Source organism: Oenanthe melanoleuca, chromosome 3 (genome assembly GCF_029582105.1).
Source record: "Oenanthe melanoleuca isolate GR-GAL-2019-014 chromosome 3, OMel1.0, whole genome shotgun sequence".
NCBI classification, from domain to species: domain Eukaryota; kingdom Metazoa; phylum Chordata; class Aves; order Passeriformes; family Muscicapidae; genus Oenanthe; species Oenanthe melanoleuca.
In genome coordinates this window covers 50455678-50578637 of record NC_079336.1, presented here as the reverse complement: position 1 = coordinate 50578637, position 122960 = coordinate 50455678, and the positions used below count along the sequence as shown (strand labels likewise).

At 41.3% G+C, this 122960-nt stretch overlaps 1 protein-coding gene across 1 annotated transcript; it reads right to left on the bottom strand.

Annotated features, from left to right (window-relative positions):
* Positions 1-16850: 16850 nt before the first annotated feature.
* RSPO3 (R-spondin 3) lies at positions 16851-74527 on the bottom strand. The gene is made up of 5 exons (XM_056488821.1): positions 73823-74527; positions 42641-42832; positions 40969-41115; positions 38450-38647; positions 16851-17895 (listed from the first exon to the last, which is right to left on the bottom strand). The coding sequence occupies exons 1-5, from the start codon at positions 73917-73919 to the stop codon at positions 17702-17704; spliced, it is 828 nt and encodes a 275-aa protein (XP_056344796.1). The 5' UTR covers positions 73920-74527; the 3' UTR covers positions 16851-17701.
* Positions 74528-122960: the final 48433 nt, after the last annotated feature.

The following is a 122960-nucleotide window of genomic DNA, read 5'->3' as shown; positions in this document are numbered from 1 at the left end:
AGTAACTAATACCTGCACATAAAATGTCTGTCTGTAGCTATAAGGCAGGCTTTATTTTAACTTTATTGAAGCTGAAATTCTTGCACAATCATACATCTTCAGAAATGAAATCTTGAAAACTAGCTGGAGTTACAAGATTCTTGATATATGAAAAACAGTTAATCACAGGGAGGAGGTAGTGCACTCATACTATATTCTATTTTAGTGAAAGGAAAGCAAACTATAAAAAAATATGTTGTTGTCATCTTCAGCTTTCATTTTAAAAAATAGTGAATGAGCAATTGCAATTTCCTTTTCTATCGCTAGATGGTATATGGTAACTGTGAGGAAGCTAATCTCTTAAAAAAAATTGAGACAGTATAGGTACTGCTGTCTCTCCTGGTCCAGATGTTGCACTTACCAGACTCCTTGCTTACAGAGGGAATGCCTGCAAAGCTGTTCCTGATGCCTAAAAGTGCTCCTTGTTATACCAAACCCCTGGTTCTGTTTCAGGCAGTGGCAAAACTTATTGAGTGATTCTGTGCTCATGTTTTCTGGGAAACTGCACATTCCTTAGGCCTCAAACTCAGAAATACATTTTTGAAAGGAGAAGCTCTATTAAAATGCTTGAAAATACCTGTGCTTTATTGGAAAGTTAGCAAAGTCTTCCAACATTGTGGATCAGACCCTCTGAATCTGCTGGTGAGCGCTCAGAAGATGTAAAAGTTTGTATGGAGACAGAACTAATGGAAGTTTAGGTTTGCAGTTTTAGTTACAAAAATATGAACTACTGTATGGTTTCCATGCAAGGACCTACTTTTACACTAGAGGGCATATTTTTATTTTCTCAGGTAATATTTTTGAAAGCTACATTATCATAATCAAAACAGGATTTCCTATAGTAATTATATATATATTAAAATATGCTACTATAAAATGTTTGCTAGAATTTTATAAAATAACCAAAAATATTTTATTCTGTTCCATTTGGATTAATAGTTCAGCAGTTCAAATGGAGCTATTTCCATGTAGTTGCTGTAGTAGTCCATGACACTGTAGTTTGAAAATTATCAGTTCAAAATTTAAACTTTCCTGGATAACTCTGTCCTCTGGGCTTTACTTGTGTGTAAAGGGTGTCAGAAGCAAAATTTATAGACACAATTCCACAATTAAATCTTTTTTCTCCTGTTCCATAGGACCCAAAAATTACTTAGTGCTTTTTAGAAAAAAAGGTGTCCAGTTTTCAGAAAGAAAGGTCTCCAGCTACTTTGCTGTTTGATGGCTTGTGCTTTTTGCATTCCCTTGGTCTCTCATATGCTTAGACTCTGTGGCTTTCTGCTTGGTGAGAGACCCATAATGATGGGCAGTATCATCTGAAGCTTTCATAGCTGTTTCTCATGGTAACCAGATTCCCCAGCAGCAGGAAATGTGGAGAAGGACCCTGGGTGCAGGGCTCTGTTCTTTGCAGCCTGACCCTGCTGGGCCTTTGCTCCTCTTGGTCTTCTCCACAGCATGTGGGATGTTCCTCGGGAGGGAAGGGAGTGAGAAACAGAGCCATACTGTATGGTGTGTAATCCCCCAGGACTGCACCAAAGCAGCAAATGAAGAGAAAGTCTCTGTGGCTTCATCAGACTTTTCTTCATGAAGAACAAAATGAAGATGGAGTCATTATGGCAAAGTCTTGGAAAGAAAGCAATTTCAATCAATGCTTAAATAATGATTCTAATTGCAATTTTGATGACTGTTGCCTCTAGAAGCCATAACAGTGAGGCAGTTATTGCAAAGTTGATGTTGATGTTGCAGGTGGAAGAAACAATCACTTGCTTTTGCATCTGTCTAATAAAGGGTTCTGAGACAGTATGACAGCATTGCACAGAAATTTCTTAGTGGCATGAAACTCTGAGATGACAGGAATTCATTGAGGATTTGATGCATGCATTAATCAGTAATAATGTACTGCCTTTTATATCTAAGAGTTGAATTAACAAATTCAGTAAGGGGAAATAGAATCCATAAGCTGATAAAGGCACGTTCAGCATAGCTTGCAAAATAAATAATACAGTCAAAATTTAATAATTCTGATAACCTACATAGCCCCCAGGCCAGCACTTTCACACCTTAAATTTTGCAAGTAGTTTCATTAGATCCATCAGGATAGACTGCCCAACTGAATATCAGTGTATGTTTAACTGTCTGCTACCTGCAACCTGCTTGGGTTGGCCCAGGGCTCATGTGGAAAGTTTTATGCCTTCTCCTATAGAAGAAATGGTTTGAAAACATGACAGTTCAATTAACCCCTCTGTAGATCTTCTCTGAGGGGCTGAGAGTGACAAATTTACATCCTGGTTTAATTTACTGCCAGACTGGTTTAGACATGGCATGAGCAGGCTGCTCTGATAGCACCATTTATCAGGAAGAGGTGCTCCAAGAGAAGATAAATGACTTGTAATCTCAAAAGAGAAGGGGTGCAATTTCTGCAGCCTAGAGTGCAAAGCCCTTTCCTTCTGTATGCTTAATCCCTTAACTTCTGCCATTTCCTGCTCATTTGGTTAGCTCTAATAGCCTGGTTGTTCTGATTGAGTTCATATCAGTTCTGTGGATTTCGTAGGATGACAAAAATTAGCTGCAGCAATACTGTATTCTCTCTCTGAACCCAAATGAAGAGAGCAGGCAAAGAAAAATGGAAGGCAGGAAAGTTCACAAAAGGATGACAGTACCTTTGGGATCCCAAATTTGCCAGATCAGTGATTGTTTTAACTAGCTATAAAATGAACTATAATACTGGTCTGTTTCACAGGAATCTTAGCAAGATTCATTAAATACAGTCCTTTGAAGACACAAACTACAAAGTGGTAGTATTCCGCTGACCCCAAAATCCTCTCCAGGTTCCTAAGTGTGAGTAGGCGACTCTCTGGGTAAAATAGTTGGTTTCAAACTGCAGTTCTGTACCATTTATTGTGCATACAATAAATTATTGTATCTATTATGTCTGCTTGAGTTTATATCTGCTTGTATTTTCTTTGATGCATTTTTTCTTCTCTTTAGTTTGGTTGAAAGGATCTCAAAATGAAATTAATTTCTTCAGTTCGTGGTGAGGCTACCCTGGGGATGACTCACCTGAGCCTTTGTGTGCACCAGTGCATAATTACTGATCTCACTGGAATTTAAAAGTGCTATTCCAGGGCTTCTTGTTGTGTGAATTAGGTCTCTTGGTGCATCTGTAATGTTGGCTTGGAGTTTGTTTGTGGTTTACATCTGTTTTATAATCCTGAAAAGTTTCTGGTGTATTAATGCATCATTAATTTTCAAGAGTATGTATTCTGTTAAAGGGCTAAGGTAAATAGATCAGGCATTTTGTTATTTCACTTGAAGTCTTTACACGAGCTGTATTTCTAGAAGTGTTCTAATTACACCGAGCACTGAAAGCTGGGGGAAAGCAATGGAGTAAGATGTTCTTCTTGCTTCTTGGCTTCCAGCAGTGCTGATAAAAGTCCATGAGGGGTTCATATCAGAAAGACATGAGGAGTCTCAGTTCACCTCTCTTCCTGCTTTTGGGTAGGATGCCACTTTAGGCTCAATTCTGGCCATTTTTCTTGCTAGGGAGAATTTAAAAATTACTTTCACTGATTTCAGTTAAGTAATTCAGTTTTATGATGATCAATCATTTCACTGTTCTCTTTTCAGAGAAATTGTGTTAGGCTTTTTAAAATTCACGTAAAGGAAATGGCTACACTATTTCCAGTAACTTTGAAATGAGCTCTGAAAAATCTCACTTTTGCATTTCTCCATTTTGTGGCACCACTGAGCACCACTGCCTTTAGCTGTGTGTTACCTAATGTCACAGGGACCCACTCACAGCCAGCAGAGCTCAGTGCCATTCGGTGGAGTTAGCAAACTTTCAGCTACTCACATCAGCAATGAGTAATATGTAGCTTTTAAAGTACACAGGTATGTGATCAGCAAGATGAGTAGGTTGTATCTTCCAATTTTATAGATTCCTGAATTTATAGGAGGGCTGAATTTATGGCATCTATTTACCTGGGGCCTCAAGGCTGCCCCCATTAATCATTTTGACCAGGATGCTGGAACTATGTTATTCCACTGATCCTGCATTTAATTCACTGCTGTTGTAAGAGGATGTAACTAACTCCTTGAGTTCCAGTGAAGTGACACTGGTTTACACCATCCACAGACTCATTTTTATGATTTCATCCAAGGTTCCAGCATAGCTGGATAGTGAAACAAAGTTGAAGCAGAATGTAATGGCTTAAAAGGTGAGTAGTAAGGCTAGAAAAGGTGACCAGATATGTATGAATGAATGAATGAACTTAATTGTGATTCATATTCTGCAAGGCTATAGATTTCAAAGATGATCTATAGCTTTGTGCCTTTTACATTTTACATTTACATTTACACACATGTGCCTGTGTACATTTTACAGGAGGCATAATGCTTGGTTTGAGCAGAGATGCTGAATGAACATGTACTTCCATCTGAGTTTCCATGGTGTGAAAGGTATCTATGTGTTTTTAATGGATGTGTGCAGTTGTATACATCCTCAAATATAGAGTTGATGATATATTATGCTTTGTGCCATGTGGCAAATTTCTGTGATGCTTAGGCCCAGCAAAGTAGATATTCTGTGTGGGTTTAGGTAAATTAGCACTAATGGTTTTGGTTCAGCTTGACATGATAATAACTAATTATGTTGATGGAGCAATTATTTGCACCATCTAGCTTACTACACCTCATTACTCCCACCTCAGTTTCTAGTTTGCTGTAAAATAACAGCAAGAAGGATAAATTACAGAACTCTGCAGGGGAAGCAGAAGGCTTTGCAAGATTTGCAGAGGAATATTCAGGACTCAGGGTATGTGGACAAGTATGGTGGACAGTTAGGGATTGCTGGTATGTGCAGAAGCTGGATATTTCTGCTGAAAGGATTAGCAGTGGTATGATTACTCATTCTGTAATTCTAGTCTCTGATATTATCAGGCTTCATTCTTCAGTGAGGCACATAATATCTATCATTGTTCCTCTTCGGTTAGCTGAAGAGCTGCTGAATCTTCTTCAGGAGCCCAGATTCTATGGCATTGTTCTTTTTTCATTATCTCCAACAATGGGATAGAAAGTTCTTGTAAATGAAATAAGACTGGGAGAAAACCTACATCTTTACACAGAACAAGAACTTATAAAGGAACATCCTTTGACTTATAACCCAGCTAAAATGCAGTAGCAGTCAAGATCTCTCAGGGAAAAATGAAAGCCTGTATTGGAGAGGTGCCTGGGGTGATGGTAGACTGAAAAGGGCAAAGAAGGGAGAACTCATATTTTAAACTAATTTAAAATTGTTAACTTTGTTTAGAGTAGACAAATGGTCCAGTTATGACAGCTTAAGAGCTGATGCTCTTAGTTGAGTGTCCGTAACTGTCTTTGTATAAACTTTTAAACCAAAAGGAACAGGTCAAAACTAGGTCACTCTGGGAGATTCAATATGAGTACTAGATACACTTCAGCCTCTCTAAGTGTCTATAGATGTGCCATGGATTTAAATTTGTGGAAATGTAAGTAGGCTCCAGGTGTCTATGTACATGTGTCTGGGCCTCTTGAGATGCTGTAGAGTTTCTGAGACACCCACTGGGGGCTGGTACCTCTAACACAGTGTCTGCAGTGGTATCTGAGCTCCAGGCATGCTGTCCCAGGGCATCTCCAATGACAATCCATGAGATGTTCAGGAAGCTGCCCTGAGCTCCTGGGCAGTACAGTCAGAAGAGCCACTGGATTGGCTCAGTTTGCCCCAAAGTGACTTAGAAGGCAGGTGACAGCCGTGCATCATTTCAGATGTCACACAAGCTTTACAGGAGATGTGCCCTTTTTGATGTTCTGTTTGGAAGTCAGCACAGACTTGATAAGGAATGCAAAATAGCCCTGGGCACCTACCTTTGGACAACTGCATTACCCTCCAGCCTCCACTACTGTATTCACCAATTTAACACTGACAAAAACAGGATTTTAGACAGCTAATCTGTGCAGACACCACAGAAACAGTGAAAATTTGGCATGGTAATCTCACTTTGAACCTTGTACTTTGCCTCATCCCTGAAACAGAGAGGTCATGCAGAGATGCTGATTTGGCCAGTGAGTTGTGCTCCAGCAGGTCACTGACTCCTGCTCTGGAAGCTGCTCTTTCTTGCTGGGGTTTGCTCTTGCCTGTACCCAGGCTTCCATGTGTTGGTAGAAGCCAAGGGTTTTCAGGGCAGCTGTGAGCAAAAGAGAGTCTGTTGCACTGGTCAATGCTGCAAAGGCTTTTGTGTGCTGATGGCAGATGATGAATTGGATCCCAAGAGCTTGCATTTGTGTTATTTTTAAAATATGATATGTACTTTGAAATTCCCCCTGTGTGATGGCAGCAAAGAGACAATGTATTCAAGGGGTACCACAGTTTTCATCTTTCCACTGTCCATCTGTGAGTAGTAAGGTGGAGTAATGCCATAGTAGAATAATTACCATAGTGTTCTTTAACAATAGGAGTATCATGGATAGTTGATCATATTTAAAATAAGGTATGTGATTTCTCATCATGCAGTGAAAGGCAGTACTGTTGTCTGCCAGTATCCATAACTTTACAGGTAATTACAGATATGTGTGAGTCATTTTCTTATTTGATTAAATTTGTTTACCCGATAATTGAAGGCTTATTGTAGTATAATTGTAATTGTAGGATACTGTGTTATTTCTGAACAATGGAAAAGTAAAGGCTAAAGGGTATCTAGTGGAACAAACTACCTCCTGCATGCATATAAATTGTCCAGTTGCTGTTATAAACACGAAGCATTATGTTCTGCCAGACTTGCAACAAAGAAATCATTATATGTCTGGCCTGTGTGTTGAAGAACAATGATATCTATTTCCAAAATTAAAACCATAATTAACCTATTATTATGAGTCCACAGCACAAGAATGAAGAAAATGATAGTCTTAGTCCCATCTGAGTCTCAGATCCCCAATTAGCAACCCCTGAATCAGTGGTTCAGATTTTTTCCCACATGAAGACTTCTTCTTGCCTGTCTCTCTGTTGGTTATGGAGGCATCACCCCATGGTCTGAGTCACTGAAATGCTTCTCTCTTTACCTACCTGCTGTGCAGGACATTGCCAAGAAGGGCAAAAGCTCGTAGGGATGTACCTCAAACACCTTGGGAAACAACTTAGGGGCTTTTAGTTACTGGAAACCAGAAAATTATATAGGATGCCTGTCACTAGTAAACAGTGGTAACAGATTTTTTTTTTTTTTTTAAGTATTAAAAATAGGCTGAAATCCTCTCTTTTGCCCTTTTAAAGGGCTGCATTTCACTTTCCTTTGGGTATTGCTGGGAGTCTTGATCATTCTGTCCTAATAGAATTGTGGAAAATAGAGTAGAAAAAAGACAAAGGTGGCATTTCAAGATTTCTACCACCAAACAAGCTCTCTAAATTACAGCAGAGAATACATGTGTGTATATGTTAGTATTTATTCACATCCTCATTACTGTCAGATGTTAAGGCCAAATTCGTCATAAGTCTTATGCTTCATATGTGTTGTTAATGCGTCATTGAATTTAAAATGAAGACATTTTTCAGGTCATCTGCATACAGTGACAAATAGTAAAAGTCAGTAAAAAATCTCCAGGTAGATCTTCAACATCGCCTAAGCTTCTGTAGGAAATGAGTGAGAACATTGCAGCTAAAGAATTTACTATGTTATTTAAAGTGGCTGACAGTGCAAAAGTGACTTCAAATTTTGAAATATAAAACTGCAGTGAGTCAGAAAAGAAAGAGAACAATTTTAATGTGGCTCACCCACTCACATCCTATCTCCAGGTTTAAGGCCTTAAACTTAACTTTGAGGAAAAAACATGATCCAGAGCTAGAAATAAAGAAGTTCCAGGTAAAATATGTTTTACTGACTTATGGCAAAATTTCCTACCCTATCAGTTGTTCATATAGCTTCATTCTTTCTCTACACTTCTGTTTTTCTGCCTCCTGTAATGCCTTTGGTGGGACTTCTTTAACCACTGCTTTCCTCAAATGGATCCTTCCTTGTTCTCATGTCAGTTCAGCAGCCACATCACTTTCTGCCCTGCACACCCATGTTTTGCTGGTGAGCAGATATAACTCTGCTCAGCCACTGAGGCTGGTGTCAGAGATCTCAAAACAGGTTTTCTTTTAGCAGATGTTCCTTTGCTTCCTGGCCATGTGAGCCTTGTTGCCTTATTGTGCATGGTCTGAACTGGAGCAGTCACACAGTAAGAACACTGCTCTGCTCCAATGTCTGCTCCAAATCGGGATACTCTGCTGTGAGCCCAGATTTCTGCTAGTCCAGTGAAATATCACTGTCCTGGATCCTGGTATTTGGAGTACAGGACAATCCCTGTCCCTTTGTTTTACTTGCAGGTCACAGCATATGCATGAAATAAATCACTTGCTTGGGTAGACATAGACATTGATGCACACACCTGGAGATTCAGTCCAAGAATTCACTTTTTAATTCTAACTATATATTAGACAGCTCTTTGCTCTGCTTTCTGAGGATACCTGTATGGGATCCTCATTTTCAGGATACACTTGGAGTGGGAGGACTCTTTTGATATCAAGAAGTCTGCACATGCTGGCTGGCAGCTCAGGATCTGTCTGTTGAATGTCTGCTTTGTACACACTTAATTTTTTTTCTCCCCAAATTAAGGTCAAACCTGCCATCAAGGTAGAAATTCACTAGGACAGTTTGCTACCAATTTTCCAGTATGATAGAACAAGTTTTGTGCCTCTAAGAAAGATGATAATATTTATGTTTTGCATTTTTCTTCCAAATTAGGAGGCTCCAGTGTTTCTCTGAATCACTGGGGCAAAAAAAGGAGAGTAAATTTTATTTGGAAAAGAGTAGGAAAGGTGTTATTCTTTTCTAAAATAACGAATGAGGGAGCTAGGAATGAAAACACCACATCCTTAAATAGGGCAAAATTAGATACTGGCTACAGATGGGATGGAAGGGATATGTCAGTTTTGGTGCTGGGAGTCTTGTGTTTTGTTTTCTCTTTTGCTAAATGCCATCAGTGAGTTATATTGTTTAGTATATCCAGAAAGGGAGAAATTTGTACAGATAAAGAATTATTTCTGTTTCCTTCAGCTGATTCCCATTTGTGGGCATATCCCTCTCATCCTTGGCAGTGCTGCTGTATGGCTATTATCTGCTTCATAGGTAGGTAGGTGTGGAACATTTTTCTGAAGCTTAATTTTTGAGGCTTTGATTTCATTCTCAGTGCTTTTGCCTGAACAATTTCTAGTTATACCACTTCTTTCTTCAACTGTGGTACCTTAAGGGGACATTGTATTTCAGTTGAAACTTCTGGCAATACTGAGTAGAACAGAAGAATAGTTCTATATGTATTACAGGCTATAATTCTGCATGTGTGTCCCAGTACGATGTTTGCTTTCTTTGTGATATGACACTGTTTACATTCAGCTGTGAATTACCACTGCTGCCTAAGGGGCCTTTTCTTCTTACTCTCTGAATTTGTATGCTACTGCCTTCATGTGGTGCTCTGCATTCTCCCCTTTGATTTTCATCTTGCTGCTTTACAGAAGCCCATAGGAACCTTCTCAGCCTTTGGTCACAGCCTTCTGGGAGGTTTGTTCTTGTGCTTAGCTGAGGAAAGAGACTGTGGGAGCCTCAGAGCAGCTTCAGCAGAGCTTGTGCATGGGAACATATGTTTGTACAGACAGCTTTATACACAATTTTAAGTCACTGTTGCTGATTGCACAAATCATGTGCAAAGATACCTTGATTGCAGATCAATGTTATTGCATTATAAAATCAAGGTAAAAGCTGTTTAAAACAATGCACAGTGCTGTCAATGCATCCATTAAGAAATCTTCTGAGTGTTTTGCATCACCTGTTGCCTTATAGCGAGCACAGAATGTCCACTTTTCAAATTAATGTTGAAATTCCTTTTTGATACTGCCAACTGTTCTTCAAAACACGGCAGTTATTGCTCTCCCGCAGGGGGAGGTGGCTGAATGATGAGGAGGATGCTTCTGCAGCTCCCCCTTGTAGCAATAAACAATACTATGCATGGTGCTGCTACTGTGATTTTTTATGAAGTAACATTTCAGTAAAACTGGTTACAAAACATGCCTATGTGATTTATAGGCCTGAAATTATGACTATCCAGCATTCCTGAGTGATGGATTATTTATTCTTGTAGTCAGAAGACAAAGCTTTCTATATTGAAAAATAGCTGATACCTCTTTAATTACAGCCTAGGTACAATGTGCACATTGTGCTTCTCAAACACCCACTGACAGACACTAAAGTGCAGTGGACCTGCATTTCCTAATGTATGAAATTGCTCCTAGGATCCTGCAGGACCCATGAGAAAATTGCAAAGAATTTTTACTTATCCCTGAGCAAGTCTGTCTCAGCTGAATAAAACTTCTAAGTCTTTCTAAAACCTTCATTCTTAAGACCTTATATTGAGATGGCCCCCTAATGGTGCACCAGAATTTCAGCTTAAGGTGCCCAGCTGACTTTCAAATACTTACTTTTAATTATCATTCTTTTCTTTCTCCTGGGATTAATTTGGAAAATGTAAGTCTCTGAGTGCATGTGCTTAAGAAACTTTCTTGTGTTGACATTTCTCTCTTGTATAAAAAAGGAAAACAAATCAAAACAAGAATTTGATATCTCAAGCAAGATTTCTACTGCCATGAGAATACTTGGTTTTCTTTTTTTTTCTCTCTAAGCAGCAAGTACAATATGTCTAGACTTCAGTAATGCATTTGGCACAATAAATGTAAGGTTGTAGGAAACAGGCTGTGAAAAGAAACCACAGATGAGGGATGCTAATTACATCATTTGATGCACTACTGGAGCTCAGATAATGCCAGCAAGGTAAAAGGATTCATAAGGAGTAGAATATGTGCTCTTGCTTAAGATTATCTGGGAAGCTATCACCAAAAGGTACTCCAAAGAGGATTTGTCAGGATAGAGAGTAGCAGGTGGCTCAGCCTTCACTATTCATTAACTATAATGTAAACAACTTAATTAACATTCAAGAAGACTGTTCATTTGTTACAAATCCCATTAGGAAGTGAGCTGAACATCCATAGTGAGGAATAATACAGAAATAGCACAATATATTCCAAAGGTGTAGAAGTGGTCCAAAGCTGTAGCCCATGAGGTCAGGCTTCCCCTTGGGAATCATCTCAAAAATGACTACAAGGGACTAATGTGTGGATGATTTCCCACAGGCTTTCAAGATGTTTTAAAGTATAATTTTGGCTCATCTAATATCCTCCCTCTTTTAGAGGTGTTTGATCCAAAATGCAGTCTCCACCAGTCCTTCCCTGACTGCAGTCACACACATGAGCATGTGAGACATCCAAACCATGCAGTCTTGCTCTCAGCAGATCTGGGTTAGTTATCCTGCATAAGGCACATCTACGGAACAGAAGGCAGGGGCTGGTGGGTAGAAAAATGTTTTAGAAAGAACTAGCATCTGGAAAAGATAGAAGCTCATCCCACTCTGTGAATGGTCAAAGTCACTCTTCAATGGAAATGACACACTAGAAAAGCAGTAATATCTCAGGTATTATTAGTGAACAGAGTGAGAGCAGGGCATAAGCCTCTGACATGGGAGACATTATCAGCAAACATGACAGAACTGTGCTTTTCAGCCACTGTTCAAGAAATCTCCTGGTTTAAAAACAGACTGACACCTCCTTGCTCATTATTTCGTTTCTGGTGTGCAAAACCATATGCTTTTTCATCAGCTAGTTTAGGAGTACCAGTGGGGGGAAAGAGCTGATAAAAGGATGACCATGAGTTTATTATTTTGGATATTACTTTTCCAATAACTAGTGGGAATGCACAGTTATCCATCAGTGTCTTGTAGACATAGTTTACTCATTTTTAGTCCCCTCCTGCTGTCTGAAACTGTAAACCCTGTTTCCAGCGAACAGAATTATTAGATTACCTATAGGACAGATTCTGTTGTAATTTGCTCATTAGAGGTTTCTTTTATGAGCAAAGCATCACTGTGAAAAATAACCTCCTTTTGGAATTGTGCTTTTGCTGTGAGATGTTTTTCAGTTCCTACCATTGTTCAACTTTGACAGCAGACTAAACCAATACATCATTTCTTATGAAAAAGGAACACAGCCCTGAACAGATTATGCTGATTTCCATAAGAAATAGCATCCACATTTTCCTTTTTCTTGGCAGCTTCCTTTATGAACTGCTATGTATTTAAACAGTACATGGATGATATAGTAAGGATTGAATAATTTGTAAGACCGGGTTATTTGTGCTATAGCCTAAAGTAGGAAGGGAGCTGCCCTCCTGTTTTTCAGTCACAAAATCACAAAAGCAGAATATCATTCTCTGGGAAAACACCAGTTTTACTAGAGCAAGGTATTAGTTACTGTATGGCTTCCCCTGGACAATGTCTGTATGAACATCTGTAGAACTTTAATAACCTGTTTAGACACAGGTGTACTGGAATAGACTACAAGTGAGTAGAGATTACTTCATGCATAGATTAAATAATAGTCACAGCATGTTTTTCAGCTTCATGCTTATCTGCAGCCCACCAGCATTCTGTTCCCTTCTCTGCATTAATTTGTCTCATCTTTGGTTTCCTTCTATATGCATATCATGAACTAAATGAATTGAATCCCATTGGTTTCATTCTGCATCATTTATCCTGATGCTTTATTCCCTTTATACAAGAAAATGTGGTTGCTGTTGCTAGTTTAATTTTGTTCACATCATCTTTTTAAAGGTGGCAGACCAGCTGACAACTTTTTTCTCTCCTGTCCTTGCTGTAATGTCTCGTATTTTTGTGGTAGCTGCAGAATTTGTTCTGCTTCCACAGTAGTGACTAAAGAAGAAGTTGTGCAGCCAATTTTATCCAAGAGAGGCTGCTTAATCTATCTTTCCCCAGGCTGAGGTTCCATGATTACAGGTGAGGTAACTGCTTGGTTATATTTGTTTTATATGGACATAGTTAGCACTCTGAAACACTGTATAGAACACTATCAACAAGAATTTGCACATGAAAACACAGAAATTTCTGTGTCAAACCAATCAATGGGTAGTCTTGCTTTTTAAATGCAATTATCATTCCAGATCTGAAAGGAAGGCCTAAACCCACCAGGAGTATCACAGCAGAGTTAGGAGAGGAAAATGCAAGGGGCAGATGTGTTCTTAAAACGGTGAACAAACACACTGTCTTAACTTCTCTTTAAATTATGCCAAATTATTGCAAAATACTAGGGAAAATCCAACCCTGCATTAGCAAGAGGCCACATGAGAAAATTATTTGCGGGTGTGCAACTACAGAGTGTGCTTGCCTGTAAGAGTGCAAGGTCCTTAATGAGTAAGCTTTGTGCTAAACAGCAGTGGTGAAGTAGCAGATCTGAGGCTGAAAATGTGACCAAGCCCTTGCTGATGGACTTAGGAAAGACAAACTGCAGCTGATGCTTGCAGAATGTCACTTTGAAGAGTAGTTCCCATGATCAGCTGTTATGTCATCCTATGCAGAGGTTTTTGTTTGAATTTGTGCAACTCCATGTGAGCCATGTGAACTAAACCCAGTGCTGTCTCTGCAAATAACAATGCACAGCAATTAAGTACAAGTGTCATGGTAAATTCAGGCTGCATCAGAAAGTTCAACCTTCAATAAGTTTCAGAGCCTAAAACCACAGAAACAAAAAATAATTGTAGTGACTCATGAGGGCTACAGAGGAATTCTTCCAAATTAATAATATTCATGTGCTGCTTTGCCGTCAGCACATCAACCACAAGTACCCAGAGGCTGTTGGTAGAGACACAAGACCTTCATTTTGGTATGATTTTGATAGTGGTGGTCCCATTCTGCTGAGGGGTTCTTCTGCTGCCACTTTGCTACAGGGTACAGCAAAACCTGTCGTTTATTTACTGCATTGGTCAGCCTGACAACTCTGCTGTGGTGGCTCAGAATAAAGCTGCTGGGACAAATTCAGTGAAGGGTTCAGCAGTTCAGCACTTAAACTCTTTAACACTGGATTCCTTTATTCAGATCTTCAGGTGAGAGAACAAGCTACAGCTTGGTCAGACAGGTCTGAAGCCTGGGACATAACAGTTGTTTGCTTTTTTCTGTCTCTTTGTTAGTGAAGATAATTTTTTGAGCAGCTTAACTGTCAGAAATAGCACTTGATTTGTGCTTATCTACTGGCCTTAACTGATATTTAGTATTTTATTTCAGATATATTCTTTAATAATTAGCACACTATGAATTTGATGTATAATTAATGTTCATTCAATTTAGGTCCCATTTTAAGAAAAGCTGTTCATAATTCTCTGGGACTCTTAAGTTCTGAGGTATTTTTTAACTGGGAAGCAATTGTCAGGGAAGAAGTTTCACAGAGTCACAGCTACTCCCACTACTGAATCAGATCTTCTCCAGTAAGCTCCTATGAGTTCTCACTAGCTCTCATTGGCACGTAAGATCATTGACTCCTGGTTTTACACATTTATTACTGGATGGGCAAAAGGTGTTACTGCAATACACTTGGCCTACAAAGGTCCATATTCTTCAGTTTCTTGGGAGTCCCAATTGAGTAGATCACCTACCAGCAGGGTGGTCTGTGTTCTCTGCCAGGACTTGAGAAAATTTTAGCTGCCCAGATGACTTGGATACTTCTTAGTGCTTCACCCTGGCTATAGGCAGTGCTATCAAACATTTTTCTGTGTGGGAGGAAGCAACATGACAGCAACTTTCTTGTTCATTTCCAGGAAAGAGGTAGCATGTTTTTTCAGGTACTAAAGTTATAAATTACTGCCATGGGCCAAATTCTGTTTACATTTTTATTCCTTGCATTCCAAGTTCTGCTCTTGGTAAGACAGACTTGACACTGCCTCTTGCATATGCAGGAAATTTGCAATAAAAGTTTTTGTGGCTGTGTATAAAAGAGCTCACATTTATATCCTAAATTACATTCTTTTCCTTTCTCCATCTTTCTTTTCCCTCAGTCTGTAATTCTTGACCTACTTGATACTGATTTCCAGTCTCCTGTTTATCTTTGCCAGATAAATGGCATTCCATTGACTCCTCCAAGTGTTGTAGTAGAGAATAACTGAGAACAGGGACATTCTGAGTATAGCGTCTAGTTTTGCTTTTTTCTTTTTAAAAAATTCCTCTCTGAACACTCTTGTACATTTTTATAGATTTTGTTTGTGCTTCTATCAAAAGCTATTCTTCCATACCAAACCTCCTAGCCATTTATCTCCTATTTTTAATCAAGGCAGGGAAAAAACACAATCCTACTGGTTATTTTTAAGAGTTGCCAACAAATCTTCCCTGAGTGCAAGTATTCATGTGGTCCAGCTGCTGACCTAGTTTGCTGAATCCAAGTAGGGATGCTTCATCTGGCCAAAAACCTATCTTTGGAGGAAGTAAATTGAACAGTAAATTCTTTCTGAAGAGCTGAAAATCCCTGTTTGCCCACCAGCACCACAGACAGATGAATGACTTCAGTTGTAGGACATGGTTTGAAGCACTGAGTTCCCCTTTCAGTTGTGATACCAACACCTTTCAGCCTAGAGCTGCTACTTGCACATCCTCTGGTGCCAGCTTCTGAGCCTGGCAGCATGAGGATTTCTCCTTTCCTCTCTCTACACCAGCATCACCCAGAGCCTCAGTGCTGCACACAGGTTCTGCACCCTCCATTACTCTAAGCCCAGCTCCTCCTCAGCTGCTGCTGCCAACAAGGAGGGAGGATGTTGGTGCAGGGATTTGACTGCTGTTGCTTGGATCAGTAGTGGGAGACTGAGACCAGACCACTCTGGAGGAGCATGCAAGCAAGTTATGCAATGGGGCTAGGAGCTCACAAATAGTCACCCCTGCTCCAGTCTCCCACTCTAGGTGCTCCTCACAGGCATTCAGCACACCCTGCTTTGCTCTCTCATCCATTCAGACTCCATTGTTGTGAGGAGTATTACATGCTCATTTCTGTAAAATTCAGCCTTTTGGTCTTCTCAGCAGCAAAAATATAAATGCATAAAATCAGGGAGTGGTTACAGAAAGCTTTAATTAATTCTCATGAATGTAGGAGGCAAACTGTGGAAGCCTTAAACACCATGTGGTTAGACTACTGCATCTACATGTATCATTAGAGACAAAGCTCTTACAAAGCAAGATGTAGGAGACCTTCCTACATTGCTGTCTGGGTGATTAGGATATTCCTTGGAAAGTCCCTGAGGCCTGTCACTCAGGTGTTCTCAGCCTGAGAGACAGGCTTCAGTGTTGGACAGGGTCTTTTTAAAGGTCAAGCTCACTGTGAGAAACAGAAATAGTGAACAGGGAGGGGAACTGACTCCTGCCACCTGTTCTAGTCCACACTCCACAGTGAGTGGGCTGCTACCCCCGTGACAGCTGTCATTGGGAAAACATGGCAACAAAACACATATTGTGAGGTATGCTGGTTCCTCAAGATGTTTCTGTAAAGGGTAGGTCCTCTTCTGAGCAGCAACTCAATGTGTAGCATAACCTGTGTTTCACTGATGGGCCACTAGCCTCTAACATATGGTACCACAGGACTTGGTTTGTCCTCTGAGCAGTGGAGATTTTCACTTCTGCTATGTCAGAGAGAAGAACCAGAATAGAAATTTACATAAAATTAGACAGAAGTTTGTTATTTGTATATATCTTTAAATTTAAGTTTGTGGATACCCTTTTTACTAGATGCAGAGTTTGGGTGTAAGTTGTGTCCTCTTTTGTCTGTGAAGCTATGAATTTATTCCCTTCCCCAACAGAAAAAGTGACACCATCACTATGAAAAACACATACTTACATGATCTATTTTTCTGGTTTTTATTAACTCAACGTTGTCTCCTACAAATACGATTTGTCATTCACCAGAAGATTTGAAATGTAGACTTAAGTTACACATAGGTATAAAAAGCATAAACCAGCACACAGTACCACTGTTTAGACCAGAAAACATTGTGTTGTCCACAGATAAGAGCATTATTCAAGCTCAGCTCAGTTTCCTTCTGCCTCAGGGATTCAGTCTTCAAAGCTGCAGATGCTTCTGCTTCTTATCCCTCAGCAGCTGAAGCCCTGCTGGCTTTCTCCTGATGTTTCTCACCCATGTCTGGAGCATGGACTGGGAAAACACAGGGCAATCCCATCCTGCTCCACCAGAGATTGTAAAACCTTGGGCTCCTACTGGCTCTTCAGAAATGTTTTCCTCCTTCTCTTAATTATGTACAATATATGAAGGGATACGATTTTCGTCTTTGATTTAGACATATCTCTTGCCTCATACTTAAACAATAACTTGAAAAATATTTTACAAAGAAAAAGAACATTGTTCATCTGAATGTCATTCATTATTATATTGCTATATTTTATACCCTATTATTAATATATACAAAATTTCTTAATTGCCTTTTACAGATGCATGGAAGCATATAATATAACAGTTTTAAAGTATCCCATCTTTAGATTTTTTTTCCTTGGCTCATGTCAATCTCTTTAATAAACTATGGTTGCTTGGAGAATATAGGAAGTATTTGGAATGTTGTTTAAAGTTTAATAATAACTGGTAGCATTGTCCATTTGCAGCCTGAATGGTTGGAACACCTGTCAGGGCGATCTGGTAGAGATAGCAGCATCATAAGACTTAAACAATCATGGAGGGCCATTAATGTGCAGTGTCAACAGGTGCCAGGTCCTGTTCTTTGTTTGGGGCTTTCCTTTTCTTCGGCTGCGTTTTGTTGTTGTTTTCCCTCTGTTCTCGGTTTTGTCTTCGGGCTGCTCGCCCTTTGCTTTCCTGTCTTGTCTCCTTGCTTTCATCTTTGTTGGATTTTTTTCTTTTCTCCTCCCTATTTTTTTTCCCTGAAAAAAAAAAAATGATGGCACATTAGAAGATTTGCTCAGACTATTGCAATTTCAGAGTTCCTCACTTTGCCATAATCTGTGAAACCAGCCCTGGATTAGCACCTCCCATTAGGAGCTGGACACTAGTATTAGTATTTGGGAATGTCTGATCACCACACCCACATTCTAGGGGATTCTTGGCATTGCAGCATGAATCCCATGACAAAGTGTCTGCTCCAGCACAGGTATGTGATGGTCTTCAGATTAAAATGTGTCTCAGATCAAACTCTAGACCATTGTCACAAAATTTGATATTCAACTACTTTATTGCTTTAAATAAGGTAAGATGTTGGGGGACTTGTTGCTGCTACAGACCTCTCCAATAAAGCATCCTATCCCCTTAGGAGCATTAAAACTTTGTATATTGGCTCTGGAGATGATATAAAAGAATGCATTTATGCTTGCACGTGAGGAAGAAATTATTTTTGCTTAGTGTGGTGCACTGGAACAGGCTGCCCACAGAAGCTGTGGATATCATCACTGGAATTGTTCAAGGTCAGGCTGGATGAGGTTCTGAGCAACCTGATCTAGTGAAAGATGTCGATACCCATGGCACAGATGATCTTCAAAGATCCCTTTCAACCAAAACATTTCTGTGATTCTGTGATTCTATTTTTTCTATTAACTTTACAAACCAGTACAGGAATGACATTGGCTGAACTCATAAGTACACACAAACCTAAAACGGATTAGATTTTTTGTCTATGTAGAACTACTGAGCAGTGGAGCTGAAATTCACCTGTAGTTAGATGAATCCTAGTGATATCTTCAAAGGCAACCTCTCTGGAGACTTTCCTGATAGAATGCCATACTGAACTGTATGCCTTCTTACATGGAGAAATTTCTGGATAAGAATTGAAAAACATCTGGCTAAACTCTCTTTATGATAACCCAATAATGATATTAGTGAAAGTAATCTATCCTTCTTTGTTACAGAGAGAATACCATTTGTTTTTAAATTTTAACAGAGATAATACAGGCTTTCCTGCACTGTTCTAGGGGGAGTTACACACACCTGGCAGTAGCTCTTCCTGTTGGGGGTGTTAAATTTTTTGTCAATTTTGCCCACTCCTGTCTCAAAACCAAAGATAGCTCACTGAGCTCTGTGGGAGTATGTCACAATGAGAGAGTAGGTGCAGGGGAAGTGACTTTGTTCTGAGAACAGATAACCATCCAAGGACGTGCAGGGTGCAGGTCAGATAAAGGGATAGTGGTTCAGAAGAGGTGAAGAGAATGCAGAAAGCAAGGAGCAAGACCAAGATCTGAGAATATGCTGTATCTTCTTGTGTAGCTCTATGGGAATGTTTTACAGCTTCTCCATTCTTTACCACCACTGCCTGAGAGCAAGGGAAGGTTTAAATACACACATTAAGTCAAGCAGGGACCAATATCTGCCTTTATAATTTGTTGTTTTTGAAACAGTAAAACTTTAAATGTAAAATGACCCCTTAAATTTCAGGGAACCGGTCAGAGATTACCTGAATATACACCCACATACCTGCAGTTTGTAAATGCCATCTAAGATGTGCAGAGGTGAGCAGGGGAGACCTGCAGAACTGGTGTGGGAGGCTCAGGAACAGCTACCACCACTGGGAGAACTGAGAGACCTCCATGCAGAAATAAGGCTGCGTCTTACCCAGCTGTAATGCTGTCTCTTACTAATGGATAAATGACAGTATGGGATTTCATTCCAGTGGTTTGTAAATACTGTTGGCCCAAGATGAAATGTTATTTGAATGGAAACTGTCCAGACATTCAGTGTTTGACATTACTCACTTGGTGATTAGCCAAAATCATTCAGCTGTGACTTCCCAGCCACAGTTCTTTAAGTTTGTTGGAATAACATGTAATGGGTTCCCATTCAGTCATGGACCAGGATATATGTATTTATATGTGTGTGGATATGCTAAGAATAAGATATCTTTGTCTAGCTAGTGACTAATCTACGCACAGCTTTACTGTTTTTGTTTTAATCAGACTGGTATCTTTACAAATGACAAGGAAAACTGATCTCTGAAAAATACTTAAAACTGAGTCCTAATTCTCTTCTACTCAGAGGACAGCTAGTTTGGAGTCCTCTGTGCAGTTTTGTACATGATTTAATGTTGCCACCTCCATTCTGCTGCAATTTGTGCAAAGATCTGCCCTCTAGACCTACACTGTTATGGCAAAGCAATATAGCATAGAAGGATCATCTTTGCTGGTTTAGTTCCTTTCACTATTATTTTTAAAAATGGGAATTTTTATATGACAGTGTAATGTTACTCCTACTCAGTCCACGTTTCAGTTTAGACCCAAGAAAAGATTCTACCAGCAGTTCTCTGCTACCATTGGTATATCTGGGGCCCCATTCTTGTGTCATCACCCTCTTGCTCATATCCCTTCTCTCTTCTTCCCAGAGATTTATTCCTGAACATTTTTCCTTTTCTTCTACTTGCTGAAATGGACTTCATAGCAGCACATTTAACTGGGTGCCGGATGTTGTGGAAATTAATTGGAAATTTGGGAATTTGGCTATCTGTGAAATGAAAAGTGCAAAAATGATATGGGCCATTATGTTTACAAGTTCGTCTCTGAATAAGAGATGGCCTTTCAGTTCTTAAAGAGAGCTTGTAAAAAAAGACAAAGAATGATTCTTTATATGGGCAGATAGTGATAGGACAAGGTGGAGAGGTTTTAAGCTAAAAGAGAAGAGACTAAGATTAGATGTTAGGAGGAAATTCTTTACTGTGAGGTTGGCACGACTGAAATGGGTTGTCCAGAGAAACTTTGGATGGCCCATCCCTGGAGGTGTTTGTGGCCAGTATGGAAGGGGCTTGGAGCAGCCTGGTCTTGTGGAAGGTGTTCCTGCCCACGGCAGGGGTGCTGAGTTCAAGGGTTTAAGGCCCCTTCCAGCCCAAACCATTCTGTATTTCTATGACCTACTTTGCCTCTGAAGAGGATGACAAGTGCATTATTGGCACTGGAACTCAGCGAAGAACTAAACGATGCAATAGCATGACCTGGAGGAATACATTCTCCGGAATTTCAATTTCATTTATGGAGAATGTTCCTGTTAGAAAGTTCTCCCGGGCCGAAGCCTGTAGCGTTTTGTAGCACTGTGGCTGTGTGTCTGTCCGTCTGTCGCTGCCTGTCCCCGGGCCGAGCTGCAGTGCCGGCGCCGCCCGCGCGGGGGCGCCGCGGTTCCGCTGCTCCCGCAGCCGCAGGTTCCCTTCTGCCTTCGCTTCTCCCTTCTCCTTTCCCTTCTCCCTTCCCTTCTCCCTTCGCTTCTCCCTTCCCTCCTCCCTTCGCTTCTGCCTTCTCCTTTTCCTTCTCCCTTCTTTCCCTTCTCCCTTCCCTTCTCCCTTCCCTTCTCCCTTCGCTTCTCCCTTCGCTTCTCCCTTCTCTTCTCCCTTCTTTCCCTTCTCCCTTCGCTTCTCCCTTCGCTTCTGCCTTCGCTTCTGCCTTCGCTTCTGCCTTCTCCTTTTCCTTCTCCCTTCTTTCCCTTCTCCCTTCCCATCTCCCTTCCCTTCTCCCTTCGCTTCTGCCTTATCCTTTTCCTTCTCCCTTCTTTCCCTTCTCCCTTCCCTTCTCCCTTCGCTTCTCCCTTCCCTCCTCCCTTCGCTTCTCCCTTCTTCGCTTCTCCCTTCTTCGCTTCTCCCTTCCCTTCTCCCTTCCCGTCTGCCGTCCATTCTCCCTTCGCTTCTCCCTTCGCTTCTCCCTTCCCTTCTCCCTTCCCTTCTCCTTTCCCTTCTCCGGTCGTGTCCTAAAGTTCCCGCCCGTGCCCTTCCTGCTGCTGTACCGCCTGTCTTTGCTTTATTTTGCCTGCGGTGAACATTCCCGATGGGTCACGGATTTCTTACTACGATACACTAACGTTACTAAAGTTTATTTCTTCTTATAGATTCAATACCACCGTTCCAAATAATAATAAAAAAATAGGATAAGCATATTTAGACAGGACATAAAACATTTTCCAATGGTGTTTTGCTTATGAAGACAATATATATAATATCAGAGAAGTATTCATGAGAATCTGTCTCTGATATTATATATTGCAACTATTGTGTTATGAATGTATAATACTTGCAATATATATGCAATAAAGTAATTAATTGGTTTTAAAATAGCTTTTATGTTGGAACTAAAGCTTTGTACAGACAACTGTACTGGAATAATTGATCTGTGGGCACTGTGAGTTCTCTGGTACACAGGAGATACCTTGCTGCTTCTAATAATAGCAGATTTCTATATTGATGGAAATCTAGAGACTTGCTATAATTTCGAGAAGTGCAGTAGTTCAAATTAAATGCAGACATGAAATTAGTTAGGATAACAATATCATTACATGTCTAATCAGATGCAAGGTGGTGAGTTCTTGTTAAAATATTTTATAGCCCCAGGGTCAAAGAAACTCCTTTGTCTGCATTTATGCAATCCATGTCTGAATACATCTATTTAAACAAGCCAGGGTATTTCAGAGAAGCCTTTGCATTATCTCATCAGATGTGGTATTTCCACTAGATCTATGGCTGTGTTTTATGGATTAAAGGAAGGAAGCATTGGCCATGACTTGGGAGGCCTTGGTACTCAAAAGCACTGTATTACAGACAGTTACTCAGAAAATCGTGGCTGACATGGACTAACTACCATAGGTGACAGATTTCTTGTGCTTTAATCATTGTCACTTAGTCCCATCTATTGTATTCAGCTGTAATTGTCACAGGGGGCTTGGGTGCTGAAATCCCAAAACACCACAGGAAGCCATAAAATCTGATTCTGCAAACTGCTTCACTTTGATGGGGGGTGAAGTATTGCAGGGTAGGCCTCATGGAAATCCCAGAGGGATGAGAATCTGGTATCAGAGGTTTGTGTTGACTGTATTTCTTTCATCACTCCCATGAAGACATTTACCATGGGAGAGCAAAAGGAGCAGGAGGAGTCATGGAGCTGCTCCTGCCGGGATGGCAGGCACTGATGTAACTCTGGAAGGGTCCTGCTGCTCCTGCTGTCACCACGGGCCACAGATCCTCCCCACTACACTGTAATAAGCTGAAGAGCTGCAATAGGAGGCCACAAGCCACTGCTGTACCGTGCCACAGTGTTCTTTCACACCCCCACAGCCTTGTCTGACTCTTGGCGCTTTCCTGGCTGCTGGAGCCTTGTCAGCCCTGTGCCCCCAATCCCTCTGTACCCCGAGGTACAGGGACAAAACCTAAAGGTTAAGTGCCAGCACACTGTGTTCCTCTCCTTCCCACCTGTCCACACCCTTCTCAGACGCATTTTTAGTCCTCTCACACTAAAAGTCTGTCGCACTTTCCTCATGATGTGGCCTGGACAGCAACAGTGTGACGCAAACAAACCATGCTGAGCAAAGAAACCAGGGAGACAAGCATGCCCCAGGCTCTGAACTCCCTTCCTCTAGCTCTGTCAACAATACAGTCATGCCATATTATGCAAATGAGCAGATCATTCTCATTTTCAAGAAAAGTGACACATTTTTTTTCTGGAACATAGCCTGTAGCATGTACTCACACTACTTGCCAAGATAACAATCCTCCAAACCCCCGACTGCCCAGTGATGCAATGGACTTTCTCCTTTCATTCCCAAGCCACAAGTGGCTGATTCATCTGCTATGTCTTTTTGAAGTTTAAACAGCATAACTGCATGACTTTTTTCACAGCGGTCTTTTTTTTTTTTTTTTTTTTTTTTTCCTTCCCTCCCTCCTTCCCCGTAGCTGTTGTGGGCCTGTTTTATAATCACTAGATTTTCAGGTAACCAGAGTGTGAGGGTCAACAACTTCTGGACAATCTAGTTGCTACAGGACTTAGTGACTTAGTGCATTTCCTGGCCTGCCTCACTGCTGACTGAAGATGTTCCAAATGCTGAAGAGAATATAGGTAAAAATTTTAACAGAGCTCAGGTCCAGAGACATTCAAGGAGCAAGGCCAAACCTCTCTTCTCCTGCTGTTGAGAAGCATGGAGATAGTCTGCCTGGTTTCCATACCAGTCCAGATGGATACAGATCTCAAGGCACACATCATATCCATAGTTCTATGTGGTGATTTTAGATAATCCAAGATATCTGGACAAGCTCAAAAAGTGGGCCCATGGGAATCTCCTGAGGTTTAACAAGACCAAGTACAAGGTGCTGTACCTGGGTCGGGACAACTCGCAGTGTCGGTCCAGGCTGGGGGGTGAACAGGTGGAGAGCAGCCCTGTGAGAAGGACTCACTGTGGGGGTGCTGATGGATGGCTGGACATGACCCAGCAATGTGCTCCTGCAGCTCAGAAAGCCAATGGTGTCCTGGATTGCATCCAAAGCAGCATGGCCAGCAGGGCAAGGGAGGGGATTCTGCCCCTCCCCTCTTGTGAGATCCCACCTGGAACACTGCATCCAGCTCTGGGTTCCCAAGTACAGGAAGGACACTGACTTTTTGGAGCAAGTCCAGTGGAGGGACACCAGGATGATTAGAGGGATGGATCCCCTCTCCTATGAGGAAAGACTGAGAGAATTGGGATTGTTCAGCCTGGAAAAGAGAAGGCTTTGGTGTGACCTAATTGTGGCCTTACAGTACCTAAAGGGGCTTTTGACAAAGAAAGGTAGTGACAGGATAAGGAAGAATGTCTTTAAAATGAAAGACAGTAGGTTTAGATTAGATCTTAGGAAGAAATTCTAGAAGCGGTTGCCCAGAGAAACTGTAGCTGCCCCAGTCCTGGAAATGTTCAAGACCAGATTGGATAGAGCTTCAAAAAATGTGGTCTAGTGGAAGGTGTCCCTGCCCATGCAGGGGGTTGGAATTAGATGATCTTTAAGGCCTATTCTAATCCAAACAATCCTGTGATTCTGTGATGATGCTGTACCTCAAAAGCTACTGATACTTATGTTTGAACAACTGTGTTATGGGACTTGGTGAGTAACTTGTATTTAAGCGCCCTATCTCTTCTTAAGAGTGGAAATACTTCTCTAGATGCAGATTTAAATGTCTTTGTATGAGAGTCCTCAAGGTTTATTTTCCCCTGAAAATAGGATCTGGACTACTAGATTGCATTCACTTGAAAAATGCTCTTATTTACATTGTGTGTGTTAGCTTGTCCTTGCAAGAACAGTGCTGAAAGAAACACATTAGCAGGAATGAGAATGTTGTTTCCAAATACAGAAATAGCTCAGGCCTGCACCACAGTCGTTTGCAAAAAGCAGGGAGAGAGGAACGGGAGGAGGCTGAACAGATTAGTTACACCAAGACAGGAGATGTTGGGCTTTTCACTGGTGTAGGAGATAAGGAAAAAGTTGTATCCTGTTAGGTGTATGGAAAGTCAGGAGAAATAATATCTTCAGTGGATGGCTGGGAAATGACACTTCTATACTCATGAGCTCATAAGCAAGGCTTATGGAAAGCCCCTGGCTTGTGATGACCTCTTGCAATAGAAACTGGTTGGATGTGCCTTTCCTGTGCCATAGAAAAGATATTGCCAGTGCCTGAAAATAGAATATCCTCCAGACAAAGAAGCAGCCAGAGAAGGAGGATTCCTATAATGAGTTCTGTTTGCTGTTTGTGGAGACATTTACTGCTGCCTCTTCAAACAAGCACTTGTGGGGATTTATTCCCTTCATGCTTGTCTGTTGGGACTAAGGGAATTTGTTAGCAGCCTTGTTTTAATCAGGACTAATGTGCTAACACCAATTTTGTAATTACATTACAGTTTTCATCTTATAAGAACCCACAGCTTATAAAGTCTGAACACAGCTTCCAAAGACAGGATAGTAATGGCAATTTAGCAGACCAGAAAATCACTCCTCATTCTTTAGGGCTGGAAGGGACATGGACCATGCTGGTATTTAGGAAACTGGTATTTTCTTCCTTTGAGACTTTTAATGGTGACTTCTGATCGGGATTGGGTTTTTATAGGTCTCCTAAAAGAGGCAAAAGGTCCATGAGTGTCCAAACCCACTTGATAGGCCTCTTTTAAGACTAGGAGAGTCAGGAACCAGTACAAAGATAGGGAGTAATGGTGGTTGGTACCAAAAACCCTTACCCTGTTGTTAGAGCATCAGAGTATTGGGAGAAATCTCTAATAGCTTGTTTTCCTTTTAGACACCAATAATCTGAGCCCTCCAATTAGTTTGGATTGAGGTAATAAATATAGTACTTTTTAAAGACTTATTTCAGCTGGTGCAGGCTTTAGAACAAACCAGAAATAAAAATGTGATGCTGTATTATGTCAGAGCTGCATGTTTAGTCTGCTGCTCTAGAAATAATCAAGAAAAGTTATACATGATAAGAGACAGATGCTAGTGCCTCAGCAGACATTTAAACTCTTTCTAGTACAATTCTAAAATGGAGAAAACCCCCAGAGAAACTTGAGTACTCAAATTTGTGCTTGGTGTGCTCTGAAGGGAGGGATGTGAGAAAAGGTGTTTTCCTTGGCTTTACTTAAACTGATTGCCTCAATGGAACCTGGTGATTCAGATGATACTTGTATGACCCCAGTGTCTGGGTGCATCCTGAGAAATGCCTTTTTCCATTACTAGCCATGGCTCAGAGCTGGGCTATACTGGTGATTGAATGCAGATTTTGGAGGCATTTTGCAAGTGCTAACTCCAGCAGCTCCTGCCCTGCTACTGCACACCAGGACCAGGACCTGGACATCTTCCACCATTTCATTTGTTGGTATAGGTGCACCTATACCCTCCCCCTGGAGTTCCCTCCTTACATCTTCTTCAGTTTTCTGATATTCCAGGAAGGTAAAGGAAGATGAGGAGTCAACAGGATGCACCTCTGGCCCCTCTCGGCACGGTTCACTTGTCCCCTCCACTCTGAGCATCATTTGTTTGCATTTCTGCCTGGGGTGACACCTGTGCTGACAGGTACACAGGAGTCCCTGAGCACCCCAGGCCAGCTGGACAGCTGGATCAACCTGTCAGCAGCAGGTAGCTTAGAGGGGGACAGCAGCTCCTGATGGATCCTCTCAGCAAAACCACCAGCACAGAAGCAGGCTGTTATTACCTAAATTCACCAGAGGCCTGATTCTGACCTCTGTGTTGCACTTGCTCAAACACACAGAGGTCACCAAGGTTGGTGTTTGGTGTAATTGAAGGGAGAATTTGCTTTCAAGGATACTTGTCAAATCAAGGTGTTGAAAATTGACTGTCTCTTTCTGTTTTGTGTCTCCAGTGTGTGTGTACTATTTCAGCTGTCCAAAGCATTGATCCTCCCCTTTCTAAGTAGTGCTGATATTTCCAAATGCAATTTCACCTTGATTAAAATTACAGGTCTAAATTTCATATGGGTGACATGAGATTTAACTTAGACCATCTCTATATGTTTCTGAAGGATTTTTCTTACCTATTGAGAGAATACTTGTCAGTTTACCAGCTGGAAAGAAGCTTATGGAAAAGGACATTGGGATCACCAAGACTCTTGGCCTGCCTCTGACAAAGACTCAGAGAATTTTTATGCCAAAAGGATTCAGAATTTAGCCCAAGGAAGCTTGGGAATATTGGACCAAGTTGCCAAAGGGATCTCAGGTTCTCAGGCTGTTGAGTTTTGTCAGCCTGCTGGGTGGGTTGCCAGAGGCCAACCCAATGGACAAGCTGGAAGGATACCAGTCAGAAAACTAACACTAAGGCAAGGTTGTTTCAAAGCCCTGCCTACTTTCAACTGGGACTTCACTGAAATCAGCAAGTTTCTGGGAAATGTGATGACTTTGGTAATCTGGTATTTTCTGTTTCTTTGGAAAATCAACGCCTATAAAATATTAAAAAAAATATTTCCAAGTAGGAGTCATGGTGGATATGCACGGAAGGAACTAGAATGCAAATATTTTAACATTGCCCATAATTCTTCAATTTAACATGAATCACAGATAGAAATTGTCCATGTGAATTTTATCCAGGCTGTCTTGCCTTCTTTTATATTTTTTTCTTCCCCAAGAATGTGATAAGTTTATTCTTTTTAAATTCCTCTGAGGATGAGCTGTGCATTTAGAGCTTTTTGTAGTAACACAGCTTTGCACACACTGAAGTGAGCAGCCAGCTTTATGAGTAGCTGGATGTGGAATGTGAAGAATGATTTTGCCATGTGACAGTGCATCACTGGAGCCCACTTAGGATCCTTCACAAACTGACTGCCATGCTCGTGAGGCAAGGTCCAAAGGCTGGGGGCAGCCCCCACTGAGATGGGAATGCAGCCTCTATGACAGAGCACCCCAAGTGCTAGGGAAGGTCTGCAAGCCCTGATCCACCTCCACCAGGAGACCTGCCCTGTGTCCTGTCTCACACACAGATCCTGCCAGCAGTGCACAGTGGCCATTCAGCACAGTTTGCATGTTTTATTTTTCTACTTGGTTGGTGCCTTAAGAGCATTACACAGTGCTGGTAAATGGTAACACCCCCAGGTGTTCCTGTGGTGTGTGTGCAGCCCATACAGCAGGGCTGCTTACAGGAGATGAACTGTTGGAATGCAAGAAAGGTTCTAAAGAACCTGATGCAAAAGTGATATTTTCAGTACAATGATGTATTGTAACAAGTCAGGCTCCTCTCTAGCCTCTCTTGGAAAAATTGAGACTATGGGGATCAGCAGCATCTCTCTCCAGCTGCCTCCTGCCTCCAGATGAAGAAGCCCACTGTAGAATAGCCACCAATTATGTTCATGCTTCTCTTTCAAACTGAGTAACTAATCATTTTCTTGCCTGCTCCAAGAACTTCTGCTTTAGCCAAAAGCAGAAACTGCTCACTGTTTCTACAGATTTGAGCACCACCTGCTTTTGTTAGAAACTCCTTTGTCACTCTTTTATAAGACCTGAGACCAGCCCTGTAGCCACTGAACCAAATAATATTTTGCAAGGGCCTGGAATGGCATGCTCAGAAACAGTTTACAGACAGTGTAATACAGAAGTGTAGAAATCTCAGGGCAAGAAAACAGCAAATAGCTGGTGCACACATACTGCAAGATACTAAAGTGCATGATGCTTTGTCCAAAGGATTCAGAATAAATAGAGTCTTACTCCAACCTCAATCAGAAGCTCTAAGAAGTTACTTTAAATTGTTCTTGTACTTTTGAAAATGTTACCCAAGATGTCTGTATGTCCAGGAATTTAATTTATGTGCTGTGAAAGAGTTTCTTTCAGATAGAAACCAGAGATTCCATCAGCCTTAAGAATTCACAGGTATTCACAGAGACAAGACTCCTCCATCTCCATGTTACATCTTCCATTGTGTCACATTTAAACTTGAGAGATTTATGCATCATAGCTTTAGTTTAATTTAAGAACACTGTGGAAAAAAAAAATCTAGCAACAAAAAATAAACTGTGCCCAGGAATGCAATCCTTTGTCTCAATGACAAATACTTTTTTTCTTTAAAATATCATCTTTATATAACTTTCTCAGGTTCCACAAGTTTAAAACAGAGATAAGAGTTCCTCAATTTTGGTGCTTTAGACTCTGTGGATAAAACCCACTACTGCAGCAAATCAGAACTGTCGAAGCGTGCAGAGAGTCCTCCTTATTTCAATTAATCTTTTGAAGGACCAAATGTTCTACTTCAACTAGAGAGCTCAGAATCCTTTTCTACAGAATTATTGTTTCCATGCTCATGCTTAAAGGTAGTAGGGGCTGGATCACCCACTGGCATTCCCCACCACCACCCCATATCCGTACAAGAAATAAAGTCAGTTCCTCTGGATTTAAACTAAATCCTCCTGGTTTAGCAATGCACATTTCTGCTTAGGCAATAAACATCTGTCATCTGCCATTCATTAATATTAATTATAAATGGTCACTAGCTCACAGGATCCAAGTCCACCAGCTGAGATTTTTCCAACTTTGACCTTGTTAGGGTTTGTATAAAAAGTGTTCAGAAGGGTTCTTCGAAGCTCGAAGCCAGCAATAAGTGCAATTTGCAGAGTACAGCATTTAGATTATGCACTTAGAAAAAGGGCAGTCACAAGGGGTGATGGGGAGTCGGGGAGGGAGGGGAGGAGGGACTACAGAGCCTGAAATGGAACTCCTTTAAATGCTTAAGAGTTTTAGACCTTTCTGCATGCTAACGACAGGGAGAGGCATTGTCCATAATGAAACCAGCCCATCCATTAAACATTACTGTAAATGAAAGGTTGCATGAATTAATGGTTGTTCATCTCATGTTTCAGGAATGTAGCTGTGTTTCATGTCTGAAGCCTGTTTTCCTTTTAAATGGAGTTCTTCAGATGACAAATGAGAGAGAATTTCAGAAAGCAAATGGGCAGAAGTAAATACACGCTCAAGAACAAAGCAGAGACATAACTGTGGCTGTAAATCTTTGCACTGGGGCTACTGTTTGCTGTAGATATTGGGGTAGATTATGTTAGAATTGAGAAATTTCATTACTGGGTCATTTTGCTTGTAAAACAAAACAACAATAGAAAATCCCCACAGTTAATTGTCAAATTCTGACCTTAATGTCAGCCGTATACATTTCACTCATGGAGTACCAGTTAATTCTTTCGCTACCATTTTGAATTTCAAGGAACTGAAAACAGAAGATTTAGAAACTGCTTTTTCTGAATCTTGCATGGCCACCACATTTTCAAATGAAGAATGTTGGGTTTTTTCGTCCAATAATTTTTTTGTCAAAATAATATTTGTTTGCATCTGTCCTTAAGCAGACCAAGGGCTACATCAGGTGTCAGAGCTGGCAGGGAGAGTGAGCTGGGAAGAGACAATGAGACTGGGGATGCAGAGACCTGGGTGGGGAAGAACAAACAGAGCTGCCTGGGTGGGGAAGAACAGGCAAATATCCAGAGAGATGAGGAGAAACATCGGCCAAAAAAGTGCTCCTTTGTTTTCACTTTGTTACAAAGGAATGCTGAAAATCCCTGCATTATGGTTAGATCCACAGCACTCTGAAGTCAATGGGATTTCAGTGGGTCTTGGATCAGGCCCTTTAAAATGAGGGCAGCTGTAACACAATAATGAATGAGTGCCATGCTGCCCGTGATTGCAGTGTTATAACAGCATTGCTATACATGGAAGTGTTCCATAGCCCAGGATTTAGCTGATTAAACAGTGCTGGACGTGTCGCCATTAGACTTGAAACATCCACAGCCAGATTTACTCTGTAGCTCACATACCCCAAATGTTTTGCATTCTTGGACTAAATTTGATAGATGCGCTATCAAACTTCTCTCTTGCATTTGTTCCTCTTTCCAGGACACTCAGGTCAAAATAGTGAGGGTTTAGGTCTCCAGGTGGTGAGAGCCAGGTGGGCCCTCTTCCTAGCAGCCAGGTCCCTTCACATTTACTTCGTAGCAATATTGCCCAAAAGTGAGAAAACAGTTTGATGTGGGGTCTGCTAAAGCATTAACAGAAAGAAGTTGTAGCAGTATCCCACTGTGGCAGACATCCTGGAAGAGCCTCCTTTCCTCTTCCAGCAGTGACAAACTTGCTCAGAAAGAGCTCCTTACATCGCTAGGAGTCAGGGAAAGGGCTTTAGAAGCATTAGCTGTGAGTTGAGGTAGATGACCAGCATGGGGAGAAGGATGGATATGTGAGGATGTTCTGGCAGGGGAAGGAAGGGATGAGGTGTAGGAGAGAAGACACTGCTCTTTTGCACGTGGGCTCTGCCCGCAGCACTGAGAGGGAGAGTAGTCACAGATCCCTGTGAGCCTCTCCCTGAAACAATGGGAAGTCGCTGAAGGTGAAGGTGCCATGAATAAGCTGTGCCACAGTTGTTCCCATCTGGAGCTGTGCCAGGGAGGAAGATCAGAGACTGGGCAGACTCCTGCATGTCTGCATAACATAACTGGGGGGTTGTTTAAGGACTCTGTTTGCCCTGCCCTCTTCCCCAGTCATATCTGCCATGGAGGGAGCAGCCCCAGCTGGTTTGGTGGCAAGCCAGAAGGTGGACCTGGACTTTGTGGGCAAGGAGCAGAGCTCTGCCTGCTTTTCTTTCACAGAATAGACACAGATGTGGATTTCACTCTCTGAAGCTGGAGCTTTCAATCCCAAATTTGTATTCAAGATGGAAGAGTTCAGGCAGGTGCTGGAAATTTAGTGCTCAATGAATACCTGATGGATACTTTGGAAGGGGGAAGAAGAAGGGTTATTGAGAGGCTTGTATTCCCTTCAGCTTTTCCTACAAAGCTCAGGCATCGAAAATACAGTCAGCTAGCCAATTCTGGAGCACAAGGAGGCACCAAAAGGGAAGATCAGAAGAGAAAAAGAGCTGATTTCTATCCCTTATTTGGTTTAGTGATCTGAGGAGGACAGCTCTCACATTGTTCACATTTTAATGAAAGAATGCAATCAGCTTTTTTCTAATTCACTTCTCTTACAAGAACAATTGACCACATACTTCTGTCTCAGCTTTGACACAATTCCTGTTAATATGAGGTTGATGCTTTTTATCATCAGCATGCCCAGCACTTTTTTTATAGCATGCTCCAGAGGACCTCAGGGCATCTGAGTCATGTCCCCACTGCTCCCTGGCTCCCCAGGACAAGGAAGAGGCAGAAGGTGGCAAGAGAGGAGCTAGCAGTAGGAAAGGAGAACATCTTCCAAGAGAGAGTGTCTGCCCAGCATCCTGTGGGGCTTAAACTAATTTTGATATCTGAGGGCACAACCATCTTCACTTAACTGTTCATCAAGATGCATATTATTCAGAGATCACAGCAGTGCACGTGTGCAGAGGATGTGAATTCATGTGTAGTACCACAAATACAGAATCACACAGCATGGACGTACTATCTGCTTGTGTGGTTCATGTGTGTCTGTCAGAACTGGGAGGTTTGATGAGAAGTTAATGTTCACAGTAGCACAAACAAAATAACTTGTAGAGGAATGAAACATTGCTAGCAATTAGTTCAGATTTTAATGCCTCCATTTGCAGGTAGTAACTTAGTAAAACTTTCAAAACTATCTATGATCAAATCTTGAAGATGATACAAGGTTAAAAATAGCTTTATCCAGCCTTTTCAGCCCTTGATTTCTACTCAGTACAACCTCTACTATGAGCTATTTTCAATTCACAAATAACTTGATTAATTTTTTTCTTATTTTTCCCCCTGAAACTTATTCCCCCAGATCTCTTCTGTAGGTTGTGCCCATGTTTGCCTGCCAGTGGCAGTGGCAGCCAGGTGCTGACAGTGCTCTGCCTCGCTTGGGGTATCCCCAGGATGCCATTTCCCTTGGTGCTGCAACTAGTGGATTCCCAGTCTCAGCAGCCCTACTATTGGAGGCTGGAAATGTGTTAAAGTTAAAGAGTCAAAACCCTTGCAAGGAAAGGAAATGAGAAGCCCTCTTGGCAGCAACAAACGGAAAATAAACAACCAAACTCTTCACAAGACAGATTCCTCAATTATAGTAACTCAGGCTCACAAAGGCCAGAGTTAGGACTCATTGGCATATGCAGTATGTAAACAGAGGGATGCAGTAATTAGCTTTGTGTTCATTTTGAGGTTTCAGAAGCCCTGTGACCTGCCATGGAGTAGGGTCATTAACCATAACCACACTAGTGACCTTCACACAGGACACTCCATCTCTCAGAGTTCCACGAGCAAACTGTGCACTGGGATGTCTCCCCAGCTCACGTGCTCCAGCCCTCTTGTTCTAAATGCCACTGAGCTATATATGAGCGAGAGGATGTGACTTGTGGAATGGTCTGTGATAGGAATATCTTACTTTCCCACATAGTCATGCTTAGGACTTAAATGTGATTAAGTAAAAGTAGTCAATACCAGAAATATCTAAATTGTTGCCCAATTTTTAATTATTGTTTTTGATCTGAAAAATATTTGTTTAAAAATAGTGCTATGAGGAATTGCTGAAGTGGTGTGGGCCTCCATTGCCTTGGGAAGAGGTTTTATCTTTGAAGTATGGAGTGTATAGAGACCCACTATTCATTTGAACAAGATGGTGTACAGCCATTACTACACATTTATCAGCACAACAAAACACTGCTCTAACCTGATTTGCCAAGACTAGATAAAATTAGTATTGGACATGAGTATTTTTCAAGCCCAATTTTTGTTTTACTGTGGCTGACCTGTAGTTCCCCTGAAATACACTCATCCTGCTTGGAGTCCCTCCTCACACCACAGCCAATTGAAGACTTTTTCTGACATGATCTGCTTAAGGTGTTTGGAAGAATTATGTGGACATATAAGAAGTGGAAGAAGTAGTACAAAAAAACAACAGAAATGAGCTGAGTCTCAGTTCTCTAGGCTATTTAATGAAACCTGCAGTTTTATATTCACATGTATGCTGTACAGTATAGAAATTAAATTATTTTAATTTATTTACCCAAAATTTATATGCTTCCTCATTAAAACTCCTTAGCAACAAATCCTGTTCCCTTAGTTCACTTCTGTTCACCAGTCTGCATCTAGAATTCAGCTCCTCACCTCAAAGGCATTTCTCTTTCTCTTATTCCTGCTGTAAACTTAAAAAAACCCCATGGCATAGTATCTCTATTCTCATTAGAGCTTAAAGCCCTCGTTAGAGCTTTAACTGACAAGCTACCTCACCTCCAGGGGGTTGTAGTCTTTTGGATTTTGACTAAAATTATCCTTCTTCCTCTCATAAGATTATCCTGTTTTCACACTGTACAAGGTGACAATTGCTACATTCCACAGTGAAAAAGAAACATGCTATTCTATGTTCACCCTCCCATGTCTTCATGTCAAATGCTTGAAATCCTGCCTGTCAGGAACAGGAACTTTATTTTGTCTGTTTTCGCACAGAATGGGACACAGCTAAATTATTATTCCTTCTGTCCTCTGAACATCTAAACACCACCAGCATGCAAAAATTCAATATAAGAATGAGAAACAATTGAAATGTATTTATTTCCTTACAATAATGCAGCTGTGTAATCAATGTAATCTGTTTACTGGCTTGGATAATACCCAGATTTCTAAAGTGTCTCCCTTGTTCATGACTAATACTAATTTTGGTGAGTGCTTTTATTCTCTTCAAACTGGTCAAAACATATTCTCTGAAAATACTTGAAATTGTCAGATATCTGGGGGAGCTTAGCTGGGACTCAACAGAAAGTCATATGGTGAATATTCTCTTCTTGGCAGAATTAGTCATGAAAACATGCAATTCTTTCCCCACAAATACTTTTGTACGCAGAATATCAGAATTTCAGAATATTTGTCTTTCTTCCAGTAAAAGTCAATCTCATACATTTCCTGACAGCAGTCCAAAGGGACTTGTGTTAGGCCAGAGCACATCTATTAAGGCAGAGAAATAATATTGATGGATAATAAGCAGTGTTTGGGGAGCTCTGAAAGTTTTGCTTTTCCAGTACATTTATTTGCCATTTGCCATTAATGGCCATGGCTACAGGAAACACGTGTCTCAATTTTTATCTGTCAGCAAAGGGTAGGAGCCAAGAACGTGTTAATTGTGGGAAGGTAAGAGTTGCAATACGCTGCACTGGGTGAACAAAACAAAAAGTGTGAGGGAAAAAAAGGAAGAAGAAAAAACTGGAATTAATATCATATAATCATGCAGACTAAAAAGAACACACCATCATGGGATTAAGAGAGGAGAATGGTGAAATAAATTACAGTGAGGTTTGGATGGGACTGAGCTACAAAAGGAGCCTGAATGTGTAACACATGGGAATTACCATGTCAGATCACACTGGGATCAACTAATTTAGTGCTAAAATAAGTTAAAAGAACCTTTTAGGCTAATTGAGCCTAAAATTTTTATCTTCACTATTCCCATTTGTTTGCATCTATTCTGAAAATATTAGCATCCTCTCACAGTAAAGCACCATTGCACAGCCAGTAAGGGAAAAAAAGGTTGCAAGACATCTCATCAGCTTCGATGACACACCAGCAGATGGAAACAAACAGAGAAGAAAAGGCCTCTTCATCTGCTTTATCTCACTTTGTGTAGCTGTTCCAGAGCCGTGTCCTTGCTGCTGTGCGATAGCAGAGCCTTCGCTGAGTAACATCCTGTCGCTGACCTCAACGTCTTCTGCAAAGTCATTGAGGCATCTGTGACGAGCACACCCCGTCATCATGTGGTCTTTGCCCTAAATCCCTCAGCCACAGACATCCATCCAACATGGAAATGGCTGAGAGTGACCGAGCTGACCCTTTCTCCATGGTCGTGGAGAGAAGATTAGCAGCACTGCTGGTCACTGCTGGGTCTGCTGCAGCACTTCAAAAGCCAGTGCCATGGAAGTTCAACTCTAAAGCAGTGCCTGAGCAGCCACAAGGAGTTGTACAACACAAAAGACCCTTTTCAATATTTCTCAACAGTAAATATGAACTTCCTGACTTTCCCTTTCCTTTCAAGTGTTTCTGTTGTCACCTCCATCTGCACTCACTTACAGGGCACAGCTAGCCTTAAGAACAGAGCCTGGCTCTCTTTCTTGGGCAATTATTCTATTGTTCAAAGGGGAATAGAAGTTTCTTTTTGTGTAATAAGGGACAGTTGCAGTAGGGAAGATATGTTGCCTGGAGATCAAGTTGGAAAGCATTGTTTCCCCATTTCAGTAGGAATAGAAGGAAATCTTTTAGCTTAATTCTTACCTTCCTAATTTGTTACCATAATTCATCCCTTGAAACTCTTTTAGCCTGATGTTTCATATGTGATATTCCTCAGTTTTATTAAGAATTATCTTTCTTTAAAAAAAAAAAAAAAAAATAAGTTCATCTCCCTGAAACGATGAATGTGAATGGAAAGACTTCTGTGAATACTAAGAAGGCGAATGTCAGAACAAAAAAAAAAACCCATGGGTCTCAGACACAGGCATATAAATCCCAAGGGCACAGACAGAGCGGGAATATAGGTTCCTCTTTTGAAGGAATTATCTACTGAGCATAAAACAGGCTGGAATACAGACTGGAACTTGCTAAAAAGAAGGAAAAATGCCCACCTTTATGCATATTGCAGAAAAGATGGAAAGAAGGAAAGAGAAAGATTCATGATTGTGAACAAATTCTTGCAGTGCACAGTATTTTTCAAGTATAGTTTGGCTCAAATCCCATAAAATAAGAATGGATAGCAAAATACGTGAGCAGTTTCTTCTAAAGTTCTTATTACACAGGAACAGCAGGCATTTCTCAGACAGAAATGCCTTGTCCAATCTGAAGTGTTTGCCAAATTGCTATAAGCAAACACACAATATCATCGCCTCAAAAAAACCCAGTTTCATAGTCCAAAATTACAATTCAGTCCTATATTTTTATCTCTGTCAAGATTAGGCTTTGGTAGGGAAAGTGTTACAGTGGGCTAATGAGAGGCTGTTTCAAGTTGTGCCACTGTGTAGGAACAGAAGCAAGCACAGACATTTTGAACATAGAAATCTATATTACTAAAGGGAATCTGTAAATAGGTTGTCTTGACTGTGACCTTGACACAGGTACACCTCTCTACCCATTCAGGATACTGCCTGACACAAGAAAGAGCAGGTGATATTGATATCTACTCCCTATAGATCAGTAGATATACCCAGTTTTTGGGTGAGGAGGAGTCACCTGTAGCTATCTGGTCCATAAGATCCTCCTTCTAACCATAGAATCACAGAAAATACACTGAGTTGGAAGGGACCCTCAAGGATTATCAAGTCCAACTCCTGGCCTTGAGCAAGACACCCCAAGAGTCACATCATGTGTCTGAGAGCATTGTCCAAATGCTTCTTGAGCTGTGTCAGGCTTGGTGCTGTCCCACTTCCCTGGGGAGCCTGCTCCAGTGCCCAACAACCCTCTGAGGGAAGAATCTTTTCCTAATATCCAAACTGAACCTCTCCTGATGCAACTTCAGGCCAATCCCTTTTGTCCTGGCACTGGTCACCACAGAGAAAAATCAATGTCTGTCCCTTCCCTTCACAAGGAAGTTGTAGACAGCAAGGGGAATGTCCCCTCAATCTCCCCTTCTCCAGGCTGAACACACCAAGTGACCTCAGCTCCTCATATGACTTTCCCTCAAGGGCCTTCACCATCTTTGTGGTGCTCATTTGGACTCTCTCTAATAACATTATTTCCCTTCTCACGAGGTACATCCCCAGGGAATGAGCCAACCTTCAGAAGGGTTACAAGATCCAAGCCCCTTGAGCATTTCCATAAGTCATCTGCAGCAACCCTGGCCATTTACAATAGTTAACATCTTACTTGTAGGGAAGCATGAAACAGGAATTGGTTTGGAGGAATCCCTCTATTGAAGTATGAAACTTGGCTGCCTGATACCCAATACATAACACCCACCACAACATGTTTTATGATGGATCATTTTGTTCTGAGTACTACAGTGCAACTTTTCATCTTGGCAACTCTTGCAGCAGACAGAATTGGGAGACAAAGTGCCTTCCCTTCCAGCCCACCCTGTCCTTTCTAGATCACACAAAGCACATTATTTGAGCGGTGCTAGGATTTTATTTACTCCAGGCAAAGGCACAATTTTCTCTGGCCCAAAAAGCACCACATTAATGGCAGCTTTGGTGAAGCCTGAAACTGAGGCCTAAGAATTCAGGTGTAAATTTTTAAACAAACACGATATGAATCTCATATTATGATGATGATAACTTGGTACCTTTTCCTTCCTTCTGACATCTCTTTCTTTGTACAATACATTTTCTGCTCTCGGTTGTAGCTGGGCAAGGATTTCCCCTTGCTGATGGATGCTGTACGATCTCTCTGACCCTTACTTCATTTCCTCTTTTGAAACCACAAGTTTTTCCTTTCTTCATGCAAGGGCTCCATGGACTCCACTCACTAGTTTCACAGTGCACTGCAATAAACATAGAACAAACTGAGCCTGACCAATATATTTTTGTATACAGAATACATATGGGACATTATTTTCATTCAACATCAGCCAAAAGGGGTTAAAAACGAATGGAATTAATCAGTAGTGAGTTGCAGCAATGAATTGGACTGTTGAGGATATACAGCACAAAATAAGTCAGTTACTATCTTCTACTCACTGTTTTGTAATTCCATTCCTGAAACAAGGCAGTAACAGCACAACTGATCTCAAAAATGATATCAGTTACTGGGGTTTGTTCTGACTTTGCTTTAGTTTGATGGAGGTGTAAATCCTTTTAGCCTCTGTGGAATGAACTTTAGTCATGCCTGTGTGAAAGGTGAGTGAAGTCATTGGGTCAAGCTACTGTAGCTTGTCTCAAAGATGGAAATTTGGAGATTGATAGTTATAAAGGACCAACTAATACCAAAAGATGTTACATTAGAAGTGTAATTAGAAGTGTCTGGCCATCTAAAGAGCCATCATCTATTGCATACACAAGCTGGAAACAGGCAAAGCAGAGGGAAATTTGGGTCAGTGTGAGGTTTCAAGCTTTTCAGAATGGTGTAGGTTACCCTTTCTAAACCAGAGTAATGTGAATGTGCATCCTATACTATTTGGAAGCCAGAAGGTGTGTCATTTCACACTTGTCCAAAGAGTGTAAATAAAAATTGGAATTAACTTTGGAAAGTTAGCAATATGTTTTTAATAGCTATCCTTCTTTTATTCCATCTCACTATCTTTCTCTTGCAAAAAGAAAGGAAATATATATATTTACTTGAAGTCCAACTGCATGCTTAAGATTACAAGTCACCAATGAAAAAGGAAAGGCTTCTAGTCCCTCTATAAGGAGGAATTAGTGAGTCAACATTTTTCCAGATCCAGATTTTACTTCTGAATTTTCTGAAACCTAGAAATACAACTGACTTCAGGCAATCTCTGAGCCTTCCTCCAGTGGATCGTCATGTGGGTCATTTTTTTCATGTTACACTGGAGCTCTTTTGTTAAAATAATTGGCTTTCACGTGCACGAAAAGGTTCCTTTTTTACTCCATAGCTTTAAATGGCTTTTCCTCTCTGAGGCTGACTCATTGTTAAAGCAGCTGAGTCTACAGCAGTTGGAAACAGCCATCAAGAAACAAAAATGATCCCTTGAATTTCTTTCAAAGATGAAAATTCACCTGAATTAGTATATATTTGAGAAGGAAAATGCCAAACTAGTGCAAATTATTTTTATTCCTGCATTACTTCCCCTCCAAAACACTTGATGCCAGGGAGAGCTATGTGCATGATAGTTTGGGGAAGATTTTGGGGAAGATTTCCATCATGGCCAGACTGTGTCCATGTGCTCCCAGGCTGCTGGTGGCTGAAAGAGTTTTATTTACCATGTTCACTGCATCTCACAGCCCTCAGCCATCACAATTCACAACCAAGGTACTAAAATAAGCTGAACCCTGCCACAGCTTGAGTGTTCCCGTGGTGGGGGATGCTAACTGCAGCTGCTCACAGGCAAACACATCACTTGTTCTCCTTTCATTTGGAGGGATGGCAGAGCATTGGAGCAGACAGTTAGGTGTGGTGGCCTCTGAAAATTGTCCTTGTGTGAATAATTGGAGCTTTTGAGTCAGAGGCTGAAGATACAAAAGCAGGTCTCTTCTCCACAGCCAGTGAGTCACTATGACGTCAATCTCACTCCTTCAGGGTCAGTGACACCCTATTTGGTGTTTTATTTTAATTCTCATTTTCTGAAGTCAGGTGATTATTCACATATACCATTTTGGAGATTGGAGAGTTTTTAGGGGAGATGTTTCCTTAATATATTAGTTTCTAGCCTTCACCTTTGAAAAGGTAAGCTTCAAAATGTTGTTGCATGCATGCTCTGAAGGCTCTGGTAGTACAAGGGAGCTAAAGTAAAGCCATTAGTATTTTAATCTTTTTTAAACTACATGTGGGATCTGACTCAGAGTTTTTGAAACTATGGTATTAGTGGTGCTGCATAACCCTGTAACTGAGCAAGAGATGTATATCTTGCTACCTCAGAGCAGACCTATCAGGCTATCCTTCCTCTGGCAGAATTGCCCTTAACATCAAGGCTGTGTTTGTGGGACACAACCAAGTTTGTGCCTCTTGTGAAGTGGCAGACTCGGGAAATACCTTGACTTTTTTGTGCTGGGGAATATATCTTATTATGAATAACATTTTAATTTTAAGTTGCACTTCCCTGGTGTTGTAACTGATCATGCCTTCCTTAGATCCCACTTAGATTCCCTCTGAGAACACGAGACAGGACATGGGGAGCAGACTCACCAACACTAGTGCACTCCATCGTGTGGTTGTTGGCTTCCAGCCCATCAGGGCACTTTTCAAGGCACTTTCCACTGAATAAGTAAAACCCACTTTTACACTTTGTGCAGAAGTTTCTGGTGAAGCAGGTATCACAGTCAGCTTTACATTCTGAAATGCAAACAGTAAACAACAGTTGTTGCTCTTTGCCATGAACTACCGTGGGTTCTCTCACATGTACCAGAACCACACAATTCTAGCAATGTCAGATAATCCTCAAAGGAAGCAGATTATGGTAGGTCTTCTTCCTGGCCAGTATACATGGTGAGGCCAACCACAAGTGACCCTGGCATGGGTGAGAATTTAGAGGGGATGGCCTGATGCTGAACAGCCTCACACTCCTATTCTTCTTGGAGACCTATGCAAATGGCAGGCAGAGCACAGCACATGAGAATCACACTGTGCTGTTTATGCCCTACACTGGCACCACACAGGTACTAGTTAACCCCATGGGACAAAAGTACTGGGTTGGCTCCACACTACTTGTCTCCAGGAGATAAAAAATATTCATCCAAGAGAAAAACAATATGACAGAATTTAGAATCTGCTTAGGAGTGGTTTTGATCAACATATCTTTCTTATTCTTTAAATGGTTCCCTGATGTTCAATCAGATGTTCTATAGTACTTAGTGTATTCCCTATATGACTACCCAAATTGGCATTGTTGATATATTTCCCAGTTCTCAGAAATTTTAAAGACAAATGCATAAAACCTTATGTATGGCACGGCTCATGTTTGATATGCAAGGCCACACACTGCTAAAAAGTGAGCAAATACTTTGCAGTGTCAAGTTACCCTGTAAGACTTTACTCTGGGGTCCATTCATTAAATAACTTTTATTACCAGGTAAAGACTGGGAGAGTTTCTTGGCCATTGCTCTTATGTTTTTATATCACCTATGGGATTAAAAACAGTGAATTCAACCACAAAAAGAGGAGTGGGGAGGACATTGCGATCTTTTCCAGTTCATTTATGGTTCAAAAATCCATAGTGGGGTCAAAATGTTGCCTGAGCAGTAAAGAATAGATTTGGCTTCTCTGTCGCTCAGCCCAGAGACAACACAAATCAATAAATTCCCCCAAATCAGGCTGAAACCTGGCCAGCTGAAGCCTGTCCAGCTTCTACAGGCATTCAGAGGACTACAATGAGCATGAGACAGGTTATAAAGAGACCAGGGCAAATCCCACCTCCAAGAATGCCACCTGCCATGTTCTCTCCTTATTGCAGGGGTCAGGCAGGTAAGGGCAGTGGGTTAAACAGCTCCAGCCACCTAGATTCAGCATTCCTCAGTCCCCTCTCTCTCTTCAGAGCTGCCAGCATTCTCTTGCCTCTGAAGTGCCATGCCTGGTGCCCACTGGTGCTTCTTCACGTGGAGATGTAGAGGAGGAGGAGGAGGAGGCCATCACCTGGGCTCTAGGCAGGTCATTCATGCAGAGCCAGGGTCCCTGAGCTTTAGGCCATTTTGTGATCTTTAACTTCTTGCTTGGGTTAATATTTACTGCACTAATACAAAGAACTGAACAAATAAGGACACAGCCTGACTGCCTCCTTCTCCTTCAACTTGACTCCTAAGGAGACACAGCATTCAAGAGAGAACAGACAAATCCATGTGGTTCCCCTTTCCCCAGCACTTACTTGCACACTTATTAATGTCAGGATACCGTGTCCCATAGTATCCGCTTGGACATGAGGAAAGACACACTCCAATCTGTTTCATGCCAATCCTCTCCAGAACAAAAAACAGCCTGGGCTTACATGACAGGCATCCATTGTAGTCTGAGCATGTAGCACACCCTCCTTGGCAACCCTGGCTCACGTTAGGATGCACTGAGAAGAAAAGAATTGGGAAAAAAAACAAAAACAAACAAACTGTGAGAGAACAATACATTAAACAAGACCATGAAATAATGGTTCCTCTCCACTTGGAAGGATGGACCATCCATCTCTCTGACAGCTCTTACAGATTACCTCATTTTTTCTTGTGTCTCTTATGACCTCACTTGTCATTTCAGAAATTATTTCGTCTGCATAAAAATGAGAAGCTCAGCTGACATCTTCACATCTTGCAGAAATAGCCAACAGTAAATGATCTTTGAAATTTTAGAGAACATTCATTTTTCTTTTCCCTATTTTCAGGGGCTTTTCTGCCTTGTGTGCACTTGGCTCAGCAGATAAATTCATGTTCACTTATTCTTGCTTTTACAAGTTAGATGATTAAAAATCGATCTAGTGTATGATTTTTTCATTGACTAAATGCCATTTTATTTGGGTTCTGCTGTTCAGGAATATGCCCTTGTAAGATCTGGTAATATTTTACCTTAAAAAAAAGACACAGGAGAGCCATCCTTCTCACCCTCCTTCTTTCCCTGGAATGTTCTCTCTGGCATGTTTTTAATCTCTAACAATTACAACCTGATGTTTAGACTTAACTGTGGCATTCACCCTGCTCCAGTCTCAGCATGTAGCATAGGTAGGATTATATTTGCCTTTCAATTGAATTGTTCTAATTCTTCAGACAAGGAAAGCAAAATTTATTACAGACACTGCCTAACTTTTTTAGGGGCTTGGGGATAGCAGGAAAGAGGATGCTGTTTGCAGACTGTCTTTTCAGTAGCAGACAATCTGCTCCGTGATACACTGAAGTTCATTACTTCTAGGTGGTAGAGAATAAAGTTTTGCATCCTCCTGTGCTTTAGAAGTTGTTACCTATTTTTAATTCCTTCTTGCTTGCTTTCTTAAATAAATTGAAACTAAATTTATAACTTGTATTTCTAAATATTATAGGCTTGCTGTTCTGCCTTCTCCTCAGGCCTGTGATAATTTTATAAATATACACATGCCGTGGTGTCATTGCCTGTTTTAGTGCTTTGACTTTATTTTGCTCTGCAGACACTGCTAAATAGCTTGCACACACAATTAACTTGTTTTTTTCAGCTCCTTTCTGTGGAGCCCTTGGAGGCAGACCAGGAGTCCATGGGAATCCATGTCTCACATGTTGAGAGCCACCACTGCCTGCTGCTTAGGGAAGGGTTGCCTGGCAGGGAAGTTCAGGGACACCTCTGTACTTGGTTCACTTACACTCTCAGCAGAAAAGACATGTCCCATGAGTGGGAAAAGCACTTCTCTGTGCTCTGAGGTTTCAGTGACAAGTCCTGTGGTCTGAAGAAACTCAAAAGGAATTCAAGTTCACTCTTTCATTAATAAAATAAGGAATGAGAGTTATTTCTCTTAGTAGGCCTGGACATACACGAGATGCACAAATTTTGGCATTGCTGTGAACTAACAATTTCAGTAAGAATACAAGAACTCAATTCTCTGTGCATACTGAAGCACTCATTTTGCAGCACAACCTAGAGGAAAGTGTGCTTACAATGAGGACATGACACCACTATGGGAATAAATGGTATCCAGCACAGTGAGAAGTTGCAACCCCAATTCAGTTATCATACTTGCTTTCACGAGACTCTCAAAATACTGAGTATACTCAATAAATATAACACTTTTTTTGTCCGAAAATATTCCAAAGATACAGAGCTTATTTATTTTGAGATTAAGAGCCTGGAAAAAAATTTCTTTTTAAATTTAAGTAAATGAAAATGTCTTTGCCTCTCTCCTCTGTCTGTGGCCCTTGTATGAAACTACTTTAAAAGGCAGACACAGTAATGTGATCTAAGAAGCTGACATTATTTAAAAACTATCTGTGACTTTCCTTCATTAAGGCTGACAGTTGGATGAAAAAGCAGCTGAAGTACAAAATATTTGTCATCAAAGCTGCTATATAAAATATGGATGATCACTTTTGACTGGAAACATATTATGTGTGAGCACCTGTGACACATCATTATGAATAGATTCTCTTGACAGAGAAAACATTATGTGCAACTGCTCTGAGGTCAAGATGTGTGTGTGAGCCGAGACAGGCAATACTTTACTATTGAAATATGATAATTCTCTATAGCTAAGATCCATTACATGGCCAATTTCCATCCCCCCTTCAACTCCAGAAGTACTAAGTATAAAATAAAACATACTCTTAGCAATTTTCAGAATTTCTGCCTCTTTTCATGCATTCCAGATACATTCATACTAATAACACAGCAAAAAAGGAAAGCCTCTAGTTCCAAATGGAGAATGTTATTGCTAGAGTTATGGAACAAGAAATAGGATAAAATATGCAAGTCAAGCTCCATTGATTTCATGTCATGTTATAATTGAATGTGTGAAGCAAAATAAATTCCAGTTCTTGGAAATTCTTAGAAAAAAATATCACTGAAAAGTCAGAATTAATATTTTAAATGAAGCATGGCTTTTTTCTCTTAAAAATTATTAAAGAGATGCTCTTTTTTATTGTATCTTACTGTATCTGGCATTTGTTTGAGTCTTGTATCTGTGTAATAAAATACTTTCTCCTTTGTCTTGCAGTAAGGGTAGACCCTTATTCTGCCCAGGAAAGAATCAAAGCAGGGAGGGACAAACTGCATGCTCCAGAAACTGGCATTCTCTGAAAGCACTGGGCTTTGTCATGGAACCTGGGAGAAAAAAAATTGTGAAGCAAAAATATTTGTGCCTAAAGAATGAGATAACGTGTTTGAAATTAGGCATCTCCAAGCTCCAGCTGAAGATCTCGTTCCTGTTACCTCTCAGCCTCCTCCCTCTCTGGTTCAGATCCAGATGCTTGCCATATCCTTGCAAAGCATGGGCCAGTCCTTCCCCTGCTGCAAAGGCTGGGTGGGATTGAAGGGATTCCAGAATCCATTCAATCTTCTGGGTACAGAATTGGCCCTTACTCTTCCTCTCTCATTTCAGCAAATTGTTAGAACCTGGAGATCTCAGTGCTTCAGCAACTGCAACCATAACCCCAAGGAAGCAACCAGAAGTTTTACCTTTTTCCCTGTATCAGACACTGAGCTCAGAGTTTATGTGATGTGCCACAAGAAGCTGGAAACATAAACCCTATCTGGTGAAATCCAATCATGGTACACCAGGTGTAAGCATTGCTTCAAATTTCTATTCTTAGGTCAAGAGTAGAAATGGGTAAATAATGTATATCCAAGTTAAGAAACACTTCAAAGTGTAAAAGCAGGTGATAAAGCACTAGGAGAGCACAGACCACTCCTGTTAGCCACAAATTATAGATGTGGTAAGAGGGATGAAGAGAGATTCAGTGCCTTGGCAGAGGGCTGGGCATTGTGGCCTTGTGGGTTAGACACTGGCTGCAGAACCAGGAGGTATGGACTGTAGTATTGCAAATATGTCCAAGAAATGCTCTTGCTAAATACACTTGCTTGAAACCACTTAGTCTTTGGTGCAGCCTGCTCCATTACAAAGACAAAAAAAAAATATAAAAAATGAAATATAAAAAATTCTCAACAATGTTCAGAACTGACTCAATGAGGATGAAATATTCTAGGCATGACCCTACTAACCACTGAGTGCTCCACCCTCTTGTATCCTAACACTTTTTGATTACAGTGAAATCACAGACTCTCAGGGATGGAAAATGCAGCACAGCAGGGGGCAAAGCAAATGGTGGGAGCACAGAGACCCACAGACAAGTTCTTTCTCAGCTCTTACACAAACATCAGCCAGAAGTGGTACAAACTACTCGTTTGCAGATTCATGACTGGCTATATGTCCAAAACCTATCCCTTCTTTTTTCTTTTTCTAAAACCTAAATACTAGAGGTTAAAGAAGACCCTAAATGAATGTTGAACTATTCCCCTCTCCTCTCTGGCTTTAAGCCCTTTTTTACTCAGAGGCCTCTTTTTGTGCAAGCCGTTTGTCCAGATATTAGTTTTAAGTCTCATTAGCAAATGAAATCTCAGAATATTTTCCAAAGCCCTACTCTGGAAACAATGAGTTGTGGTCTCTATTAAAAATAGAAAGTTAAGGATAAGGAGCCGAGTTTGAATCTGAACTTTTGTGGATGAGAAGCTTGATTTTGACCGCATGCAGCAAATAAATTCCAAACCTTTGCAAAGACATCCTTCAATCAGTTTTACTCCATGTATAGATTAAAGTTTATGGGATCAGAAAACACGGAAATAAGGAAATACAGGAGAAATCCAGCTGGGCATGTGTTCTGAAGCTGGGGGAAAGCACAGGGTAGAAGAATGTTTTTTTGCCCCTTTGCCACAGCTGAGGTGCATTGTCTCATCACTGCTCTCCAACAACAAGATGTCCATTTAGAGGTTTGCTCTTGAAATGGATGTACTACGCAAATGAAATCCATCCCTGCTGCTGCTCCTGGTTTCTCAGGCTTGCACATTCTCACAGGAAATATTTTCACAGCAGAGCTGCTCTGGAATTTGGCCTTCCCAGCTGGGCTGCCCCTTGCCAGGAGAGCCAGACCCCACCTCAGCTCTTACCACCAGGCAGTGTCCACACGGACATTAGCCCTTGTGGTGGTGGGGATTTGGGATGGGAAATCCCACGGGTTCTCGTGTCATTTGATTGCTCTGAGCGCTCACTCGCGTTCCTTTCTCTTTCCTTGCCTAGTGAGAAGCAGCTGCCTGTGGTGGTGGCCTGAAAACAATGCTTCATGTAAGTCAGAGCTACTCTCAATCATGCAGGCCGTCCTTTAGGCAAGCGCAAAGAGCATTTGGCAGTCAGCTCTTCTAATGAGAAAGTCATTAAGGAATTCAGTTTGCAAACCACAGCGTATTTGCTCAGACTCTTTCTTGGACAGTGCTCCTTTGTCTGGAAACGCGTTAGAGGTGGGACACGCAATTAGTGGGGCAAAAATGCTGAACTGTCCTGTAGGCAACAGGCAGTGTGGAGCAAGGACAAAGCCCAGGAGTGGTAGGACAGCCCTGGGAGAGCCAGTATGCATGGGCTGGATAAATTTGTATTATCAGTGCTAAATAGATTGCTAGCCTGGGCCAAGGGGAAACCTGAGTTGAGTCTTGCAAGCCAAGCTCTTCTTGATCACTGGGCAAGGGACTGGATGTGCTGTGGTGGGGGAGCAGCTAGGGAAGGTAAACCTGTACATTGCAATTACTGCACTGGACTGGCAATAAGTGTTCTGGGATGCAACTGAGTCAGTGGTGATAGCTGAGGAATGTGGATTCTCTGTTCAGCCTCTTCTGGATCTACAGGAATCTGTGGCTCCTGCAAAAGAGGCAAAGAGGAAAATCTGTCTAGAAGTCTTAAGTCTAGAAGTTAAAGGCTTAATGTCTTCTGCTTCTCTTTGTAATTTGGTCTTCACAAATATTTTAGGACTTCTTTCTGAGAGGGTGGTAACTCCTCCGGAGATTTGCTTGACTTTTGTTTTACTTCAGAGTACTGCTGCCTTCTGATACAAAGCATGTAGCAAAGAGGATTCTCAAGTGTCTTCCTATGTTTTGAAGGAAAAAGATCTTATATGAAACAAAAAAAAAAATTCTACAAACATCTGCCTGGCTTGACAATATTTTTCCCTTCAAGAGGCACTTCACATCTGAGGGAAAAGAAACCAACCTATTTTATACACCAAGTATCAGGAATTCTAAAAAGCAACAGAAACGTGAGTATGGGACTGTTCCACAGTCTCAGGGAGTATCCATAACTGTTTTGTAGTGGTGTCTACGAGCAAGGAGGCCCTTGGCCCAAATGGCCAAGACCTCACTGGGGATTGCCTCATCATTATTAAACACATGTCTGGCAAAGTGATCCTGAAAATTAAGTGTACTGGCAGCCAGAACACTTTTCCTCTGAATTCAGTTAGAAAGAGCATCAACAGGCTGAAAAATCTCACCAGGGGTGCAGAGTTTTATGCAGTCTCCTAGCATTTTCAGCACAACAGAAATCAGCCACAACAACCACAAATGGCTCCTTGTCATTCCAGAGAGTTTTGTAAATAAACTGAAAAATTCTTTTCATGGAGAGAGAAGGGAAATTGACTTTTTTTTCCCCACATACTATGGAGCACCACCAACATTCAAGGATCCAGGAAGTTTAACCAGTATAGGAACCAAAGAGGATCCCTGAGAAAATTGCCTTAAACAACCTGATAGTGATGGTGATGGTGAAGACAATACTTTCTCACATGAAGTTCTAAATCCTATAAGCAACTACAGATATTACTTTTAGACTCAGCTGTAGTTGTTTCCAAATACCCAGCCTTCAAGAGTATCATTATGAATCTTTTCTAAAATGTAAACTCAATTATATAATCTCTGTCTGATTGTCTAGATTAAAAAAGCTGTTATAGTAAGTAATTGATCTCGTAAAAGTAGTAACCTAGTAATTGTATTAACCTAATGATTCATAATCACTCTGTAGTGACAGTTGTCAGATTCAGATAGTTACTAATCAAGCATCTGTGCTCAGATAAAAAAGGAGATCTGACTTTTGAAAGAGATTATATTTGATGCATATATAGATAGTGTTTTAATGCTCTAGTCTTGCAAATTGCTGTCATGAAGATCCGCAGCTGATTTTTTACTCTTTGTATGGACACAGAACTCTAAAAACAAAGCTGTCAACATCACTGTGACTCTCCAATCTCTTCCCTACAAGAATTGCATGCTTCTACTAAATAAAGAAGCAAAAATATATAGTGTACAGACTCATTCTTTGAAATGCGTGGTCTTTCCACTTGATGGTAACTTTCCATCTCTGATTTTTGTGCTTCTAACAAAGTTCATGAATGCTTAGGCTATCCTGGTGGCAGCAGAGCCTGTACCCCACACACCCCATTTGCTTCTCCTGTTTTGTTCTCCTAACATCCTGGAGACTTTTATTGTTGCGTATTACATAGATGCTCATGTATTTCCAATCTGTATAAGGATCACTCAGCTCATACTGTCAACATTACACAACTACAGTAGCATTTGCAAGTTCCTCATTTCCCACAGGGTCTTCTGAGACCAGAGTTTTTCTCTCAAAGTTTTGTTTCAGAAACCACAGAAAGAACAGCAGGATGTAACAGATTTTACTTTCCATGCCGGGGACTAGGGAGAAGGGTTTAGGCAGCAGAAGCCTGTAATCCCATGTCGAAACGATGATTTTCTACTACCATGTTTACAGCATTAAAAAATTAATAAGCCAGACAGCAAGCCAGCCCACTGCCTTGGCGGTGCTCAGATGTGCCTTTGGTCAATTACTTAATATCCTCTCAATTTAATGTATTTTCCTAAGTGGAACTGATCAAAAGTTTGTACTGAATGAAATGATTTCTTTCTGTGTAACGATTAAATTCATACCATACTGAAGCTAACTGGAAGCCCCAAGCACGTTGCTCACAGTGGAATTGTTCTGGACTGACGCCTGCAAACATTGAAATGGAACGTGTCTCTTTAAATTCAAGGCTCACATCAAGATTTGAAATCGTAGTATAGGTATTAAGGAGTGTCACAGTGCTGGAAAGTCTCTAAAAATTGTGTTCTATGATTTGTAACATGGAAAAACTCTGTTCTCACATTTTCATGAAGGAAAAAGGCTAACTTCTCCAGGCTTACTGGACCATCCATCTGCCAGTGACACAAAATACTGTCCAAAATTCCACATTGAAATTAAAGATTAAAACACTAGGTCTAGCCACCACTTCTCTGTTGCAGGGCTATGTAGCAACACACAGCAAATGATGATTTAACACTTTTCACCTTTCCTTCATGTCATTGGGACTCATGCTAGTCTAAAAGAGAAAGAAGTCAAAAGTTTCCGACTGCAAAACATGAACAGTGTGATTTGAAACCAGACACAACTCTGGTGGAAAAGAAACAAGTGTCATCATCACCAATCAGCTTGGACTCACTGACAAAAGCCCTGGGCCCCTAAAGTCAATGGTAAAACTCCTGTGAAGAAAAGGGGGTGAGGATAATTTGTTAATCAGCATAGTGTAGTCCATTGTTTGGAGCACAGTAATCTGATTTTTAGAGGGCAGTGTGATTGGATGGCCTGTTTAGGTTGGGATTAAGTAGTAGGATGGGTGAGATTTAAGTAGGCATCTGACTCCTGCGAAACTGACTCAGTTCAGCAGCTCTGTGTGCCTGGATTTTCTGGTGAAGTAACTATGAATGGCACGTACTTAGGACTTGCTTTATCACCCCTTCTGCGTGCTGCCCTCCCTTTGAAGTCTGAGCCTTTCCCTCCCAGCCAGCTTCACTGCCGCACACACTGACCCACATGAAAGAAATTTAGTGCTCTCGCTGAGCATCATTCACTTCCCCAAAACCGTAATGCATCTGACATCACTGCAGTGACACACAGCAGGCAGCTTACTGCTGAGCTACAGCTGTGCTGCAAAGTATTTGAGCTGAATCATTGGGGTGCTGGTGACGAAATCAAGGCTATCATCCATTCTGTGCTAAAGCAGAGAAACAGCTCATTCTCTTTGTGCCACCACTTCCCTGAGGACTTGCACACCAATCAGGTCAGTTGGTTGGAAGAGAAAATGAATTAAAGTGAATTAAAACTTCTGCTCGGTTTTTATTTTATTTTTTTTTTTAATTGATGTAATATCTGTAATTTTATGCTTGTTATCCCAAATCCAATTAACAGTATAATGCTGACACATCAAACTTTTTCTAAGTGTCATATTCTAATGGAATTCTGTTCCATTAATAATTACATGAGTGGCTTTAATTTAAAATACCAATAACAATGTTGTAAAGGTGATAAGGAATTATAAGATATAGAACTTCCATTTAAAAGCAAAAAGAAATTCTACAATACAAAAAATAAACTGAGGCCACCTATTGACAATATTAGGTAAAGAAAAAGAAAACTTCATAGCCCAATAATTATATAAAATTATAATTATATTATATAATTAAAGTATATATATATTAATCAATATAAAAGAATTAAATATCTAGAAAACTTTGGGTTAGTCCTATGAGTCTTATTAAATATTTTATAGTAAGAGCTGCAAAGTTAATGGTTTTGAAGCCATTTTAATGTTTCTGTACAATAGCAAAAAAATATGCAAAAAAGTCTAAAAAATTTTTGTCTTTAAAATTCCTATCTAGCCTTAATGGAAAATAACCTCTCATTTGGAAAGATTAATGGGAAAACTATGAACTATAAATTTGAAGGGTGACTTATTTATTTGTGTAATACATTATTTAATATCACTGATGCACATCGAAAGTGACAACTGACACTTTTTATGCACAATTGAAGAAGTGGTCGTAAAAATATACTTTTGTTGAAGTATTTCACTGGTAACAATGGTAGGAGTCACATTATTTAGTCAGGATCAGAGCAGCACCCTGAGGGTGCGTATTTAACCTTGCTCTGCACTTTCTAATACGAATTTGTAAGACACCATCTTCTTAACCAAGCTCTCACACAAGAAAATGATCCATTTACTGTTTTGTGGCCTAAGAGAGCTGCTTTTTCAGGTGCTGGACGCCTTAGACAGCAAAATATCCTTAGCACTTTATTACATGCTCTGTTGAAGAACATTTTTCTAATAACTCCAGTAATGAGGAAGAGAGGACTGTTGGGTTCTGTTTTGTCTGCTGTAACTTAATTAAGCTGATGCAGAATGAATGATAGAAATAGAACCCATTACTGCAAATAGAACTGCCTAATATAAGTTATACCAACAATTAGTTAGGCTTCAGTGAAAACCCAACATCTCCTAGATATTAGAAAAACATGAAATCACAGCAGTTATTTTTAAAGCACCCAAAATGATGAATACTTGGCAGCTCAGCTGGTGGCTTGCCACCACACTGGGCTGCCATAAGACCGGGCTCGGATGTGAGATGACCGCAACACCACCACTCAAAATGCTGGGGCTGCTGCAGAAAAATTGTGCTAAAAAATGTCACAAGCAGATGCCAAAATGGAATAAGTGAAAGGAAAGACTGAACTGTGCCCTGGAATGAAAACATCCTCCTTAACTGGCTCCTTGACCTCCCAGATTAGCACGAAGGAAGTTAAGCTGTTTGTCTCACAGAGGTAGCAAACTGCTATCCCAAGTACCCAACAAGCATATGCTCCTGGTGACAGCAATCAAAATCATACATGAAGGGATCCAGTCCTGGGGTAGAATGATGGACCCAGTTACCAACTTGTGATCTGTAGACCACCAGAGATCTGCATGAGGTTAGAAATCAGGAAAAATTATTGTGATGGTGTCAGTTCTACACCTCCAAAGCAAAAATATACAGTCAGCACACATGAAAAAGAAGCCATGTGGAAAAAGGTAAATGCTTTCAGGATCTAGTTACTTTGTCTTTCCCTAACAATACCACATGTAAGAAATTCAGGGGTCCTTGGATTTGAAGGCTGATAAAATTGGCTAGTTAAGGTCCTTTTCTAGTTTTGTAAAGTACTAGAATCTACATTTTCAAATCTAGGGCCTCCAGTGAGATAACTAATCTCCTGCTTCATTCCTGTGTCTATACCCTCATTTTCATTATGGCTGCAGAAGATGCAGGTGGTCAGAGGTCTGAAAATGAAGCTATTTATTCAGGAATCTAATCAAAGGATACTTCACTTCTAGAGCCAAACTTAGAAATTTTGGCTTTTTCATCTTTGAGCTTCAATTTTTTAATCTCCAAAGGAGAAATGATACCTATCTCTTAGGACTGTGAGGTGTTTAATTCATGGATATTTACAATGTGTCCTCAGCTTTGGCTGAAATTCCTGGCTCCTTTGTAGATGCAAGCCTTCATGAGAGAGTCTATTCCTGGCACCACATTAAACCCTGCTTTATAGAGGGCTCTCTCATATACAGATTGTTATGGGCACAACTATTGAGTCATGGGTGCAAGTGTGGTAACAATTTATTGTAGTTATTCACACAACATTTCCCTGCACAGATTTCAAAGGCGAACTGAGACAAGTTGAGAAGCCAGTTCTTTCAACTTTCTGATTTCTGCTCTGTGACTGAAGAGATTAGATTATTGGAAAACATGCTATTAGCACTGGCTTGCAGCCAAAGGGTCTGCTATGGATTCTGCAAAGGGTGCTGTACTCACTGTGAATTAAGAAAAAGAGCTGGGTAAGTTACTCCAGCGAGGAATGTTCCCTTTGGGAATTGTCCACAGCAAATGAGAGCTGTGGTTGGCGAGCAAAGAGCAACAGGGAGAAGAAAAATAACAAAAAAGGTCAGAAATTTCAGGGAAATAAAAGGCTCTTTTTCTCCTCTACACTGAACACTAAGTTAACAAGCTTTAATGTTTCTTGATCCCTTTTATGCTACTTTCTCCCTACCCAGACCAAATTGGGAAAAAAACCCCATTCAATTACCAGGTAAGCCCATGATTAAATTCCTCCCCATTAGAAAAAGCACATCAGCATATGGTTACCTACATGCATATGTTACAGACCCCTTGACTTCAATTAGACTTAAATACCTGAGTAAAATTAAGGACTCATTCTTGAATGGAGGCTCTTGTGCTTGGAGCAGACACTTATCTCCCTGAAGTAGGCAAAAGCCTAACTCCTAACGTACTAACTTTGAAAATAATGCCTTGAACTTCTCAGTCATTAACTAATTCAAAGTTTAAAAATTTTTATTTTTTAGCTTCTCAATAGCTTAGGGTAATTTTGTATTGGGGAAAAAAATATAAACAAAAAACCCCTACCCCAAAATATTTTCAACATAATGACCATGTTTTCATGGTGTTCCAGAGAGCAAAAACATTATTCTTTTCTCCTTATTTTTAGAAAGTTTGGAAAAAAATTCTCTTCCCTAATACTTCAGAGAAATGCATAGCTGTGTGAATTCAAAAGACTTAAGAAAGGCTTCTAGCACTACTTTATTAACTTTTTAAAATTAATATTCATGCATTTTAAATCATTGCCATTATATTTGGGATTAATATTCCTACAGCGCTTGGAGTTACTAGCCCTGTTCCTCTGTGTCTCAGCTAGAGATTCAACAAAGATAATAATTTCAGTGCTCTTTTTAATATAAAGGTGTTCAACATTTAGATTACTAAATAGTTTTCTAAGGGGCTACTAAGCTATATCCTCCCAGGAAGGCAAACAGATTGCTTTGATTTCAGTAAGACTCAAACCAGTGTCTTATAAAAAGAGAGACTCAAAGCTTGTTCATTAATCTTTGAAGTATCTTTTTCAGCTTAAATCTGCTGTTTGCCTTATAATACTTTCCATACCAACATCATATGTAACACTCCATATGGATAAAAGCCAGTACCACAAAGGTGTTCTCGCAGAAAATTAGAAAGAGGTGTTCAAAGGCAGGCTAAATAAAAAGAAGGGCAAGTGATCAGGGAAAACATTTAAAAAGTTTATCATATACATGGGAAAAAGAGAATAATTAATGCAAACTATTGTGATTTCAACCATCCTTAAAACCCCTGAGAATGTTAAATAATCACATAGCAACAGCAGCAGGAAGACTTCCACTGTACATGCAGTTCTGTAGGACTTTTCACCCTGTGGTCCTCAAAGCACTTTCTGGCAATTAAATGAGATGCAGCTCCATGAGGTAAGTAAATGCTTTAGGGGCCATATTACCTTTAACAACACATGTTTGGAGAAGAGTGGGAAATGCACTGCCTGTCTGTTGGCTGCTATAACCAGTCTGAGCTGAGACACTTGGGGAACCTTCAGGTTGAAGTTGTGACTTTTGCCAGCAAACCCAGACTGGTTGCTATTGGTCTTACTCTGCTTTGTATTGCAAGAAGGAGGCACAGCCCATGCCTAAGCCCATGCCAAAATAATAGTTCAGTAGCAGGGATAAAGAAGGGACAGTGCATCACCTCACTGCTATTTGTTCCACCTATGAAGATCTCTAAGCTTTGAAGTGTCTTGTTGCTTCATAATACTTGAGAGCTGCTGGTGGCAGGCAGGGCAGAGCAATGAGGGAAATTGGGATGTCCTCATGTCTTCACTTCCAGCAACAACACAGTTTCTTGGGACAGCACTGTGTTAGATTCTGCCCTGATTCTCCCATAACAACTTTGTAAGCAAAGAACAAGTACATGAATATTTATCACCAAAAGGCTTTCACTGGCATAGAACAGGGCTGAGCTCAGACATTCTGAGGCCTCAGTCAAGCCTGCTCTTAGAGATAAAAAAGCATAGTAAAATCTGCAACTGGCTTAGGGAACTGTTTTCTCCAAAACCAGCCCTCTCCAAGCACACTTCACAACAGCAGTTCTTTGTCTAGGCAGTAAAAAAAAAAAGGAAAAATTAATAAAAAAAAAAAAGAAGAAAAAAAAAAGGCAATCTGTTACAAAGCATTGCCCCTAAAATATCTGTGTTATAATGATATCTACCACTGGAAGTGAAGATATAACCAATTAATGGTTGGAAAAAGGCATCAGTGAGATTCAACTGCATTAAAATAAAATTCAGAAAGCCTTGGTAGATAAAACCATTGTAGCAGTCTCAGGGAGGCAGTATAATCTCAGTCACATGCAAGTCTCAAATCAGAGGTGAGATATCTTTTAAAACACATGCTGTAGCTTAGCCATAAATTATTGTGCCTGGGAAAGGAATCATTGAGTGGATCCAACAGTTTATGCTGGGCATCTTCTGAAATCCCTTGCCATATGCCCGTGTTTAGGGGCACACATTGGCACGATAGCCTTTTGTTAGGATTTTGCCTTAAGACAGTATCAGCAATATCACAGTTTTCTTACTCACAGTGGGTTGTGTTATGCTTATCAATCTAATTCTAATGATAAAAAAAAAAAAGAGAGAGAATGAAATAAGAGTGCATAAAAGCAAACAAAAGTGCCATATTTGTAATATAAGGTGGTGATCTGATATTTCGTGATTTGAGCGCTACTTGTTTCATAGACAATCTCAGAAATTAAATAAACTTTAATTTCCTTATGACAAACTCCACATGGTTGCCTTACGGAGAAAATTGGAATTTTATGTCTAATGAGGTTTCTGAATGAGGCATCAGTGTAAGCAAACTGATGGTAAGAGACTTGTTAATTTTGCCATTATATATTTGTGCAGGATGCAGAGTGGGAAGTATCAAGAAGGTATCCTTTTGATTGTGCATAGTTCTCTCTTAGCCACTTGTCCAATTCACTAGCTTACTAATGTTCCTCTTTCTTGGAAAGATCACTGAGTCTGCCCCTCTACAGCTTTTCTAGAGCATTAGTATCTCTTCTGCTTGGCCTTCTGAAACTCCTATCTATGTATGCACACAGGGAGGTACAGAAGATAAATTACCTTACATGCTATCTTCTTCACTGCTGTGACACAGAACCACCAACTCTGTAAGTCACCATGGTCAAAGATGGGAGAACCCACCAAGCCAGCACACTCCTGCTCAGTAGCTCATACCCAGCCCTCCCAGCTGTCCAGGTTGTTTTTGTTGATTTCTCCAGCTAAGATCTAAAGTCACTTATAGAAAATGGTGACTAATTTTGAAAGGTTGGATATGACCATGAAACTGAGCTGGAAGGATTAGCACAGACTGATGTCTAGGATAACGCAGAAACACTATCCAGACATTTTATTTAAGGTAAGAGGACAAGAAATGAGAAGGAGACTGGTAGCTTCAAGAATTAGATGTGATGCTAAGTGGTCTGCCTTGCATGCATTATTTGTGAGTACCAGACATTTCCACCCTGGGAAAGCATCGTAAGTGATCTGGATAAGCTCCAAGTGCTCTTCTTGCAGAATTTAACCTGTTCAAGGTGGACACTGGAGTAAAATGTTGTATCCAATTTTTATCACTTTGGTATTGGAACTAGCACACTCTGCTTACTGATCAATGACAATAAATAGAGTAATTAAAATTTTAAGAATCTGTATCACAAACCTCTCTTATGATAGAAAAGTCTGCTCACGTATACCTGCAAGTACCTGCTGTTCACTCTATTCCTAGAACATGATTTATTTTTTAAGCAAAGAAATTGGCTAACTTGTAGATGTGTTTGTACATCTTCATTCATCTCAGTAGACTGCAAAAGCAGCATTTTTTATTCCCGAAATTATGTCCACTGGAAAGAGACTTCTGCTAGAATTATTTCTAGAGTATTTCATAACAAGCTCCAGAGCAGTGTCAGTGTTCATTCTTTTTCCTAATATCCTACTGCACAGAGAATATCCTACTATTTCTCCTAACATCCTACTGCACAGATAACATTTAAGATACCATATAAACAGAATAATTTTGGAATACAATAAGAGTTTAAAAATCCCACCAGACCATTGCTTGTCTTTTCCCCTGCAACACATGACAATTCTTGATATATTTTGAGGTAGAACTTGGTGATTTGGGTTTTAGTTATTTTTCTAAGAGGGGGAGATTGTATTTTTGGGGCAGACCAGAGAAAAGCAAAGATATCTTAACAGGGACTCTGAGTACTCTTGTGGCTTTATATGGATCATTTAAAATGCATTGGTCAGGGTAACACACTCTGCCCATTGCTGTCTGGAAGATTTGCAAGCATGGTACACACTCCACAGAATGCTGTCTCTGTGCTGATATTTGTAATGATAACACACTGACGCTCAAATTACACTGTGCTCTGGCTGCTGCCTTCTGTCTTGCCCTTTCTCACAAGCAGCCCAGAGGCAGGACTTTCATATGCATTTGTAAAAAGGCTATAGCTGCAAACATTAATAAGAGCTATCACTTAGAAGCAGTTACTTACACTTTGTTTAATCTCTAATGGATTCTTCTAAATATTTACAGTAGAACAGTTGTCAGACCGAATGCTGGACATTACTGGCAACTTCCCAGCAGTCAAAAAGGAAAGAGAGAGAAGAGAGAAGAGAGAAGAGAGAAAGAAGAGAAGAGAAGAGAAGAGAAGAGAAGAGAAGAGAAGAGAAGAGAAGAGAAGAGAAGAGAAGAGAAGAGAAGAGAAGAGAAGAGAAGAGAAGAGAAGAGAAGAGAAGAGAAGAGAAGAGAAGAGAAGAGAAGAGAAGAGAAGAGAAGAGAAGAGAAGAGAAGAGAAGAGAAGAACCTGCTTGTTGCATTCTTCTGTGGGATTTTAGTGAGACAGGTTCTGCATTTGATAGTTTGATGGCATTGAGCAAGAATGGTTCAGAGGATTGTGCACACCCCCAGCATCAAGTTGTGCTTTGGTCATGTAAAACTGCCTCTGTTCTTGTTTATCTTGGGGGAAATGAATGTTTTACTGTTTGCTTTTCAGACACAGAAGTAAATAAACTGTATGAAAGGCCAGCATCTGCTACAAGAGGTGGAGGAGCTCCAAACTCTTGGGGATGTCAGCATAGTACCTGCTGTTCTCATGGGCAATCTCTTGGCTGGTAGATCTGGAGTCTTCAGTATTTCTCTGTTCTTGTGTTTCCCTGACACAGACTGATATGGACTTTAAAATAAATAAAGCTAATACTGTGAGGCTGAAAGAAAGCTCTTGGTGGGCCTCATCTCCTCAGCCTCTGAAGTTACCTTGGCTCTGGTGAGAACAGGGTTTGTGGTGTGAAGCAGATGTGGAAGATGAACAAGAGGATGGGGAGCAGTACCAGCCTGTGGCTACTGGGAGGGACCTGTGTGCCAGCAGCTGCTGGCTATCAGATCACCCATCAGGCTGTCCAGCTGTGTCTGACAAGTGGGGTCTTGGGCAGGCAAGAGGAGGGGATGGTGGCTGCATCCCTGCTTTACAGCTGGCAGAAGTGCTGGTACATGGAAGGGGGGCCTGAGACACGAGGCACTTGTGCCTCTCTATCCCCCACTGTGACACAGCAGGTCTGTACTTACACAAAAAGGCACCAAAGATTGTTGTCTTTCTTTGGAAAAATTTCCATTGACTTTAAAATGAGAGTCTTGCATGGAGAAGAATCTATGAATTTACCCAGATATATAAGTTTTCTGTAGCATTTGCTATTGTAAAGACCTGTCCTGATTTTGAGACGTGTATGTGTCTCTGTGTGTGTGTATGCATGCATGTGTGAGAGGGAGAGAACTCTCACTGCCTACAACTGTCCTGCCAAGATAAACTTTGGAGCATTTTATAAATTAACTCTGCTCTATGTGTTTATTTTTCTTTTGGAGATTCTAAAAAGAGACTGTTCAACCCATCTTATTAGGGGCAGCACATTTTTTTAAAGAGAAAAATAAGTTCTGACTCTGCGCTGGAAAGTATTTGCTATTTTCAGCAAAAAGTATTCTTTCCTTCTGACCTGGCATATTAGATAAGATTTATATTTCTGACCTGACATTAGGTAGTTAAGATTTATTCTTCTATATTAACTTTACTGAGCTTGAAAGCTATTCATTTACAGCATAGGGAATATATTTATGGCAGAAGCAAAGAAAGTTCACTACAAAGTAGTAAAATATGTTATTAGGAGTGTCCCGTAGACTGATGAAAATTGTGAGTACCCTTGCAGCTGGCTCCCTTCTGACTTTTTTCCTTCTTTGTTATTTCAACTTTAAAACTTGAATTTGAAGTCAGTTTCAATGGCAAATAACTTAAAAGAGTCCAGATGATTCTAATATATCCACATAAATGTACATACATTTACGCTGTGATTGAGAGGTGTGGGGAAGGGGATAACAAGTGACTTGAATTCTCTCCGTGTTCTGCTGGCAATGACCCAGGCATAAGTAACATTGGACCTCACTCTCCTGCCAATATAAATCAGGAGGAACTCCACTGGGGTATGAAGCTGGTGTGTGAGTGAGAGCTGAATCAGATCTGGATCTTTCCTCTATCCAAAGGTGTGGACCCAGGCAATCTGTTAATGTCCAGTTGACTTAAAGTGGGGAACCGCAGACTGTGATGGAAACCTGGAAGCACTTCAAGATTCTATAGGCAGAAGGTTGGAAAGTTAGAGGCCTCCTATTGAAATCAGTGGCAAAACCTCCCATTAACTTCAATAGGAAAAGAATCAGGCCCTAGAAATGTCTGGAAGCCAGAGAATTGCATGGCTCAAGAAAAAGGTAATAGGAGCTGATGACTTGCACCAATAAATCACCAATGCAAACCTGGCCATGCTTGGTTTAGGCTCAAAATTGCTTTCATCTGATGTTTGTTTGAAACTTTTTCATTGTAAAACCCTAAAGAAGAACTGGCAGCTGAGAGAGCTGTCTGAACACGAGGCCGACGGCTGGACAGGGCGTGGTCCCTCCTCTGCCCCGCATCATCCAAGAGACTCCATCTTAAAGGGAAGCAAGAAGCACTGGCCTGCCTGTAGAGACAGCAGTGCCTGCACTCTGCTGCGAACCAGAGGATTTCTATTTCAGAAACTGTCAGACAGACTCTGTAAATCCACTTAGACTGAATATATTGGGGGAGGGGGATTATGGCTCCACAGCAAGCCAAGAGGAGGAGTAGCTATTTCCATTTGTGGACATTATTCAACTCCTGTCACGAGAGAGAATAGAGATGTGCAGAGCTTTGAGGAATTAAATGTGTTGGAGAAAGGGAAATAGGGAAAGTTGGGACCATCAGGCATTGCAAGAGCTGGGAATTGCTTATAGAGTACAGTGAGCAGATCTGCACATTGCAGTTCAGCTGAGGAACTCTGCTGCTCATTCTGTCTGCAGACAACGCAGCTGAGGAGGAGGATTCTACTTCTGAACAAACTCCTAAGTTGTACTGAGTCGAGCCCTACTGCCCTGCCACACATCTTGACTATCCCTGATAAAGCAGGAGAAAAGAATGATATTGTGGGGGAGGGCTTTCCTCCCTCCTCAATGTTTCTGCAAAGAATGAATTTTTTCTGCTGGTCCCTGAAGGGGAGACCAGTAGGCAAACTGGGTGGATAGTCTGGCATCTGTGCTTGGTCAAGCAGCCATAGATGTGTTTGATGTCAGCAGAAGCATTCAGAATAGTTCACCACTTTACAAACCCCACTCTTTGTATTTGATAGACTTCAGGGCTACATTCTCTGTTACTCTATGCAAACCGTCCCATCCTTCATTATGTCTGACATAGGCTCCAAGGATTTACATCTTTCTGCATATGCAGAGTTTCGTGGCTTGTTTTAACAATCTGTTTCTGTAAATCAAAGAAGTTGTTCATTGCTTCTTTTGTCTCACCAAGAAACCCACTGCTATCATCAAATCATCACACCACAGCTCAAGGGCATCCTTTCTCTTTCCACCATTTTCCCCAAAACCCTGGTCTTAGCAATGTAAGTTGCAATAATTTGTAATCAAAAGGGAAAAGTATGTCGAGGAAGAAACTTGCTTGTAGATACAAACAAGGGAGTGAGTGCAAGAGAACACTAAAAACATGTTTCTCTGGGTTGACACTAAGGAAAACCAGAAACTGATTATGAGAAAATAAATATTTTAAAAATTGATTTGGCAAAAGGCACCTTATTGTATATCCTATATGTTGGATGTATGACTGCATGTGAATTCTGGTGTGTCTGTTCTGGTTGAATGCATTCACCTGCTGGTTATCATTTCCAGTAGGCTTAGGCTGGATTCATGTGTTGAATGGATTATGAGAAGGACATGGATCATACATGTATTCAATCTGGCAGGCCAGTGCAGCTGATCTAGACTTATTACTTCCTCCACCACTTGCCACTGCAGAAAATGCAATACTTTGTGTCTATTCCTGTGCTCACTTATTTAGCTAGTCTGGTCTTGTGCATGTTCTCATTCTGTGAGTTACTTCAGGCCCTACTTTGAGAGATAGTGCTCAGGTTCAATATCTGTAGGAAGAGAGGGAAGGCAAAGGGAAATGCTCAGGAATACACATGCTGGGCAGAGTGAATAAGTGCAGCATGGGGAAAGCCATAAAAATATCTCTCCTACACTTTTAAGTGGCAAATTGCAGCTGTTCCCTGACAAAAGGCGGTGGAATACCCTCATGTCCAGTAACAGTAACTCAGAGAATTGCAGACTGCATTTCTGCTCCTTTTCTTGGTGATTGGCAACAAAAACCTCCCACTTATCATGTTTTTTTAGTAGCCTGGATAAACATTTAGGCTGGATTCTGTGCACATGCAAATTTTATGCTGGCAGGGCTCTGTGAGATATTTGCTTCCTGACACGAGTTGTAACTAGAAGCAGAATCAGTCCTGTAACCTTTGTGACATGTTTATTCTGCCTAAACCATCTCCCATTAAAAACAATGCAGAGGCTCTAATTGAAAACCTTGGGTTATATGGCATGTGCCTTATGATTGTGGCATCTCACTTTGCTGATAAAAGAGAGAAATATTGTCTTTCCTTGCACATGCACAGATGCAGTTACAGAAGTGTATCCATATGCATGGCCAGCCCCAGGAACATTAGCAGCAGCACTGCTGCATTGTCACAGTGGTAAGGAAAGACTCTTTTCCACTGGCACCACCAATTTTCCTTACCCAGAGCAAAACCTCTGGAGCACTGTCTTCCTTCCAAGTGGCTAAGAAAAACTTCCCAGCCTAGTGATACAGGTCATGTGAAAAGCAAGAAAGGTTTCATAACCAAAAAGGGTTCATATAACTTTCTGGTACAGTTTTAAACACACTGAGCTCATAAGAAAGAAAAGAGGGTCCCTTACCAACCTTCCCAGGTATTTTTTTGTTGCTGTTTTTCTTTAATTTAACATTTAGCTTAACCCACATAAAACTAATTCTTTTGTTTTCCATGACCAAACAGATGATAAGAACAGTGGGAGAAGAGATGGAGTTTTCAGATAAATCAAAGGACTTCATGTGGAGTCAAAAACTTATGAGGTTATCAGCATGCATTTCACCTATATTTTAAAATAATCTCAAAGTGAAAATACTTTAATTCTTGCTTGTGTTGATGTGATGTGAAGTTTTGTGTATGTATGGGAATGCATATATACAGAATAGATATTACTGTGCAGGGGAGAAGGCAGGGATGGCAATGCATGAACATGAGTTTTTCCAATTCTAGAACAACAGCTGTAGGGTCAGGGGGGTCCATGGAATTAACTATATAAGCCAGTGAACGTTTCTGTGAGAGTCAAGGAATATGAGATGGAAGATTCTACTTCTGAATAAACTCTCTTATACACAGTACTGCAATTTCTGTGACTGATCTCTTTTGAACAAGATGTGTCCAAGGTCTCTGCACACTTCCAGATGAAAAACACAGGCCCTTTTTCCTGTTCCCAGAAGTAACCGCAGCCAGTCATGGAACCAGACTAGAAGGCTCAACCAGAAAGTCTCATAGATGAATAACTTACTTTTCAAGAAATTATGCAAGGCTTCAGAAAGGATTATGGATTGATTTTCATAATGTTTGGTGGTCTTTTAGTGGTAGCTATGGATAGAATCCTCCTCTCTCACATAATCAAGAAAGTATGGAAATGCAAGAGAAGGCTACCCTTTTGATCAATGTATTTTATCTGGACTCAGGTGTGATTTATCCTGAGAGATGAAATGAACTTCTCTGCTTACTGGGTAGCTGGAAATTATGTGATTTCAGAAAGAGGTGAATAGCAGCCTGTCCTCATCTTGAAAGGGTACAGTTCACAGTTTCCTTTGTGGCCAGCCAGATCCTGGCAACAAGCAGTAAGAGCCCCCACTCTGGTCACTCCCCACTCAGTGCTTCTAACCTTCACAAAGCTTGGGAAGACTTGTGTTTAGCAAAGTATCCAGGTACGATACGTAGATACCTCATAAATTAAAGCCTGTTTGAAATTTCCTCCAAAATTTTCGTGTTCATAGGGCGATTGAGACCACACGACTATAATATATGTCACTGCTTGTCAGATATACTGAACTCAGAGTTAGTAATGGGGCAGCTTACTTGTTCTAAGACATATCTTTGAACATATCTGCTTTAAAGCAGGATTAGTATTTTATTTAATTACTCAGATGAAAGAATATGATATCCGGTTATGGGAAAGAATAAGTATTTTCAAATCATATTGATTTTGTGGGTTTTTAGCAGGAGTAAACTATGCCAGTGGAGAAAAAAATGCAACATTTTTGTCCACAGTCTCTCTAGGGGAACTTGTTTTCTTATGTTTATGTGCTCCTCAAAATGACTTTGGTCTATTCTTCAGAAATAATATATTACCTAAGCAGTGATGAGGATGTCCTTTTGCTGACATTCACTTGAAATTGAATCCTATTTTTACATGTCTGAAACTTCTCTTCAGCTGGTAGCGTAAAAAGCACATGTAAATAGTTTCATTCCTAAAGTCAGGGACTTGATCTTAAAAATTCTTGTCTAGGACATAGCATAAGTTATAAATTCTACACTCATACAGAATTCTACTTTCCCTTTTAATACGCCCTCAACTCTGAAACTTGTCAATTGCCCAACTCTTCATAAAACATAAACACAAGAGACAAATGTGTGATTTCATTTTGTACTGCAAAACAGAAACTGTTGTGGCTTTTTTTTTTTTTTTTTTTTTTTTTTTTTTTTTTTTTTTTTTTTTTTTTTTTTTTTGGCGAAACACAAAATCATGTCATTTATTTGCCTTCCAGGCCTTCAGGCTCTTGTCTATTAGACATCTGTGGCCAGCATGCCCAGCACAAGAAGGTCTCATTTCAGCTGATTATTTTTAGTTCTGTGTTATACTAAAACTTTCTGGAATCTTCATCCATCCCCATGTGTTTGCGAAATACTTGCACTTAACATCTTATGACTCCCATGTTGAATAAATAGCCTTTGCTCCCACTTCTCTCTTTGGGAGGGCTAGTTCTTCACTCGGCAGTAACATCAAGTAAAATAACACCAGCAACTCATTATTCAGTGGCATAGAAAAGAGTGAAATTAATTATGAACATTCTAGGAAGAGGAAACAAGGTTATGAAACACTTGCCGACACTGGTTTGTGTAATCTTCATGAATAAGCAACTCAATAATGCTGGGCAAGTGTGTGTGGGAGGCTCACTATGGAGAAACTGGCTGTTTTCCTCTCTTTGACCGGTTGAGCTGTTATGATAAAAAATGTTGTTGCTAAAGAAACCTGTAATAAATCCTAATGGGAGTATTGCATGTGCTGATAACATACATAAACTTTGTAAACATATTAAAGTGTCGGGTTTTAGTAGCTCTGGATCATGTGGATGTCCATAAAAGTTTTTCAAGGAACTCAACAGAAATCTTGTTCCACCAGCTGGTTGCTTCTACAGTTCTGGTTCACTTGTAAACCTTGTCTTCCTTCTCCTTGAAACAGAGCCTCACCCTGTAGGGAAGCTGAATGAAAATACCTCAAGCCCTACCTCTGCTGTGCCTTTCCATGAAAACTCTATCACCAGTGAAGCTGTGTACCCAAGGAGTTATTTCGGGAGAAGTGGGGTGGATAAGCTGGTGCTTGGTAGAGGATTTATGCTGTTCATAACATCCCTGCTTTGTGTTGTGGTGCACTCCATTGACATCTCCATCAAAGTACAGCTGGCAGCTCTGAGCAAATTACTTCAGTTGCCTTTTTGCAAAGAAGAATTGGGTGTCTACAAAAGGGACAAAATTCAGCACACTGAACAAAGGAGTCTTAACCTGGTCTGAAAAGATGAGATCAGAAACTGTATCAAATACTGGATGTCCAGGGAGTTTAGGTGCCCTGGCACTACTACACAGCACTGCAAACCAGTACATTCTGTAGCAAAAGAAAGGAGAATTCAGTCTTTTCTTCTGAAACACACCAAGAAGGGAGCAGCAGCCTTGCTGTATCCAGAAGCTTAGCTGCTAAAACGTTTGTCCAGGAAAACCTAAGCTAAATTAATTTTTCCAGCCTATCTGTATTGATATGCTCTAATAAACTGATGTTTTTTCACCTGGATTTACATGTAATCTCAGGTCACTTCTCACACCAGTTTTAGCTTGCACAGGAAAATCAAGGGCTTGAGGGCTAAGTATGGAGCAGGAATGCATGACTTTATTCCAATGTCAGTTAGCACTCATCTGCAATATTGTGTGCTCCTTGTGAAGGAACTTTGCATTGACATATTTATTATTTGCCACTATTTATTCATTGCAATTTTTTAACATGGGGTTTCTTTAAGAGAAAATCTCAAAGTCTCTCATGAAGGGACCTGAGCTCAGATAGATGCTCAATGCCAGTAAGATGAAACATCACATTAGAAATGACAGAGTGTCTGAGAAATGTCCATGTGTCAAGGGTGAGGTGGAAATTAAGCATTATTGAAGGTGAGGGACTCATATTTAAATCCTGTCCCAGACACACTTTAGGCACCTTATGTCCTGTGCTTGGATGTGAGCCTTTCTGTGTTTGCCCTTGCACTTTACAGGAAGCCACAGGAATCACACATCGTTACTATCCCAACATCTATCAATGACCTCCTGTTCCATTTTACAGTGCACCAAAATCTTCTTTACCCTGCAGAAAATATTAAATGTTTGAAATCCCATCTAAGATCTTTCCATTTTAAACATTAAACCTGTCAGGATGTAATGCTGACACACGTTATGAAGTTTGAAAGGATAAAGTTTATAGCAGCACTACAAGAACTTGGTGTAAACCTGTGGTTTGGGGTTTTACTTTTATTGAAAAGTACTATTATAAGCATTCCTTTATATTCTTCCTCCCAGTTATTCTGCTGTGTGAAGCCAAAATATCAGTACAAGTCTGGGGTGCTGCTTCAAGCTGGCAGGAGCTCAGTGTCCCTGCCCCAGCTAAAGGCTCTCCCAGTTCAGCTCTGGTCCCCATAGGTGAGTTCTTGCCTAGGACCATTGGAGAAAGATGTGTTTTGTGGCTCCTTTACTTCAGTGGCTGCTATGTTTGATCACAGGAGTTACACTAACACTTTAAAATGCAAGGTTGATAGCTTGTAATCTAGAAACTGAAACGCACAAAAATGTTTATTAGTCATCTGTTGGATAACCATAGTACAATAATTTCTTAAGTAGCATTGCTCATCATACTGCTCAGTACTAGAACAAAAATAAGGTTAAAGTACTCATTAATAAAATCTGTTAGATTTTATTATGACATTATATTGTGATTTATTATTACTTTTTATTAATTGTAATCATTCTGCTGTCGCCAAAATCTGCTATTAGATTATTTATTAAAAAGTTGGAGCTCCCGTCTTTTTTTTTTTTTTTTTTTTTTTTTTTGAGCGCTATAGCACATTTCACATGAGCAAGTGTTCTCTGAGTACTTTTTTCTGAAGCATTGTTTGTGGTAACAGCAGACAGACTTGTGTATAAAAATGTACATGGTTTCAGCTGCTTTTTGTCATCTGATAAGATTTCTTTGTTCAGAATTGTTTTGGTAAAAAAATTGGCAAAGTGATTTCGAGTAGTTCAGACTCCAAAATTAGAAGTGAGACAAAAATATTATTTTTTTATTAGTTTTTATATTTCCTCCACCAAGCTTTCGCAACTTCTAATTTAATTTTGAGCAAAAGGGACAATTCACTGCGGGGGAAAAACCGTTCTTAAGAGCATCTTAAGAGTTTTACTGGAGCAGTGTTGCTGGTAGTCACTGTCTATAAATGATTGTGTGTGAAATGACAGGCAGCTTGTTAATGTTAGTGATAAAGCTCAGTGGTCCAGCCAGCACACTTGCTTTGCAAACCAGAAAGCAAAGTGAGCAGGCCAAGCAAGAAAAAATGAGTAAGTCTGATTTTTGAGTTCTAGCCCAGACTTTACCAGGTGTAACTTCCATCGTCTCCAGTGAAAAATTTATAGCAAGAAGAAACAGGACAATGGGGATTAGCAAAGGCTTGGTACACTAAGGGCAAAGCTCAAAAGAAGAAATTAGTCTCAGTCACCTCATTTGGCTTCAGTTGGCTCAATAGGTGGGGAAGTAGTAAAATAGTCATCCTTTTCATATGATTAAGAAAGACACTGCCTCCCAAGCAGCCTAAGTATCATAGTTTTGAAAGGTGAGAGGCAATGTTTTATCCTCTTTAGGAGCTGTACATACTTGATTCATGCAATTTTGCAACTATTTTAGTATGGGATTTCTTCCAAACTCAAAATATATCCTGAGGTCCTGCAGAAAAAAGCTCACTCCAGCTCCAGCAGAGTTCATAGGACTTTCTCCACTGAAAGAAGAAGAGGCAGGTTCAAACTCTAAAACCATCTCACTAAAAATAGCAATATTTTATTCTGTCTGCAGAAAGAAATAGGACTTTTCATGTATTTTCAGGTAAAACATCCTACATCAATGTCTTTGAGAAATTGTGGTAATATGTGTATTTAAAGTCTAACATTAATTTTATATAGTAAGTCATAGGGAAAAAAAATGAAATTATCACCCTTTCAGATGCCTGCTATGAAATGGGAACTGGTCAGTAATGTCCTTTAGTCTCCTGGGACAACAATACTTATTGTTCCACATATGCTGGTATGATCAGGCAAAGCTTTACATACATATAGAGTTATTTTTTAAAAAATAACAACACAAGCAGTCTATCCCTATCATGCTTCTAAAGCTTTCAGCGATTGGTAGTGATTTCCTGATGTTTAATTTTTTAAGATATCGCTACAGTGAGATATGTTCACAGTTTATGACAACACGATGGAACAGCTCCTGCTTCCAATGACTGCAATAGGAATTTTACTGTCTCTTTTTGAAAGGGCAGATTCTCATCCAAAAAACGAAAAACGTAGTTTCATTGCAAAAAAAAAAAAAAAAAAAAAAAAAAAGCCAACAAAAAAAGAGGCTGCACTTGTCACCAGCAAAGTATTTATCCTCACAGTGCTAATACGAAGACATCACGGAAAAAAAATTAACAGCAGCATAAAACACTTTGAAAGAGAACTAACAGTGATTCAGTCCTGCCCAAGGGGGGCTGCTTGATGGCTGCTTGCTTGGCTAACTTCTGCTTTAAACTGTTGCACTGAGATTATTTCTATATTTAAAATTTGGTAACAACATCTATACTATATATCCCCTCTGTAGTACAGCCATCTGTGATGTGCCAACCCTAAACATACATGTAGACATCAAGAATATATATAGGTGGTGAACTATTAAAAGAATTGGTTCTACAATGAAGTTTTATTTTAACTAATAATGTAATTCCTTTTTTCTTGCTGACGTTCTACCTCCATGTGAATTACACCCTACATAAGAGTATAAAAAGACTTGAAGATATAATTTTACCTGTTGCAGTTTCGTCAGTATTTTTCTGGTTTGTTTTAATTTATATAGCTGTTTACAAATGGGCTGTTACACACCTCCCTGATTTTGAGTTTGTAAGCAGTTGAATGCAAACCAAGCCAGAGATGCAGAGTGTTTGCAGACTGAAGCTTTCCACTAGTAATTGTGACCAGAAGCAGATGCTGGAAGACCTGCAGTCCCACATCAGCAGGGGAATGGACAGAAGATCAATGGAAGGAAGGAAGGAAGGAAGGAAGGAAGGAAGGAAGGAAGGAAGGAAGGAAGGAAGGAAGGAAGGAAGGAAGGAAGGAAGGAAGGAAGGAAGGAAGGAAGGAAGGAAGGAAGGAACACTGGGTATCCTGGACATGCTGTTATAGTGAAAGGCAGGAGGCAATTTGATGGGCTACCAATAATCATGGGAGCTCTACATCCAAACTGCATTCCCATAAAGTCATACAGATTATTTTACTCACAAAGGCAGGAGTGGGATAGAAAAACAGAATTTTCTATCACTTTGCTTATTCTAGATTTCCAAATTTAGTCCATGGCTCACTGCTAGTCCACAGGGTTATGGCAAACGATCTGCTGGTCGCTTACAGACCAGCAGCAAATAATACTTAGTTTCTCTCTGTTAGAACGTCAATGAGAGATGTACACAACTGTCAGTACTAAATTTTGAGGGTTGGTAGTGGCCTGCAGAGCCAAAACATTTTGGAACTAGTGACTAGATCCTCTTTTTTTTCCTAAGCAAACTGCAATCACTGGCAGTGTGATTCTTATTTATTGGTATGCTAGTCTATACTCAGACACATATTACTCTGTCTTGTGAGACTCAAGCAAGCAACGTTGTTAATCTTAATTGCCCTTATCAGAATAAAACCACAAATTTCTCTGCTAATGGTATGTTTGCTTTTAAACTTTTATTGATTGTGTTCTATGTCTAATTCTGGACCTGAACATCTGTCTGTGCTTTGTTGTTGACTTCAGAGGAGTTTTATCTCTCCACAGCCAACTGTATCTTTACTACTGATCATGGGACAGAAATTTAGGATTCCCCAACTATAAAATCCAGTAGGAGTTTGTAGAGCAAAAGGAATGCAAACGAGACACTTCTCATATTAAGGATTACTTTGGCAATAGGTAAAAAACAAGTAATGCTTCCAAACCAGATCCTTCTGATGAGGTAATTTAACAAAAAAATTTCATTTTATACTAGCTGGGAGTCTGGCATAACGTATTCTGAATTAGCCAGTGCAGATTTTATGATTTCTTTAAGTTAAAATATGTAAGTCTACAATATAATACATGGAATGGAGAACTCTGATAATAAACAAAATGAAGAAACATTGGCTCACTGACTGCTTGATGGGAAGTTGTTTGTTCTATATTTAAAAATAAGTAGGTTAAAGAGAAATTTAAAAACATTTACCTAGAAATGTGCTTATGATTTATGATTAAAGGAGACTATCTGAGCAAAAGAGATAGAAATCCAGGGAAAGTCTTCCACACAGTAGACGAATTTGACAGGTGTTTTCTTTATCTACACGCTATAATTTATTTCAAGTTGTGCTATTCACTAACAGCGGTTCATAGGTTTTTAAAGCCAAAGTGATTAGTGCAAGTGATTGTAACCACTTTTATAATAACTTTCATAAACTCTCATTCTAATTTTTTGCTTCAAGCCAAGTAACCTCTATATATACACCAAATAATGATTTACAACCAGCTGGATTTGATGACCTCGGCCAGTAGGCGATGTATAGCACGTCCAGGTGAGGTGCTCTGAAAAGCTTTTTGCCTTCACTGCCAAAATAATAAGGCAGATTTCTATGGTAATCCTCTATCTGTGGTTTTCCAGCCCCTTGTTCTGCTCTGGATTTATCTTAACTCATTCATTTTAACCATAAAACTTTGAGCAAGTGGTAGATACCTTCTCCCCAGTGTACCAACCAGCTAAACATTCGCTGCCAGCACCTCCTCCTCTATTTCCCGGAGTTGCCCTGCCGTGCAGGTTGTCCGAGGACGAGCGCGGTGGGACGGCGCGCTCCGGAGAGCGCAGCGCGTCTGCCGCTCCGCGGGAAGCGGCGCTCCGTGCGCCCGGCGCTGCGGGCGGCCGGGGGCAGGGGCTGCCCGCCTTGTCCCGCCGAAAGCGGGGCGGCTCCCGGGCCGTGCCGGGCCGAGCCGTGCTGCGGGGAAAGCACCTGCAGCCCGGGCTGCCCGCCGCGGCACGGGACAGCAGAGGTCGCCGCCGGCCCGGCGCTGGCCCGGCGCGCCGCGCTCCCGGGGCCGGAGCGAGTCCCGGAGGAGGGGGCCCCGCTCCGCGACCCTCGGCCCGCGGGGGTGTCCTGCCCCCGAGCCCTGCCGTGCCCCCAGCCCGCGGCTGGAGCTCCGCCGCGCCCGCCGGGGTTCCCCTGCGGCTGGGGGTGCGGGGCAGCCTCAGCCTGCGGGCCCGCGGTTGCCAGGGGTTAAAGGAGTGGGTGGGAAGTGATGGAGGCTGCGGAGCCCTCCCTTGCCAAGGATAATAAATCGGATGCCCTGACATGTTTTACTTAGCCCTTAGTGCTCCCTCGCTGCGAGGCCGTGGGGATCGGAGGGCTGGAGCCCCGGTCTCTCTCGTCCTCAGCTCCGCTTTGGGGGCACTTTAGGTGAATCAAACCTTGTTTGCAGAAGGCAAACCATACAAAGGAGGCTTTCAAGGGCCAGCCGTGCCAAGCAGGGCAAGGGAGCGAAGGCTGAGCAGGAGAAAATTAAAATAATAGTACCTCCCCTCCCCGAGGAAGGAACTCAGTTACTTCTTGCTGATGAAATGCAGGCATTTTATGACATTTCCTCCGTGTCTGCAGCTGTCAGGGAGAGCGGGCAGGCATGAGCAGCCCCTCCGCGGTAGGTGCACGGAAAATGCCGAATGCCTTCTCCCCAGAAAGAGCGGCGGGTCCGAGTCAGGCGGGGTGGCGAGGCCGGGTCGGGGGCACGTCCCGGCGGCCTCTGCTGCCGCATCCCGCCTCATCCACGGCTCCTTGCGGCAGGGTCACGGCAGAGCTCCGACCGGCAGAGCTCCGGCACTGCCGGAGGCGTCAGCGCGGATTGCAGCCTGACATCCCCACGCCGGAGAGAGAGACCGCCTGACCGTGGCAGCGCCCCGCCACCTGGACAGCGACTTCCCAAGGGGAGACTCGCTGCTGCCTCCCGGTCCCTTCCTCCCCAGTGACGGGGGGCTCTCCCCTCTCTAACCCCCAAGTGGGCAGAGAGCTTCTGCCAGCACCCTGAGTACGGTCCCTCACCCCCGGGACCCCCGGCTGCCCCCTGCCCATGCCCCGGACCCGGGCGGAGACGGACTGGGGCCGGTTAAACCAGAAGGGATGGACTCGCCTCATCCCATGAGATTAAAATTAAAATATTAACAAATTCAGGAACCACAGTCCCAGGACGGTGGCAGTGGGTGACTGGTGGCCAGCGGAGCCTGAAAGCCAGCGGGCCGGACAGAGCAGCGACACCCCAGCCCCCTCCGCACCCCCGGGCTCCAGGCTTAACCTACACCGATAATCTGTACTGCCCGTTCTTGGAAAGGGGGCTTCTTGCCCGGGATGGAGAAAAACGCTTAGGGCATATCGGCAAAAAGTTACCTGTCTTGTCATCGCCCTTTCCCTTCAGAAAGAGCAAAGAGCTAAGAAAGAACGTTCCCTTTTACCAGACATGAAAATGTAAAGCACCAGACGCATGTCTTCCCAGAACCCGCGCTGCGCATCCCGGTGAGGTGAGAAAGAAGAGCACAGAGAGGTCAAAAATCGCCTTCATCCCTCCAATTGAATGAAACTGCCTGCAAATCCTCCCGGCCGCGCCGCTGACGCGGGATTTAGTTCCCAGCGCACTGGCCCGGGCACCGGGGGCACGGAGCCCCCCGGACAGGTGAACAGCACAACAAGAGCAAGCAGAAGTTATCAAAGTATAAATCTCTTCGCACTTACTTCTTCCCTGTCGCCGTACCCTGGAGGCGTGCTGGCTGCCAATGTATTCCATAAAGTTCAAAGTGATAAAAAACCAAGAAATCAGTCGCAATTGCATAGTAACCCTTTGAGAGTTCGACTTCTCCTTTTCGTCCTTTTTTTCTTTCCTTAAAAAAAGAAATAATAAACCGGGGTGGTAGGCGGCAAGGGATGAACACAGCAGCAGAAATACCTGCACTGAGATCCAAAGCTCGGCTTGGCCGGCTTGATGGCTTTTGCCTTTTTTTTTTTCCTCTTTTTTTTTTTTTTTTTTTTTTTTTTTTTTTCTTCCTTTTTTTTTTTTTTTTTTTTTTTTTTCCCTTCCCCTTCGCTTTTCCTATTGCACTTTCCAGCAGTCTGCCCCGCTACCTGCCGCAAACCTCAGAGGGCAGTCAGCAGCGGAGAGGAGCCGAGCAGCCGCCGCCGGGGTCCATGCCGGGCCGGCGGCCGGCAGCATGATGTGAGGGTGCGGGGTGCGTGTGTGCGCCGGGCGGGCGAGGTGCCGACAGGACGGATGGATGGATGGCGGTGGGAGAGGAGTGTGCGAGGGCGGGAGCGGCGGGGGGGCAGAGGGAGGACCCAGCCCCGCCGCCGCCGAGCCGGAGCAGCCGCGCTCTGCGCCGCGGGCACCGCCAGCCGCCGGGCGCAGGTGGGCCGGGCCCCCCCGGCTCTCCCGCCCGCCGACCAGGAGCCCCCGGGCTTCATGCGGGAGCTGCTCCTGAGCGGGGCCCCGGGGGAGAGGCCCCGGGGCGGGGCGCGCCGGGAGGAGGCGAGCCCCAGCGCCCCGGCACGGCGGGAGGAGGCTCCCCGCTCCCGGCCGAGCCCTCCGGGGCTCGGGTGCCCGAGCATCCTCCGGCAGCGGGGCCCGCGGGCGGCAGGGCCGGGCACACCGCTGGCAGCGCCGCTCGCCGCCCCTCCGCCGCCGGCCTTGCCGGGGTCACCGCGGAGATGCCGCTGCCCCCCGCGCCCCGGCCCCTCCGTGGGGAGGGCGGCCCCGCTCTCCGGGGGCACGGGGCGGGCTGCTCAGCCCCTTCCCTGCCGAGAGGGACACGGCGCGGCGCCCTCCCTGCCCCGAATCTGCCCCTCGCATCCCGGCCCGCAGCGGAGGTGGGGAGGTGGGAGAGGGGCGCTGAGGGGTCTCCAGCCTCTCGGGATTTTCTCCGCTCTGACCCCTCCACTGGGCAGGGGTTTTCTGGGGTGGCTTCTCCGGCGGGCCGGGACAGAGCAAAGCCGCGTGTCCTACCGGGGCTGGGGACCGTCCCCACGGCCGGCCGGCGGCAGGAGAGACACCGGGCTGGCCGGGCTGGGGTCGAGCGGAGCCGTGAGCTCGGGGTTAACACAGCAGCTCCCGCCCGTGCCCCGGGACCCTCAGCAGAGCCGGCAGCGGGGGCACAGCTCAGCTGCACCTCGGCCAAGCGAGGCCGCCTCTTTGACAGAAGGGTATCGCTTTTCTTTTCTCCGGCAAGAGTTTCCTTTTGGGGCGAAGGGGAATGCTACATAGGGGGTGGTGAGGTTGATTCGAGGTAAAACTGGCGACTTCACTGAGCCTCTTCTCGCTTGCCTTCTTATCTCGGTGGCTATCGCTGGGAAGAGAGACTGAGCCGTGTAAACCGGCGCTGATCGCATCAAGAGCCTCAATGGTGTGAGGAGCGGCCACCCTTATTTGTAACTGTTTTGCCCACTCTCTCCCCCCGCTGTCCCTCTCAGAGCTGTTAAATATCGGCACCATAAAATGTGGGGGATTTAAAGGTCTGTGGGAGGCTCCCTTTGAAAAGGACTCTGGGGAAAGTCTTTCTAATCCAGGATACTTGAGCCGGATGGGGTGGGATTGCCAGAGAGGCATAAAATAAAAATCATTCAGCAGACAAAACTAGGGGCTACCCTGACATGTAGAAAGTGCGTTTGTCTAGATGTTCTGTTTCATTGGAGATTGAAACTTGTGTGCTAGTGTGTGTGTATAAATAGCTGAGCAAGTCAGGCGAGTGGCATAAATAAACAAGGCAGTGGAGAAAGGATGGCACATGTATGTGAGCCAACCTGCAGCTAGCCAGCCAACTCACTCGAGCAGCATTAGCACCAGTGGGCAGAGAAAGCATGTCAAAAAATAAACGTTCCACGAGAAACATAAGGAAAACATTAAACAAGTGGGGAGTGCACTCCCTCTCCTTGCCCTGACAAAGCACGACTGAGAAACTCTGCTCACTGTCTCTCCAGCCTCTTCCCTTCGTGTCCTTGCCTCAGCAGAGACGCGTGGGACAGATGTGTTGGGAGACAGCCCCGGGGACTGCATGGGTCACCCGAGAGCCTCAGCAAAACCCGTGGAGTGTGCACAACCGGGGGCCAAGCAGTAGGGCAGGGTATGCATGAGCGACCAGCAGCGGGGGGGAGAGGTGGTTTATTTGCTGTGGAAGAAGGGCAGAGACACAGACCGAGGAGAAAAAAAAGCTGTGCCTTGACTCAAGACAGGATCCAAAAAGCGGCAGGGTGAGAGGACGCCAGGAGCCTGGGTGCCTCCACAAACCAGCCCCATTAGGGGGGAAGAAAACCACCCAACAACAATAACAAACTGAACCCATAAACAGTTACTGCCGTTCCGCGATAAAAACGGAAGATTTATATTGTTGAAATGTGTGGAAGGAGCTTGTTCCAGAGCAAAACTCTGGCGTGCAATTCGCTGTTTATGTCGCTCATCCCGATGGATGAGATATCAGCGGCAAAGTTCAGGCTGACATCAGCCCTGGGGAGGCAGAGCCAGCGGCCGGGCCGGGCTGTGCAGGGCTGCGCAGCTGTGCCTGGGCCTGCGGTGGGTGGAAGATCAGCTCTGGGCGATCCAGCGTGCAAGAAACTTCCCCTCACCAGGCTGGAGATGTGAGGAGCCCGCAGCAGCACACACAGTGCAGGGAGTTGGATGTAGTGCCTCCTTGCAAGAGGAACAGATGAATCGGAAACAGTTCCCAGGGTGGTTTTATGCACCTCTCTGTTTTGGGGTTTATTAAAGAGGGTGGGGAGGGAAAGAACGGCTGATGGTCTGCGCGTTGCCGGAAAGTCAAATATGTCTGTTTTACTGAGCTGCAATGAAGCCAGCAGCAGGAGTCTGTAAAATCAGCTAGGTATTGTTTTGCTGTGGGGTTTTTTTGGGTTGTTTGGTTTTTGGTTTTTTTTGTTTTTTTGGTTTTTTTTTTTTTTTTTAGGAGAGTAATCCTTTAGTCAAAGAGTAATAGTGTGTGGTGTTTTCACTATTGCAATTCCTGCTTGTCGGTTTCTTCGTGCAACCTCCCACGGCTAGAAAATGTTGATTTCAGTTTTCCAAATAGCTAATACATTGTATTGGAAAAAAAGGTGTCCTCAGGATCCTCAGATTATATCCCAAATAAAATATTAATATTCAATTAATAGCCGATATTGTGTTTGCTTAAAATGGCACTCTAGTCATAAAAACTAGCCATGTGAACAGGACAGCTGATTGCTCACCCTTTGTCATTCTTCTCTAGACTGGAAATAGTTTGTGTAAGTGAACAAAAGAGTCACTAATTTGCCTTTTCAACTTGGGAAACACAGTAAAGGAATAAAGGCCTTGGATTACTTCTGATATATAACTTGAAAATGAAGCATACTGTGCCCGATACATATCCTTATTTTTCAGGTACTGATCAGGGTGTAGGTGGCACAGGTCAGACTTCACCACCAAGGATTCATCCCTGGCAGCCTCCCCTCAGATCTGGGTCAGTAATGTCTGAGAAGGGAGAAGGGCTGGAGGACTGGAGCAGGAGTCCTGAGTAACGGTTGCACAATCCAACACATCTACTATTTGTTAAACACCCACAATATTCTTGGCACCACACAGGACCCCAAATTGTGGCAGTCTTTGCTCCAGATTTCTCTTTTCCTGTACAAACTAAGGGCAAGCCCAGTTGGCAAGGCACACAGAAAGATAGAAAGATGTAAGAAATTATGCAGAAAACACACACACACACACACACACACACAGACACACACACACAGACACACACACACAGACACACACACACATCTGTAAGTATTTGTGTTTTTGTGTATCTATATTACTATTCTTTTCCATATTTCCCAATCTGACAGTTGTGACATTTCTCTGTGTTTCCTAACATAACCCATTTGTTATTTAGCCATGTTCAATTTAGGAGGTTAATCTCCTGTAACATCATGAGTATTCTCAAAAGCTGTTAATATCACAAACTGAAGATTGTATTTGAATAGTTTAAGTATACTAAAAAAAGTGAATTATGAAAATGCTTTACTTACAACAAGTTGAACTTAAGTATATTTTTTAAGAAAATAAACTGATTCCTAAAGATCCAGTCCCAGTATCCTTAATAATGTCTTTATGTTTCAGATATTTAAAATATCTAATGGCAGAACACTAACAACATGTGCAGCAGAGAACAATCCTACACTGGCAGCAAATAGATTAGATGACCTAATTGATTTTTCCCATCTCCGACTTGTGCAATTCTGTCATTGTAATAAAATCCCAGTGTAATCAAAGTTTACAGGATCAGGTCCTAAATTAGCATGTTGATCTGGACTCCCCCTGTGTCTGGATCAGGTCCAAAGCCTGCTGCTGTCAGCTTGACCTTTTATCAGTCTGAGAGAGGTTTGGATCTGGTCTTTGGCATCACACTGGAGGAAGGCTGAATTGTTGTTTCATTGTATGTAGAAAAAAAAAAAACAAAAGGCGTATTTGTGGGAAAAACACACAAACAAATTTTGCAGCACAAATCTTCCAGATGCAGTTCAGTTAAGAAAGCCCAACAGGAAGGCCTCAAAATGAGAAGTTTTTGGCACAGAGGGAGACTTAGCAGTTAATAGGAGGATGATCAAACCGTGCTAAGTCATTGTTTCCCTGTATTCATCTATCAGTTGGTCGTCTCTTGGACTTGGGATCCGACTGTAAAACTCTTGGGATCCAGACCAACTTTTTGTTCTGTGTTTGCAGAATCTGTGCCCAGAGCAACTGTGTCTGCAAGAAAAAATCTCAGCATTGCCATGGAAGTATCTGTGTATTTTGGGTGTAAATACTCATTCAGGAACAGAAGCAATTAACATAAATGTTTTTCTAATGTATGCTAAACTGAAAAAAAAAAAAAAAAAACCTTTTGATGTAGGCTAACTTTAACCACCCAGAAGGCAACACTAGAATAACTGTACTTAAATTCATGCATCAGTTTGCCCAAGTTTGTTTCTCCTGTGGTGACAGCCCATAGGGTGGAACTATCATTGGGTAAAGCTAGAGGATGTGAGTAACAAGCAACAAAGATTCACAGCCCTCTGACACATCCATTTTTCTAGGCATTGATTTCTCTATGATTTCAGTATTTGGGAGGAGCTGTTTTCTCACTTTGGCAGTATTTTCTGTGAATTTCTTTGGTATTAATGTCCATCTAAGTAGATTCCACACTTGTCCAAGTGACTTGCTCATTCCCACTTCCTGGGTTCTGCTGCTCCAAGGGTTTGGGAAATATCCAGCTGAAAAATGAAACAAAAAAATGCTTTTTTCAACATGTTAAGTTTCCTGGTCTGGTACACCATGAGAAAATGAAAAACCTGACATGTAAAACAGTAAGGGCAGGGAGTGTCTCAAATAGGTCAGTGAGGCAATCTCTCTACTGTAGGTGAAATTACAAACGAAGGGTTCCTTGGAAAGGCAGGGACAGGGGAACAAGCCCATTTCTTTACGTGTGTGCTCCCTCTGCACACGGCATTGCTGACGGGCAGGTTGCCTAGTGCTCATACAGAGGAACAGGCGGGTGTGAAGAAGGATGATGATGTACAGTGCTGATGGAGCTCATCTGCTGCTGTTCCAGCTGTCCTCAACAATGCCATCCCATTGCCAGGACGTACTGAAGCAGCTCAGCTCCAGTGGCCTGAAGTCACAAGAGGTTTTCCAGGAGCTGGGCAGCCACTGTCACAATATGAGGAGCAGAGCATGCAGCCATGGGTTACCCTGCCCTGTCCTTCACTAAACGTTGGTAAATGTGTCACTGATACTCATTCTATGGGATTTTCCAGTATTAGGCAGATAGTGCTCAGCAGTCTGGAACACTTCTGTACCCAAATGCTCTTGTTGATTATTTCAAGGTGTAAAATGACATTCTGGAGCACTGCAAAATGGTAGTCCTGAAGACTATTATTCTCTTCCTGACTCTGGTACACTGCTAACATGGTACTCTTCAGAAGAACTTTTAAGCACAAGTTGATGTCCATCACTATGCCTGGAGAGCTTGAAGCAATTTGATATGTTGTATCAGTTCATATTTTGCATTCACTTCATTGGAGCTGAAAAAAGCCCTTGTATTTCTCTGAAGAGACAGACATTCCCTTGTGAGAGCCTTACCCTTTTGTGTACCTTTCAGCATATATCTGACCACTGTTCACAAATGGAAAGAATCACGACGTGTTTTACTTCTGAACTTAGTTCTCTTTTTGCATGAGGCTGATGACTGCTCATTGAATTACAAGGATTTAGTGATGTGGATCTTCTGCTAAGATAATATCTACATCTACTATATTGAACAAATTACAAATCAGGCATCAGACAGCTACAACTTGAAACCCAAGATCTCATGAAATAAGGAAACATCTTCAATTTAGGATTAGTAAATCTTACCTTGTAGGACATGACTTTGCAAGTGAAATCCAACATTAAGACGTCCAAACTCTCCAAATAAACTGTGGCAATAGGTGTTCCTTCCAACCTGCTACCAGAATCAACATCCATCCTGAGTTGAGAGCAAGCAGGAGCTAGCAATAAGGAAATACTCAGCCCATACTTGCCTGAGTCAGCCAGCCCCCTCCATCAGGGAAGAAATTAAGGTCCTTTCTTTAAAAAAATAGTCAATTGTGTCCTTTTCTAGAGTTCCCTTTAGCCCAATGGCAATGAAACTTGGACACTGTATGGACCCATGCTCCATGAGTACCTTCCATGGGAGTGTGATTCAGGGTGCAATTGCACCCCACATCCTGAGCTATCAGTTGTGTGATTCTTTGGATGAGGTTGCTTCACAGGCTGCTTTGCTGCAACTGTGCCACCATAAACATTCTTGGTGTCAGATGATAAGAATGAATTGGTTTTAAGTCACATGAAGGGAAATCTGATTTTCTGTCTCTTTTTTGAAAGTATGCTTGCACATTTCACATTAAATGGAAATTTATGAGCAGAATCTGGTATCTGCTGGCTGCATATACCCTAACCACTGAGAAAAGTGGCTATTGTTACAATTTCTATTTTTCTGACTCTGCTTTGTAAACAAACTTTTACCCACTGCTTGCTGAGAAGGGCCTGATTCCACTGGTAGCTGGGTCTGGATCCTCAGTGAATTTAGCTCTGTTTGGCCCACAATCTGCTCAAGCAAGAGTCCTGCTGGCTCTGGGTCTCTGCAGGAGCTGTACTCTGAGGAGCATTCACCCCAAACAAGGAAGGACATTGTGAATTTAATTAGGTTCTTCCAGCCTCAGCTGCTGCTGAAGATGATTCTTAAATCACAGCTTTCTGCACAGCTGTCAAAATCCCTTTTGGATCAAACCTCTCCTACCAATCACTAACCAGCTTTAATGTGTCTGCAGAGTTTACATACACTGATAACATTCAGAGCATCACAAGGAAGACTTCCATTGTCCTTACATGATGTTATCCCACTAGCCTTCTATCTAAGAGAAAAATAATATCTTCAACTGCCTGATCTGTCAGTTACTTCTCTTTAATAGTTAACTTTGAGAGAGTTTTAGTACCTACAGACTCATAGAAAAGCATCTAAGGTAGCACTTTGCAGCAGGACTTATTATTAAGGCTTATTAAGGACATTGTTAAGAAATTGTATATTCCTGGATAATGCATTTATTTATAACATGTGGAGTTAAGAGGGGGTTTTATCTGCAACAGTAGCTTCTACGATTGGTACTGGCAGGCTATTTAGTGGGAGCCAGGATGTTTAACCATTGGGTATGCATATAAGGAGCACATGTATATGTTTTTCAGGAACTGGAGAGCTAATTTTGTAGTATGGAGTCAAGCAGGGCATATGGCAGATAACAGTCCCCTTTCACATTCTAACACAGGATTGAGATTTCTTAACAAAGGCAATAGAGTTGCAAAACAGCATGACTTTGTTGCAGTTAGTAATTAATGAGGTGCTAAAAGTGCCTAAACAGAGGATCGCAGACAGAGAATGCATGACTCAAGAGGATAAGAAGCCCCCATCATTTCAAACAACAGTGTCATTTAAATAAACAAGCAGCAAGTCGCTGGGTGTGTGAGGTGGGAAGGGAGCAGCAGGCAGCAGCAACACGCTCTGTCAGCCAGCACTTTTCTGCCTGTGAGAAACCAGTTGTGCTTGTCCAAATGCAGCCAGAGTCTTTAGGTGAAACATTTGTTTAATCCATTATTGGGGCGCGGGGAAATCACACACTCATCGATGCTGCCGCTTTTCTGGTGGCATGTTCGTCAATTCGATTTATAATCAAAGAGCAGCAATTGCCCTGGAGGCTGTTACCAGCGACATACTGTGAAGAATGAAGTCTACCTGGCAGGCTGGCTTTTGGTTTCTTGCCCCTCACAGCAGACATAATTTTCTGTGTTCTCAGATGATATACAAACCACTTGGTTTATGCTTTCTTATTTTCTGTTTTCTTTACTTTTTTATTTTTATTTTAACAAGCTTGGGAGATTTTGTGTCATTCTGCAGAGCACACCAGGATTATTATTTATTTTAAGCAAAACTAATTCCAGTTCAAGTATTATATGAAAATAGCAAAGGTTTATAAAGCGTTTGTCCTGCAATATTTACTTTCTTTCCAACCAAACATTTATAAATAGATTGAGAGAAATGTGGCAAAGCACCAAAGTCATCCACTGAGGTATTTCATAAGAAACTATAATGTAAAAGTGGAATAAAGGAGCACTTTTGGAAGTGATATTTGTTAGTGAATTCTTTTTGTGTAGGGGGATATGATGCAATATGTCAAGTTGACTCTCTGGAGTCTATGGCATAGTGATCCAAATTTATTCCTGGAGGCAGTGCTGTGCAGTACATGTGTTGTAGTCAGACTGAATTTATCTATACATTCATGAAGCAAGAGATGACAAACTTCAGATTTCTTCTTCCCTTTCTTTTGTGGCTTTAAAAACCTAGCAACTGAGAATCCATCACATGCTGGAAAGTAATGGACCTAGTTAGTAAGAAATCCAGTTTCTCTATTTTCTTGTCCAGGCAGCTCAGTAAATTCACACTCTTTTTTTTTTTTTTTTTTTTTTTAACGAAAGTATTTTTCATCTTACTTTCTGGCAAAGAGAGAAGGAAAATTGTGCCTGTCCTGTATTGCCTCTTCATTATTACATATGAAACTTATGGAATGTATTTGATGTTCTGCTTGCTTTTCATTAGAAACATAGACATAAATGCTTTGAGAGACTCTGTGTCTTGTTTCCACCGTGTTCTTTCTTGAAAATTCAGTTGTTTATTCTGCTTTTTCTTCTGTTCAATATCTCACTACTACCTCTAAACAAGCCTGTGCAGCTCCCCAGAGTGGCAGATACAGAGAGAGGATGCATTGGTGTCTCATGTCCTGCACCACAGGACTGAGGGAGTTTCACCAAAAGGCTTGTTATGACCTGAAGCTCTGCTCATTTTGAAACGGGAAACCTATCCCCATTTTAGGAAAAAAAAAAAAAAAAAAAAAAAAAGGACATTTGGGATCTTCAGATGTTGCAACACTGTGTTGAGTTTGTTTGAATCCTCAGGGGCCAAAGTGAGCGAAGGTCCTGTTCTGCAGCAGGTCCCTGCAGACATGAGTCTGCTCCAACCCATCACTGCAGACCAAATGAAAACCCTCTTACTGCATTTGGTTGATGAAGACAGGAAGGTTTGGTCTCCTTTTTGGAAAATGTAGGCATGCACAATTACAGCTCTATCACCTCTTACTGAAAAAGAGGATATGCCTTTGTTTTCCTGGTGTCAGTGAGGCACTAAGATGCTCTAGTCTGAGCACTGCAGGGGCTGAGCTGTAACTGGCAGAGCTCTGTTGAAGAGGGGCTGCTGGGCACAGAGGGATTCTTGCACTTGGAAAAAACTCCGGTGGGACTACAGTGAGTTCCTGCAACAAAAAAGGAATCTCCTGATTCAAGCTTTTCCTTAAATATACTCTAGAGGGAGTCAAATCTAAAAGTTTATTTATCTTTAAAGTAATTCAATTGCAGTACCTTCTTTTAAAAGATTCTGTTTGTTTCCTGTTTATTTATTTTAGGCTTGTCTATTAATAGAGCAGTTTTGGTTGAATGTTTGTACTTTTTCAGATCAGGTAGGTGCTAACAGTACTTAAGAGGCACTACTCAGAGTGATATGTCACTGTCATGGCAATAAATAGCTCTTGAAACCAGTAATCAGTTTTATCTTTGAAGGAAGCAGGGCCCTAGGAGACAAAAGCAGAAAAGAAAGTGAAAGAGTTTCATATTCCAAAGAAGTTGAGGTATTGCTTGTATCAATTTTCTACCATAATTCATATGACTTCAGTGTCTGTTGACACCAGGTCTATAACATGGGCAACTTCATAGTAGAAACAGATATCCCATCAATTGCACACTAGTATCTTGGAGGAAGGCTGTGGCCATATTCTATTTAGAAAACAAGTCCACTTTTAACATCAATACGTGGTTTGAATATGCAACTACCCTTAGTTCACAGTGGTCACTGGACTGTGTTTTATGGAATTAAACCTATATCAAAGGGTAAGAGGAGGGAAGTCTGTGTCCCTTCTAAAATTATTTTGGGTGACAGTGTCTCCTGGAGCAGATCTACCTCTCTTTAACCTCACTTTGCATACTTATCCAGTGTAGCAGCAGACAGGAAATTTTCTGCCTTTATTTAGCTTCCACTGTTACAGCTGCTAAATGTCTCCTGGCTTGCTGACAACAGGAGAAAACAAGCATTTGTCAGAAAACCATGAGTTCAATTCCTTCCCTCAGAGGAGAGAGCAAGCAATGCTCATGAGGTTCCCCTCTAGAGATTCCTCCACAATCGTTGAAGGAATGACGCCCACTGCCTCACAGAAAAGACTATCTGGTATCTGGAAACCCAGAAACTCCACAAATTCCCTGGGATCTAAACACTCAGCAGAGATAATGAGTGGGAGGCTAGAGCTAGCAGTTGAATTTCAACCTGGTTTCACTCACCAATGAACACAACCTGGTGTAACTCACAAGCAGAGCCCTGTTTGTGCTGAGCTCTGTGCTGTGAGGGGATTTGTATTTTTTCGTGGGGGGAATGAAAAGGATATGGGGGGTACAGTCATGGAGCTAAAACTGATCTGACCACATATCTGCATGTGAACTTGTCTTCTCGACTGCTTTTGTAGTCAGTGGAAAGACACAGGGATTTCATAACTGATTTATTTGTCTTGTGATAGATGTCTAAAAGAGCTGACCTGAATAGTGTCCTAAAATATGTGAATGCCCAAAGTTAGGTGAAATAACTTCCCTCCTGCACTACTGTGTACAGACAAAGGAATGCGTAGAGGGAAGGTCAGGCAACTGATAGAGTATGAGAAAATAAACCCAAGCTCATTGATATTTCTGATTTCCAAAATCATTCTTAGCTTTGTCTCACCCAGGCTTGAGGCATATTGCAGAAACCCCTGGAAAGCACCACTCCCTCCCTCACTTTGTGCCTGTGTCTCCTAGAGCTTGTCTGTCCTGTGGGAAATCCATGCTCAAGTCTCTCTTTGCCTTTGCATTTGCTGTGGATTCCACAGCAAGAAATTGAAAGGCACATCTTACCTAATGGTTTGCCTCACATGGGCACAGGCTTTTCCAGCCCATCATCTGCAGCTTACTGCTCTTGTTCTTCCCAGCTTTCCAGGTCCAGGGTAGCACCCTGGCTGCCCATGTTGCTCTCACTGTGCAGTTCTCTGCTGAGCAGCAGAGCATCCCTGTCACTGCAGGCTGAAGGATGTCCCTTCCTCTGTGGCAGTCTCCCTGCTGGAAAAGTCCTAACTGATTTTGGAAAAAGGAATAATTGATCATAAATCACTTGTTACCTCAGGAGAGAGCCACCTTGATATCTGTGTTTGGAGAGAGGATGAACAAGAGTTTGATTTCCAGTTCTCCATATTCTAGAAGGTGCCTTACCCTACCTAATCCAACCAAACCAAATGCAATCCAATGCCATCCAATGGTTTATGTTTGGCCCTGGCTGGAAACACTTCAAACTTTCCTGGCAGCATCAATGAACACACCACAATTTTCATAAGCTTCAGTGCATCCTTTTTTCTTACAAAGCTGCTAGCTCAAAAAATTTGATTAAATTCCTCAGCAATGTTTTTCCTTTAGTTCTTTCTAACCATAGCATTGAGCCTCCCTTAGGAACAATGTGGGCCACAGGACTGGTGGATGAACTATGGCTATGTTTTTCAAAGAAATCAGATGTATGAAGAGGAAACCAGGGTTAATATGAAACATTGCCCTACACCTCACATTGACTCAAAGAACATATTTTTCTTCTCTGCCTCTTTCTTTTTCTCTTTCTCTCTCTTCCCTATTTTTTCTTTTCATTATCAAATGAGATGGACCAGTTTTTCCACTGTTCACAGAGAGGAAGTGTAGATTCTGATGTCACTGTTTATGTACAGAGATTGACTGCTGCCCATCAAATTCAAAAAACAGCATCACTAAAACATTTTAAAATTATATTTTATTCAAATTAGATGACTGTCTGCTGCTTTGCCATCATCTATGCTTTTATAACTAAGTGGAATATTTCACACTTTTCATCAAGTGTTTCCCCATCAGTCTTCAAAGTGACCTCAAGAAATATCTTTTTTTTATCCTGTCCATGAAGAAAGTAGAGACAGAGAGGACCTGATGAAAATCTCATTTTTTTTATGAGTTGCTCCCCAGCAGAACTTCTGTGATACTGATGGTGGGAGATCTGGTGTGGACAAGGCAGCAGCAGCCACCAACATGCAAACACTGCAATCTGCCCTGGGCCATGAATGGAAGATACTATTAACAGTGAATTAACAGTGATCAGTCACAGCAGTGTTGCAATTATTCCTACCTATTGGTGGAACTGCAGCAGTGGGAATGTTCTTTGGAATGAAATCAGTACAGACACAGCAAAAGAGATTTGCCCACAACCAAGCTTATTAGGTATTGCAACACAATTCTTGTGTAAATACTCCCATTAAGCTCAGCTGGAATTATGAACTCTTAACTCAGGATGCACTGGAAGTCATAGCTAGGTTGTGGAGAGGTGAAAATAGTAGTGCCAGTAATTCAGTTTAAATGGATTTTCCTGGTTGCTTTTCCTCTTTTTTTTTAAATTTTTTTTCCCCCTCAAAGCAATTGCTGATCTTGAAAGCAGATGCATCCAAGCCTGTCTTCTTCCTCCTGTGGAGGAGTGTGTTGCAAGCACTCTTACATGGCAATGGGGTCTTCTTCCCACACTACCTTGGAGGGCTGAAAAGGCAGAGAATATGTGGCAAAAATCAGGGCTGTTGAGCAGTTTTTGAAGGACAGTGAGTAGCATTAGCTCCATGAGATTCTAATTAATGACAGAAATGCAGTGCTGTCATCAGAATGCTGTGGCCCAGATTTGTACTCTCAGGTGATCCAGACTGCAGAGTTGTCTGCCTCAAGACAAGAATTTCCACATATATATAAAATCATGTATAAAACTCTTTAGGGATAGATAATTAACTTTAAATTAATAAGCATTCCTCATCCAGATAATTTTTCAGTAACCATCAGTTCCCAAGATTTTGCCTTCACCCAGTTTAGTTAAAGAGGTGAAGTCAAACTCATCCAAGCCCTATATAAATATTATTTCATTTCTTAATACTAGCTCATTTTAATTCACTTAACAGCTCTTCTTGACAACTAAAAAGGCATTTTAAAAGAGGTGGAACTACCTCACTAGTTGGGATTTATGCCAGCTATTAAAACCACAGAGAATGTTGTACTGGGGCAGATTATGTTGCATCTGCCCTCCTGGGGATTCTTGTTCCTGCCTCTGCAGTGCCTTTTCCAAATTACTGCCAAAGACAAACACTGCAATACTCACAGATTCAGGGCTGTTATGTCTCTGCTGCACCAAAAGTTCCCTGGTTCAACTAAACCACTTACACACAGAACCTTAGGAAGGTCCTGTCTCCTACCCCAGGATTAAAGAGTAAAGTTCTTAGGTTTTTTGTCCTGGCTTTCCTGGCTCATTACCAAAACCACTGAGGAGCTCTCCTGTCCTTTGCAAAATCTCACACAAGCAATATGTTCCCTGGCAGTCAGTGCCTGTGAGAAAGGGAGTGGCACAAAGACACAGAGCTAAACTAACTTCAACTTTCTTCAAGCTGAAGGAAAAACCCTAAAGAAACAGAAGGAGAAAAAAAAGAGACTGAGCTCTTACAAATGCAGTTCTTAATTATTGCATTAACATTTTGTGGTGGATTTTGGTAGAACTGGGTCCAGAATGAGGATAAGATGGGTACCAGACAGGATTCTGCAATCTCACCCAGCGTTGGTCAGCATTAACATCTGCACAGTTTTGGTTAGTGGTGTGCAGTTTATGTGGCTGGCAGGGTAGCTGTGCCATAGCTGGAGACACTATGACAAAGGCTTGTCACTCAGGGATGATCTCATGAGAAAAGGGCTCTATTTCTCCCAGTGCCTGCTGGGATCCAGAAGCCAGGCACTGCTTTGCTTGAGGGTGATCCCCAAGCTGGGCTGGTCCTGCAGGGAGACCCTTGGAGAGCCTTGAGCCAAGCCAAGACACCAGGTGATGAGCACTTCAGGCACAAGGTCACATGAAGGCAGAGGTTTAGCTGAGCCTGGCCCTGTGCTAAAGCTCTCATCTCTGCCCAGATGCCCAGGAACTTATGGGGTAAGCATGTGCAGAGCTGGCTCTGATTTAGGATGGCCAGCACTGCCTTACAGGGCCTGAGTTGCCTCTGTGTTCCACATACTCTCACTCATCTCTGCCTCCCTGTGTTGTCTGAGCTTCATTGAGGATCCCTGCTCTCCTCATCCTCCACTCCAGACAACACAGAGTTAACTGAATTTGTTTGCCTGTCCGAGCCTAAGTCTTAGTTTTCTCCTACAAAAACAGGCTGCAGGAAAGGCTTTGGTAGAGGTTGGTCTGACTACAAAAAGGGGTGTCTGTCTGATGACTAAGAATAAAAGTGCTACCCTAAAATGAAAACCCCAGAAAAGACCAAGAAAACAGGAGAAATACATCCACTTAATGATGCCCCAGACTGTCTAGGTGGCAGCCTGCTGGGGCAAGTGCCCTGGATTAATGGAATAACCTCTCACCCCTGGAAACTAGTTTAAATCTTGCCTTAGGGTAATAAAGGAAAATTGCATCTGATGGTGTCAAATTAGTCCCTAGTGGACTCTTCTGCACATCACAAATTCACCACAAATTTCCCATGGTTTGTCATGATTGGCAGAATCTTCTGGGGAGAAGTTAAGGATCAGAATAGCTCAGGTTTTTAGGCTGGAAGTCAAGAGTTTTTTGCAAATGGCTTTAACACTATCTGCCTTTCACTGTCAGAACAAAGCCTCAGATTCACCCCCACTCCTCAAAGCAAGGGAAACAAATAGAGGAATTACCATCTCATGACAGAATTAAACCACTATTCTCTCTCTTGGCTCTAGAGCTGAGGTGGTTTATCAGGGACAGACCTAGCCTATCCCAGATCAACATCAATGTCTCATTTGTGAAGACATTTGGGGTTTCCACCAGTCTGTAAGAGATAAAAATAATATAATCACATGCTAGGGTTTAAAATAATCAAAGATTTTAAAAAATGGTGGACTTGGCATAAATAAACTGCAGATTCTCTTGAAATGTGACCGCTTCACACATACTACACTGTGTGAAATATCAGTTGGGAGATTCCCTACATCTGCAGGTGTACATCTGCTTCGGGCACAGGCAGATTATCTGCATCTCACACTTGTTTTGTACACACAGAATTTGAGGTCGAGCAACTCAAAAAGCCAATCCTGTGCATTAGAATTTTGAACAAATTATCTCTGAAGAAATAAAAAGACCCTTTTTAAAGGCTTCAAAGAAAATTTACAACAGCAGGAGAACAAGTAGGAAAAAAAAAGAATGTCAAACAGCAGCAGGAAGATGGGGTCTGGATTTGTTCTCATACTTAATGGGATGTCAGGTCTCTCTTCTCTTGGTTCTAGTACCTGAGCAAAACTACTTTTGATGGAGCTGCTGAACAGTGAACTAGAGAATTTAGTGAAAATGAACACTGAACATTGTAATTTAAGAAAAAAGGCCTTAAATTAGAACTTTTTTCCAATAGACACGTGTGTAATGCCATTTTTGACCTACCTAAGAAACATTCAAATAAGATAAACCTTAGAAGTTCTGTCTGAACAAAAGAATTCCAGTGTCAATTCCTACCTGTTCTCACTTTTAACATCTCCCTTTGAATGATTAATATCACAATTTTGCATAAAGCTTTCCTCTAGCATAGTCTGTTGTATTGCAGATCTCTACCTAGCTCTCTAATATGAGCAAGTGGACTGGTATGAGCACTTATGTCTATTTTTGGTGGAAATAAGTAGCTGGATCAAGCTTTGAATGAGGTGAGCTTCTGTAGCTCTAAGGGCCATCTACAAAGCTGAGTTAAGAAGTGCATTAAGATGAAACACTCAGGCTCAAGTTATAGAATCACAGAATTCCAGAATAATTTGGGTTGGAAAGGGCCTTCAAAGGTTATCCAGACAAACCCCTCTGCAATTAGCATGGACACCTGCAACTAGACCAGTTTGCACAGGTCCCCATCCCCATCCCTGGACTTGGAGGTTTCCAGGGATGAGCATCTATGAGCCACCTCTATGAATCACAGATTAATTTAGGTTGGAAAAGACCTCTAGATCATCAAATCCAGTCTTGACTGATCACCACCTTGGCAACACAGCACTAAGGGCTATGTCCAGTTGTTTCTTGAGCAACTCCAGGGATGGTGACTTCACTACCTCCCTGGGCAGTACATTCCAATGTTTAACAACCATCTCTTTGAAGAAATCCTTATTAATGTCCAACCTTAACTTCCTCTGGTGACTTCTGAGCAACCTGAAGCCCCCTCCCTTCTCCTCTGGGCAACCTGTGCTAAGACTTCACCTCTCTTATCATAAAAGATATCATATTTTTATCTTTTCTAAATATATCCATTTTTTAGTTTAAAACCATTGCCTCATGCCCTATTGCAACAGGCCCTGCTAAGAAGTTTGTCTCCATCTTTCTTATAAGCTGTTTTCAAATACTGAAAGGCTGGATATTCTTTTCTCCAGGCTGAATAATCCCAATTCTATCAGCCTGTTTTAATAGGAGAGGTGCTCCAGCCCTCTGATCATCTTCATGGCTCTCCTTTGGATCTTTTCCAAGAGGTCTTTCCTGTGCTGAGGGCTCCAAAGCTGGACACAGTACTCCAGGGCAGGTCTCACCAGAGCTGAGCAAAGAGGCTGAATCACCTCCCCTGACCTCCTGGCCACATTGCTTTGGATGTAGCCCAGGATACAGCTGGCCTTTTTGCTCTTCAAGCTCACATTGCCAGGTCATGTACAACTTTTTGTTCACCAGTATTCCCAAGTCCTTCTTAGCAAGGTTGCTCTCAATTCATTCTGTGCCCAGCCTGTGTTTCTGTTTGGGATTGCTTCAACCCAGATGCAGCACCTGGAACTTGGTTTAGCTGAACCTCAAGGAGTTCCCAGGGACACACTCCTTGGGCTTCTCCAGGTCCCTCTGGATGGCATTCCATCCTTCAGACATGTCAATCATATTGCTCAGCTTGATGTAGTCAAACTTGGTGAGGGTGCACTCAATCCCAGTGTCTATGTCATTGATGAGGACATTAAACAGTGCTGGTCCCAGTATGAGTCCCCAAGCGACTCCATCTGTAACTGGACATTGGAGAAAGAAAGTTGGTTTGTACCTCAGCCTTCTCCTTGACAATTGCTGCTGGTTTGTTAATCTTGTCCATCTTGGGGGTATGCTTTCTTTGGTCTTCATTTCCTGGTAGTAGTCCTTCTTGTCATTCCTTGCATGCCTTTCCAAGCTCAACCCCAGCTGCACCTAGGCCTCCCTGACCCCATCTCTGCACAACTGAGCAGCATTCCTATACTTATCCCAGGGTGCCTGTCCCTGATTCCCCTACCTGCACATTTGCTTCTTTCCCTTTATTTTGGCCAGCAGGTCTCTACTCAGCCATGCCAGTCCCCTTGCCATTCTTGCCCAATTTCTTGTGCATGGGGATTAAGAGCTCTTGCACTCTTGCCCTGTAGTAGACAGACACAGGCTTTCCTTTGTTGTCTCAGTCTCTGTCTCTCACCCATAAGCTTTCAGTCTGCTGCTCTTCACACTCTATCCATTTCTGGATGTAGAGGGCAACCCGTTCGCCCCTCCTTCCTCTCCTGAGCAGCCTGCAGCTATCAAAAGCTGCATTCTGGTCATGGGATTCATCCCAACAAGTTTCAGTTATGGCAATCAGGTCATTGCTTTCTAGATGCACAGTAGCTTTCATCTTCTCCTCCTTGTCCTAACTTGGTACTGGGAAGGTGAGGAAAGAAAAGACAGGAGCTGAAACATATTCAAATTGTTTTAAAAATAAGCCTCTTTTCAAAAGTACTCTCTCAGTTCCTGTTTTTTGTAAAAGCTAAAATAATCCCCAGAGTGCTCTGAATCAAAGCCTCCTATACCTTTTGCCACTACTTAGGAGTAAAGTTAACCTGGAATTTGACTCCAGCTCAATTTCATCTTCCATATAAGCAAAAGAGCACATGATTTTCAGCACATGCAGAGATGAATAGAGACATGTTCGTTCCCTGTGACACACAGCCTGCCCCAACCTCCTCAAATAATACTTTCATCAAAAATTACTGATAGAGGGAAAGGTCATGGGATGTGATGTACAGTGGGTAGCTGAGGACAACCCGAGATGATGTCATGGGCGAGATCTGACAGCAGGGGAAGGATACAGATCTACACCTTCATTAGTCATGGTTTCTGTACAAATCCGTGCAGAATTTTTTTCCTTAAAAAAAAATACTTCCCTTAACTATTTTAATCTAAACCAGCACTGTTAGCTAGTAAAAACAGTGAGGTCTCATCTTTTTGCTGTCTACTCGCTAACAGCTTAAATTAGACCTAGAAAATTCTTTCTTCTGTGGATGTCTGGGACATAAATAACACCATATGTTCAGCAGCAGTTTAAATAAAATCTCATTCTTACCTTGACAATGACACTGCAATTTAGGAGCCATAGCTGAAACCACAATGCAAACATTGAAGTGCTCTGCCTAATCTTTATAAAATATTATATTACTATCTTGCTGCCTTAAAACTGCATTATAAATACAGCATTATATTTGTGAGGAGAAAACCCCATCATCTTCTAGCTTTGTGCATATATACAACTCAGAACATTTAAATGTCATGAGGAACAGCCCACAGAGTGAAAAACTTGCTTCTAAGAACATATGGACCTCACTGGCCTCAGGAAATATTTGAAGAGTGAACACATATTTCATCAAGATTTTTGAAATCCCAGGGGTGAGGAAGGAATGAAAACATGACAGACTAATTTAAAATGGCAGGTATTGCACTTTTCCTGTTCAACACTGGAAATCAGATACCTAATATTAACAGAAGTAATTATTTTTATTACTGCTATTAAAGAGGCTAACACCTGCCATCTCCCAGATTTCAGAGAGGTTGAATTTTTCCCCTCTGCAGAGGTGGTTATGTTGCCCTGCCTGGGGGCAAATGCCATTACTTTATAGAGTGATGTCTATTTTATCTTCCCAGAAGACTGTACTTAGAAGACTCTGTTCTGTGCAGACAGAGAAAGAAACTCTCACTGCTGGACCAGAAGCAAAGGCAGCAGCCTCTGAACCCAGCAGGGCCAGATATTTTGTTGGGGGAGGATGGGAGGCAGCTGCCCTGCTGCCTGTTCATCCTGAGGATGATCTTCCCTGCTGCAGCCTGGCTGCTGGAGGTGGTGGAGGTCAGGATGCTGAACACTGAGCCGTGGGGATCTACTTCCCCCTTGGCTCTTCTGCTATCCCACAGCTTGACTTTGGGAAAGTCATTCACCTCCCATGTTTCCCTCTGCCCTTTTGGGAGTTATTCAGATGGCAAGGGATGAACTCCTTTTCCTATTCAGGGCTGAAAATTTTTTTAACCCATTTCCACAAATAAAAGTGAAAACAACTAAAAATTGATGACAGACAGCTGAATTCCTCCTTTTCCTGACTACCTTTCACTGCTGCCTTCATCAACTTGCCTTCTTATTTGACCCATTTTACTTCCAAAGTTCTGGAATGACACATCAAACATTTCTTTCCTGCAACTGAAGTGTCATTTCAATGCTATATATGACCATCTCTCTTTTTTCTCCCCACTCTGGTAAAGCAGCATTTATATACAGAGATAAGCTTTTTAACCTCCTGAATACATGCAAAATTGATTTGGGTAGTCTGACGTAAAGTCTGATTCCAGGGAATTTTTGCAGTTGTTGCTGTTGTTGTAGACTCTTAGCACAGGCAGGTAGGCACACAGGACGGTGATGAGAAATTTTCTACCAACCCTAAACGACAGGATTTTCAAAGACATTGCACATGCTTTTCAGGCTACTGCATGGAACATTCCCAAGCACAGAGGGCTGGGATTTACTGCTGCTGGCACAGGGTATGTGTTGTACACTAACTAGATGAGTTTTACCTATAAATCACATGCAAGTTACCTACTTTTGCCTTTGCAGCAGAGGAATGGGAAGCCTGTCCCTGGTGATGCGTGGTTGATACTTTCTAGTAGCATGTAGCTAAAAATTGCAAAGCTGGAACTTTTTACAGAGATGAGTTTGCTGTGCTGGCATTCAGCATAACAAAACACTGTCACCACTTCTGAATTTCTCAGAGGTTTTCACACGGTTGGTTTTTCCCAGGTTCAAGGGCACATGAGTCATGTTACTGTCATCAGGGGTAAGAAGGCTTTGGTGACAGAGTCCTCCTCAAGGCTGCTCCTTCATCTGGGCTTGTTGTGTGGTCGCTGATTTCCTCCTCAGAGAGGCAGTAAACCAGTGAGGCTCTCACACAAGCGATGTTCTGAGCATATTCCTTCAGCTTTGAGGCCTTTATTGCTGCCAAACCCCACAAGAGGCGTGTTAAGTGGTATAATGGCACTGAGCATCACTGGGCACACACACATTTTCAGCGGTTGTGGGGAAAATAATCTGCCTTGGTAAAAAATGAATGTGTGCTGTGAAAACCCAGGATGTAAGAAATATGAGCTGCTAAGACACTCCAGGCTGGTACGAGATTTCAGTGATCTTATTAGTGGCTGGTGCTGTGTCTAGAAGCAGATCAAATAGGCAGCCTTCCAAACTCCATGAGCAAATGACATTGGTGTCTCTTGCAGGTGGCTTTCTGCCTATGTGAGAAGATCTGCTCCTGCTGGAAGAAGAAAGAAGAGGTGAAGAAGAAATATGAGAGAAATGAACAGACAAGAAACTTTGCTGGGTGCACCAAACTCCAGGTTCATTCTCCTTCCAGAAGAATGTAGACAAATCGAACACAGCACATACAAAAATAATCCTCTTTTTTTTTTTTTTTTGAGGAAGGACACATCTTGACAGGAAGTATGGCTGGCTTTCCCTCTCTTTCTCCAGTATGCCAAAGACATTGCACTGTGCTCCACAATCCTGAACTAGAAAGGCACAAAACTGGAGAAGGGAGAGGAATTATCAAGAAATTGATGAATAGGAAGATAGAGATTGCTGATAAATGAAGTAGGTATTTCTGACCTAACCAGCCTTTATCTGTACATCATTTATCTAGATTTTCAATTAGCCAGCCACGGGTGCAGAAACTGCAGAGCAGACCCATGCATCAATACTTTTAATCTAGCAGTATTTATGAAGTCTTTGTGATGTGTAAGACAAGTGCTTCCAAGATCACTTTTCAATGTCATCCAGGCTAATAAACCTTGACAGGCTTATTCTGATTTCCTGAAGGGACAAAAGGAAGGTCTCTATTCTGCACTCCTGTCATATTGGGGTCCAAAGGCTTTATTAATGACTTTAGAACTGCAGTAATTGGCTTGAGGTTGGTGTTCACCAATGCATCAGCTCCACCATTAAGGCTCTTCCTACCAGATCAAGAGGTACCAGAAAAACATAATGCAAAATAGTGATTAACCTTACTAGTGAATAAACTCATTTTGCTAGTATCAATTTGTTGAGTTGATTGTGTTGGTTTATTTCCCCATTAGCTAGGTTTATGTGGCTCTGGCATTGCCCATCCTGTGGTTGCTACCTTGAAAGGATAACATCAACAAACTCCAAATAATGTGTTCATGTGCAGGAATAAGGGTTGCACACATTTTATCTGGATAAAATGTTCATATCTAGTTGAGATGGGAGGACTGAGATCTGGTATTGTCATTGTGCACCCATAGCCAGGCACAGGAGGAGCTTGGAAGGGAGCAGAGAGGCAGGAACCAGCTCCAGTTCCAGGCAGACATTGTGGTCAGTGTCTCAGTGATTCTCACTATGTTGATCCTCTGCCTCATTTTGTCAGGACTTTTACATTATCTGGGAAAATTCCAGCCCTGCAATCATCCTGTGGCACCCCTTGGGAAAAGAAAAATGACACCAAAGCATAATAAAAATAGCTGCCACTCTATTACATGGTAGTTCTCCCACAATTAAAACCCATTACCCAGATTTTGGATTCCTCATGGAACAGTAAGAGTCCTCAACAGCAGAGAAATAGTTATGTAGGTGGGAAGAAACTCCAGAGATATAAAGCTATTTATATCAAAGAATACTTCCCTCATGAGCAAAGGCTTTTTGGTGCCCCTGAAATCCAGTCCAAAAAACTTTGAAAACCTTTGATTTTTTTCTCTGCACATTCTACTGTAACATGTTTAAATTCTGCTTTATGACAGCACTGGTCAGCAGGCACATGATTTTATGAGGTGGGTGGCAAGAAGATCCAGTGGAAAATGTGCTGTTTCTGTACAGGTGATAGAGCACTGGGGTGATGACAGCACTGAATTTTCTTTCTGCTGGCTTAAAATTTATTTCACATATGTTTTGCTTTCTGCTTTAACCAGATGACGATTTCATTGATTTGACTGCTATCTTATGAACCCCATATCACCTTATATTATAATGAATATTATTTTATATTGAATATATATATTATAATGAATCATCTCATGCCATCTGCCTACAGTGTCACAACCGTCCCATTGAGAAACAAACCAGGTCAACCTGGAGATAGTGATAAGTGCCTTATTCAAAAAAAGCAGAAGAGGATAAAACAGTGTGAGTAGAAAATAAGTTTTAGACTAAAAAAAATGTATTTCCAAGGGTCAGGCAATCATGTTTCAAAAGTGCCAGTGCTTATTTTGATAAATAAAATTTACTATTGTGACTCAAATCCTATTTTTTTTTTTTTCAAAGTTTTGCTGTCAGTGATCCATGGTCTTTGCCTTGCTTGAAAAAAGGTAAAATCAGCTGAGATTAGACTTTCATATGGTACACATGATTGCAAACTAACAATGCCTTGTGCTGAGTTTCAGAATTTTGTATTTAATACATTGTGCAGCTTTGGATCCTTGTATGATTTTAAACCCGATCTTTTTAGTCTCCAGAAAAAGCAAGCATATCTTCCAGCCAAGCCTTTGCAACTCAGAACTCTTGGTCTTGTAAAATACCACTAACAGTGAAACCATTACCTCCTTTCACCCACAAGGTGAGATTTGATTTTATTCTGTAGGTCTGCAGCAGTGGGTTTGAATTAGCCCATGGTGGTTTGCTCATCTCTCTGTGCTGCATTTCAGAATAGCTGTGTCTTTCATTTTCATGACCAATTAGTGTTAATGTCTGCAGAAAATCTTGGATGGCTGGAGCTAGCCCCCAGGGCACCATATCCCCACCTCAGCTGGTTAAGGTCGTGCAGTGGACTCTTATTAACCTGCTCCTCCTGAAACAAGGGCACACCAGGGAGTAATAACAAGGGGAAAGAGGTTGATATTTTGGCAGGTACCCCTGACCTATTTACTTTGGAATAGTCTTGGAAATAGTACCTGAGCAAATTAGGGTAGGTAGGAATAAATTCTGCCTTTTATTTGGCACAGGCTGTGTTACTGAAATTGGTGGGAACAACGCACTCCCAGGAAATGAGATTTTTTTTCTGGAAGCCTCATCGTTTCCTTTGTCTGGCCAAAGTGAGCAGAGCTGACATGAACAAGTGGCTTCAAGAACCTCAGCTTTTGTTGGAAAACCCCAGTTCACAGCTGTGAAGTATGCAGCTGGCTTTCAGATAGCTCAAGTCAGGCCATTGCCAAGGGTTGGTGTGTGCCATGAGGCAATGCCACCCTGGCAGAAGCAAGGGTTCAAGGTTTCTTGAAGCTGCACAGTGCTGTGGATCCATATATCTTGCCACTGGGAGAGATGAACAATCAAGATAGTCAGTACAGGAACATTCTGTTGAAGAGAAATCCCTGTCAGCACTTGTCCATCAACAAAAGGGCTCTGTTCCCACCAACCCTTGTATCCTGCCTCCTCTTCCCGTGATACACAGGGGACACCACAGATCTTCAGTTCCTCTCACAGGCTGAAGTTTCTGGTCCACATTCACTCTCTCTCATTGCTGGCAGGCAGCACAGCTTTGTGTTTCTGAAGCTGTAAGAAAGCAGTTGATTCAGCAATAAGCATAGGCTGTGCTGATTTGGCTTTTCTAGTGGCTGTCAGCCACGAGTATTACTCATGCCATACCTCCAGGATCATTTGAATCTGGTAAGAATCCAATCTGCTGCTGAAAGTGGAGCTGTCATGCTGTCCTGTGGGCTCTGTCTTCCACTGCCACAGCCCTCCCTAGTGCTGTTACTAGCACTTATGTGGGCCTGTGGTGAGCTGGATCAAAGAGGGCACCCCATGGCTAACTAAACTCCCTCACCCACTCCTTTGCCCATGGAAAACTCCATACTGACACAAGCAAGTGCTACCTCAGAAGTGCTCAATTTGTCTTTGTGAAGAGTTTGCTTCCCATAAATGTCTCAGGACACCAAAGGAGGAAATTTAAAAGGCAAAAAGGAACTTCTTGCTCCCCAGAAGTCATGGCATTTGAGTTGTACTTGTTTTCAGATTATCTCCAAATGTCAAAAATGGGGTAAGACAGATCCATTTCAAAATACTTGTGACTTCACAATACTTCTGTGTACAGGCCAGGAAAGTTTCACCTGCTTAGTCCACACTGCATAATGCTGTTTCATTTGGTGTTTCAATGGTTCCTGCTATTTGAGAAAACTATACTCAAGTGTCAGGAAACCTGATTGAAAATATGTACAATAAAATTCCCAGGGCAGTCTGTGAAAAAGACAGTATAGTTCAAGTAACATCACACGTTTAAAGCTGCAAAGGACACTTTGAAACCATGTGTTGTGTAATGATCAGGGTGCTAAATCATGTGTCAAAGCTGAGGGATCTAGTTTCTCTGAAAAGTGCTAATATTTTTTGATGCTGAATAGAAGCTGTGTTTAAAAGAAATGATCAGAAAGCAGAAGTCAGTTTATGAGAGCATTAGTGCTTCAGATGTGGTTTGTCTACTTAGCAGCAAACCCAGCCTGTAGCAAACATATTTTGGACATAGGAAACAAATCATCTTATCTGTGCCCAAACCTGACATAGCCATTTGCCATGATAGTAAAAGTAACCAGTGATTAAATTCCTGCTACAGTGAAGTTGGTAAAAAGTGATGTGTCAAAGAGAACTCACTGTTTAATGGTTGGTGCCCTTCTGCTGGAAATGAAGGCTTACTGCTGCTTCCTGGCCAAATCTGAAATGCATTAATCATTTCAGTGATTTGAACTTCATCCAAGACTTCCTCAGAACTGTTCTTAATAATATGTCTGCACTGTCTTGCTCTTGGAATTGCCCCAGAATGTCCCTGCAAATCTGTTGCACCTAATATACCTGGTGTCCATAAGCCAAACCAGTAGCTTGATCTAGTAGCTCACTAAGAACCTGTCTATACTATGATGAGCTGGACCAATTACTCACCATTTCCATAAGAAGAAATTTCATTTCCATTCTGCAAAATGGAGTCTACCGAAACTGAGATAGAGACAGAAAGACAAGTAGAGCTGGAATGGCAATTAGCAGCATTGGGACAGAGGGAATTAAGCAGGTTTCAGTCAAGACAACCCCAAACTGAGATTCTTTGACCCCTGAATGGATAAGAAGGAAGACCAAACTGGAGAGGCCAACAGAGAAAAGCCATCCACACAGCAATCTAGAGACCACTGTCCTTTTTCTTACTATGGGGCTATTAACAGCTCCAGATCTTTCCTAGTACTGACAAATCACTTATTCAGGTGTATTCTGAGCTAAACTGAGATTTTCTACACAAAGGTTTAGTTGAGTGTAGAACCCCCATTTTCTCTGTTTCACTGTTGGTCCATAGCAAGTGGGACTCAGGGCAGCCTCTAAGTAGGGAAACCGCATAACCAAAAACATAAAAAGTAGTTTACAGTATCCAGTGGAGCACAATGAAGTCATTAGTGATAGAAATCTCACAAATCTTGCAAGTGAAATTGCAGAATGCACTACTATAGGTACATTGATCCATAGATTTTTGGGGTTTTTAAACTTATTTGGGATTTCAGAGGAAATTTAGATTGAAAGCCCAGTGTGGAACTTCAGTCTACTGGATGACTCGAGATCACTTTAAGCCCCAGGCACCTGCAAAGTGCACAGCAGCTTATAATGAACTGGGTTCCTGCAACCTCACTCAGCATCCTGCTCCTATCAGCCCGGATTTCAAAGCCTGCTGGCACAGTGGTGCTGGGCAATTTTTTTTGTAGCAGACATTTCTAGGTGCTGTATTGGAGAACAAGCTCCTAGTATTCTTTTTGGTAACACAGATATTTCCTCAGTCTTCATTGTATTTTGTCACCAAAGCTTAAAAGAGGCACACAAACAGGTAGATGTGTTCCTATCAAAAGCCTGCTCTGAGCTAAATTCAGCTATTCTAGTGCCAATTCAGACTCCAAGTATGTCAGTAGACTAGTAATGGATTATTACTCCATTGCCTCTTTTCTCTAACAACATCCAGCTCAACAAACCACACAGAGGTCCAGAAATTTGAATTTTGTGGGGATTTCAGGAATTTTAGAAGTCTTCAACTGTACCAATACAACAGCAATGACTTTCCTGCCACTACTGCCAGTCCTTCACAACTGGCAGCATTAAACCACAATGCTTTGGCCATCTGAAGGTCATTTTACAGGGACAGGTTTAAAAAGCAGCCACCTATTTCTGGCTTGATGGGTTTTTTGTGATTTGTGCATCCTTGTCTGGGTTGGAGCATGCCCCTCATGCAACTGTTTAAAGCCTGCCCCAGAAAGCATGGCAATGCACTCCTGGCACTCTGCTCCAATATTGACATTCAGCATGAGGAAATGCTGCAGTTATTAAAACCTGCTGTATCCACCTGTAATCCCTGTGACCTCCTTAACAAAGCCAAGCTGCCTTCTTCAGATGCCAGTTGCCCCTACTGTACACCTCGTGTCTCAAAATATGCTCTGAGGCTCTGAAATGAAAGCTGGATTAATGTCAACAATTAGAACAGGTCTGTAGAGTCTGTGTCTTACCATCTGTTAGAGAAAAAATCCTGGACAGAAATATGTAACATAACAAATAGGAAGGAAATGTTGCTAAGTTGGTGGGCTGTGAGCACTTCAGCATAGGCATCTGGAAAGGAGCAGGGTCTTTCCCAACACATAATGAAAACAATTCAGGGTAGTGCCACTTTATACTGCACTGTGAGCCACAGGATGTGCCCTTATGAGTCCCAGCACCTCATGTGAGGTGTGTACATCTGGTTGCAGAAATGAGAGGATGGCTTTCTGCAGTAGTTGCTCAAATCCACACTCAGCTAACCCAGATACCAGGGAACACCTGCACTAAGTTCACTAGGGGTGGCCTGTCCTGATACACTCTGCAAAGACATGGGACTCTTAAGATTTACTCTCCACACTTGAAAAACCTATCACATGACCTTTGTTTAAGCAACAGGACACACACAGTCCAAATCAGTGTTTAGTATGAGGATCTGGGTTCAGGGACCAAAACAAAGTCAGTAGCCAAAAGTCAAGCTGAAGGTCAGGGGAAGGGCTAGCAACAACAGGCTTCAGTTGTCAGCCAGCCCAGGAGCAACTGCAAGTTCTGGCTGCTCTTTCCAGCCAGCAAACTGGGGTTACTCCAGCATGACCCAAAACGGTTGCTTATTCAGTCATTCCTGCCAGGCCTCACTGGCAGGGAGGTCTGGTCCAAACCTAGGACCCAGAGACATGCTCTCAGTTTTCATTTGAGAAAATAAACAGAGATAGGGTTTCAAACTGTGGGTGTTAAACGCCCATGAAGAACTTGCACAGTACAGGTCATCCTCCCTTCTCGGCTTGAAATATTCCACATGAAAATCTGGCAGACCATATCTAAGCAACAAACACATTTGTCCCACTGTGGGATCTATTTTGAGGCAATACTTAACCAAAGGAGGGCTCAGCCTGAGGAAAACATTTTTTCCCAATCACTAGTAACTTGCAGAAGCAATTTCCAAACATGCCTAATGTTGAACAAAATCTGCTATAAAAGTGAATGTCTAAATTCATGGGCATCAACGGAAGCCAATTAAGAGCAGACAGAAAACACACTTGACAGTCTCTCCCACATAATTCCCTGTGTTGGAAACAGTATAGAAAGATTAATATCCAATGAAGTTAATATAAATAAATACAGAAAGTGATCATACTTTCAGCTTCTTGCATTTTGTAATTCTCTTCTTGCAAACAGTAATCCTGTCAAATGTCATGTCAGTTTTGTATTTTTTTTTTAATGACAGGATACTTTAACAGTCATTACTAATATCTCTTGGTATGCTAAGCATGACCATGATACAATGCAGGAAAACTTCACAATTCAGAGAAGAAAATGATTATATGCAAGCCTCAAAAACCTTTTCCATTTGTCTATAGATTTGTATGAATTAATTTCTTTAGAAGAGGCTTGCAGATTGTGGACAGTATTAATGTTGAGTGGAAATTGAGTGATGATACCAATTACTTCACAGTGTCTTTAGGAAGCTAAATTAATTTGATTGGCTTAAACTGGAATCATTCCAGATTTGTGTAAATATATCTGAGAACACAACTTAGCACTCATCTTTTGTTTAATTAGAGAAGTAGCTCAAGAAGTCTCATTGAATCTGATTAAATATCTATTTGTTGTATGTGGCACAACTGATTTGTTAGGTTTGCACAAATTAAAGATTCCACTGAGGTTTGTCATGTACTAAACCTCAAGTTTTAGTAAATGCTTTAAAAATTTTTTGCACTTCTCATGTGACATTTTGTCAGAATAAGCATCATGATATTTTATGATAATGCAATTTGTAGGAAATAAAAAAATAAATGTGTTTCAGTTCTAAATTAAATCTACTAGCACGAGTTCTACATTTATTATAAAGGATAAGTACTCTTTTTTTCCCCCAGCTTTTTTCATTAGAGCAAGAATGGATTCATTTAGAATAGGTGATCCCAAATTTTATAGAAGGTTGTGCATGGATTTACTTGAAGCTCTGGAAATGCTCAATACAATGATCAGCATTGTTGCTTCAATTACATGCAACAATACAAAATTCAGCTTTTTCAGAAAATGTGTAGTTAGAATATTTTCTCAGGACAATTACATTGTAATTCAATGTAAACAAATGAGCAAAAATTCTGATGGCAGAGACACGGATTCTTTGCTTCCTTTCCCTGCATTCATCACCTCACTGCACCTTGTCATCCTGCTCTGAAGCTCATGACTCTCTCAGGTAGGCCAGGAAAAGCTTCTGCTGAGTCCATACTATACATCAAGCTATTCTGATGTTATCCCAATTAAAAAAAAAAATTAGCAAGGAAAGAAAAACCCAAAATTTTCACAGGTTGCTTTCACAGAATCACAGAATATTCTGAACTGAAATGGATCCACAAAGAACATCAGCTCTTAAATGTGGGGATTGAACCCACAAATATTGTCATTATTGACACCACATTCTAACCAGCTGAGCTAATCTCAGGGTCTTTCTTCCATTCATTTCTTTTTAAAGAAGATGCTGGGAATTCTAGCTAATGTTCCAATTTACCCTTTCTCTTCAATTTAATTTAGCTTCATTATATTGCTTCATTTTTATCTCTTTCCTTTCCTCCTCTTTTTGGCTAGACCAGATCAGGAGGTTAAGCATGCCCTCATACATATCCTGAGATTGAAACACAATCATGTGATGAGAACATAGTTTTTATTCATTGGAATTCCTGGTTCTTTTGCTGCAGAATACAAGTTTGTAGTGAAAAGGGGGATCTAAAGGAAGAGACAATCTCACAGTAAAGGAAGCCAAGTGCTCTCCCAGCCAATCTTGATTCCACCACAGAAAACTTTCCTGCACATAGATTGGCAGAACTTTTCCATATCATAATTCATTGCAACAAAGATGGCACATTAGCCTGTAAGATATACATCCTTTGAGCCTTCTTGTATGTATGGAGTCCAAACACTAATACACAGAAGAGTGAAATCTAAGCCTTTCATAAATATCTCTCCATATTTTGTCTGGGTTTTTGGGAAGTATAGTGAGATTTTACTTCCTGGAAGCTTTTTTCCATGTCTATAGTTTGGAAGTATTCAGAAAACCACAGTCTAGCTGACAAGTACACTATACATTTCCAATGTATTCTCTTCTGTTTGGCTACTAAACCCACCATAGAAAATGTAATTCTGTTTAGTAGTGTGACCCTAGTTCTCTCCAATAAATATCAGTCCATTCAGCACGGACAGGGTTCACTTTCTTGTTTCAAGGGTTTTCTATGCAATTGTCTAAGGTACTGAGGTATTCAGAGCAGTGGAAAAAATCTTACTTTTTCACTTAAGTGTCAGTAGCTTTTCCAGCATCCAAATATAAACATGGGATTTATTTATATTTAGTGTTAATGCAATTTAATTTGTTTGTTTCTACTTTCTTGACTTATTTGCATAAACTATAACTCTTTAGCTCTGCCTTCTTGCTGGAAATCAGCCTGTTATATGGCAAAAAGCTTCCCTGGCAGTTCTGCTTTCTGTTACTTCCAGACATCATTTTGGTTCTTTTCTTGCTGATCGTTCTGGTAAAAAATATTTCTTCTGCCACATGCAATTTTACTGCTAGTATCTCAAAAACTCCCTCTCAGGATATTCAGTCTGTAAGCTTTTGTGGGGAAGAGCTATTTGCTTCCATGTTTTTTTTTTTCTTTGCTCTTTTAAACACAGACAACTAATTTCTTATTCTTAGAATATGGGAAGAACTGATGCCAAGGACTTTCCCCAGAGAAGGCAACTTATTCTTGTTTGACCAGACTTGCAGCTCACCCAAATTGGTACAAATCCATCCAAGAGACAATGACTGACTTATTGATAATTTGTATGGTGATAATCGAATACATTTTAGTTTTATTATTTTATAACACAGGGAAGGTTGGTGAGTCTGTATCATTTTGATTAGTTCATATATCTCATTAAATACCTAAGGAAGAGGAATAAATTTAGAGGCATCTAAACCCCATAGTCTTACAGTTGTTTATCTTGGGATATACAGGTGAAGGCTGGTTACCACAGAAGATCCTTTTCTTCACAACACAGTTTCTTCTGCCTCAAACTGAAAGATTCATGCTTTGCTTTATGGTTGGTAGAGTCAACCATTGTCTAAAGGTTTTTCAGGAGGCCTCAATGTCTGAAAAAACCCCAGACACAATGATCATTTTTATAAAGTGGAAAACTAAAGGGAAACAACTCCCAACACTTTGATAGAAAGATTATTAAAGATATTAATATAATCTGTTGTTCCTATTGCTCTGTGAATGTTTTTAATCAAACCTTATATTCCACAAGATGACAAAAATGGCACACTAAATTGACATTTGCAGGGCAGAACTAGGTTTTTCTGAAGTTAGTTTTGCTCTTTTCAGTGCTTGTTCTCCAATTCTGTCAATAAAGAAAGAAACCTCAACAGACTTGAACACAACTTTACAATCTGTCTGGTGTGGGCTGTGCCAGCATGCTGACTTTTATGCTTCTCTTAAGGAACATAGATTCACTAAAGGCAATTATAACCACATGGGAACATTCAAGGCGAGCAGAGAAGAGAATGAATTAAAAAATGAAAGAACATGGAAAAGTGTCTTGCACAAAAATCAATGGCATAAGCAACTTGTGTTTTGTAGGAATGAAACTGTGCAGATATCAACCACATCAGATAGTGATGAAAGGACAGTAAGTGACATTGCCATGCAGAAGATGTGGAAAGGAGTCCAGCCAAATTCTGTTTTCTGGATGAAACCAGCAGCAAACACAATCATGCTGTGCTGTGCTGTGACAACCTGCCACCCTTGCTGCACATTTATTTTTTGTTCTTCTTAATTGCAAACTAGGCTGACTCTGCCCACCCAACCTTTTTGATCTGCTTTAGGCATTTGGTACTTCTTGGGAGCTAAATTTGACTATATGGCCAAGACTGCTTAGGTAGCATGGGTGAAAGTGGAAATCTGGACACAGATGAGGAAACATGGTGAGGAAAGTGTGGTGGTAGGCCTTTCCTTAATTTTGAAATCAATGATGGTCCATATCCACCTCCTTCCAGAAGTGAATGTTTGAACATTCCATCATCAGAGGATGGACTGGAAATACTCCAGTGCCTGCTGCAGTTGTGAAAAGGGAAACACTATGAGAAGAGTATGTATCTTAAGAAAATCAGAAAGCCCAGAAAGGCCAAGTAACTGATGGTCTAAGAGATTCTGGGATCCACAGGCTGGACATTGCTTTGCCTTCTTCACCCAAAGGTGAGAAAATGCCTATGCACACCAGGTCTATGCAAAGCAGTGCCTTCAGCCATTCCCTCTCATGACTGCTGGAAGTGGCAACAGTCCTTGCCCTCTCCAGAGAATGTGTGGTGTGTGTTGGCATTCAAGGAGTGTGAGCATCATTGAATATTCTCCTGCCCAAGAAGGTTCTCACTCTCCTTTCCATCATCAAAGAAAGAGCTCTAAACTGCACAGGTGCACTCACAGTAGTTCCTTCTTACCCTGCTCATGAATATTTAATTACTAAACTGAAAACTCAAACTGTTGCCATCTAAATTATGCATTCCCCTAATTTGTTCTCCCCCCAACCCAAAAAAAAAAAAAAAAAATCCACAAGCAAACAAGCAAAAAACAAAAAAGAATTGTAGGAACACAAGAGAATGGTGTAATTTTTTTTTCCTTTCAGGTAGGGAAAGAAATGAGACCTGTGTGGGACAAATCGGCTTTTCCCAATTCCCTGCAAATCTCCCTTATTCCCTTTGTAGCTGTAGACCAGAGGAGCAGACCAGTGGAGCTTGGGATCCTCACTTCAGGCTGTCAGCTGTGAGTAGCAGGAAATATCAACATAAAAGCCCTGACAGGCAGCATACAGGACAAATAGACTTGAAGACCCAATCTTTGATTTCATTAAGGTTTACTTACCCATCTGTAAGATAACAAGTTTTTTGGTCTCAGGCTGATCAGTGGAAGTATCTATTGTTAAAGACAATAAGAAGCAGAAAAGGAGACTTGCTGAAATACCTACATTTGTATAGATCTCTTTTGAAATGGAAATGTTCTTGCAGTACTAAGAAGACGACAATAGCTTTTATGGCAGCTGGAAATTCCTCAAATAGCACTTAGGACTTTCAAGAACTAAAAAGTTCTCCTTAGACCCTCACATAAAAGCCTAGCTCCTGGAATTCAGTGGGAGTTTCATCATCAGTTCTAGTGGAGTCTGTATTTCAACTCACAAGTATGAAGTCATAGAAATCAGAGATGGAAAAAGCTGCCTAATATTCAGACAAGACATAAAACTATGGGGATTTTTTCCTTTACCCCAACCTTAACAATCAGGATGCATAAGGAAAAGGAAAACCAAAATGCTCTCCATTTGGGAGGAGGATGATGCCTACTCATAAAATACCATTTGAAAACTCTGCAGATTTGGTCTATATAATTTAAACTGATATCAACAATCAGTCAGGTTTCCTAAAAGGGGCGGATAAGTTAGAGAGGGAGTTAGCATGAAAGTTAGAATATTTATATTCTTGCCATATCTTGGCAACTTTATGGAGCAACACAGGAGATCTTGTGAAGACAGTTGAGCAGGTAAGGTTAAAGAAGGTGGAGCAAAGTGACAGATATATAATTTAAAGTAGCAGACCTCCTGCAGAGATATTTTCAGAAGGGTCATGGGCTCTCACACCTTTTGATAATAAACAGATCTGTCAATCTGTGAGTGCATTGTGACTGTCTGCTGTGTAGTGCCTCTGAAAGTCAGGTTAGAAGACACTGAAGAAAATGCCTGTAAATAATGAGCTTCCTTCTTTTTATGCCTGTTGAGAGTTTACTGGTAGGAAGCTTTAGGGAACTTTTTTTCTGTATACTTATTGTTTGTTCTAATTTCTACTTCATTATTTCTAGTAATACTTCTTGGCATAGTCATCTCAACCTCTGGTGATATATCACAAAATCTTCCTAAGGTGGTGAAGCATTAGACAGATGGCAGATGGATGGTGAAAAGGGTGCCCTCAGAGGTGGGTGCAAGCACAAGAGGTGGCAGCAGCTCCTGCAGGGCTCTGTGGCTGCATTGCAATGCAGGTGGGGTGCTGGTACCCTCTGTGTCATTCCTGCCACATTCAGGATCCCAGCAGTCTGCGAGCAAGCTCAGTCTTAGCTCCAGTCAGCCGATGTAGGCAAAGCTGGGCAACTGCAGCACATCAGAGAAATGTGTTTTTGTTTCTTGCTTGCTCTTTGTGATGCTGAAGACCATGAAGGAGGGCAGAACCAGGCTGCATTAATGTATTACCAGCCCTACTCTGCCCTCATACCACATCCCTCTTGTTTCCAGCTTTTAAACCTGGTTGTTTTTCATTAGCTCTGTGGGTTAGCATGCAAGGTGTTTGTGGTATCCACAAGATGGATATCTACATGAGGAATAACTCCCTAGCTTCTCTTTACTACCAACACATTAAATAGAGAAAACCCAAACCAATTAACAAAAAAGACACTTTTTTTTGGGTGTGGTTAACAGATCTACTTTAAAATTCTACTTCAGGAAGACATGATAAGCACCTTCTAGCAGCCTCTTCCTCTAACTGTCTGAAAGAAGAGCTGGGTGCTCAGCTCAGATGCACATCTATCCTGCTGACACACACATGAAGCAAGAGGAAGCCCAACTAGGTGCATATTAAGACATCTGTATACCCAGACGACATTTTCATTTGGAGGTGCTGAAATCAAGTCTTACAAACCTGAAGTGAGCTAGAAGCTAGAAATTGATTTATTTGTTCAGACATTCAAATGTGAAAATTGCATATTTCAAGATTGCAGTCAAGAAATGCATTAATCTTTTTCCTATATTTTAGTTTTTTTGAGACAAATTCTATAGTTTTATCCCTATAGGGCTACATCCTATATCTACAGATCAAGACCTAAGCATCTGGTAATCTGGAAATCTGTAAAATCTTAGATAAGGTCTAGAAGATACAAATCATATATTTGTCTTGCCCATCAAATCCTGGAATTAATCTCATCTTTCAATCTGTGTTTCATCCACTGGCATATAGGTAGGGCATTATTGTACAAAATATAGAAGAAAATGCAGGTCTAGGTAGAGATGAGAAGTGCCTGGTAAGGTACTTTGCCTTGGGGGAGGAATGTATTCATGAACATATTACTTGGTCTACAAGGTGGATATGTGCATTTTGCATACTCTTATCTAAGGGCCTAAACTACAGCCTAGTGTCAATAATTTCCCAGTTTTCCTCTCTTTTTAGGAGCAGTTGTGTTCTATAGTTTTCACAGTTTAATGTGTACTTGTTGGAAAGGCAGATCACATTCTCCTAAGCTTCCTGCACTGAAAAAATGGCATAGCACTTAATGTAAAATACTACTTGTCAAGAACTGCACAGAAAATCACACATGATCTTGCCCTTTCCCAATTAAAAACCTACCTTTAAGAAATGTGGCAATAAGCAGAGGCACATGGGCTGTTTGGCAGTCTGCCTGAAAATCCATGCAGCCAATGAATAATGATTACACTACAGAGCATCTGCTTTCCAGAAATAGACTGTACTGTCTCCCAAACCTGCTATTGTGTCTTTGGACATAACATGGTGGAAGTGAAGGTATTTTTTCTTCTGGTCACAGTGAGGAGCCAGATTTTCATTTAAATTAAAGATGTGATTAAACAAAGTCCAATAATGCATAATATTAGCAAAATATTAACATATAAAAACTGTTTTGTTTAAGATTTTTCTATGAAAGGTAAATATTTTGTTATAAAACTAATAGAAAATTATTTTCCAGAGGTCTTCTATAAAAATTCAACATTGTTTGAGATTAATGGCTGACATCCCAAAACAAAAGTTTCAGGCAAGTTAATAACCACAGAGAGCTGTCAAAACAGGTCAAGCCATTGCAAGCACACTTTCTCCACCACAGCAGGAAAAGTATTTTCACTTTCATCAGGGACTTAGCTGATAAACCAAAAGCCAAGCTTCTTCTCTTTACAGGCAGAGACAGCCAGAGAAAGTGCTGAAGGGTCATGAGGAACAAAAATGCCTCCAGAAGGTTGGGTGGAAATACCAAGCCATAAAGAGTTGGAACGATTGTGAATTGGAGAGGATGAAGAAAACAACTGCTTTCCTGCTTTTTGTTTGTTTGTTTGCATGTTTTGAAGCCATGGTGCTTGTGACCTGATTCTCAGCTACAGAGATTTTCTTTCTCTACTGAGCAAAGGAAATAAAAAGGATTCACAATTCTTAGAACTTCAAAAAGAATATGATATTGTCAACTGAAAGAAATTTAGGAATTTTAACTATGGCCAGCTAATTCCAATCTTTCCCTGGATTTGAGCAACCAAGAAGAATTTAAGAAGCAAAAGGTTCCACCATGCTCTCTTGTCAGAGAGCAGCATTAATAGAAATGCCAACTCAAATCTCCCTTAGGCTAAGAGGCTCAATTAAAAAACTTGTGGATAAAGGATGCAAACCTGAACATAAAACATATAAAAATAAATGGCTAAACTTGGAAAAAGTTTCAGAAATTTTAGAGGTGGTGGATTCAACTTTACTCAGAAAGTCTAAAGAGAAAAATATAAATAAAAGCCTAAAGTGAAAAATATAAATATGTATTCTGGGTAAGGCTTCATTTTCGTTTCCTCCGCAATGCCTTAGGAAGCGTGTTAATTTTAGTCAGGTTATCACAAGTTGAAAATATATACAAGGGTTAAAAGGATCTCTCTTGTGTTGTGATAATGATTAAGATGTGAATCTGCAATTGGTTATGCATTAGCTGCATCTTTTCACTGACAACATGAAGGTCAGAATATGTAAAATTGTGCATAGCTGTAGTCATTGGCTGCATCAAAGTCACAAAGTAAGCAGACAGCTCTGGAATCATAGATCCAAACTTCACGTGCATAGTTTATACCATACTAACTTCTTTGTGATTTCTATAAACAAAAAAAGTTCACCTGATCTTTCAGGGTTGGACATATAACCCTCAAGAAATTATTGAAGTTTTCTAAGTCAATAAAGACAATTACATATTTCTTCATTTGTTACAAATATTGAAGAAGCTGAAACGATAATCCTAATTTTAATACATGAAATTAAATTTATCCTCTGACATACAAGCTAAGGCTGAAGTAAAAAAGCATGTAAAATGATAGAACTGTTTATAGCTTTCTGATTCTTTTCCTTATGAGGAAACTTACTTATTGGAATTGTTTTCTCTTAGCATCATTCTCTTATTATATATCAACCTTGGTTCAGGCATTTTGATACTATTGTCCCACATCAAACTGAACATTACTTGGCAACAGGCAAGGGCAAACAGATAGGCTTACAATTTGTTTTTATAATTAGCTACTGTGTCAGTGTGCAAGATAGGATACATGTCCAAGGTATGAAGTGCCATGCAAGGCTACCTGCTAGGCTCATTCTCAGCATTAACCACCACGAACAAATGGGTACAGTGCAGTGTGCAATCCTGGGCTCAGCAAGAGCAATTTCAGTGATCAAAATGTCTCATTACTGAAGCTGCTGCTAGACATTCAAGGGGACATGGACCATGGCAGGGCCCCACAGAAAGTTAGAATCATCCCACCTAATTCAGATTGTTGGCAATGCTGCTTAAGTTACGGGCAGACTTTCTAAATTTCTTTTTCTGTCAGTGGAGAGATAAAAGTTCACTGCCATTGGCAGATGTCTAAAGTTAGGGGGGATGAGTGAAAGCACAACTGTTTCCAGGCATAGGCAAAGTGGCATTACTGCCTTCACATCTTTCCACATATATTTCCATAGAAGGGGAGCTCACATAAAGTGTAATTGAGCTTGTGTTGCTATAATTCAGACCCCCCCACCTTCCCACCCATAATGAATAGGTGCTACCCATGATACAAAAATTTCAAAATTTATGGGTTATATGTGGACCATCTCCTTAGAGCACTTCCTTTTGTAGACTGAAAATTATACTAGAGTGGTCTCCATGCATGGTGGGAGGAATTGTCTGGGCAAAGAGGAGACATGACAGTGCTGGGAACAGATATGATGGGAGCAAATAAACTGGTCATTGGTATAGCTGCTACTCTGGGAAACACCACTCTGGGTTCTGGTACAAGAGGAACTTTAGGACCTTCTTAGATCCCCACCAGCCCATCCAGGAAATTCACCTAATAATACATATGCTTAAGCTGCAGTTTTTAAATATGTTTCTATTTAATAAACACATTCTGTTTGATAGAGCAATATGCTGTGATGGACTATTTGACTCTGTTTATTTCTTATGCCTTGCAAGTGCTTAGGGAGTAATGAACACACATTTAGACATACATGGATAGATGAGTTTGTACATATATATTATGCAAAGACTGTATTCTGGATTTGATAATTTCTGTGGGTGGAATTTCTGTTCTCATCTGACAGATGTTTTGTACTCTATTAAGCTGTGTGACTGGTACAGCAGGACACATCAGAAAACCAGAACCACATTGTTCAACTTCACCACCATAAAAATTAGAGATTAGTTTTGTATTTTGTATTTTGAATCACTTGTGACCAAGTGATTATGCAGATGTTTTACTCTGAGCACATTCTTCAAAATGCTTAAATGCCTTTCTTTTTCAGGGTTTTGTTTATATTTACACTTTTGTTCTTTACCATGAATGCATCCGGTCAATATTTTCCTGATGGCAGAACTTCTCTGTGTAATGTGTGCATTTGTTGTCTTGAAAATGCAATGAATTTGAGACACTTCCAGTAAAACAAAGAAGTGTTCTGCAAATTCTCTTAATTCTTGACAGCTCTGCCCCAAGGACAGGACCATTGGGTTCCCAACCTTGGGCAATTGTTTTTGTCTGAGAACAGTGAACCATCAGAAACTCCTGTTAGTGCTCAGGAAATGTGTTGATTTCAATAAAAAAGCTGCAGGATAGAGAAAGACATGATTTGGGCTTAACCATTATTTGGCCCAGTATTGATCACACACTAAAGGAAATCTTGTGCCATTCCCATAGTCTTGTTTTCCTACAAAGCAGTAAAACTGTTTTTTATTGACTCCATCAACAAATACTTTTTTAATAACTCTAGACTAATGGCTTAAAGTTTCAGATCATTCACTCTGTCATTTTGATTCAGAGCATGATGGAGATAAGAGGTAAGGTGTTTGAATGCTTCAGTGATAACAGGAGTGTTGCAGAGAATCCAGACCTATTTCACTGGGCTCAACAGATAGCAGAACATTTTCCTGGAGTTTAGAGAAGGACTATACACACTGTGCTATTGTGTGTCAAAACAGGCATATCTGTGTTGCAAGCTGATTCACATTACTTGGCTATTTCTCTAACCAGACACTTGTAGCTCCCTATCTTTTATTTCTCTGATCTAAAGCAGCCATAACTTGTAAGCATGGATTTATCACAGAGGTGAGAGGAGACAGTTTCAGTTCTCTGAGCCATCAATCTGGGTAATATGTGCCCCTGTATTACATCAAGCAGCTGTGGCCACACAGTTTTGCAGCCTCTCCATTCAGATCAGAGCTTCAGCTACCTCTGTCTGAAAAGCATTTCCCCTCCAGGACCCTCACCCCAGCTGACTCTGTGGGTAAGATTTGAACAATACAATGAAGACAACTTCCAGCTAGTTTCTATATACTCTTGTGCCTCCTTGAAGGAGGAATTTGGTCAATTTTAAAAAGTGTCATAAAAAAAAAGTCATGGTAAACATTTTTCTTTTCTTCCTAGATGGCTGTAAAGGGAAGCAAAAATGGGCAGCTCAGGGACTGATACATGCTGTGTCAAATGACTAAAGTTTTATGACCTTAAGAAACTTGGAATATTTATGACTGCTCACACTGGTCTGAAAATCAGGGTTACTGTTAGTGTGATGTGAATTGGTTGAATTTTTAATATTGAAAATTTGGCCTCAAAAATGTGGGGGCCAGCTGCAGTAAAGAAATACACCTCTTCCAAAGCAAGCATTGTTCCTAATCTTAGAGTATAGAATCACCACAGGCAGGCATCATCATGTCTATGCTCAATGTCTGCTAGAGGGGAAAATGGCAAAATTCTTACTTATGCCTGAAGAACCAAGGATATTGGCAGACATATTTTTATTCAACTGCCTAGAATATTTGTCAGTTTGCTGCCCTGTCAATTTGTTAAAACAAGCCCACCAGATCTTATTGCCACACCTCTCACTGGAATGATATAAGTATTAAACAGAAATAAAGTTCAGAATATATTTGTAAACAGACTTTGCAATGCCTGGTATAAATTTATCCTCTGTTGTTCTTTTTTACTTCATTAACTTCACCATATTAATGAAAAATGGGACAAGGCAACAGAAAAGTGGTAGAATAAATGGGGCTTTTACAAAATAAGATGCTGCCTTATACCTCTGTTTGAATAGAACTGTCCCATCATGCCAGCTTGGCAGCCTTGGGTATTCCAAAATGTCTAGACTTTCTTATTAAAGATATTCAATTTTCTGGCTTTTGCCAAGATTAATAAAAACATCAAAACTTGCATAAAATGACAAATGGATGCAGTAGAGGGGGGAAACTAAAAACAAACTCCTTACCCAAACCCCAACAATTTACATCAGTGCTTAGCAAAATAATTGAAATTCTTAAAAACAGATGTTACTTCAAATTCACAGACACAGATCAATGTTTCAAAGAGTAAAGAAGTTTATAATTTGAAGATTGTGTTGGAATTCAGGAGCCAAGCAACTACAAGCAGAAGAGATGCTATACTAGGATTTGGTGAGGCTATGTGCCTGGATTCTTAGATGATAACTCCTATGTATCCATCAAATGTTCTTTAAAAAAGTTGCAGGCTGCATAGGACATTCAGAGTCATTTTCTGTAGTCATAGGCAAGCAGCACAACTAGTTTGCTGGCATTTCAGACTTTCTGCATCTTGTTTTAAATTCTTTAGATTCACTGTACTATATAAAAATGTGATAGTTTGCATATAGGGAGTTGTGGCTTCGTTCAGATCTGTGGTTTTTGCATCCTGGAAGTCTTGTTTTGAGACCAAATCTGGTCATTCCAAATTGATTACACAAAAGCTATGGAGTAGGTTATAATTTCCATGGTGTGTGTAATATGTGGTGTAGCTGATTGGGCACTCAGAAATTGTGGTAGACCCTCCAGCTTGCTAACTTCCTAACTCAGCAGATCACAAGCTTTTATATACATATATGTCCCGTAACAAGGATGGTGATGTTATTACTGTAGGTCTAATTAGATAGCCTTTAATGTTGCTTTCACTCAAAAATCTTGGAGATGCATTTCATCTGGATTTGGTTCTTTTCCAGATTTGTTAAAAAGGAAATAATTATTCCATATTTCTACCACAATTTAAAAAATAACACTAAATACTTGCAGGGCATTGCAGACTGAAGGGAATTAAAATAAAACCTCATCAGGAAAAGGAAACTTACACCAAGTTACAAAAAAAGAAAACCAAAACCCTGCATGAGTAATTGGATCCCAAAACATAATGAAGTGTTGGCTGAATGTTGTGCTACATACCAAATACTCTCTTAAACAAGATGAAATCTGAAAACAGTGGAAACATAGATCAGAGTTTCAGTCTGAAATGATAGTGTGAGAACAAGGAGCTGTATTTGAAACAGGCTTCCCATTCATATATATTTTTAAGTTAAATATATTTTTGAAGATACCTATATTTTGTGAGTAAATGCCTCAAATAAAATCTACCAAGGGGTTAAGGGAACTGGCACACCATATTAGTACAACATTTTTCCTCCTGAGACAGCATTGGCACTGGGTAGAAATTAAGAGGAGAAAGAGGAGATAGAAAATGCTATTTATACTCTGGTAATAAATTTGAGTTGGACAATTTTTGGTAGAAATATAGTGTCTCACAAAAATAAAATAAAATAGTAGATGAATTTGTTTGTAGTTACTGGACCTATTGATAATAGATACTCTGTCATAACTCTGAAAAGAGTCAAAGATGGATTGCTGCATGAATACAAGTGAAAGAGATTTTCCTCTGCTTTTGCTCTCTCTGGATTTTCCCATGTTGTGTAGGACAAGGATGGATTAAGCAGAAAGTGAAGCTGGACCAGGCCTCCCAAGGTGTCAGCAGAAAAGCCACCAAGAGCTTAACACAACACAAATGTTACTTGACTAACCCTGGCACAAGAGTGGAGGCTGGAAGAAAAGTAAGGTTTTAAGTCTCAGCTCTGTAAGTGAGGAGCAGTTGCAGGAGTGAAGGAGAAGCAGGACTGTCCTGTCCATTCTGCTCAGGAGTCCCTTCCACACCAGTGTTCCAGTGTACAAAGTAGCACACCAGCACCATGGGGCTCCACTTCCCTCTCTGTAAACAGGAACTTCAGTATCCTATGTCAATGCTTGGAGATAGACACAATCTTAGGGAGAAAAACCTGCTTTAGGTCCAGGTTCACTTTACAAGGTCCTAAAATTCACTGAGGTCTGAAACTTCACTGTATTAGCAGGCTGTTGTTTAAAGCTTGAACTGCATTTTTAAAAATTGAGGCAAGCACCAAGTCAGAAGAATCTGAGTTTCTCCTCATTTGTCTTTTCTTGTCACAAGTAAGTGATATTCAATTCTTTGATTCTGTGTAGTTGCAACCATCCCAGGAAGAGGAATCTTGCCATGTCCTTTGCTTAAGCGTGGTACGTTAAAATATTCCCACTGAAATAATTAGATGTCCTCTGAGTTTTACTGGCTGGCTGTGTAGCAGCAATGCTTGTTTTCAACAAAGAATAAGTGAACTTCTTCCTGCAGGAGAGGTCAGATATATGGGCATTGTCAGACATCCAGGGCTCAATTCTCCTGAATATATGGGAGTGCCCCCCTTTCCCCTGCCCCTTTCATAAAGATATTCATGCTGTGGTTCAGAAATGCATGATTCTCTTGGAGATCCTATTCTTATCTGCCAGTCCTCTACAGCAGATATCCCTCTCAGGGAAGGTCTCTGGAGTGATACTAAGTACCTATGTATGAACAACTGAATCAAACACATTAAGACATTTATCACAGGATTTTCAAAAGTCTTTTGTCACTCATCTCATACTAAAAGGCACTGGAGATTGATTTGGATCATTATCATCATCAGCAACCTAAATAGCTGGTCTTAGTACTCTAACCTGTCACCATACAGCAATTGAATATCTTGCATAATGGCTGGCACACATCCACTAGGTAGTTTGCCAGACACCAGAAAAGGTGTAGAAGAGTATCTATGGACAGGATAAACCACAGGACTGAAGACCAGCACACAGCTGACAATGGTTAGAAGATGGCTTTATTGCCATATAATATTAGTAATATCAGTCTGTTATCACAGAAATAAAGAATTATGTATAAACTTGACTGTATCTCAATTAACTAATTCAAAAGTATTAAAGATATTTTAACATATTCTCACTGGTTGCCAAGGCTGTAGCTCTGCATAGTTTCCTCCTCAGCATTTTTCCCTGATGCAAGTTTCTCTTGTGTAGGATGGGATATAGGCACCTTTTGAAGAGACTGAATGAAGAAACCATGTTCCTGAATACTAACTCTGATTTCTGTCACCCTGACCCACCTGCCTTGGCCCCAGGGATGTCAAAAAAGCTGGGAGCACAAGCCAGGCTTCAATCCCCTTAGAAATGTGTAAGAGCAGTTGTAGATGAAGGGAACAAATAACAGTCCACAAAACCACAGTAGAATCCCTTCCCTTTTGTTCTTTCAAGACATTTTTACCAGGAAAAATGGAGCTATTTGCACCATAGGAGTAATATAAAGCAAGCAAAGTCTACCATTAAACAGATAGATCCTTGAATGAGTGAGAGACATGCCTTGTTTCTTCACCTTGCCCCTTTAACTCAGATTTTACCCCACATTGTGGCTAACAGGTTGTGCAGTGCATTGCAAAGCAAGGGCCAGCCTGTGTAGCAATATTTCCTACCATCACTGCTGCTAAATCAGTTTCCCTGAGATGAGGATGCCTGGACAGAAGAAGAAAGCTCTGTCAGTTTTCTCTCTGTAAGGCAGAGCACTTTCCCTCTGCAATGGGACCATTTTCCCAGCTGGCATAAAGTCACTGACTTTGCTGGAGCTCACCCAGTTTAACACGGATGAAGAGCTGAGCCAAAATAGTCACAAACATCCAGATGAATAAATACTTTAAAAGGTTTATACCTAGGGGAGAGAAACTGAGGAGAGAGAGGATTAGCTGTGCTCGAGGTGTTGAATGTGTGGGTGAGTGAGAGCCGCTGTCAGGCATCCATCCATGCCTTTCAGGCTGTCCCTCACCTCTGGGTTTTCTTCTCTCTTTTCTCCTCCCCCCACCACAACACGTTTGGCATTTGGAAGTTTTGAAGCAATTTCCTCCTTTGGCCTCACCTGGGATCTTTGCTGTCCCAGAACCTCCTCCTGACCTCAGTGTTGTGTTTTCATTTAGAGTCGGGGATGTCTATAAATGTCAGCAGTACAGGGCAATTAGAACTTTGAAAAGGGCTGTAACATAAACCAGCATTATAGTGAAATGGATACTGCCTTAAGCTGCCTGAAATTCACTTGCTGTTGGAAAGACAATATCCTGCCATTCTCCCATGGTGGCCTTCAATTGAACACATTTGGCTGAGGGTTGACCCATTATTAGGATAAGTCTCTGCATGGCTTGAAACAATGAAGAAACACAGGGAGAGAGAAGACAGCAAATTGGGCTGGTAGTTAGCCAGCACTAAGCAGAAATGTGACACTGGATTAGGCCTTAATAGCTGTCTGTGGTGCTATCTGTGAAATCCAATGCTCTCCTTGTTTCCCTGCATTGCAGGCAGAAGCATGTGGTTAGATGTTGAATGAAAATCCCCCTTCCCTTTTTTTTTTTTTTTTTTTTTTTTTTGACTAGCAGCCTCTAAAACATACCTTTTGTAACTCTAAAAATAAACATTCATGGCAACAGCAATTTCACTCCTTAGTACGGTGCCTTTTTCTCATATGTCATCACACTATTCTAATTTATGATGCTTCTGGGTACCTCTGTCCTTGTCCCTCTGGTGCACATGTGCTGCTTTCCCTAGCTGCTCCAAGCTGCTATATATAAACTCTAATTCTGCCTCAGCATCAGCTCTGTTAAAGCTGGTCAAACACCCTCAAAACTCAACATGCTTTCTCACCGTGAAGGGGAAGGAGAAAACTTTTCTGCACAAAATATGTTCTGAATTCATGAAAACTATGTTTCCTTTTTTTTCATGATGCAAACTAATGTAAAAGCAATATGGTAACACTCCCTGAGTAACTGGGAGTACGTGTTCAAGTCAAGCAAGACGAAAAGAAAAAGACAAAAGCTCCAAAGAGACCTATTCAATGGATTTCTATGCAAATACCTATATTTCTGCAGAGAGATTTCATGGAACCTGTCTCTCTTCTCCTAAGGCAACATTTCATATTATTGCACTGTGTTATATAGAAAAAGTCCATGCAGGCAGAATTTTGCCAATTTTCTGACAGGGAATTTTGAAAAGAGATTTCTCTGAATTATAAATGTTTGGATTCATACACCACATTTTTTCCTCTTTAAACCTAGTATGGAAACACAGAGCCATGAAACATGTCTGTGAATATAATCATGCTTTACTGCAACTCCTTGGAATTCAGTCAGTTGATCCTGCCTACTACCTATTAGATAGGAATGTTCTTTTATGGTACCTTAACTTTTCTCAAAGGTACCACACTGCACATTCACCTACACACAATTAATCACAACCAGATTGAGGTGTTCTGATGCAAAACCTTGAAGAGATTCCCAGCAGATTTTGGGTCAGATTGTGAAGGTTTTTGAAAGGACACTTTAACAAAATGGTAGGATTTCAGCAGAGCCACCACACCCAACAGGGGCTGTTTTGTGCTGTGCTGTCCCACGAGTGTCCCTGGCACTCCTCATGCTGCAAGGATGTGCACACTGAAAAAAGCAGATACAGAGATAAGTTGTAAAGAACACGTGTCTAAACTTCCTAGTCAGTATGATGCCATTTTAACATCTGTAATAAAACCAGTCCTCTACACGAGATACACAAACAGGTCATGGCCTGTGAAATTATCAGAGGTGCCAAGGGAAAACCAAAGTATGAGGTTGACATTGGAAAGAATGTGTAATTTACTACACAGAGGTCAGCTCAAGTACTTTTTCCAAGCAGAGCTAACTCCCTAGAAGCAAATCTTCGTGGCTCCATAGGGTATAGTATGGCTGCTGCAGCACATTTCTAGTCACCCTGAGATTTTTGCAAACAGCATGGTGTGCAAGCTTTACCTCTGACCTTAGCAGTCATGTGACAAAACTTAAAGTATGCATGGTCTCAAGTAAATATGTTGCTTACACAGGAAGCATGCCTGCACAGCAAGCACTACTGTGCTGTGTATCTCTTCTCCACAAGAGTCAAGTCCACCTTTGGGAAACAGGCAGGAATGCAAAAAGACTATTAAATTTGTCTAAAAATCTATGTTGTCAGCTGGAGAGAGAGAGAGAGTATGACATCTGGAACAGGAAGAGCTTAAAACAGGGGAATGGATACCTTTTATATATATCATTTTTTTTCCTGATATAAAGTATAAGTAAGCCTTTAGACATTTTTTATGTACTCTTGAAATTTGTATAACCTACCCACTCCAACCTGTAGCCTGCATAATAGCTGAGTTATATTCCACTATGGAAGATATAACACCTGTGATACATCTCCCACTAACAATTTTTAGTGATGAGGGAACACAGGAACCATGCTATTGTTGACTGCAAACTCTTTTTCAGCTGTTGATGCACAGCCATCCAAAAGTCCAATCCATGACTCTGTAAAGACCTACGTCTTCCAAACTATACAGACATTTATGGTTCACAGGTCTTTGTCAATGAGTTTCAGAGGCTGGACACTGAAAGCTGAATGATCCTCATGCTGTGAGTCATGCTCTGCAGGAAACATAATATTGCCAAAATCCTACTCTGATACTAGTTCTAAATTATTTTCTGAACACACTCAGCAGGATACCTCAGGAGAAGGATAGTTTGTCTGTGCAACTGAAGTAAAACCATAGAGGAATAACTTCTTTTTATATGGGCTAGGGAGAACCTGGTCCCAGCTGTGCATCAAAACATGGGCCCACAAAGCCTGGATGTTCAAGTTAGTACAGTTCCCAGTGTAAGAGCTGCCAAATATCCCACGTGTCATACAGTTTTCCTTACTATATGGACAAATACTATGTCTGACACAAAACCAAAAAAAAGACATTGGTTTCACCACATTTTTGCAGCAAACGCTTTCCTGGGTGCCCAGAAGATGGGATCTTGGAAAGAGACTACAGGGCATATACAGACTTTCTAAAGGGGACAGGTAATTAATGCCCAGCTGAACTTGCATGAACCTAATCAAATCACTCCCAGTTGCAGATATGAAGCAGAACTGATCCATGGCTCTGCCTTGCCTGCAGCCTCCAGGGTCTTCCTCTGGTCCTGCCTTACTTGCAGACCTGGCTGCCTCCCACAGACAGTCCCTTCGACCCTCACTGCTCAGCCCAGGTTTCTGCTGCTCTGGAGCACAGGTAAAAGCTCCTCAAAAGTCTTCTCTATGAGCATTACAATCTCAGGGGTATCACCTTGAAAATCAGCATGTTTTACTTGCTTTACTGCTTCAGGTCAGTGTAGGATAAGGACCAAAATTATATACTAAGGACGGTTTTTACCAATATAAATAAGTGCACCTATGAGGAATACTCATTTACTCATTTGCTTTGACTATGTTTAGTTTTTTCATTGGGACAAAGACATTCAACCACTGGGGTAAATTCTGCACTCAGTTATCACAGTGTAAAACCTGATTAGTCCTTCAGCAAAAAGCAGTCATTTGAGCCTTACAAGGGCATCGCTGAGAAGAGAATTTGACCACAACTTACAGCATTTCTCACAATACCAGCTGTACATTAGCCACAAAAACATCTCAGAGAAATACTTGGATTAGTCTCAGTGGTAAATGAAAACAGGTAATCCCTTCTTTAGACATGATTGTGGGGGATAGCTTATTCTCCTTCCATGAGAAACCTTCCACAGGGCTCTTAACCATCTTCTGACTTGAGACTCTAGTTCTAATCTTTCCTACATGACTTTAGACCACAGTGAGTGCAAGCCAAGCCCAAATATGTATATAGCAAGCCACAAGATTGTACAGCAGAACACCACCAGTTTGCAGGCCAAATGCAGAAGAAAATGTGGGATGCCCATAGACCACCTGATTGCTTTCTGGAATGCCCAACATAGCAGGCAACAGAAGGGGCTGCAACTCAAGGGACTGTGTCAAGGAAGATACTGATACTACTTCTGCCTTCTCAGGGGAATATCTACAAGTGCTCCTAAGGAAAAGTGGGCTGCATTTCCTGGGACATCACCCTGGAGAGGAGAAGG

Bases quoted from the DNA above. Each gene is read 5' to 3' on its own strand.
- RSPO3 (XM_056488821.1), bottom strand. From the start codon at position 73,919: ATGCAATTGCGACTGATTTCTTGGTTTTTTATCACTTTGAACTTTATG. The intron at 42,833-73,822 runs GTAAGTGCGAAG...TTTTCTTCTCAG, and splicing joins GGTACGGCGACAGGGAAGAA to TGCATCCTAACGTGAGCCAG. The intron at 17,896-38,449 runs GTACCAAGTTAT...TTTTTTTTTCAG, and splicing joins ATGTCAGAAGGAAGGAAAAG to GGAAAAAAAATAGGGAGGAG.